Raw genomic sequence first — 144,179 nt, forward strand, 5'->3', positions numbered from 1 at the left:
AAAGTGATCTTTTACATAAAGTGTCTACTAACAGAAATGATGATTCATATTTTGGGTGTCCTTACATTAAGATTAAGACTGACAAGTGGGAAGGTAACTGTTCGATTGATACAGGTAGCCTGATTTTTGGTATATCTGAACAATTTAGAGACAAGATTGAGTATAGTAAGAATTTTGTGGAGATGCTGATTGTAGGTGTAAAGATAAGAGGAGCTACAGGAAATCAAATCAAATTGCTAAGATCTCAGGTACTTTTAATGTTTAGTATAGAAAACAAAACATTTGAATATGGATGCTTAATGACCCCTAGTCTGGAAGAAAATATAATTCGTGGTATGGATAGGATACTGAGAATTGAGGCTTGTTTGGATGGAATGCTAAAGAATTGTTTGTTTTGGAACCTAAAAGTAATACTTATGTGAAAACTAATTTCTGTATTTTAAACTGTGAGAAAAATTGTAACTATTTGCAAAACAATGTGTACCAAGGTGAGTGCCAGGTGTTTGATGACAATATAGATTTTGGTGGGACTGAAGATCAAGATTTTGAAAGTGTAGTAGATTTTAAAGCAAGGGAAGCTACAACTCTTAAGACCAACAAAAGAAACAACTTAGAAATTTGTTATTGGAGTTTATAAATGTGTTTAGTGAAAACCCAGGGTAAGTGGAAGGCTATCAGTGCATGCTTTTGCTTATAGATCATCAACCTTTCTTTCTCAAGGCATATAATACACCATTTTCAAAAAGAAAAGATGTAGAGAAAGAGATTCAGAAAATGGAAACATGGGGTGTAATTGAGTGAAGTAGGAATGCTTCCAAAAATCCTTTAATTGTGGCAAGTAAGAGAAATGGTGGAGCGAGAATTGGTTTGGACTCTACACATCTTATTAAATTTCTTGTGATAGAGAATGACCACCCTGAGAACATGGATAAGCTGTAACACAAATTTTCTTATGTAAAATATGTGAGTAGTTCAGACTTGACCTCTGGATTTCACCAGATCCCACTTGAAATTAATTGTAGAAAGTATACAGCATTTTTGTGTTAAGGTGTTTTCAATACTGTGTGGTGCCATTTGGGCTAACTGTATCTGTAGCTGAATTCATAAGAGCTCTGGATTCTGTCTTGGGAAGTTAAGTGAGTCCAAAATTAATTGTGTACATTGATGACATTTTGGTCACTGAAAACGTTTGGGAACAACATTTGGATCTGTTAAGAGAGGGTGTATGTCTGCACCGTGCTGGACTAGTCAACTTTCATGAGATTATATGTGTTGGGCAATGACATCAGTGTTGTGACTGAGATTGGTAAATTGTTAACCAAAACTGCCAAAGACAGTGTTATTCCACAAAAAAATATGGTTCTTTAAAGCAGGGGGATTTATATCCCAATACATTATATAATTTTAAATCAGTATGGTTTTTTTACCAATTTTAAACGATTCTATTAGGCCTTTACATATGTAGTCCAAAATTATCCTCTAAGGTCCAGCAGGTAAAACTCAGCCTTAAAATCATACACCAGAATCTTGGTAGTCTTAGAAATAAGCATAATGATCTAGATGTAATTTCACAGATTGACAAACCCAATATATTAGTTGTAACTGAACATTGGTACAATGAAGCTCTGATTAGCATTAGTCAACCACTGTGTATGAAATTCTGCACATCCTTCAATAGAAAAGACAAGACTGGGGGAGGTGTAGCAATTTTCACTGTAAATGAAAGTAATTTTAATGTTATTGATGTGAGTGCCTTCTGCTTGGAAGGAGTCTCAGAATTTGCTGCAATAAACCTGAAATGGGGTAGAGATAACATAACAGTTATCGGTGTTTACAGGCCACCTGCAGCAAATACAGATACCTTTTTTGTAAATCTTTCTGACTTGCTTGTGTATATAGACACAACATTTTCTGGGCCAAATGGTCATGTAACTATTATAGTTACAGGGGATATAAATAAAGATTTATTAACAAATGATGTCAGCACCAAAAAGTTACATCATTTGTTAAACTGACCCCACTCATTCGGGAACCCACTCGAGAAATTGGGAATAGTAAAACGTGTCTTGACAACATAATAACAAACATGACCCATCTATCTCACAGTGCATCGGTTTTAAAACTAGCCATCTCAGATCACCATGCAGTACAGCTTAAATTGGAACGCCATGAGGCCCCTACTGTCACCACAAAGCAACAGTTTGTAACTAAAAGAATAATGTATAATGACAACATAAATAGACTAAACTTGATGCTAGCACAAATAAAATGGTTTGAAAATAATAGCTTTTCATATGATAACTTTGCTGCTGACTTCTATTACTGCTTTGATACCACATGCCCAGTTGTAATCACAAAAATGAAACACACAAAAAATATACACAAAAATAATTGGGTAAATAGTAATGTCACTGAAGCGAGGGAAAAATTAAAACTACTCCACAGTCCAATACTGAATAATAGAGAGATTCCTGAGCTAAAGGAAGCCTTCAAAATATGTCAAGCACACTATAAGGACTAACTTACACAGACCAGAAGCAACTATGTTGCAAATAAGCTTCAAAACTCACACAACATAAGTACTGGCATCTGGGCAGTCATAAATAGTTTTAGAACCAGCAATGTCAAATCCTGTATGGACTTAACTATTAACCACAATGACATGCTCATAAAAGACCAACTGGAAATTGCAAATATTTATAATGAACTAGAGGCCAAGTGTAATAATATGACAAAAGAAATTGTTCAATTTTTTAATGAAAGCCACTTAAATGTAAGCACCAGTAAAACATGTTTGATGGAGTTTAACAAAAGTAGTTTGAATAATGAAATTAAATTATACGTGGGCAACGAATTGGTAAAGAAAGAGTCTAGTGTAAAATTCCTTGGTGTAACAATCCAAAGCAACCTGAAATGGGACACACATATTGACTCTCTAGCAACTAAGTTGTCAAAAAATATATTTGCAATCAGTACTATTAGCAAGTTCTGTAGAGACACTGTAGTCCTAAAGACTGCATACCATGCTCTTTTCTCCTCTCACTTGAACTACGGTATTGAAATTTGGGGGGCAACCACCAAAGCTAATCTAGATAAGCTACTCATTCTTCAAAAAAGGGGTGTGAGAATAATCTGTGGAGCAAAATATAGGGAATCTTGTTGCAACTTGTTTCCAAAAATAGAGGTGTTAACTGTTATAAACACATACATTCTAAAAGCCATATTGCTTGTGAAAATACTGCACCCAAACACTTATTCAGATTTCCACCAGTACAATACTATAAATATTATATATCAGTTACTTCTATACGTCTGTATTCTGTCTTTTGGCATCATTCTGTATATTGTTTGGCAAACCTTATAATCTGTCACAAAATATTGTAAACACATTTTTTCCCAATTTTTGTGAGCAGGAGGCTGTAAAGGGACACGTTCCTCTAGCACTACTTTTCTAAATAGAAGTAGTCAATAACAAAAATAATTACAACTTTTTAAACAGGTTAATATTATCTCCGCTGTTTTTTAAAGGAATTTCCCATGATTTTGTACAGGATGTATTATATTTATGGCTATAATGTATAAAAAGAAATAAATTTATTTTTGTTGTTACAATTGATATGTGCTAGCTTTGAACATACAGTTATAATTACTTTTAGAAACATTTGAAAATTATGAAATATTTGGCACACTTAAAATTCCTATTATTAATTGGGCAGTGTGATGATGATTATGTTTATTTCTAAGTGGCATGCCTCTGATGTGATCAGATGTGTTTTAATTTTGGCAATAACCATGTAATTTTCAGTTTTGAAGTGGAAATTGTAAAGACAGTGTGATATAGAAAAATGTACAAGAATAAGAATTACAACAGCAGAAATTTCTGCTCAGGCAATACTTCACATTTATGTACATCAATTGGAACTGTGAGAAACTACAATGTCAAAAATTTCAGCTTCAGGAATCAGCCCCTAGACATCAAGAACTGAAGCCAATGACAAGCAAAGGAGATAAGTAATACGTTTATTGTAAATCTCACTCCTCTTGATGCTAATTAAAAGAGTTGGTTGTGAAGTCAGTGACAATCAACAAATGACGTGATGGAGGGCATTTGCAAGACTGATGCGCTACTGAAATGGCATCATAGAAGAGACTACATAAATCAGGTTGGTGGGCTTACAGTACTTATGCAATACAGTGTCATTGGTGTGGGTGACAAAAACATAGAAAATGCAATTAAAGCAGCTGCACTGTTACAGCCCACATTAAAAACCATAACTATTATTTTGCTCTGTATGCCAGACACCAATACTGAAGCATTTGCACAGTCCTGGGAGAAAACTGACTTATTTGTTACACAATGATCTAAGTACAGGATATACATTCTTGGTGACATAAATACTGACTTAAGACTAAGGCAACCACACAATTTAGTTTTCTTAAAGTGCTATGACTGGATGACTTGTATTACATTGGTGATAGTTCTTAACAGTTAACGATACTTCATAAAATGGCAGGGTTTCTGCTACCCCTCATCACATCCTGAAATGAAAAATATTCCTCCCCCCCCCCCCCCCCCCCACCAACAGAGTTATCCTGCTGCCTATTCAACTTACATGATATCTTTGTCTCCCCCTTTTCCACCCCTGCTCCAAAACAAGTGCCCCATGGGACTTATCCTGCAATAGATGCAAAACCTGACCCACACCACAACATGTTCCAGTCCTGTCCCAGGCATCTCTCATCCCATCAAAGGCAACGAGAAATGTGAAAGCAGTCATGTGATCTACCAAGTTATCTGCAACAAATTTCTGGCATTCTACACGGTCATGACCACTAACAAGCTGTGTGTCCACGTGAATGGCCTCCACCAAACTGGCCAAGAGACAGCTGGATCACCCAGTTGCTGAGCATACCACCCAGTATGATACGTTTGAATTCAATGACTGCTTCACTGACTAGATTCTTTCCACCCACCCCATCCCCATGATCTCAACCTTCCCTATCCCCTTCCCTGCTCCCATTCCAGCCCCTACACAGCCTTCTATCCCACTGGCGCACTGGCAAAATCCTTTTCCTTTTTCCCATTTTCTAGATTTGCAATGACCCTAAATTATTGTTGTTCGCATTTCACAAGTAGGATTTCAAAATGTCTACATGAACAATTTTTGTCAGTTCTACATGAGTACATAAAATGCACATAATTTGTTTTTCATTGTAAGTGTCAATTACTCATAGTAATATCTGAAACTGACATCGTGATTTAATGTACAGTTTACTGCAACAGGTGTACAAATGTTGCCATTTGTAAGATTGTAGGACTCAGTTTTTGGATTCTGTTGTCTCTGATTTGTAAAACCATAGTTCTTTTATTTTGGACTATGTCATACAGTACTGAGAAGTTCAAAATCCATTCTGCTTATTCACTACCTGAATGTTGTAACTTTACTTAAAAAAATTTTCTGTTACTGCTCTTAAAATATTTTGGCAGGGTATTGTACACATGCATCAACTCATAAATTTTTGTTTGTCTGAAGTAATGGCATTGTGATCATTTATCTTATTACACATATCTGACTAATCTTGACGGTACACAGGAAATCAAAAATATCTGTGAAAGTAAATATCTTTTTTTATGTTTTCTTTTATCATCCTGGACAAAGGTCATCCTACACAAGATCATATCTACTTAACCCAGAGTTTCTGTTTTTAGCTTCTTGTCTGAGGTACATGTCATGAAATATTTATGCTGGATAATAACTTTGTGGATGCAGATCTGGTGCAAGTGTTACTGCTCTCTTTTACAACAACAATGTTCTGATACTGTGAGTACTCACCCAAGTAAATACTGTTATCAGAATGTGCTAACATTTTGTCAAAAGGAGGGAATTATGTGTTATCCAGGAGCTATTATGCTCATCCCTGAACTAATTAAAAATTTGGTGATTAACACAAACTGAATTCAATATTATTCATTTGTCAAAGATAACTTTAGTCCAGGGAGTTACATAAAGACAGCAAATGGTTTTCAGTACCTTTTTATTTATTCTATTTGGTCTTCAGCAGTATAATACTATTTAGCCAAGATTGCCTGTACTTGGGATGTGTTTATTCTTTATGGATTCATCATCTCATCAAACTCGTTGCATTAGTATATAGACTATTCCACAATTTCATTGTTAGATGTGCATATTAATAATGTGTATGGATATTTAGCCCCCACTCATAATTTTAGTTTTCCTGAATTTGCTGATGAGCTTTTAATTGACTTAACAGAAACTCTTACAGGCATATATTGTATATGAAGATTAGAAATCTTTACAAAATTGACTCATTCCTCATATGATTTGTTCTCTTCACAACATAGAAACAAACATTTAAAGTGTCAATGAGTGCACTGTATGGTATAGCATTTAGTACTGCAGTTTTGGCAACATGTTTTCCAGTTGGAAAAGAAGTTGCTTACAAAATGCTTTTTTTATATGCACTCCTATCTACATGGTTGTATGAGTAGCCATGTTTTATGTTTAGTGCTTCATTAGGAAGCTTTTCTTCATCATTATGGACTCTACAATTGCCTAGTGAAAATCTAAACACACTATGTAACATTACTGACTTTGTTATATTGCTGTTATTCTTTGGTAATGCTAAACTTTTGAAGTCTCATTCTCTGAAACTAGTTGGCGATGTACTCTAATATTTCAATGATGAACTTGAAAACACTGATTTAAACATGAGATTACTTCACATTTCTTAGCGACAAAACACATAATTATGAAGATTAACTTCTGCTATCAACTATTTTTATTGTTTAAATAAACCAAGTAAACTACTGCTCTGGTTGAACTGTAAACACATTCAAGTCTACAAAAATGTAAATCTTCAGAAAATAGCATTTGAAAGAACTCAGTCACTGTAGCTTCACTAACACTTTAACACAGAAAAGTTGTGTGGATGACTACAGCCAGATTTTCCTAAAAAGTTCATGATATAATCACACTGAGTGACTGTAACAGTAAGATCTCCTCGTATTAGTGACTTTGACATTGAAATGTAAAATGATGAGTTCACTCAATGAATTTTTACATTGAGACATTAAGATGAAAACAGCTGATCATGACTCTGCCGTGCAGAAGTTACTGTAATGATTACTAGACGCTATACTCCTATTGTTATATAAAGAGAACAATGTCAAAATTAGTAGCAATGACATTATGGGGAAGCAGGTAATAATTTTGTTAATCTATGTGATAGACGATTGGGAAATAAATAAAGTTGGGTGGATTGTTTTATTCATTCAACATGCATTGTTGTGGGTATTTACTGAGCCTCTTGTAAATTTCACAGTATAGTAGTTGTCTTCATTTCTTAATTGTCAGATTACTCTGCTAACCAAAGCAATTTTCCAGTTCAGAAAAATTAGAGCAAGAAAATTATAACTAGATTATAGTGTTATAAACATACTGAAAGGTCCTAATAATAATATTATTTTCTGGGTGGTGGAGACCTTAATTACGGATAATTTTTTAGTTAATGACTTTCCACAAATAATAAAATGTTTACTGACAGAGTGAAATGAGGGCCTTCAAATAATTTATGTCATTCTGGAAATAAACATTTGTTACCTCATGAAATGTTTCTGAGCATATGACTTCCAAAAAAAGTAAATCACCTATTTCTCTTAAAACAACATATACAGTGAATAATTATGTATACCATTGGCATCAGCAGAACTCAAATAAACTGATGAATAATTAATTTTACTGAAACATCACCTAAATAAGAATTTTGGTGCTTTATGTAAATGTGGTACCTCTACTACCAGCATAATATAAAAAAGGAGGAGTAGAGTTATAGCAAACGTAATTATTTCAACTTGCTAAGTTTCAAGTTCCTCATCTGTACAGTAGAAGCATGTCTTATGCTGTTCCCATTTCAAAAAAGTGAATCTAAGGTTCTCAAATCCAAAATGGCACATGTAAATCAGCTTTTATGAAGTTACTGTTTATTGCTTTAACACTGCAGATAAACTAGCTGGATTATGAAAACATATCAAAATTAGGGACATCTTTAACCCAGCAAATTTCTGTGAGGAACACGGTATTATAAAAAATAAAATGCTCTAAAAAGGTAATAGAGCACTTGTACATATAGTACAGAGATCTACAAGAGCAAACTTGGTAACAGTGGCATACAAGGGCAGTCAAATTAATATGAAAGATATGAAAAACTAAGAAAACTATTCAATAATACAAAAGTAATTGCCATAGTTGCTAACACATTTATTCCACTGTAAGGTAAGGTGGTGAATGTCTTTGTGTAAAAATGTTTGCAGTTGCCTCCAGAAACATAATTGTACCCAGTCATGCACCTCATCATCTGAAGCAAAAGGTCAGCCATGAATGTCTTTCTTCAGGGCTCTGAAAATATGAAAGTCACATGAGGAGAGATTGTGACTTTATGGAGAACATGTAAGGGTTTCCCAGTGAAATTTCTACAGCGTACTATATAGGAACTTGGCAGGCATTTTGTTGGCAAGTTATTCAATTATGCCACACAGTTTTCCTGGGAAGCCTCCACACAACCTCCATACAGTCCCCATCTCTCCTCATGTTACTTCAATATTTTTGAAGCCCTGAAGAAAAACATTCTTGGCCATCCATTTGCTTCATACCAAGATGTGCACACATGGGTACAATCATGATTCTGTAGGCAACCACAAACCTTTCTCTGTGAAGGGACTGACCATCTTATCTCACAGTGGCATAATTTTATTCACATCTATGGTGATTACTTTTGAAATAATACACAGTTTACTTACTTCTCCAAACATTTCTCTGTGAGGGGATTGACCATCTTATCTCACAGTGGCATAATTTTATTCACAACTATGGTGATTACTTTTTAAATAATACAAAGTTTACTTACTTCCATAAATCTTGTTTTCATTTGACTGCCCCTTATACATAGAGCTTTCAGCTTGTGTACTCTTACTGAAGTTTTTCATCAATGTAACCAAATATATTACAACAAAAGATGAAAGTGACATGGCTCACATCCCATGCAGGGCCAATCACAAAATATATTGATTTCATTGATTACTTTGAAATTATTTTTAAATTCTGTTATATTGGCTCCACGATAAATCTATAGTAGCCAATCTGAGTCATGATAAAAATTGCTGTTTTGAAGAGTGTGCCGCAGCACGTTGTGTGAAGCAGTCGCCCTCCGTTTCTGGTGGCGGCGCCGCTGTGGCAATCACAATTTTGGTGTCTCCCTCTGGCGGAAAAGGAGAAAGATTGCCTGTTCAGGTGCATTTAAAGGGCGTTATGAGCTCAGCAGGAGGTCAATCAGGTGAGTCTGGTCAGTTGGTCAGTCCAAGTGAGGCTGGGTCAGTCTCACAACACCAGTTGCTGGTCTGTCTCTCGTTCGCATTTGTGCAGCAGTGAGTGTCTGTCTGTCATTGGAGTGCTAGTATGGCTGTCATTTGGATCAAGCTTTAAAGCCAGAAAATGAGAGTCTTGTCACTCAGCCAGTAACAGAACTCAGCTAGTGGTCGCCCGGTCGGGGCTGTGTTCCTGCATCTGAGCCTGCGCATTAGGCTGCCAGTCTGCTCGAGTTGCTTAGGCAATGGTCATTGGCGGATGAATCGGTCAGTTGGTCGGTCACGCACTGAGACACAAGACGACTGGTCTGCCTTGAGCGTCAGCGTATGTGAGGTCCCCACACGAGTCCAGTGGGCTGCACCATATAGAAAGGGGAAGTGGCTTCGCGATCGACATGAGAGCAACAGGAGTCAAAGCATGACATCGGGTTGGCAAGGGCGAGCTGCGACGCCATGAGCTGGGAATTCGGTTTGCCTTCCTGTGTCCATTGAAGCAGCTGGCAGCGGATGGTTTGGGAGAGCATTGGAGGTGCTGTACCAGGTCTTTGCCAGAAATCGCAGTTTAAGAGATTGGAGACATGTTGTTTCATTTACTTCTTAAATTTTACTTGTTTTGGTAAAAATTTTTGGAATACAGTGATCAATAGATTATTATATTTTGACTAAAGTTCAGTCTTGATCACACCATTTATGTTTCAATGATATAGGTAACCGGTTTAGGTTATTTTTACATAACCATCATCAGACCCTTGGCTCCCTTAGGATGGTAGGCGGAGCTCTCCTCAGGTAACTTCGTAGCAGCTGAGGAAAGCTCCACCTACCATCCTAAGGGAGCCAAGGGTCTGATGATGGTTATGTAAAAATAACTGAAACCGGTTACCCATATCATTGAAACATAAATGGTGTGATCAAGACTGAACTTTAGTCAAAAATTCTACTTGTTTTCTTGGTGAGGTCACCAGCCGCTTTGTTTTGGGGTCATCCCACCAATCTTCTCCATTTGTCCACCTGCAGGAAGATCGTTATTTATGAATTGGGCTGTCCGTTTTCCCTTGTGGAGTTGGGGTAGGTTAGAGCAATCTGCAGTTCGGGTTGTTCAGTAATCCCCCTGTCAATCTGCCATACATTAGTAGCTGCCTCTGTCATGTTTGTTGGATCAATGTTAATGAATTTATTGCTTAAGGTGTAAAGGCCAAATTCCTGAAATATGTTTTTATCTTGCCTATCATCTTGCAAGGTGGTATATATGTAATGTAGAGCTTGTTGGTACATTTTATGTAAAACTGCATTTCATGGGTTTTATTTAAATGGTCATTTTCGTATATAAAGATGCCACCCTTCCACTGTAAGAGTTCTTTTAAAAACAAGTTGCGCTTTTGATCGCAAATAATTTTTACTGTGAGTGTTTTGTACTATATCCATCTGTCTTACAGAGTGTGTAGTTTATGTGTTTGTGTGAGTTGTTAAAATTTTTAGTTTAAAGTAATCTGGTGTGTTGCAGATTTGCTCCAGTGTAGTCTTTAAGAGGTTGTTGTGAGCAGTCGTGACTACAGCCATGTTAAAAGGGAGCGGCAAGGTGTTCAGCCCGAAAGCTCATACTATTAAAAAAAAAATGTTATTTCTGCCTCTGAATAAGTTGTAACTTGATATTTTCAGGATGCTTTCTGATTATAATTTTAAATCTGTTTAAAAAAAGAGGGTTTTTAGAAATAAAATTTCCATTTATAAAAAAAAAAAATTTTAACTCATTCATCAGTTACCCATTGGCAACTACTTCCGCACTCACATAGTGTGATTAAATGTGTTAATGTTCTTAATGAATTCCTAATAAATAAAGTAAATTCTTAAGAAAATGTTTTGAAAGTAAATACATGGTTCATTACTGGTAGCAGAGCATGGTTACTTTCTTGCTACTACTCTTTGAGTAACTGATCAAATTATAGTTGTACTTATTTTATAATTTAGTAATATTTCGCTTTGGCTGAGTGACTGTTTAGCTGCATGTTTCAGGTTGTCATGGCGGCCAGAGAATGTCCAGGATTCGGCCTATTATGCAAAAATCAAATATCATATGAGTTGCACATTTGTAATATAAACAAACAAGGCACTGTTCTTGAGTTGCTTGGGGATGTAAAAGATACCTTGCTCAATCCGGTCCAAATTTCACCGGAGGTTATTGGTTCCTTTCCGACAGCCATGGCAGCAGCGGCAGTAGAGGTTGGTGAGTTCCAACAACATATAGACTGGTTTCGTGTTGATCAACCAAGTCGTAAGCAATTAGCTAGACTACGCGCGCATTTGGTTCACATGTTTAACCAGGTCTCTGATTTAGAACAACTTGCTGTAAATGAGGCTGATCATAAGGAAGTGGTTGAGTTGCAGCGAAAGGTGGCTGCATTGCAGATTGGGTTAACTGGGTTAGAGTGTATCTCCAAAGAATCTAGTGGGCAGGTCCAAGTCATTCTGGCAGGGACAGGAAGCGAGCTAAATAACCCAAACAGCGGAATTGAACTTAGCTCGGAGCTTTTCGCAAAGCTACCTAACCCTACTGCACTTCTGTTAAAGGATGTAGGAGAATTAAGTGTAGAATCATTGGTGAAATTCTGTGGTTACTGGTTTATTTTGAGCAGCATTCCTTTGCTTTTTGAATATCGTGCTCCACCCTGCTAGCTCTACTGTACCCATTAGCAAGGGGGAAGTGTAATGAATAAATTTCTAGAGCTCTTTCAGAAGGGTTCTCATTACAACAACTTAGGTGACTAATAGTTGCTGAGAGACTCACAGACGGCTCTAGGAAACATCCAGAATGTCAGTATATTTGGAAGGTGCAGACCGCTAGTGAAGATTTGTCAATGTATGTGGAAAGGGTAAGGGTAGCTTAGCAGGCCTTGCTAAGTGATTTATCAGAAGAACAATTAATTGCAGTAGTTTTGGAAGGTATGGCAGCTGCTGACAAAATAAATTTTATTTTCAAGTCACCCCCGAAGACCTGGGAAGAACTCTCTGTTGTTGTTACTTCTGCATCTGCACTAAGGTTAAGCGAGGACTCTAGGAGTGTTAGTGTGTCAGGACAAGTGAAGGAAAATTTTGGAGTGGAGAGAGATCATCCAAGTAGTAATTATCAAGGTGTACACAGGAAATGTTTTCGATGTGGGGCTAGTATGCATTTGGTTAGGAGTTGTCCGGTTTCACGTGGGGCAAGAAATACTAAATAACATAAGGGCAGACGACACATTTCTGGTAGTAACTTATTGTGTAGTGAGGGGTGTGCCATAGTTGTCGATTCCCAATCACGCCTACCTTATATTTGACTTAATTTGAATTGGGAACCTCTGTGTGCTGTATTAGATACGGGTAGCACGTATTCCTTGCTTAATGAGACTTGGTTTCTGGAATTTGGCAATCTTACCAAACTGAGACCTAAAAAACTCCCACTTTGGAGATGTTGTGTGACCAATGGTCAGGTGTTGCCTCTGGTGGGGTGGGTTAAGGGTATTGTTACTTTAGGACAGATTTCGTTGCCAATGACATTTGCTCTCGTTGCTAGCTTGCCGGTAAATATGGTGCTGGGTTGTGATTTGATTTCTAAAACTCAACTAGTTTTGGATTATTCCAGGAGTAAGTTTTCTTTAAGTTTCGTGCCGAATCATAAGTTTGGATTTTGTGAATGTTGAGTGGCGTTAACATCTACACCTCCTTCCTTATCAGTCACTCCTATTAATGATATTGATCTCTGTCATCTTCCTCCAGGGCAGGGCCAACAGGTCCCTGAGTTGTTGGATGCGTTTCCTGGCTTATTTTGGGGTAACAAATAAATTAGAATATGATATTCGTTTGACTGACAATATTCCGGTTAGACAGTCCCCATACTGTCTCTCACCTCCTAAGATGAAAATATTGCTGGAAAAGGTACAGAAGATGTTAGATCAAGGGGTTATCCATCCCTTGACTTCTCCATATGCCTCTCCGATATTCTTGGTACCAAAGGATCAGGGTAGTGATATCAGGGTGGTGGTAGATTACCGTCATTTAAATGAAAAGGTGCTTTTGGAATCAGTCCCATCACTTGATCTACACAACCCCTTTACTTGGTTTTCAGGCTCATCTTGGTTCATGGTTCTTGACTTAAATCATGCTTATTACCAGATCCCATTGACAGAGGAGTGTAAACATGTCACAGCACTTTGCACCGATTGGAATCTATTTGAATTCAACCGGGTGCCCTTTGGCCTGGCCACCAGAGCTGCTGTTTTGACTCGTTTATTAGATAGTATACTGGGTGAATTTAAACTATGCTTTGTCTGTAATTACATGGATGACCTTGTGGTATACAGTAAATCGTTTGAAGAGTATTTGAGTCATTTGCACCAAGTATTTACTAAACTTCTGCAGGGTGGTCTAAGTGTTAAACTCTCCAAGGTCACACTTGTGAGGCCCCAGATTTCCTTCTTAGGTCATATTGTTTCAGGCGACGTGGTTTGGATCAATCAAGATCGGACTAAAGCCTTGTGCGTGCTCCCACCTCCGACTGATAAGCAGGGAGTCGCTAAGTATATTGATATGGCAAATTATTTCAGGAGGTTTGTTCCAAATTTTGCAGCCTTAGCTACCCCTTTGAATCAGCTTCATAAAAAGAGAGTTAAATTTACTTGGGGTTCCACCTAGCAGGCGATCTTAGAACAGATCAAAACTGCCATTGCTAATCCACTGGTGCTTGGGGTGCCTGATTTTGATAAGCCTTTTATATTTCAGACGGATGTGTCGCATTCGGGTGTGTCAGCCATCTTATTACAAGAATGGAAAGGTCAGCGGCAGCCTTTGACCTATGCCTCACGCCATTTGAATGATGCTGAGGCATAGTACTCTGTCTACAAATGTGAGGCCTTGGTGGTCCTATTTGCGTTAGATAAATTCTGGTTTTACATTGAGCACAAACCTTTTTTGCTGGAGACTGATAATCAAGGCTTGAGTTGGGTCTTGGGTAGGCCACGTAAGACCAATCGGATCACACGTTGGGCCGTGAGAATTTCAGCCTTTAAATTTGAGGTTAGGCATATCAAAGGTTCCAAGAATGTAGTTGCTGATGCCCTTAGCCGGATATTTGACCCACCATCCGATTGTTCGGAGGAGTACCACCAGGGTCCACTTCATGGTCAGCTTTTGATTTTAGGGTAAGTACCCCAACTGTTTAGTAATCTCAAAGAAAACCAGGAACAGGATGTTGAATTGGGTTCCATCAAACAGCAGATTAGGTTGGGTGAGGTAGTCAATGGTTACAGCTTGAGGAAAGATATTCTGTGTATGGCACTGGGTCAAGAGCGCCACATCCGAATTTGTCTGCCATAAATATTAATCCAGCCGATATTCCAGTATCATCATTGCTCTTTGGTGGGAGGTTACTTAGGCACATATAAAATGATTCAGAAAATTAAGCAGTATGTGACCTGGCCTCATCTTGAGTGTGACTAAGAAATTAGTAGCCGGTTGTCATTTGTGTCGGGCTGCAAAACCTAGCAATGCGCTACAGCAAGATCTATTGTCTTCGGAACGTGAAAATTACCCAATGGATCATCTTTATACCGATTATGTGGGTCCGCTGCCACGTTGCAGTAGAGGGAATATGTATATTTTGGTGGTATTTGATGCCTTTTCTTGCTTTACTTTTCTTGTTCCCAGTAGAAGTAGTACTACCAACATAACTATTTCTCACCTTACAAACATCTTTTCGATCTTTGGGCCTCCTAAGAGCTTGGTTAGTGATAATTCCCCTGCTTTTGCGTCAAATAAGTTTAAGGCCTTTTGTTTTAGGAATGGTGTCAAGCACATAAACACAACACAGTATTACCCTCAGGGGTCCTTTGCTGAACGTGTGAATTGCAACCTAAAATCAGCTTTATTAATTTACCATCAAGTTAAACCGAGTAAGTGGGATACTAACTTGCCCTGGACTAATTTTGTGTTTAACACTGTGGTTCATGAGGCATTGAACACTACTCTGGCCTCTCTCTTATTGGCCTATCCTATCAATTCGCCTTTGTCTAACTTATGGCGCATCCAAGACTTACTCCCTGAACGGGTATCCCTGGGGTTAATTAGAGAGAACTGGAATCAGGCTCGTGGCAATATAGTGGCTGCCTATAGTCATCAAGCCATGCAGTACAACTGCAATAGGCATCCTTATCAGGGAAAACCAGGGTATCAAGTCTATATTAAGAATGTTCAGCCAGTCACAAAATATTATAATTTCATATTTTCCACAACTTTAGTTTTAAAGAAATGTAAGCAACTCAGTCAAGAAATATTATCCTTTGACTTATAATCATTAGTAGGCGGACCAATAAACTCTCTTCTCAAAAGTGCATAAACCCCCACCCCCCTTTTACAACACATACACATTACATTATGCAATGGTTCTGTATTACTTTCTCTGGGAGGGGATGGGAGTAGTGGTTGAGCACAACACACATATAAGATGGGACAATATGGCTGTTTAAGATACATAACTCTTTTTTCAATAAACAAATTTATTTTACTGCAGTTTTTAACATATCATACTAAAAAAATCATATTCATTACAACAGTAACTCCCACACTATCATCCACTTCAATAAACATTTTACGACAGTGGCTTTTCACAGTGGAATGTAAACCATTTCATTGTCTTAAAATGGATCTATGATACTATTGTTGACAGTTCCATAACATTAATGTATTACCAGGCATATTAATTTGGCACAGATGGTAAAATATAAAATAATGTTCTTGGGTATTGGCCATGGCCTATCCTTAGTAACCATCCCAGAAAATATAGTGTGGTGGTAGAGAATGTTTGGCTGTGCGATCCTGTAGTCATTCTGGTGTGGTACTGGATTTGGAATCTGTTTCTGAATATAAATCAAAGGTATACTGAATGAACTGTTGAATATTTTTTGATTGAACCTGGCAGTAATGGAAAGAATGAACACAAGTAGAATAGCATCACTATATGTCAAATTAGAAAAGAGTTAAGTACATACTGATTACGAACATGAATTTTGTATGTAAAGTACACCACTCCATCACCAATGAGACACTAATCAATCTCAAATGAAGTACCTAGGAGTAAAAACTATTGCATTTGAGCAAATATCAAGTTGAAAAATGGTGAAGCAAATAATCAGTTAATCTGAACAGGTATTCCATTCACATTGTTCATGGACAGCTGGAGATGCTAGTGTTTACTGATAATCATTTTGAAGGTGTATCTTCAAGGCATTAAGGATTCTAACAGCACCTTCACAACATATACATTTACTAATGAGGCTTGACGTAAATAAACCATCACAATTTCAACAGTATAGTGATTTTTTCCACTCATTATCATATTCTGTACAACCCACCAACAAGGTGAACCTACAGGGCCATGGAACAGATAAAGGTACACATTAACAAAAGACAACCAAACATAGCATACGCTGTACACTATATTAAGAATAAATACTGCTTAATACTAATTCTGTTTATGCTAGTTAAATGTGTATTAGTGAATTAGAAAGAAAGCTGCAGTTACTGTAGTTATATTAGGTATCTGCTAATTTTCTTATCAGAAACTTAATATTTACTTGGTTATTCAGGTGTTTTTCAAAGAAAACAGAGATCTAAATATTTAATTACACAGTATAATTAACAACACACTGCTTGCCATCTAGCTAAAGGAGTCACATCCTTGCACTAAGAAAATCAGTGGAAGGAGTTGCTTATGATGTATGTTTTAAATTTTCTTTTGAATTGGCTGAGATAACCAATTACTTGGTGTATGTTAGATAGGAGCTTCTAGAATGTTTTCACATCATTATGTAGCACAGAACTTTGTTAAATCCTAGGTAATGATGCAAAGTTTACACAAGAGTTACATTTCTGTCTTGTATTGATAGTGAAAATTGAACTGATTTTTAAGACCACACTAAACATTGACTAAAATAAATCTGCAATTGTGGAAGAGGAAAGGAGTCAGCCACCTGTAGTTCTTTCATGACACTTGTGTGCTCACTATAATGACTGATTTTTAGGCATCACACAACTTTCTATGGTACAGTAGGATACAGGAAGGGGAGAGCCAACTGTTTCCCTATCCACCACCCCCACTGATGCTGACAAAGACAACAATAAAAATAATCCAAATGTATGTTTTGCTCCATTTGCATTGCATGTGCAGCTGTTGCTCATTCTAAGCACATGGAATGCTGTATACAACCAACAACCTTGTGCTTCCATAATTGTTTGTAAGCCACTAAGTTTATTTGAATCCAAATTTAGAAAAAAATGTAATAATTGTTTATCACTAAATATGCAAAAGGCTCTCAAAAGCATTCAACAATAGCCACAACAGTTTTTTGTTATTTTCCCACTAATAAGTTCTGACGGGTACCAACACAATTTTAATACTTTAAGGTATATCCATTACATATGTGGGACACTGTGGGAGTGATGAATTAAGGTTTTTAGAAATTACTGCAATTCGCCACCTTCCGTATTATTTTTTGGTCTTTATTTACCATGACCAGTTTTGTATCACCATCATCAGACAGTACATACTTATTGCATGTTTGCAGCATTGTTGCAGTTGGGCACCTGTGGCCAGGCATGAACTGTACATACTTCTCATCACATTCAGTGCATACAGGTTTCGTTCTCACATCTTGACACAGCTACATGATCCACCACAATCCTGCAAATATGCAATAAATATGTACCATCTGATGATAAATCACTTGTAATTTAAAAACCAGTCATGGTAAATAAAAACTGAAGACTAAAAGTAAAGCTGACTGGCTGCTGGAAACCCTTACACAATTTTTAAATCTGACCTGGCCACTCCTACTCGGAAGATAGATATTTAACAAAAACCTTGTGACATAAAAGACTACAATGATTGCCTGTGCTGTTAAGAAGTAGATGTAAATATTCCTAAACTGTAACAAGAGCAGTGAAGAAATCAATAGGTTCATTATCATTACTTTTCAGCCATTGAGCCAGCTGGTATATGTAAATGGTTAGTATGTAGCCATAAACACAAGGAAAGCACAGAGTGTAAAACCAATGTAATCTACACCATTTTGATAGAAACAGGCCAATGATCCTTGGAACATAGCATTATTTTTAATTAATCAAAACACACACAAACTATATCTGAAAAACAAAATCAGTCTATACAAAGGTATCTACTGCTCTAACTACAGGGTGCAGCATGAAATGTGTTACCATTTTGTTTTTGAATATAAACTTTATTGTCAATACAATCTGAAAGGAACATATATTACAATGAAGAGTCATCCATGGAGATTTGTTCTAACTCAGCACATGCTCAATATGTCCACCATTTCGATTCCTAACTTCCTTCAAATGAACACTGAAGTTAGTGATTACCCTATGGCACATATCTTCCATAATTTCGCTGCAAGCTTGAAGAATAAGTCTTCCAAGCTCCATTAAATCACGTGGACATTTTGGGAAAATTTATTCCTGTAGGAACCCCCAAGGAAAAAAGTCACATGAATTGAGGTCTGGACTATTGGGGGGGGGGGGGGGGGGGCAATTTTGTCCATCATTGAAGCGACCTGGAAACCTGAGTGAAATGATCCGCATGTCGAAATGCTCGTGTAAGAACTCCAACATAGTGTTTGCTGTATGTGGCCTTTCTCCATCTTGCATGAACCACTGCGTGTTGAAGGGCAAGGCAGCAAGGCAGTAGCAAGAAGCTGTGGAATTTAATGGAGCTCAGAAGACTTATTCTTCAAGCTTGCAGTGAAATTATGGAAGACGTGTGCCATAGGGTAATCACTAACTTCAGTGTTCGTTTGAAGGAAGTTAGGAAATGAAATGGTGGACATATTGAGCATGTGCTGAGTTAGAACAAATCTCCATGGACGGCTCTTCATTATAGTATATGTTCCTTTCAGATTGTATTGGCAACAAAGTTTATATTCAAAAACAAAATGGTAACACATTTTGTGTGCCACCCTGTATAATAGAAGGTAGATTGGCATAACTGAAAATTGTGACTTCACCCATATGTTTTAACTAGTAATGTCATCAATGTGGTGCAAACATCTACTTCAAGAAAATACAATATGGTAACCATGGTGTCACCCATTACACCTGCAATTAAACATAAATAATATGTAAAGTATTTACTCCAGCAACAGAAAGAATGAAACTAAAAGTACAACCAAATGGAGATGGGGGGTTTTTGGCAGGGACAAACTAAATACATGACTGTAAGAATAATGATATCAATGCAAAACAAATATTCTCCCAAAAATCAAGTGCACAAAATCCTCAAAATTTAATACAAAAACATTGCGAAAATGAAAACTATTGGTGTTGTAAATTTTGAGTGACCGATATATCTCAAAAAAAGACCACAATATCAGTAACCCATACACAACTCAAAAACTCAACACTACAGTTTTCACTTGACCTACATGTCTCAAACAAAGCATTTGATACCAGGACAAAACATGCAACTCTAAAACATTGTGTTGAATATTACAATTCACCATTCTAGATCAAACAAAGGCCTAGATACTGTGAAACCACACAAAACTCAAAAACACAATGACACAAATTTCACGTGGCCTACACAGCAGCAAAATACGAAGCCCACAATACAAAAAAACAACTCTCAAACTATAAAATTCATTACACACCACAATACAGTTGCAACATGGGTCTCTGCAGATGAATGTAGTACCAGAACCTGATCTTATGCGAATAACCTTATGTTAGCCTCAGGTAGTAAATAGTGATGTGACAATGATTGCCAAATAGCAGAGGGCTAAATTATCTAGAATGAAGCTCAGTTACTATTGGAACATTTGTTCAAAGTGTGCACCTTCTTGGTACAACTCAAAAATGTCAGTACTGGCTTCTTTGCACTTACAAATCTTTCTCACTGTACTGGCCCACAAACCGGACTGACAGCATACTTCTATTCAGTCTGTCCTAGAGCATTTTCTTCTTAAGCAGAGCAGCTAAGATCTATAAATTTTCAATTCTAACACTGAAATTCTAATACTTTCATCCTAAACCAAATCTCAAATGAACCCATACAACACATTACACTCAGAACATACACACAGACCACCAGAAGGACCATCAAATACAACAAAGCAACATATACAAACACAACCAACCCAAAAGTTCTGCGCCGTAATGACGTCACACACAGCACCCTTACATCACATGTCAAAGCAGATGGGTGGAATCTGATGCTTCTGTTGAGATAGTTCCAGGAACTCCATTACTTAACTACTCAAAACGTTTAAATGAGAGTTAACTCTCAAGAAGCTTTCCAACAGTCACTACAACAGTATGTAGCTGCACACAGCATATCTCTATACCCTTTCATTCGCACGTAGCTATGAGACTAAATCTGCTGTTTATAACAGTTATCAACACAACACTACACTTGCAAGTTGAATACATACGTTACACTATTAAATAAATCCTATTCATTTATATTCTATGGGAAAATAAAATATTCTAACAACATCATTTTAACCAATCAACTTACTTGCCTTCCAAAATGTGAATGTATATTATGATTCCTACTCTCTCTCCAACAGTTTTGCGTTTCGATTACCATATCTTAGAATTCAGAATAGCCCAAAGCCTACTGCTGAGTTATTATTACATTTGAGTACAGCATCTACTATCTTGGGGAAAACAAGAACGACATAGGTCTTTGGGCCCGCCAAAAATTTCGTGTTCGAAGGTTATTCTCATAACGCCTTCCACTTTCTTTCTTCTTTCTTTTCCTACTGCCTTTATCCCGCATTGTGCACAGGGTTGGCAGGGTTAAGTACAGAATTGGCATGGTTAAATTAAAGGGGTGGCCGGATGCCCTTCCTGCCACCACCCCACACCCCCCCGGAATGGGAGTATTGTACCCCCAGCTGTCTGCATCTAGTGTAAATTGTGAAATAGTGTGAATGTGTTTCAGATGTCTGCGAGTCATGTAACTGAGGTGAGACGTGAGGACCAGCCCAGTATTCACCTAGTAGGATGTGAAAAACTGCCTAAAAACCACATCCAGGATGGCCAGCACACCGGCCGTCGTCGTTGATCCACCGGGTGGATTTGATACGGGACTGGCGTGCCTACCCGAGTCCAGGAAGCAGCACGTTAGCACTCTTGGCTACCCTGGTGGGTTCATAATGCCTTCCACTGGATGTGTTAAATTTTGTTAACTATGTGACTTCCTGTGCTTCACTGTCGCTAAAGATTGTCTCGGCAGCCATATTGCATGGGCACGGCCGTTTCCGACCGACACTGTGCTAAATGTCACCTTATTGTAGACAAACAGTATGTATAATTTTACCAGTGTCGCCAACATAATTATTGTACTTAAAAGTTTGCCAAAAGTCAACTGATTATATAGATGAGAATGAAATTTATGCTGTATAAACTTGACAGGATCAGATTTATATACCACCTAAAATATTTATTCCAAAGCATGTATACAATGCCTCAAAACAATAACCTCCACATCCTTTAAAACTTATTCTGTAATAATGTTGTTATGATGCACACTATGTGATCAAAAGTATCCAGACACCCCGAAACACATACGTTTTTTATTTAAGGTGCATTGTGCTTCCACCTACTGCCAGGTACTCCATATCAGTGACCTTAGTAGTCATTAGACATTGTTTGAACTCATGAACTTACCGTGGTCAGGTGATTGGGTGTCATCTGTCATATGTCTGTATGAAAGATATCCACGCTCCTAAACATCCCTAGGTCCAATGTGATAGTGAAGTGGAAATGAAAGGGGACACACACAGCACAAAAGCATACAGATTGACCTCGTCTGGTGAATAACAGAGACCGCCAACAGTTGAAGTGGGTCGTAATGTATAATAGGCAGACATCTATCCACACCATTACACAGGATTTCGAAACTGCATCAGGATCCATTGCAAGTACTGTGACAGTTAGGCAGAAGGTGAGAAAACTAGGATATCTTGGTTGAGAGGCTGCTCATAAACTACACATCATGCCAATAAATGGTAAACAATGTCTCACTTGATGTAAGGAGTGTAAACATTGGACAATTGAGTAGTGGAACTGTATCGTAAGGATCACGTGAAGAAGGACCAACAAATTTTGAAGACTATAGGGGCCCAATATTTAAAAAAAAAGATGTCCTTGACTTGTTGTTAAGATAAATTAGCATGCCATCTGCAAGATGGAAAGAGAAAAATAAGCTCTTTGTTGTTTCATGTTTCCATCAGTGCATACGTTAGAGATATGTGGAAGGGATACAAATTACATGTGGGATAAGTGACAGTATGTTCCACCTTTTAATGCAGAAGGTACAGCATTTCTCCAATACTGATAAACTAGCGCATATGTCACTGGATGAAAAGTCTCTAATGGCATATTTAACATATGACAGCACTTCTGACAATGTTATTGGCTCTGATGGCTTGGGGTTTACACTCACAGTATATTTCTCCCACTACTTGGCAGTTGCTTGTCCCACTTAAAATAATATGAAGAAGAAGGTCATATTTGTGGCAACAAGCGACAATGACTAAAACACAGTAGCCCTACGGAATGAGAAATGGGGCGTCAATCCCTTTTGCATGTAGAGGTATATGTATGTGCTTCTTATGTGTGAATCTATGTTTTTTTCTCTTTATTGTTATTTTTAAACCTGTTTACAGGCAGGCCAGCAGCAGCATACTATGCTGCTCTTTGGCCTCAGAGAAACACAAAAGATACAAATGAAGACAATTAGAGAAAAAACACGGTGGACATATAAACAGAGACAAACACGTTTTAAAATACATGGAGCCATTCACGGGCGTAGAGTCCAAGATAAAATTTGTTCAGACACTTCGACACATACATAGATGAAAATTGTCACACGCGAACGTAGGTGCACAAAACGAATAACACTGAACCACTTAAGCACAATACGATGGCACACACAGAAACACGAGGCATTGATCTCCAGCGCGCGAATGTTCACTATGCGTGCACAAGTCCGGGGACCTGCCAAGAGAGAAGGAGGGGGAGATGGGAGAGGGAGAGGGGAGAGCAGATATGCCACGGGCAGGGGAGATAGGGGGAAGGGAGGAAGGGGGAGGGGAAGCCCGGGGGAAGAGGGGTGGAGGAAGCGGGATGGAGGGAAAAGAAGGGAGGGAGGGTGCCTAAAGGAAAAGACACAGGAAGTGGGGTGGGGGAGGATCAAAGTTGATAGAAGGTGTAGATCGAGGGGAGGAGGACATCATCAGTGAGGGGGAGCTGGCGGAAGCCACCTTGGGAGAGGGTAAGGAGGGTGGAGAGATGGAGACCAGGTGGGACATGGGAATATAGGCGTGGCAGCAGGCAGGGGTGGGAGAGGATGGGCAAGACAAGCGGATGAGGAGGATCGAGTTTACGGAAAGTGTACAGGATCCGTATCATTTCAAGGAAAAAGAGGAGGTGAGGGAACGGAATGAGATCATACAGGATCCGTGTGGGGGAGGGGAGAAGACGAATGTGATATGCGAGACGGAGGGCAAGGCGTTCAAGGATTTGAAGGGATTTATAAAAGATAGGTGGGGGGGGGGGGGGCGGAGATCCAGGCCAGATGGGCGTAACAATGGATAGGGCGGATGAGGTATTTATAGGTGTGGAGTGTGGTGGAGGGGCCCAGATCCCACGTACGGCCTGAAAGGAGCTTGAGGAGACGGAGTCGGGAGCGTGCCTTGGCTTGGATTGTCTGGAAATGGGGGGTCCAGGAGAGGCGACGGTCGAGGGTGACGCCAAGGTACTGAAGGGTGGGGGTGAGGGCGATACGATGGCCATAGATGGTGAGATAGAAATCAAGGAGGCGGAAGGAGGGTGTGGTTTTGCTTACAATAATGGGTTTTGGAGGGATTGACCTTGAGCAACCACTGGTTGCACCAAGCAGTGATCCGGTCAAGATGGGACTGGAGAAGGTGTTGGGAGCACTGCAGGGTGGGGGCAAGAGCAAGGAAGGCAGTGTCATCGGCAAACTGGAGAATGGAGAAGGTGGAGGGGGGTGACAGCGGCGGCATGTCCGCCATATACAAAAGGTACATAAGGGGGGAGAGGACGGAGCCTTGGGGCACACCGGCGGAGGGAAAAAAGGTGTAGGAATCCGTGTTATGGATGGTGACGTAGGAAGGACGGTGGGAGAGAAAGGAGCCGATCAGACGGACGTAGTTAATGGGAAGGGCAAAGGTTTGGAGCTTGAAGAGGAGACCGGAATGCCATACGCGGTCATAAGCACGTTCGTGGTCCAGGGAGAGTAAGATTGTGGAGCGACGGGAATTAAGCTGTTCGGAAAGGAGATGTGTGAGGTGAAGGAGAAGGTCGTCGGAAGAGAAGGACGGCCGAAAGCCACACTGGGTAATGGGAAGGAGGCGGTGCTGGTGGAGATGCTGGCGTATGCGTTGGGTGAAGATAGATTCCAGGACCTTGCTGAAGACCGAGGTAAGGCTGATGGGATGGTAGGAGGAGACGGCGGTTTACCAGGTTTAAGGAACATCAGGATACGGGAGGTTTTTCCACAGGTCGGGGTAGTAATCAGTGGACAGGACTACATTGTAGAGCCTGGCCAGGATGGAGAGGAAAGAGACAGGAGCTTCACAAAGGTGATGGTAGGTGACACGATCGTGACCAGGAGCGGTGTTGCGTTTTGTGAGGGGTGTAGCAACGAGATCCTGTGTAGTGATAGGGGCATTGAGTTTCTTGTGTGCAATGTTGTCCAAGTACTGGAAACCAGGTGCGAGGGGAGAGACAGAGGTGTCAGTTCCATCGCAGACATCCGGGAAGAGGGAGTAATCGAACTAGGGATCATCGGGGATGGAAAAGACATCGGAGAGGTAGGATGCAAAGTGATTGGCCTTACTAAGGGTGTCAGGGAAGGGGTGATCATCATGGAGAAGAGGATAGTAGGGGGAGGGTTTAGTTCCGGTAAGGCGACAGAAGGCTGACAAGAACTTGGACGAGTTCTGAATCTATGTGTTTGTATTCGGTTGATATCCATGTGATAAGCTGCAGCTCTATCCACAGTTAAAAGTGTTTCTTCACAAATGTATCGTAACTAGCCTCTGGTTCGTGATTTTTATCCCTACTTGCGCTTATGTTAGAATCATTTTAGAAACATCGTTGTCTTCCGATATTACACAAACTCTGGTATGCAAAAAGAAAAAAAAAATCAAATATTTCTTCAATCACGTAGGAAAGGGATGCTTAACAAACGTGCTGCCGACGCATCTTTTTCGCCACTTGGAGCGCTAGTGTCGCTCCAGCTGTCAAACGGTAACAACTTTAACAGCCGTGAGTGTCGCGACTGTTAATGTTAGACTGTGTGTCATACTAACAAATGTACACCGTGGAGATAGGGAAGCAGAGGTAACAGTAAACTTGTTGTTTCATTCGATCACATTTTTATTATTCTTGTAACTGCATGGATAACACGAAGCATTTTACATGTTTTTTGTTACGATGCTCTGGCAATAGTTTCAATATTGCATTAATTTAATGGCTTTTGCGGCACATTTGAAATTTACTTTGTTGTGTATACAAACGGCCATGATTAAATTATCGTTGCTGGATTTGTTTATGGTCTGGGCTTGCGTGCGAATTTGGTGTGTACTTGTTTTAGGTTATGTTTTTCAAAACAAACAGCTTGTTTTCCATGAGCTTGTAATTTTTCTCAATAGTCAGAGATCAATAATTTTTCCACCAGTAATTTGGAGCGCGCTAAGTACTCTACGTATACTGTTCATCAATTACGAAAAGTTCATGTGCCGTTTATAGCCTGTAGCGTCTTGTGAAGTACATGTTTTTTTGTCCCATCCGATAAAATCTCTACATGTATACTCTGTAACTTTGCAAAAGAGACGATTTGTATTTTCGACGTTTTTTCAATAGTTTTTACATATTGTGATCTCCAGTGAAAGTGCTAGTCATTTATAATTGCTGTGGTGCTAGTCATTTATAATTTTTGAGGGAAGGACGACCGAAGACAGCGAAATGCTCACTTTCACTATTTCGTTATCTTAATCAGTATCACTGTTGTTATGTAATATTTGTTGTGAAGGAACGACTAGGAATAAGAATAGCGTTTGCTATGATGTAATGCGATGCTCCTCCCGATAATAGCGTGAGTAACTTTATAGTACTCGTCAGTCCTTTAGTGCACATAGTTACTACCTTTTTTCAGGAATTGGGTACCGGTATCTGCAGATAAAAGATGATGTTGGATGTATTAATTTGTTGTGGCTATTTAGAATCATTTTAGTATCCTATTATTTGATCTGCTGCATAGACCTGGAAATCTTACATCAAGAACAGTTTGTGTTAACATGCGTATATGAATGTGGTTTAGTATAAGGGTAATGCTGCTGTGTTGCAAATAGATGTAGAAAGAAATTAGCTGGTGTGGAAAAAGCTACTATGTAAGTGCAATTCTCACTGACAAAGAACATTACACATCATCAGACTGTAACAGAACATTCATCATGGGTCTGCAGCTAAGAGGGTGAAGAGCCACTAAATATGTTTAGCAATAGAAAGTTAACCAATATTAAAAATAGACGACATTTAAAAAAATTTTCGACAGTTCGTGTAAAATACAGTATGTGTGATTTTCTTTAGTGGATAGATAAAAAAAAAACAGCATGGCAATATTTCCTCTACTGTGGGTATTCAGTAATGTCTTGTGCTAGGAAAGCCTTAAAGGAGCAACTGTGTCAAAAACACACATTAAACAAATGACAAAATGATGGTTTGTAGGCTGCTGAACACCTCTTATAGTTAGGTTTTAATTTTGTACACATCAAGATGATACTGAGTAACTGAAGACAAACTGCAGACTAATGTCTGAGTTTAGAGATAAAGTACTGAAAGTGCCACATACATGATTAAGACCCGCAAATTCCATTTTACATTGATGAGAACAGGATTATAACACATTTGGATAATCATTTGCATTAGGGTATTCCCAAACTAAATCCCAAAGATGGAAGGCTTTATTTCAACTTATCTTTCTTCAAATTTAAATTGTGGTTGATGTAAGTTACTTATTTTCTGTAGAAAATATCCTTTCCATTCATTAGTTGCTCTGATTGCTCATAATGCTGTACGCTTAGTTAGAGTTCCTCTGGGAAAAAGCAAGACACCACTCAAATAATGCTCACAGTAGTAGAGTATACCTTAAACCAATGACAGACACAAACAGTATCAGTCAGTCTAGCATTTTTTTCTGTGGGGTGGATTTTGCAAAACATGACTTTCTATCATTTTGAGGTTATATGTTATGACACTTCATTATGAGAGAATTGTAAATCAGTTCTTGACATTAGACTCTTTTCTTCACCTAATTTTAATTTATTTATAGTTTAGTGGTTCATCTGCTGCACCCAGTAATGGACTGAAAATACTGCCTTTCAGCTGTATCTCACATTAACAATGGAAATTGAATGTGACTTTTATTATCTGGTTCCTTGTCTTTCCTACAGTCTGACTGCAGTAATGGGCAACGAAAAAACTATTTGGATAAAAGAGGAAACAAGTGAGATATCAGGTTCACCAGGTTCCATTGTAAGTAGTTTCTTAGTATTTTTTTACTGTTGTTTCATTAATTTCAGTGTGAAGTATGTTGTGTGAATAAACAGAATTCATGCCATTTTGCTGAAAGTATGAGGAATTAAGTGCAATAAAATCTCCAGTGAGTTTTTAAGTTTACACTCAACATTTACAGCACTATGCATAGATTATAATGTGTGTTAAAATTCACAAATGATGCAGGGGAGGGTTTGAATTTAATTTTTGTAAATTTAGACAAATTTGTAATGCACTGCTTATTGGCAGTTATAATATATTTACATAAAATTGAACTATTATGATAAAAATAGTCATAGGCTAGATGTCATTTCCAATGAGCACAATATTTCAGCAAGGGACCACATTGCCATCACCCGGTGCACTAACTTACTGTGCACTTACTAGTGATCAGTATGAGCTATAAGTGTAATTTTTTAAAAGTGTATCATAGGTTACATAGATGGCACCTTGGATCTTGTGTTTGTATGTTCCTGTTGTAGACTGTGGTTGTCTGTTTTGTTTATGGGGTCGACAGAAGCATCCGATCCCACGTGTCGGCTTTGACCCGTGACGTAAGGGTGTTGTCGTGTGTGATGTCATGACGGCGCAGAGTTTGGTTTGAGTGTGGCTGTCTCCAGTTCTGTTTTATCTTATTTTATTTACTTTTCTGATCTGTTCATTCTATCTCGTGAGATTTTTTTTTTTTTAAATTTAAAAACACTTATTACTTATTTTAATTATGTGTTTCCTCCAATTTCTATTTTAGTTTATTATATTTATCTTTCTGATCTGTTCGTTCTATCCCATGACATTTTTTTAAAAGAAAAGACAAAAATCACTAATCAGCTACTGTAGCATCTTTATCTTCCATGGGTTGCAGGGGTTACGACCCCTGGGGAGGTGGGTGGGTATTCATGCATGGCTGTCTTCACTTACACATTGTAGCTACGCAAGGCGTCTAAATTTGTTTATATTTAGTTTGCCCCCCACCCAAAACACCCCATTTCCAGCGCTTGTCCCGTTAGTGTCATTAGGCTTCTTGTGGAAAGTGTGTGTGTTTGTTTTTGTTTCCGCCATATTTGTGACGTCATGGGTCAAAGCAGACAAGCGGGATCGGACGCTTCCGTATTTCCTTGTTTATGTCACTACTTGAGTGGTGTCATAGATCGTCTTTTTGCTATACCTGTATAGGGCTACTGGAGATGATGATCACTTGAGGAAAGCAACGAATTTGCATTGAGTGCTATACTATACCTGTTGTGGTTATAGAGTTGCAGCATAGCCTAAGGCCTAGGTTAAGTAGGGAGGTGAAAGTCTAATTGTGGGTTGGGAAACCCAATGAAGTTTTTATAACAATCTTTTTCCATAGCTACATTTATGCCATTTATGAAAACCCTTGCTTTCCTACCGTAGTCCAGTATTTTCAGGTTTTCAATACATCTGAAGGTGTTAATCACACTCAAAATCCTGATAGTTATTCAGTTTTAATTTTTCTGATATTTGCAAGTGGTTAGTGAAGTTATCTGTTGATAATTTCTTAAGGGTTGTATTTCTGCTGTGTTAATGACATAATTGGTCTACCAGTGCTCAGTCAAGTTCTCATAGTTACCTCTAAAGAAGTTTGAAGAGACATTTACTGTGAACACTGGTTTAAGAAGTTAGTTTCATATAATATTTTTTTGCATTAGCACTTGTCTCTGAATATGTAAACAAAGTGTGAATAAGACTCATGGCAGAAAATTGTGATTTGTGTCTTTAGTTCACATTAATTAATTTTTAGAACACAGTGTACATGCACCCTGATATATTCCAGTGTGTATATATGCGATGGGAGCAAAGTTGTGGCAAAACTAAGAGGTTGTACATTCAGTATTGATGTGGTTTCTCTCTCTCTCTCTCTCTCTCTGTTTTTTTTTTTTTTTTTTTTTTTTTTTTAACTACCTCTTCTATATACATCACTTCATGATAAATGATATTTGTTAAATTGCAAGGATGTTACAGAAATATTAAGGAATTTTTGTTGTAAATAATGTAACTTAGTTTGACCCAACCTTTTTGTTGCACTGTAAAATACACTCCTGGAAATGGAAAAAAGAACACATTGACACCGGTGTGTCAGATCCACCATACTTGCTCCGGACACTGCGAGAGGGCTGTACAAGCAATGATCACACGCACGGCACAGCGGACACACCAGGAACCGCGGTGTTGGCCGTCGAATGGCGCTAGCTGCACAGCATTTGTGCACCGCCGCCGTCAGTGTCAGCCAGTTTGCCGTGGCATACGGAGCTCCATCGCAGTCTTTAACACTGGTAGCATGCCGCGACAGCGTGGACGTGAACCATATGTGCAGTTGATGGACTTTGAGCGAGGGCGTATAGTAGGCATGCGGGAGGCTGGGTGGACGTACCACCGAATTGCTCAACACGTGGGGCGTGAGGTCTCCACAGTACATCGATGTTGTCGCCAGTGGTCGGCGGAAGGTGCACGTGCCCGTCAACCTGGGACCGAACCGCAGCGACGCACGGATGCACGCCAAGACCGTAGGATCCTACGCAGTGCCGTAGGGGACCGCACCGCCACTTCCCAGCAAATTAGGGACACTGTTGCTCCTGGGGTATCGGCGAGGACCATTCGCAACCATCTCCATGAAGCTGGGCTACGGTCCCGCACACCGTTAGGCCGTCTTCCGCTCACGCCCCAACATCGTGCAGCCCGCCTCCAGTGGTGTCGCGACAGGCGTGAATGGAGGGACGAATGGAGACGTGTCGTCTTCAGCGATGAGAGTCGCTTCTGCCTTGGTGCCAATGATGGTCGTATGCGTGTTTGGCGCCGTGCAGGTGAGTGCCACAATCAGGACTGCATACGACCGAGGCACACAGGGCCAACACCCGGCGTCATGGTGTGGGGAGCGATCTCCTACACTGGCCGTACACCACTGGTGATCGTCGAGGGGACACTGAATAGTGCACGGTACATCCAAACCGTCATTGAACCCATCGTTCTACCATTCCTAGACCGGCAAGGGAACTTGCTGTTCCAACAGGACAATGCACGTCCGCATGTATCCCGTGCCACCCAACGTGCTCTAGAAGGTGTAAGTCAACTACCCTGGCCAACAAGATCTCCGGATCTGTCCCCCATTGAGCATGTTTGGGACTGGATGAAGCGTCGTCTCACACGGTCTGCGCGTCCAGCACTAACGCTGGTCCAACTGAGGCGCCAGGTGGAAATGGCATGGCAAGCCATTCCACAGGACTACATCCAGCATCTCTACGATCGTCTCCATGGGAGAATAGCAGCCTGCATTGCTGCGAAAGGTGGATATACACTGTACTAGTGCCGACATTGTGCATGCTCTGTTGCCTGTGTCTATGTGCCTGTGGTTCTGTCAGTGTGATCATGTGATGTATCTGACCCCAGGAATGTGTCAATAAAGTTTCCCCTTCCTGGGACAATGAATTCACGGTGTTCTTATTTCAATTTCCAGGAGTGTATTTGTTGCTTCCATTGCCTCCCTCATCTTCAATGTTTCTGCAGAATTGGTAATGATACAAATGCAAGAACATGCTCCATAGATTGGATTTGCAAAAATTGTGTTGGCAGATTATGTGTGTTTGTTGACAGCATAGCAGACAGTCTGCATTGAGTGAAGCTAGACTTCACATTTATTGTAAACCTGGCTTAAGAACAACAGTACAGAGATGTGTGTTGTCCAGCTTTCAACCTTTTCACCTTGATTATATTTCACTTCTCTTCATTATATTTAACCTCTCTTCATTGATGTGAAAACTCGAGGATTATCTTGCACATTTTTATTCTTTAAATGGTATTGTCTGCTGTAGGTAGTGAATCATGAGCAAGTTGAATAATTTGTGATGCAATAAAACCTACAATTTCTGTGATGATGATCTTTTGCCACTCCTATTTGGAGTAACTACAGAAACCAATATTCACATGACATTTATCTTTTACACTACTTCCATTGTATAAGAGTGTTTTTCAATAACTCAGTGCTGTATGAAAAAGCTGTGGGTATTTCATCACTCAGTAAGAATTTATTTTTAGGATAGTTCTGTAGTGAGTAATATCTAGAAAATAATGTTGTCATTCACATAATTTAATTTTCTCTCTAATTGAAATAAAACCAATCAGTTTTGCATCAACCAGAATTACTGTCGCACGAAAGAACATACACTGAAAACTGGCAATAAAATGATAGTTGTTGCTAAATTATGTGGTGTTAATTATTCATGAAAAGTACTTTAATTGTGGCATAGAAGCTGTGAAAGTGCTAACAGTGTGTGGAGATCATGACTCTTTAAATGTACTCATTTTGCTTTGTGTTACTCTCACCACAGGTCCAGGTATACCCTTGTAGTGTGAAAATAAAGGAAGAACCACAGGAGACTGGGAATCAAGAGGTAATTCTAGAATTTTTTTGATGGAATTAATCACTGATTTGTTATTTCACAGTTGTGGGGAATGTAAATGAAGAGGTAAGCAATATAGCTGAGCATTATTGTCAAGGTTTGTTCAGATATGCTAGTAATTATGACTGACTCACAATATCAGAATTTGCCCACTATTGTCAAATATGGCACAAAAGCCTAAATATAGTATTTTTTAGGCATTGCTCTATATAGGTTGAAGTATTGTCTTTGCACAGGAACAATAGTTTTAATATCTACATTAGTAGAATTATTGTCTTGTACAAGGACATGGTAAAAAGTAATGCCTCCACATTTTTTATGCAGAAACTGTTTAAGCTTTTCAAATAAAACGAGCTTTGTTAATTTTTTATGTCTTTATTCCTCATGTTGACGTATTTATTTCTCAACGTAGTCACACACACAATAAACACATTTCTCTTGCTGAGAGACCAGTTCATTGATACTGACACTGACTTTGTTGACAGATCCACAACCTCACCTCTGCTTTCACTGCTTCAGTCACTATCTAATGGAAGTCCTCGAAGGTATTCTTTAAATTTGGAAACAGATGAAAATTGGAGGCGGCCAAGTCAGGAGTATATGGAGGATAATTGATGACAGTGAACCCAAGCTGTCGGATTGTTGCAGACATTGCAACCCTCATGTCTTGCCTGGCATTGTCATGCTGAAGGACATGGTGGTGCATGTATGGGCAGACTCTTTGAATTTGAAACGTGATCACAGTACGCTGCTCCTCACGCACCAACTTAGTTAAGCTACACATGTTCATGTTACATGCTACAATCCAGAGCCCTCTAGCAGCAGATGGTTCCCATTTGGGTCAGCAGAGTGAAAAAACCTGTGCACATTACTCAGTCGAGTAATATATGTGACATGTAGTATCTCGACCGATACTGCAAACAGAATTAAAAAGTTGGAGGCATTACTTTTTAGCACACTCTTGTATATACAAACAAAAATAAGAACTACGTGTCATTGTGTTGATGTCTAAATAAAATGATGCATGATAGTTGCTGCAATGCCCTGGACCTGAACAGTGATTTCCTACGTATTTGACCAGTTGCCTTGATGAGTAAACTATCCACAGATACTTCTTTGACTGAATCAGTTGTCATTCTCATGGGAGGTTTGATTAGTGGGCAGAGCAAGAATGAGAATTCATCATATACTGTGAAAATGATGACAAAGTACAATTCAAGATATGAATGCTTTTGCTTGAAAATACTCCACTATGTCCAGAAACCCATTATCATTCACATCACCATCTGAATCAGCATGATGCTATATAATACCCACTTTTACAACAATGTGGCAGTTTTCATATTTTACACCTAAGTATTATCTACCATTAAAATTACAGCGCCATTGTAGGCTTCTTTTCTTTTTAATAAACCCTTGCAGTGGCATGTACTTCAATTTGTTTCATTATCCTTGTTATCAAGGTATTCACTTAAATTGCGGAGCAATTCTGTTTGCCTTCATTAAATTTACTTTATTCTTTTTTCATTTCTGTTTTTTCCTTCATTCAATATTTTTACTCTTTTTTTTCATTTCTACATTTATCATTTCCTCCATTAGGAAAACCTAAAGAAGGATGGACAGATGGAGCAAACTCCATCCTCCAGAATATGAGTTCTTAACAACTGCAATGCCTCATTCAGTTGGTCCTTAAAGCCAATGTTATTTGGATCATACACAGTTTACACTATAGTGCATTTAAAAACAGTTGCGACTTTTGATGTTTGGCTCACTGTGTGCCATTGCCTAGGTAGCACCAATGGTTAGCTGTTCGGCTGCTAAAGCGCCCATGGTGCCACACCATGGGTAAACAGTACCATGTGGTGTCACGCATCAGAGGCACCTACATTTATTTCCTCTCATTGTAAATTGATACTTTCTGGCAGTGAAGTGTTTTACAGCTGCCAGGTGTTGTAAACAAGTGTTCCGTGCTGCCATTGCATTAATAATAACAACATTGCAGCATGTCTGAACATGAGATTCACAGTAAAAGTGATCACCCAAGAACTCGTTCACCAGCTGTGAAGTGTTCTGCTGCAAAATTTTCCTCCAAATTCGACAGTAGTAATGGACAATGCACAATACCATTCAGTTGGGATGGGTAAAGTCCCAGCAATACAGCAGAGGAAAGCAGCTATTTTTCTCAGGGTACAAAGAAATATTCGAGTGGATAAAGTTGAACCCATCTTGTGTAAGGTAGGCTTAATGGAACTTTCAGTACTGTACTAGCCAGAAACTCCATGCTAACAGGTCAGTGAACTGGCTAATGTTTGGGCATTGTTTAATCAGGCTTTCTCCATATTATGCCCATTTAAATCTGGCTGGGAATATATGGTCGTAGGTGAAAAGTAATGTGGCCAAAAAACAACAAGAAATTTATACTCGGTGATGTTGAAATGTTGACAAGAGAAGTCACTGCAAATGTTATATCGGACTGGTCTCACGTTATCAGGCATATCAAGAATGTAGTTGAGGAGAGCTGGATTCATGGACCGTGACGAGTTTTGAGAAATATGGTACTTCTCTTGTTGCTGTGTTAACATTTGCTTCTTTTGCCTATACGCAGTATAGTTTACAGATACACATCTCACTAACATTGTAAGGCAATTGAAATGGTAACAGAATCCTAAAACGGTGTGTCATTAACCAAGCAACTGAGGGTGAGACATATCAGTAGTTATAAGAAAGCCAGTTCTCAGTATAAAAGTAAATGTGTAGCTTCTTCACTTATGTCAGTATATATGGCAATTTCAGATATTAACCATATGGTAAAATACTCTCCTCTTTGCATGCTATCATTTCCGAAGCTTGTTTTAATATCTCAGACCATTTATGACTGACTTGATTTAATTCTTTTGACCCCTATGGGGGCATAGGGCATCCAGGAGAACTCGCCATCTGTCTCTGTATTTGACCATTTGCCTCAATTTTGCCCAGGTTTTGCCAACTCTTTTTGCTTCCCCTTCCATTGTCCTCTTCCATGTGCCCTTAGGTCTTCCTCTCTTCCTTGTTCCCTGGGGATTCCATTCCAATGCTTTTTTCTCGATGGTTCCATCTCAAGGTGTGCCCCAACCAACACCACTTTCTCGCATCTGGTCTTCTATAGGTATTCGGTTTGTTATTCGCCAGAGCTCCTCATTACATTTTTTTCTGGCCACCAGATATTCATGATGTGTCAGAGACATCTATTTATTAAGCTTATCCATTTTCCTGCTTTCACTGACATACACAAGGACAGCTTTCTCATTTGTATTAAAAATACGGATTTTTGTTTTGTACGTGATATTTCTGTTTTGGATACAATTGTATGTATTTGCCTTTTTAATGCGGTTTTTCGTGTCATCTCCAGCTCCACCATATTCCATCACTATACAATCAAGATACAGGAATGAGTTGACAGTCTCCACCCACTGCTCCTCTATTAACAGTGGCACCTCCGATGTTCCCTGAATTTACTCTCATTTCCTTTGTTTTGCCTGTGTTTATCTTGAGGCCAGCAGTCTCTGCTTCTTCTTTCAGCAAGTTTAATGTAACTTGCATATCCGTCAGCTAGGCTAGTGAAACTATGTTGTCTGCAAAATCCAAATTCTCTAGACATTCATGGATCTCCCACTGGATTTCTCGTCTCCTGCCTGCTGTGACTCTTCACATAACTGAGTCCAGAACAACTAGAAAAAGTCTTGGTGATAAAATGCAACCCTGCCGGACTCCAGTTATTACTTTCATGGGCTCTGTCACATTTCCCTTGTGGAGTATGCAATGTTTGTAACCATCATATAGATCTTTTATGATGTTTAAGATCTTCTGTGGTATCCCATACTTCTGCAACACCTGCCAGAGCACTTTGTTTCATGCAATCGAAGGCCTTCTGAAAATCAATGAATACCAGGTACATGTTTGCTTGGAATTCTTTGCTTTGCTTTAAAATTATCCTAAGAGTGTTAATAAGATCAATACAACTGTGTTGTGCCCTAAAACTGGCCTGTTCTTTATGCAGTCACTTTTCAACAGACTCTTTAATTCTGTTTAAAATAATTCTGGTGATGATGTTACTGGCACTGACAACAATGTAATACCTTGCCAGTTGCTACAAACCATTTTTCCACTCCTTTGGAGATTTCTCTTCAAACCAAATATGCTTCATCAAGGGATAGAGCATCTTAACAGTACGTTCAAAATCAGCTTTTAAGAGCTCTGGTGCTATGTTGTCTAGGCCTGGAGCCTTTGTATTCTTTATTTTTTTCAAAGCAACCCTAATTTTGTCCATTTTGGGACACTGCAAATTTATATCTTTATCTTCTTCGACTTACTCTGGAACATCTCTTACCTGTTCATCTTGGTTGTCTTCAAAATTTAACAGTTCCTCGAAGTGCTCCTCCCATCTCTGAAAATCAATGAATACCAGGTACATGTTTGCTTGGAATTCTTTGCTTTGCTTTAAAATTATCCTAAGAGTGTTAATAAGATCAATACAACTGTGTTGTGCCCTAAAACTGGCCTGTTCTTTATGCAGTCACTTTTCAACAGACTCTTTAATTCTGTTTAAAATAATTCTGGTGATGATGTTACTGGCACTGACAACAATGTAATACCTTGCCAGTTGCTACAAACCATTTTTCCACTCCTTTGGAGATTTCTCTTCAAACCAAATATGCTTCATCAAGGGATAGAGCATCTTAACAGTACGTTCAAAATCAGCTTTTAAGAGCTCTGGTGCTATGTTGTCTAGGCCTGTTGAGTGGTAGGTGTCACCCCATCCTTGTTCTTAACTGGTCCTTCATGTCTGAAGTTCTTCATTGACAACCATTTGGTTGTATTGTAGAACCCTTTAATATTTCCTTGTTTTGCTGCCTCTTCTACTAATTTTGGTTGCTCATCTTTCCATTTCCCTTTATCTCTCTGTATATTCTTTATGCGCTTCGCTCTTTAGCACTCTTGTCAGACAAAGATTTAACTTAAGTTTTAGATCTTTCCGGTGGCTGATCTCATCTGATGTAGCATTGGAGGTCCATTCCTTCCATTGATGTGCCTTACATCCTATGATTTTTTCTATCACATCTAAATAACTGTCTTCGATTTTTTTCCCCAACATGTTTCAATTCCCTCTTCCATAAAGTTTTCTTCAGAGAGGATCTGGAATGTGTTTTGTAGTTCAAGGGCAAATGTTTCTTTGATCTGTTGGTCTTTTAGCCTTGCTAGATCTGTTTTCTTGCTCCTGTGACTGAGCTTGGTTCTGTTTGCCTCTTTTTTTCAGTCTGAATTCTGCCAAAACTAGGTGGTGGTCACTTCCAACGTCCGCTCCTCTTCTGTTTCTGACATCTAATGGAGAGTGTTGGAACTTGCAGCTTATGACTATGTGGTCTATTTGATTTTCGGTAACATGGTCTGAAGAAGCTCACATTTTCTTATGGCAGTTACGATGTGGAAACACTGTGCCTCCAATGACTAGGTCATGTTCAGTGCATGTGTCTATCAACAGTTCACCATTTACATTCCTTATCCCAGCACCGTACACACCCATGATATGTTCAAGCCCTTCATTTTCTGAACCAGCTTTTGTGTTCAAGTCACCCATTAAAATTTTTAGGCCCCTAGAATTTGTTTGTCTAAGGACTCAATTAAGCTCTGTATAAAATGCATCTTTTAATTCTCCTTTAGCTATTTTATTAGGTGTCTAGCATTGAATTACAGTGACATATCACACATTTGTTTTAAAGCATGCGGTTATTATCCGTTCTGAGACTGGTTTCCACTCCAGTAAGCTCTTCTTGCTGCTTTTAGACAGTAAGAGCCCTACACCATTCCTACACATCATGTCCTCACCTGTCTGACCCGCGTACAGCAGCAGTCCACCAATTTGTGTTTGTAATTCCCCAGATTCTGGCCACCTTATTTCACTTAGTCCCAATATATCTAGTCGGTAGTTCTCCATCTGGTTTTCAACCTCTCTTAGCCTCCCTGCCTCTCTCAACATCCTTACATTCCAAAAACCAATACGGGTTTTCCTTTTCAGCCAAAGGTCATATCCTTAAGATCCATCCGGCTGTTTCTCCTGTTAGTTTCTGTGATGCGTGTTTTTTGGTGGTGTGGGTTATCAGCCCACAGCAGCTGAGTGTCCAGGTGGGGCTGCCAGCTCATGGCCTGGACACCTGCCAAGGTTTTATTTCAGGACATTACTCCCTAGATAGCTTGTCTTCAGCACAACTAAAAATGCTGTCCATCCCTTTGCAGTAAGGCCTATGTGCATCAATGTTGCCATGGTTTCCAAGGATCTTTTGGTGTCCACATTAGGGGGCTGTGCCTGCTGCCACACAATCACAGGGAGGAAAAGGAAAGGAAGCGAGAGTATAGGAGGTGCCACGATAGAATAGAGCAGGACACTAGGTGGGACATTGTGAGACACACTTCATCTGGATCCTCTATGGAGATCTGTCCAGCTTGGGAGGCCCTGCTTGTAGTTACACTACTGCTGGTATAGCCCTCCACTTAATTGGATCACACAAACCCCCTCGCCCACATGGATGGTGTTTCATTAAGGTGGTGTCTCCTGAGGGGGAGACCATTTATGAGATATGAGGGATTTATGAATATTTCATTCTGGCTTTTTTACTGGCATGTGCGTTGGTGATGGAGCCCTTTACTAACATTCCATTTACTTGACTTTGGAGATAAATAGCAATTTCTCAGAGGTTTAAAGAATAATTCAATATGTTATCTAAATTTCATATGCAGCATAATATGACCTAACACAAATCAAATGCAAATTCATAGTACCCCTATGTTTGCAAACTTTAAGAATTTCCTGCAGTAATTTAGCTTATACTGAAATATCACAATAACTATGACCTTTCTTGAAATGATAGGGAATTAATCAGAAAGTTGACAAATGAAGCTATAAGATGTGTGAGAAAGATTACAGATCAACCAGACGTGCAGCTGACAGGTTATGTGCCAAGCAGGCCTGACATTATCTTTGCCTGCTGATATCATCCATGCTAGCAACTATGCGCCCCTCCACTCGCTCCATACTGAATTGTCAAAAGTCACAACTAATTTTAAATGCACTATAAACAACTTCTTCTTTTGTGCATTGAGTATTAGGCCTTCACTCTTCCTTGGCCTTCCCCAGCTCCGTCAACCTACTGGGCTATAATCTCTGATGTTGTAATATTGTTTGCCACTGTTCATTGTGTCAAGATATTGATTCAGTTTTCCTCTTTGTCATCAATTTTGTTTTGCATGTTAAATATTTTAAATTCTGTCATAATGTCTTCTCTCATACAGCCATTTGTGGGTGTAAAGAATCCCATTGCACTGCCTGGATCTTACTACCTTGTCATTTGTAAATGACTAATGATTCGCCTCCACAGGGTAATGTGGGGATGGTCATCATTTTCTAAAACTTCCTTCATGTTATTTTCTCTGTCTTTTTTCTAAAGTACCTGTTTGCTTTTACATGTAGTTTCCAAATTTTGTTACTTTCTTACCTGTATCTTTGTCATGTTAGTATGTGATATCACATTTCAGATAGTTAAAATAGCTGACCTGTTGTACTGCTGTATTGCTCAGCACTGTTTTTACATTTAAAGAGGTCCCATCCCATAAAAATCATACTTTACTTTTGTTCTCACCTTGGTAATGGCTAAGGAACCAACCCTGACAGAGAACTGGCAGGTCTGAAGCCCATAAGCTGACAGCTACACCATCAGACTCAAACTGCATGGCACTTGTGATGTGATCAGAACATTTTCTCACAGCAAGTGTTCCATGCAAGACTTGAAATTCTGCCAGTTATATTATACAGAATGTATACACTCTGGGAAAACTGGGAAATCCTGGAATTTTTTCATCTGGGGAAACCTAGGAATTTTTTAGGACTATGGAAATATTTCATTGTTTTAGTTCTCAGTTAAATTTTTGTAATTAAGACTGGTAAGAACTGATGCTCTAACAAAGGATTTTACAGTATCCTGCTGCAGCAGAATAATACTGTAGCAATAAAACATAAACAAGAGGATAAAACCAAAATAATACATTGCAAAGGAAATGTGCCATTTACAACAACAACAACAACAACAACAACACAAACACAGTGTACACACAAGTGTCTGCCAACAGCAAAATGCGTCAAAAGCTTCGGGATGAAGACTATGCAACATAACAAACAGCTCCCAATCAGTGTGACTGTTAGGTTCGAGTGAGTGGTTGCGAATGGGCTCATGCACATGCTCAGTTTATTCATGTAGGAGCAGTACCTTTTCCTGCTTCTAGCTACTTGAAAAGTTTTTCTGGCACACCGAAGCTGCCAGGGTGATTTTGCTGTTTCTTCTTCATTTACAGCTCTCACATTAAATGGAAACAAAATGAATTTCTTTGGCCAGGAGCTATGAAATGAGTTACAATGCATTCACATAATTATGGAAGTCTAAAATATCATATTGATTTTAGTTTTCTCATTTTATTTTATTTCAGCATTTTGGCAGTCAAACATTAATCACCTTGCAGAACAGTGAAGCTGTTTTTGTTGGCTTGCTAAAGAAATTTTGGCTTTTATTGATCCTTTCCACAGAGGCAGTCAATTTATTTGAAACTAAATGTTTCATTCCGCACTGTTGGCTACTTTCAGCTGTTCACTGAAATTAAAGAGCATGTTTTCGTCTTCTTGACAAAGTAAACTGCTAACAGGAGCCAAAGTCTAGACCATAGCAAAAGTTGTCTTAAGCATATATAAACAGTCCAGGGAGCAATCCAAATCATGAAGTGTAATGCATGCAAGTTAAGAAACCTAGAACCTTTGCCTGCCTTCTACAGGCAAATGCTCTACTGATAGTGCACCTGCCTGTGAAAGGGAAAGGTCTTACTTTTGAGTAAGAGTCCTGCACACAGTGTTAATCTGCCAGGGAGTTTAAAATCAATGCACACTCTGCTGCAGAATGAAAATTTATTCTATTTGGATGATTACTGCTTTTTTAGCAATGTAATTTTCTATGTGAGGTGTGGTTGAAGACAAACCTCTCCATCTCTCTTAATAGTCATACAGTTGTTACAGAGTTTTATGTGCAAGCTTTAAATCGGTAATTATTCTCCTTTTCCAGTTACTTCAAGATCCATTAAAAATTGAGGCTCCATTTTACAACACAAAGGAAGATCCAGGACTGAAATTGAATGTGAGTCTCTCTGAACATAGTGTAAGTTTTCAAATCAGTGTTGTTTTATGCTTGAGGTACAGCAAGACAATCATGGAATGTAATGGCTCCATATAGTTAAAAAATCATAGATGGAGAGCCATTCTAACCTACAATATCAGTAACTTTTAGTATTTTTGTAGAGTTACCATGACTCTCATTACGCTTGTGTGTTACATGTTATCCGTGGTGGTGGTGGTGGTGGTGGTGGTGGTGGTGGTATGTCAGAAGACTGCTTTGAACCCAGCTCTCCAAGCTACTCTATCCTGTGTAACCCTGTTCATTATAGAACAACTGATGCAACCTACATCCATCTGAATCCTGAATCCTTTTTACTGTATTTATCTCTGGGTCTCCCTTTACAATTTTTAGCCCACCTCCTCCCCTCCATCCCCTGCCTACACTTCCTTCCAGTACTAAATTGGTAATCCCTTGATGTCTCAGAATGCATCCTATCAACCAATCCCTTTTTTAGTCAAGTTGTCCCTTAAATTTCTTTTCTCCCCAATACGAGTCAGTACATCTTCATTAGTTCTGTGATCTACTAATCTGATCTTCATTCTTCTGTTGTACCACATTTCAAAAGGTCATATTCTCTTCTTGTCTAAACAGTTTATTATCCCTCTTTCACTTCCATACATGGCTACGCTCCAGATAAATACCTTCAGAAAAGACTTTCTAACACTTGAGTGTGTGTTCAATGTTAACAAATATTTCTTCTTGAGAAACACTTTTCTTGCCATTCTCAGTTATTTTGCTACCAAAATAGCAAAACTCATCTACTACTTTATGTAGTACTTCTTCAGAAACGCTTTTCTTGCCACACTCAGTTATTTTGCTACCAAAATAGCAAAACTCATTTACTACTGTAAGTATATCGTTTCCTAATCTAACTCCTCCTAACCTTTGACCAGTACAGCACAGCATCATTTGGATATACACGGATAAGGCAAACATTATAGCTACTGCCCACCATGAGAGTGAATGCGCAGTGCTGTGTATGCAGGGCTGTTGGGGTATGATTATACTAAAGGAAACATTTGCCTTGGGTACCATTGAACCTCTAGTAGTAACCAAATACTTTATGATTATTGTGAATTGTGTGAGCATGGTTCCCTTGATGCTTTGTTTTTCCTAATGGTAATCACATATTTCCAGCTGGGTAATTGTCGATTTCACCAGACCAGAATCATGCCGCAGTGATTTGAAGAGTATTACAGTGAATGCACATTCATGACTTGCCCATAAAATCCAACTGATGTGCATCTGTGGAATACATGCCAATCTGAACCCACAAACCAACAGCCAGTAATTCAAGGGATTTGTATGAGCTAAATTCTAGCACATCTAGTGCCATATACCTGCAGAAACCTACCAAGAAATTGTCAAATCTCTGCTATCCAGAAATGCTGCTGTAGTGTGTTGCAGATATGGATCAACACACTATAAAACAGATGGTTTGATGAGTTTGCTCAACAGCGTATGATACTAAAGTATCTGATCAGAAAATTAGCTTTATTAAATTACTCTTTGAATAAGAGATGAGTCACTGAAAAGTATGAAGATCATCATAATGAAATATTGAGAGCTATGTTGTATATACATAATGAGAGGTTTTGTTTTCTTTTGTCAGTATCTGGAAGACCCATGTATAGCCTCGGGGTCCACTGATCATATTAAGGAGGATTCAGTACTAAATTTAGGAGCAGAAGAAATTGAGACTTTTGTAAGTATTCACATTTTACAGATGGATTGCGTATGAAATAAAAATATGTCATTTGGTAACTGTGGAATACAAAGAATGCATTACAGTGAAATTAGCATCGTTTATACCCCTTAGAAGTTTTGCAGTACTGTATTATTCCACTTCAGTTATTGTCAGTTATTTACTGACTGTTAAGAGTAGAATTTCAGCATAGCTGTAACAATATAGGTAATCATATTTTCACTGTCACAGGTTGATATCAGTTACAGTAAGATCATGATAATTCAGCACTCTATAATCCAGTGGACCCAATAGTCCAACATGCGTAAGGTATTTTGCCATGGCGTGACACCTTTTCAGCAACAATTGTTTGCCTAACTGTGTGATTATAGTCTTGCCAAGATAAGCCAGTTGCATTACTGGCTTTGTCAGTATCAGTGATTCTTCATTCACTAAACCTAAGTTTACAGTACTTATGTTTGCATCAGTGCTGTAGTATTTTAATTATTTAATGAAGTCATTGTGCTGTGTTAATATTCAGCTACTTGTATGACTGTCAGTAAGACTACATCACACTAAAATGTATGTATGTACAGTGAAAAATTTCCAAACAGAGCAAAAGTGCGCCTAAGGCCGCAAAACAGAAACGTGATGTTGACAAGCCACAAAAAAACTGGTCATCATAAGCAGACTGGAAAAAAGTGAGAACCAAAACAGTATTATGAGTGAACTATGGTCTAAAATGATTGAAGAAACAGAGATGGAAAGCAATTTAAATGACGGGTAGTTTAGAGCTGATCGCTCTGAAATTGTACAAATGATAAATTATGTGTCTACCAATGAAGTGAGTGCTTTTTCAGGTGAAATTAAAATGGATTGACATAGGTAGAAATTCAGTCACCGAAGGAGAGTGGATGATGTGATATTATAAAAGCGTTTTGAAGTCACAGGAGGCATCAGAATTTGACAGTGATTATGGCAAAATGTCTGCAACTAACATCTCTGGGATTGACACTATGGAAGCCTTAGACACTTTAGTGAGATTCACTAATTGAAGACAATAATATGATGCCTCTGAAGTTGTGAATCTGAACATCAAGCAAAATAATTGTTGTCAAAAAAGGGCTCAATCCAAGAAACAATTTGGAATTTTTGTAATGTTCAGGGTGCTCGGAAGATAATTTCAGCTAAACCATCAGTGGTGGACACCAGTCTGGCATATTCCATGCCTGTGAGGCTGTCAGATATCTGTACTGTGTCTATGACAGTGATTACAACTAAACTGCACCACATTATTGACTATAATCTTTATTAATTAGCTTCTTCTTGATATGCTCAAATCAGTGGTCCTTATTGTATTTTGTAACTAGCATACAAAACTTTATTTATGCACAGTATATCGAACTTCTCTAAAACCTTGAGCCTTAAACTGTAGTGTTAGAGCAATGTACTATCTGACTTTTAATTCAATTTTATATGTATTGGAAAGTAGTTCTTTTTCTGATAAAGGCTGAGGCCAAAAGCTTAAATGTAAATCTCTTTTAATTTTGCCTGTTGGCAACTTAAAATGTTGTCTTTACATTAGTAGCAATCTCTTTTTCTAGAGTTTTGATATTCCTATCAGAAGTTTCACATTGTTTGAAGAAGACTATGCATTTCAGTATCTTCGATTAATGTGTTGTAAACAAATTTGTTGGGCTTTTACCTTGTCAGTGAGTCTCAGTATTTGTGAGTTTATGGTAAAAGATTTCCACGGAGGGAAAATTATTAAATGTGCTAACATGTACACAGACTAGTCACAGTGAACTGGGGAAATAGTGATTGTCATATAAATTTTGAATTATATAGTTTAGCCTCATGTCACACACATGGTATCATTAACAGGTTTAAGCTATAATCAGATGAACTGTGCAAAACAGAAATACAGAGGCAGTAAACTACTATATTGTGTTTAAAAGAAGTTGCAACTTTTGGAAATTTGGTGAAGAAAGAGTGCAGGGAAGCATAGTTTCCAAGGGGTAGCAACAACACAATGCCTATCTTAGGTTATGACCTATAGTCAGCTGCCAAGCAAACATTCTTTGGCTGTAAAGAAATACAATACTAAATGAAGCAGTTACATCAATTAATTTTTCATACGTACTCACATTTACAGTGTAAGTTAAGTGATGCCAAAGGAAGAATCATCGCTTTCTCCCTCAGAACTGAAACTGGCACTGGAGCTGACTGAACTGACTCTCTGTTCCATCTGGTCCTTCATAAATCCATGTATCTTCAATTACCTTCTTTGAATGGCTGGCAACTCAGTATCATTACTGTGGGGTAAAGTTTGCAATGGCTCTTTTTTTCTGCATTTCAACTTCAATGAGCCCAAGCTTCTTGGTGTCTCCTGCCACAGTACCTCTCACCTGGGCCCATATATGCTCAGCTGGATTCAAATTAGCATGATATGGAAGAAGCCTTGATTGCATTATGCTCTTTAGTGTTAACTGGTTTGTTGACTTTGTATTGTGGAGGTTTTGGCTTCTACAGTGCAAGATCCGTTAACTATGGTTTATTCATGCCAAGTTCAACTTTATCTAATAGAATGTTTCTTTGTACATAGAGCAAAATATTCAATTTTCGCCTCCTCGTTGTTAGAGCATGATCCATCACAGCAGAGTGGTATGGCACATTGTCCATTATTATTATTATTATCAAATTCAGATGAACATTTCACAGCAGAACATCTGAAAATGTACAACACTATACTGCATCTCGTATTATATTAACATACAATGTGTATTACCAAATATGTTATTATGATGCAGTAAATGTTACCCTCTGGGAGGATTTAAGTAAAACTGACCTTGAATTACCTAATGGGTTTATCTTATCGAACCTGAATTCAGTGCTACAGAAGAAACCAGAAAGCTAAAGATTGAAATTTGGAAAATTTTTTAAGAAACCAAGTTTGCTTAAATGAAATAAAAATGGTCACCAGCCTAATTAGGCATACTAATGTTATACATTACTTTTATATAATCTGTATAGAGTTGTGATAAAGGAAAGCTACTATTACTTCTTACCCAATGAAGTGCAATGAACTCTACTATAATCAGACAAGTGGTACAGTGATGCTAGCAGTTATAAATAGTATATGCAAGTTCTCATAGAAACAGTTAACAGCTTATTTCTTCTCAATAGTAATTACTTCATTATGTACGAATTATGTGATCACCAAAAGTTATGAAAGTCAAAATTAAACCAGAAATGGACGTGGACTTAGTCCTATTTCAACATTTACTTTCCAAATAGTACAAATATAATTAAGTCACTTGCAATAGGATTTTTCACTCATTAAGAAGTAATATTGTTTCTACTTTTATGGATAAGGGCAATTACAGTAACTTTATCTTCAATAAACAAAATTGTTGGTGGGGGCTCTCAAACTGTTCCCCCCTCCCGGGGCCTAACCACTCTTTGGCAGGTTCATACTTGGCTACCACGGAGCCCCAGCCTTTGGCAGCCCTTTTTACCTTCTGTGCTACATGTCTATCCTCTTGCTATTCTTTTTCCTCTCCCTTGGGGAACATGTCTGGGGTATTATAGGGAATGTTCTGAATTCTGTTGCTGACCTGCAAACAGTCTCAACTTTCTTTGTGGCTCCTTTTTCCTTTCTTTGTTTCCTTTCACCTCCCGTTCCTCTGCTTCAGTGTTTGAGGATTCTCTCTTTTCTTCTTCTTCTTCTTCTTCTTCTTCTTCTTCTTCCCTGTGCGCTCCTGAAGGCTAGATCACATGTCTAACATGTAAAAGGTTACTGGGTAACACATAATTACCAGCCCCGGGTTGACAGGTAGGGTTCACACGTACCCCCTGATACAAGCCAGGCCCAGGGAGGGGTGACTGACTGAGCTGTAACCTTCTCAGATTGCCTGTAGGTCCCTCTGTCATGTGTTCGGGAGGTGTGACCTGAGGTGTGAACAATCACCTAAGGTGGGTGCGCCCCCTTGTGTAGGAGCCCCCCAGTAGGAGCGCGCCATTGGAGATGCTGCAATCATGGGGGATTTCCTCGCGATGAGTCACTCATCCTCTTCATCGACGTCAACGAAACGAAAATGTTATTAGGGTTCTGATTTGAAGACCCTTCCCACTGCACAGCGGTTCCTTGTTGTATCACATACTGAAGATGGTCAGTCCTTCACCACAGTTAATCTGTTTATTATTTAGGAAGGTGTTGATGCCATTGTTGGCCCTTTGTAATCCTGCTCTCATTTACGGAATGGCTCTTTGCTTTTGGAGATGGCTTCTGATGCTCAAGCACAACAACTTCTTGCTGCCTTACTTCACCACGGCCACCCTGTTCGTGTCATGGCACATAGAACTTTGATTTCCTCCTGTGCTGTAGTTTACACCGGGCTTCTTGACGGTCTGACCAAGGCTGAAATACAATCTTACCTCTCCGATCAGGGCATCATTGTCATTCATCATGTCATGAAAAAGGTCGATTCTTCTTTGGAGCCCACCCGCACTCTTTTCCTCACCTATTATAGGGTGGTGCTGCCATCCAAGATTAAAGCCAGCTGAAATCATCACAGTCCAGCCATACCTTCTGAATCCGATGCACTGTTATCAGTGTCATTGGTTCAATCACACTAGAACATCTTTTCGACACCCAGCCATATGTGTAACCTGTGGCAGGGGTGCACACAAGAGCGAATGTCTACCTCTTCCTCCCTGCTGTATCAACTACAATGGTGACTATGCCGCCTCCTCCCAGGATTGTTCTGTGTATCTCGACGAGCAGGCTGTTCAAGAGATTCAGGTAAAGGAAAAAGTGCCTTACCCAGTAGCTTGATGGCTAGCCACAAGGTCTGTGTTCATCTGTCAGGCACTTATAGTTCAGTTCTTGTTACCCCTCCCTCCATGAAGGACATGGTTACACAGATATGCAACCTCAAATTTGGCTCTGAGGTTGTGAAGTTGCCCAGTGTCAAGGTTGCATCACTGACCCCAGTCCTGCTGTGCAACAAACTATCAGACTCTCACCTCATGAGGCGAAGCTACCCACTACATAACTGGCAGGCAGAAAGGCCAGAAGGAGTACTCGTGGGAAGACTTCGTCCATCCCTCCAGCCAACTAACACCCAAGTCTTCCTTTAAGCAGAAGTGCTCAAAGAAGTCCGCTAAAGACAAACGGTCTGCCCCTTCACCAACTCGAAGATCCTGATTGACGTGGTCGCTTAGCCCGGCTGGCCTTTGTCTCGCCGGTGCACACCACCATTTGTTTTTTGCATTGGACTCCACCAACCAACCGCCCAAGCACTCCGATGCTTGTGTACACCCCTTGGAGCAGGATCCTCCTGCTTCTGAGCCCTGTAGTAGCGACTCTCCACCGGCTGTCCCTCCGCAGACATTCTCTTCCTCCTCATGACTGCCCTCCTATGGAACATTCATGGCCTGCGGTCCCACAGAGGATTTATGTCTGCTTCTACCATCACAGCAACCCCTTTTGCTTACTGGTGACTTTAATGCATATCATCCCCTCTGGGGTTCTCCCAAGGTCTGCCAGAGAGGAGCCCTCTTGGCTGACATTCCTAACCAATTGTACCTCTTCTGCCTTAACACTGGTGCACCCACTTTCCTTTCTGACTCCTTGCACCCCTATTCCCATTTGGAACTATCATTGTGCACTGCCTAGAGTGCCCCTCATCTTGAGTGGTCCATTCTTTCTGACGCCTACTTGAGAGACCACTTCCCGTGTGCTCTCCGTCTGCTGACTCCTACTCCATCCACGTGCATACCTAAATGGCGGCTTACTGAGGCTGACTGGCAGCTTTACTCCTCCCTGGCGACCTTTGCAGAACAAGATTTCCTCAGTTGTGATGACCAGGTGGACTACCTCACAAATGTTATCCTTACTTCTGCAGAATGTTCCATTCCTCGCACTTCATCTTCACCACATCGTGTCCCAGTCTTCTGGTGTACTGAGGCATGCCGTGACGCAATTCAAGCATGGAGATGTGCTCTCCGTGTCTTTAACCACTGACCTATGCTGGAAAACAGCATTCATTATAAACACATGCGTGTGAAGTGTTCTTTTGGTATAGCAAAAGAGCTAGTTGGATTTTGTTCACTAGTTCTTTTACCAGTTCCACACCTTCCTCTGTTGTGTGGGCAAACCTTCGATGGCTCTCTGGAACCAAGATCCATTTCCCCATTTCCGGCCTGACAGTGGGTGCTGATGTCATCGTGGATCCTGTTGCTATCTCCAACACCTTGGGCCGCCATTTTGCATAAGTTTCAAGCTCTTTCCACTATCACCCTGCCTTTATCCATAGGAAACGAGTGGAGGTGCTTCAGGTGGTACCCTTCTCTTCTCCAAATAGTGAGTGCTACAATGCCACCTTCACTATGAGGGAGCTAGATCCTCCATCCCATGGCCAGATGCTATCCACATTCAGATGTTGCAGCACTGCTCTCTTGCGGCAAGCACTTCGTGCTTAACACATACACCTGCATCTGGGCTGAGGGCACATTTCCTGGATGGTAGCGTGAAGCCACAGTCATACCCATACCTAGGTCCAGTAAGGACAAAAACCTTTCTTCCAGCTACCACCCCATCTTTCTTACCAGCTGCGTTTGCAAAGTGATGTAATGTATGATTCGTGCCCGGCTGGTGTAGGGGCTCAAACTCACCATTTACTCACAAATGCACAGTGTGGATTTAGAGCGCAGCATTTTGCAGTTGACCATCTCGTTACTTTGTCCACCCATGTCATGAATGGTTTTCTGCAGAAATTCCAGACTGTGGCAGTGTTCTTTGATTTACAGAGGGCCTACAAGACCTGCTGGAGAACTGTTATCCTCTGTACTCTTTACACGTGGTGCTTCTGTGGATGCCTACACTGTTTTCTTTGAGCATTTTTACAAGACCAAGTTTTCATGGTGCGTGTGGGTTGTGCTTTGTCAGATACCATTCAGGAAAATGGTGTGCCTCAGGGTTCCATCCTGAGCGTCATCCTCTTTGCTATCGTCATTACCCCTATCGTGGCCTATCTCCCACTGGGTGTCTCCGGCTCCCTTTTTGTCTATGATTTTACCATCTATCGCAGTTCTCCATGGACCTGTCTCACTGAGTGGCGTGTTCAGCAAGGTCTTGATTGTCTTTACTCCTGGAACATCAACAGTGGCTTTCGCTTTCCTTATCACAAAACCATCTGCTTTTGAATTTCTGGTGGTGCAAGTGGTTTTCCCCACCATCTCTACATCTTGGAACTGTTGCCCTTCTGTTTGTTGACACTACGAAATTCCTGGGTCTCATGATCGATAGGAAACACTCTTGGTCCTCCCATGTCTCTTACCTGGCAGCCTGCTGTACACAGTTCCTCAGTGTCCTCCGTGTCCTCAATGGTACTTCCTGCGGTGCCGATCAAACCACCCTCCTGCATTTGTACTGGTCCCTTGTCCATTCGAAACACAACTATGGGTGCTTTGTTTATGCATCTGCTCGCCAATCCTTTTATGTCATCTCAACACTATCCACCATCATGACATCCATTTGGCCACAGATGCATTTTACACCAGCCCAGTTGATAGTCTGTATACTGAACTACCACTGTCCTACTGCTGTGACTTTCTCCTCAGCAAGTATGCATGCCATTTGTCTGCCATGCGTGGCCACCCTTCCCATGCCTCCTTCTTTGATGGCTCCTTAGACCATTAGTATGGGGCTTGTCCCTCTTCCCTGTTACCTCCTAGCATCTGCTTTTGCCACTTGCTACAGTGGCTTAACTTCATGCTACCTTCAGTTTTCCCTGTGGGTGTGAACCCTTCACCACCTTGGGTTCGTGAAGCGGCCCATGTTAAACTTGGCCTTAATTCACTTCCTAAGGACACTATTCTAGCCTCACTCTGTCGCCTCTGTCAAGACCTTCGCATGGAACTTAGCGATAGTACCTTTGTATATAGTGATGGCTCATGGAGTGACTGTAGGCTCAGGTGTGCATTCGTTATTGGCACCCGTGTCTTTTTATATCTGCTTCCAGCCCACTCCTCAGTATTTACAGCCAAGCTTTTTACCTTGTATCAGGCTGTGGAGTACATCCGGTGACACAGCCTTCCTGATTGTATCCTCTGTTCAGACTCACTCAGCACCCTCCAAAGTCTCTGTGCACTGTACACCGCTCATCCCTTAGTGCAGCAGGTTGAGTAAATCTGTCATTTGCTCACTCTTCGTGGAGCCAATGTCATGTTTCTGTGGGTCCCTGATCATGTCGTTCTGCCAGGAAACGATGCCGCTGATGCTGCTGCCAAGGCTGCAGTCTTCTTACCTCAGCCTGTGAGCACCTCTATTCCCTCTCATGATCTCTGCATTGCTGTCTGTAAGGTGGTGATGTCCCTTTGGCATCGCCAATGGTCCTCCCTTCACGGGAATAAGCTTTGGCTTTTTAAGCCTCTCCCGATGCCTTGGACGAATCATTTTCTTAGATTGTCCATAATGTTCATCAAACCACTCATGAACAATTGTGGTCTGGTGACCAGGCTACGGTTTTCTAGTCACCTAGGGTCCAAACAATTTGCTCACAAGCCCAGGGATCCACTGCAGGCAATGTCATGCTGTTGGCAAAGGCACTCACATTGGTTGTCTGCTGCCATGGTTCATTAATACCAAATTTTGCTGCTCTGTCCTAATAGATATGTCTGCTGTACATCTCACATTGATTTATGTGGTTATTTCATGCAGTGTTGTTTGACTGCTAGCGCCAACAGTTCACAAACGTTGCTGCTCTCATTTGTTAAGTGAAGGTCAATGGGCATAGTGAGAGATAATGTAAGAAATTTGGTGTTTTCATCACACCCTTTACACCATATGTCTTGGAATATGTAATTCCCTAATGATTTCCAAAATGGAATGTCCTAAGCATCTAGCTCCAACTACCATTCCGCATTCAAAATCTGTTAATTCTCATTGTGGGGTCATAATCACTATGGAAACTTCTTCACATGAATCACCCGATAACAAATGACAACTCTGCCAAGCACCTTCAGTTTACGTGTTGTGTATGTGATAATACCATCATCTTTGCAAATGAATATCACTGTCCCATGACTTTTATCACCTCGCTATGTATTTTCTTCAATGAGTTACACAATAATTCAACTAAACATACTCAGAGGTGTCCACAATATAAACATATTTATCCTCTGACTGTAGGGACTGAAGGCTACAGTTAAATACATAAAAGTATAAAGTTGATAACTTCAAGACCACAAATATAACATTAACTCTTAGTGCTCAACCAATGGGGTAGCCTAGACTGCCATATTTGGTCATTTTATTATTTCTATGCACATACTTCAGAAAATGTAGTTTAATTGATGCACCACATTAATGAACTCCCCAAACCGTTCTTTTTGCAGTGATGTGTTGAGCAAAAATATTATGACATATGATGTCTGCAGATAAAATGATTACCTGTTTTCCAAGTTAAAAGTGAACATTGCTTCATTATTGTGGGGAGGGGGTGAAGAATTTATGTTGATCCCACCAGTAAGATTTTGAGAAGTATGATGAATGATATACCGGGTGATCAAAAATTCAGTATAAATTTGAGAACTGAATAAATCAAGGAATAATGTAGATAGAGAGGTACAAATTGACACACATGCTTGGAATGACATAGGGTTTTATTAGAACCAAAAAAATACAAACGTTCAAAAAAAGTCTGACAGATGGCACTTCATCTGATCAGAATAGCAATAATTAGCATAACAAAATAAGACAAAGCAAAGATGATTTTCTTTACAGGAAATGGTCAATATGTCCACCATCATTCCTCAACAATAGCTGTAGTCTAGGAATAATGTTGTGAACAGCATGTCCGGAGTTATGGTGGGGCATTGGCATCGGATGTTGTCTTTCAGCATCCCTAGAGATGTCAGTCAATCATGAAGCACTTGAGACTTCAGGTAACCCCAAAGGCAATAATTGCATGGACTGAGGTCTGGGGACCTGGGAGGCCAAGCATGACAAAAGTGGCGGCTGAGCACACAATCATCACCAAACGACGTGCGCAAGAGATCTTTCACGCGTCTAGCAATACTTTTTTTTTCTTGGTTCTAATAGAACCCCATGTCATTCCATGCATGTGTGTCAATTTTTAACTCTATATCTACATTATTCTGTGGTTTATTAAGTTTTCAAATTTATACTGACTTTTTGATCACCTGGTACTTCAGACAGGGGAGAAGTAAACACTGGAACACTCTGGATTGCATCTTCAGATTGGACTAACCACTACTTTGGCCACAGATCCATTTACTAAGTCTGTGTTCATTTCTCTGGGTTGTTGTTTCAGCCATGGGATAATGAACTTTGTTAATGCTGATATTATAAGACTTCTGAAGGGATACAAATCCACAGTTTAGTGGAAAAACAGTTTTACTTCCTTGCAGGATATGTGTACATTGTCAAATGTCTGGTGTGGTGGCACTGGAGGTAGTTTATCTCCCATGGTCTAATTTAGACTCCAGTGACTTCTTTTCACACTATAGTGAAGTTCTTAAGAATTGTCTGCATAATGTCTCAGAAGAGAAATTTAAAGTGTTTGTCAAGTTACATTTTTCTTTATGTAACTAGATTTAATGGGACTACTGTGAATGGTATCTTTTTTAATAATGTGAATAAATATGATCTGCAATATCAATAAATGTAATGTAATTCATGGGCATATTTTAATTTTCAACATAACACTGAAAAACAGTGAATACAGACAAAATAAATGATATATTGTACTTCAAAAATAAGATTTCAACTTTGCTTGTATGCAGGGTGAGATGACAAAGACAAGCCAACCCCAAGTCTACCCAGAATGGACAAATTTAGCGAGCTGTGGTGTTAGCTGAGATATAGCAGAGAATGCGGCGAATTTTCTGACTTAAGTAATTTTTAATGTTTATAGCTGCTGAATTATTACACTGACTTTAAGAAATGGAATTACATGTTTTATTCACTTGCATTAGAAAGTGTGTTCAAAGGGGTTTTTAATGGGACAACACGTGTTTAACTTAATCCAAATGTACACAAGATAACAGTACTGCAAACTATTTCCCCACCATTAGCAGAAGAACATTTGTCCTACTGTACCAAATGTAAGCAAACGTGTAACTCTGGCACAGTTCATATTTTCATTAATAAAGTTGTTTAACAAGTGCTCAGACTGCTGGACCGACAGCATTGTATGCTGAATTTCAAGGGACCTTATGGCAGCAATGGCCTGTGTTGTATAGCACATCATGTCTTCAGGATTTTTGGTTTTCCTTGTGGGCTTCTTAATTTAATTTTCATCACAGATAAAAGACCAGAAGCGTTAAGGTTGGCAAGATGTAGGCCATTATATATTTCACAAATGATCACTCTAACAATTTCAAAGTTTTCTGTTAAGTATATCTGTAATTACCTTTGTAGAATGGATAGTCTATTTGTTGTGGTGGTACTAAATGGATTGCATTGTGGCCAGTGGGCTCTCTTTCCAGTAAGTGCAGCTACATATCTCTTATGAACTGCAGAGACTTGTAGTTTCTTCGAACACTATCAATGAAACAGGTGCACAAGATACAATTCCTCAAAAGGCTGTAACACATATTGACAGACAAAGGTTGTTTATTCACTTCTCTTGGCGAGCATAGCTTTCAGCTGACCAGTAGTGCATAATGTAAACAATAATTTGCTACTAACATTCATTTTAATTGGATTACTCTAGTGAAGTTGTCTTCTCCCTTGACAAATTTTGCCCCTCACCCACACTTATGCCATTATCAAATTGACAATTTCGCATTGCTTTTGATGAGTCCTGTCAACTGACTTCTTCTTGTAGTCAGGTTGTGCCAAATTTAATTCAGTCATCACTAGTAATCTGATCTAAAATTGCAATCTTCAGCTTTCTTCTGTAGTAGCATATTTCAAGTGCTTCTCATCTCTCATCATCGATCACTATTACCTTCCATTTTATTACTTATCTTCCATGTTTCACATCTGTGGAAGGCTACACTTCAGGAAAGACTGCGTAACAGATAAGTGCTTATTCACTCTTAACAAAAGTTACTTTTTTGGAATTGTATTTTCATGCTATTGCAGGTCTGTATTTTATAGCCTTCCTATTTTGCCCATCATCAGTCAGTTTCCTATACAAACATCAAAACTCATCTTCTGCAATTAATGACTGTATATCTCTAATTCTGTCTGCATCTCATTATTTAATTTGACTTCATTTCATTACCATTGTTTCGATTTTGTATAAGCTCCTTTCAAGACTGTGTCAGTTCAGTTCAATTTTACTTTCAAGTCTTTTTCTGTCTTTGATAGGATTACAGTGTTATCCAGTGTGACAGTGTAGTCGATGGCAGTGGGATCACTTGTGGAAAAATTCATGTAGTAGTTGGTGTGAGAGCTGCACCTTTTTTTAGACTGAAGTCAGCTGATAGGTATACCTACTTAAAGGAAGTCCCACTAACTAAGGGCTCACCTTCATAGGACCAGATATTTGAATGTTGCACAGGGGTAGTTGCATTGAGTGAAATTAAACTTCTAATTGTTGTTGTTTATAGGTCCCCTAACTCTGATTTGAGAGCATTTCTGCTCAAGCCAGAGAGGGTTCTTGATTCACTTTGCAGGAAGTACCAGAAATTAGTTATGTGTGGTGACTTCAATATAAATTTTGTATATGATGGTGCAAGTAAAAGGATGTTGGTAGATCTCCTAAATTCATATGATATTATGCAGACTGCCTTTTTTCCAGCTAGGCTTCAGGGGAACAGTAGCACAGCCATAGACAATATTTTTATTCATTCTTCATTACTAGATGGGCATTCTGTTAACAAAAGTGTGAATGGCCTTTCAGACCATGATGCACAAATTTTAACACTAAAAGGCTTTTGTACTCCAACGAATGTCACATATAATTACAAACTATATAGGAAAGTTAATCCAAAAGCAGTAGAGAGTTTTTTAAACCTTATCAAGGAACAAATGGCAGTATGTTTATGGTGTCGATAACATAGATGATAAATATAATGCTGTTCTTAACACATTTCTTTGGGAGTTGCTTCCCATTAAAACGCTCTGAACAGGGTACTAGCAGTCATAGGCAGCCTGGGTGGTTGACTAGTGGGATAAGGAATTATGTCAAAATGTTAGAAGTATTCACAGTCAAGCTACAGTAGCCCATTACAAACAATATTTTAAGGTGCTTAAAAATATTATTAGGAAGACAGAGTATATGGTATGCAAATAGAATAGCTGATTCACAGATAAAATTGTCAGTTGTGAAGGAAGTGTGTGGTCAGCAGCACAAGGTCGATGATACAAAGTCAGATTATAGTAAAAATATTTCTCTTATTGACAAATCAGATATATGTACAGCAGTTAACAATAATTTTTGAAGCACTGCAGGTGAATTACATAAAAATTTAGTTTCTACGGGGAATCACATAACTTCCTTGGCGAATGCCTTTCTGAGATTAATGTCTGAAAATCTCCTCTGTGATACAGACAAGGGAGAGATTGAGTCAATAATTAAGTCACTGAAGACTAAGGGCTCTCATTGACGTGGTGGAGTGCCTAACATAATATTAAAGTACTGTGCTGCAAATGTTAGCCCTGTATTTATCCATATTTGTAATTTTTCCTTTATGAATGGTCAGTTTCCTGAACGATTAAAATACTCAGTAGTAAAGCCTCTTTGTAAAATGGGTGAAAGGTATAATGTAGACAATATTAGATCTATTTATATGCCATTAGTATTTGCTAAGGTTATTAAACAGGCTGTGTATGTAAGGATAATTGATCATTTTATATTGCACAATTTGCTATCAAATGTACAGTTCAGCTTTAGAAGTTGTTTAACAATTGAAAATGCTATATTCTCCTTTCTCTTTGAGGCACTGGATGGGTTAAACAAAAGGCTTAGAATGCTGGGCATATTTTTTGATTTAACGAAGGCATTTTATTCTGTTGTTCACAAAATATTTCTCCAGAAGTTGGACCATTGTGGAATACAGGGAGTAGCTCACAATTGGTTCACCTCTTGCATGAGCAACAGACATCAAAAGGACATTATTCACAATGTTGAGAATGGCTGTGACATAGGGTCTGACTGGGGTACAGGTCAGGTGGGGGGTGCCCCTGGGATCAGTGTTGAGCCACTCCTGTTCCTTATTTATATAAATGATATGCCCTCTAGTGTTATGGGTAACTCTGAAAAATTTCTGTTTGCTGATGACACTAGCTTGGTAGTAAAGGATGTTGTGTTCAACATTGGCTTGGTTTGAAGTAGTGCAGTTCATGACATAAGTTCATGGCTTGTAGAAAATAAACTAATGCTAAATCACAATAAAACTCAGTTTTTAGCGTTTTTAACACACAATTCAACAAAACCTGATGTTTTAATTTCACAGAATGGGCTTATGATTAGTTGAACTGAACAGTTCAAATTTATAGGTGTTCAGATAGATAATAAACTGTTGTGGAAAGCCCACGTTCAGGATCTTGTTCAAAGACTTAATGCTGCCATTTTTACTATTCGAAAGGTATCTGAAGTAAGTGATTATTCAACACGAAAATTAGTGTTCTTTGCTTATTTTCATTTGCTTATGTCATATGGTATTATATTTTGGGGTAACACTTCCCATTCTATAAGCATATTTTTGGCTTAGAAACAGGCAGTTTGGGCAATAAGTGGTCTAAGTTCACAGACCTCTTGTCGACCCCTGTTCGTGAGTCAGGGTATTTTGACATTGGCCGTACTATCATTTCTTGTTAGCAGTATTAGCTTATTCGCAAGAATAAACAACTTTCACTCAGTTAATACTCGGCAGAAATGAAATCTGCATTTGGATCAGACTTCCTTCACTCATTTGGAGAAAGGTGTGCAGTATACTGCTATATCTGTTTTCAGGAAGTTGCCACTCAAGTTCAAAAATCTTAGCAGTGATCCATGCACTTTCAAATCAAAACTGGAGTTTCCTCATGGGTCACTCCTTCTATTCTGTTGAGGAGTTCCTTGAAAAAGTAAGCTGATTCCTATTGTGTTGTTGATTGCGTTTACTTAAACTTATGGACTGATTTTTTTTCTTGGGTTCCTAACATGTTCATCTACATCCATACTCCGCAAGGCACCTGACGGTGTGTGGCGGAGGATACCTTGAGTACCTCTATCAGTTCTCCCTTCTATTCCAGTCTCGTATTGTTTGTGGAAAGGAGGATTGTCAGTATGCCTCTGTTATTACTTGTATGTTGTAATTTCATGTAATGACATATTCCATGACCTTGGAGATTTGCTCCTATGGAACCTGATGTGAAAATAAATAAATAAAATCGACAAACTGTAGTTTTTATTTCTTCTCCCTGAACTTTAATTCATGTACTTAATTTTTCCTTGGTTTCTTTTCCTGCTTGCTCAATGTTCAGGTATAAAAACATGGGGATAGGCTACAACTTGATCACACTTACTTCTCAACTACTGTCTTCCTTTCATGTCCTTTAACGCTTAGAACACCAAAATGGTTTCTGAACAAGTTGCAAATAAGTTTTGTTCCCTGTGTTTTTTCTGTGCTACCTTCAAAATTTCAAAGAGTGTGTTCCAGTCAACATTGTCAAAAGCTCAGCTTACATCTAAATGCCCTATAAACAGAGGCTAGCCTTTCTTACCTGCTGAGTTAAGTTGTGAGGTCAGTATTTCTTCATGCGTTCCTACATTTCTCCAGAAACCAAAATGAATGTTACCAAAGTTGGCTTCTGTCAGTCACTTCACTTGTGTGTAAATCATTCGTGACAGTATTTTGCAATAACGACTTCTTAAACTGATGGTTCAGGGTATTCACACGTCAGCTCCTGCTTTCTTTGGACCTGGAATAATCATGTTCTTATTAAATTCTGAGAATATTTTGTTTTTTTCATATATGTTACATGCTAAATAGTTTTTTCCTCATGAATGAATGAATGAATGAATGAATGAATAAAAACACTGAGCTTATACTTTAAGAGAAGTGTGTGATCTTGAGTCATGTTTTAATTTGGTGCATGCCATTAGTGTATTCTCCTCATCCTCTTAAAGAAAAGCACTTTATACAATAATTCATATGAGAGATTCCTAATGTTGTGAATTTAGCGTGTGCATGTACTGCATGTTGAACGATAGTAATGAATCTCTTACATTATTTCTTTGTTACAGATGTTCAGCAATCCTGAATATGATCCTCTGGGAGTTAAGATGGAGGAGGTAAGCTACTGCTATGTCTTAAGGTCTGTTAAGTCTTTCTTTTCTCGGGATATATCTCTTGTCTAAATTCTGTGTGCACTTAGTAGAGCCTCAAATTCCAGAGGAGAAGGGTGTAGTGTTCACAAGGAGAAACACATTCAGTTTTAGGTGCTGCATTTTTTATACAGCAGGTGGGTACTTCAGGAAACACACAATTCATACTGCTAATCCATTGTTAGTTGTGAGGCATGGGAATGTCAAATAGATTACCGATAAATGGGTAGTTTTACTGTACATGATTTCTGCAGGGGAAATAGGACTCCTTGCTTTTTGGAACCATAAACCCAAGTTCTGAACTTATGTACTCGCCATTGTAGTTTGTATTGGAAAATGTTCGGATGTCTTTGAAACGAAAGAAAGTCTCAACTCCCCTACTTGGCAGATTATAGGACAACATGACTGAGAAGTAAATGTACTTCTTCATCTCTGATTTTGCACAAATTTATGATACATGCAGAGCTTGGCCAGAAATGAGAATGACAGAAGTGGGAACTCCAGATGTCCAAGCATTTAGAAGGAATAGTATTTTGGTGCAGGTCGGGTAAGGCATGGGCCATTTATATTAGTATAGTTTACAGGGAGTGGTTGGCACAGTGAAAAGAATACAAAACAGTAATCTGAAGGTTATATGTAAATTGAAGGTCAAGGGGGTTGGAAATGAAAGGAAAGGGGAGGGATAATTGCTGTCAGCTACATTGGGACATTATGCAGAATCGGTGGTGACAAGTGAAAGTATGTACCAGACAGTGATTCGAACATGGGATCTCCTACTCACAGGGCAGGTGCGATAAACACTGCACCATCTGGGACACAGTGTTACCACAACTGCACGGACTATCTTGGCTCGCCTCACAGCCGATCCACACTCCCATTGAGTGCCACCTATCCTCAGCCCCTGTCCATTTCCTCCATATTTACTCATCTGAGTTTCCCACAGGAGGTAGGACATACTTGTGCATCCACATTGAAGTAGCTGGATTCATTGCCTAGCTAGGCCTATAAAATTATATGAAAGTGTGGTGTCTGCTCTTTTGAACATGGACAGGAGCTGTGGGTAGGTGGTGCTAGATGAGAGTGTGGATCAGCTGTGAGGCAAATCAAGATAGTCCATGCAGTTGTGATAACAGTGTGTCCTGGATGTTGCAGTGGTTATTGAACCCGCCTAGTAAGCAGGAGATCCAGGTACACATGTTCACTCCGTAATGTCCCAATGCAGCCGATAGCTGTGATCGATTCCCTTTCCTTCCCTTTACACCCTCTCCACCTTTAATTTACATATAATTTATAAGAGGTGCAGATTCTGTGTCATGTCTGTTGTTTAGGACATGTCAAAAATGGTAGACAACCAACATTCATGTAGTCTGAAGGTTGTTAGGTCAAGCCCCTATGTGGATGATTCTTTTAATCTTCTAACAATATTGTGAAAGTTGCTACTCACCATATAGCAAGATGCTGAGTCACAGATAGGAACAACAAAAAGACTGTCACAAATATAGCTTTCGTCCAGTAAGGCCTTTCTCAGAATTAAATGACAATCATACACATATATACTTGTGCAAATGCAACTCACACACGCATGACTGCAGTGTCAGGCAACTGAGGCCGCACTGTGAGTAGCAGCACCAGTGCATGATGGGAATGGTGACTGGGTGTGGGTGAGGAGGAGGTTGGTGGGGGGAAGGGGAGGAATAGTGGGCTAGGGGTGGCGGAGGTAGAGGGTGACATCCTGTTGGGGAGCACACAGAATTGAGGTGGAAAGAGGGCAGGGCAGCCATGTGCAGTTGGGAGGTTAGATGAAGGGCAGTGGAGAGATTGGGAGTGGGAATGCGGAAAAGAGGAAAAGTAAAATGATGGTGTGATGGAGAAATGAGGGCTGTGTAATGCTGGAATGGGAACAGAGAATGGACTGGATGGGAGAGGACAATGACTTACTAAGGTTGAGCACAGGATGTTATGGGAACATAGGAGATATTACAGGGAAAGTTCCCACCTGTGCAGTTCAGAAAAACTGGTATTGATGGGAAGGATCCATATGGCACAGGCTGTGAAGCAGTCATTGAAATAAAGTATGTCCTGTTTGGCAGCACGCTCAGGAACAGGGTGGCCCATTTGTTTGTTGGCCACAGTTTATTCAGTGGTCATTCATGTGGACAGACAGCTTGCTGGTTGTCATGCCCACATAGAATACAAGACAGTGGTTGCACCTTAGCTTGTAGACTGCTTGACTTGTTTCACAGGTAGTCCTGCCTTTGATGGGATAGGTGATATTTGTGACTGGACTGGAGGTAGGTGGTGATGGGAGGATGCATAGGACAGGTCTTACATCTATGTCTATTACAGGGGTATGAGCCATGAGGTTAAAGGGTTAGAAGAAGAGGTTGTGTAGGGATGGATGAGTATATTGTGTAGGTTTGGTGGATGGCAGAAAACCCATGCCATTCTGGCCAAATTGCTCTTAAACAGTGGGAAGTAAGAAGGTGCTTAAAACATCAGTGTATGCCTGGCCTGCGATAGTACCATGCAAAACAACATGGACTTCAAGCCCCTCCGTGAAAAACACGACCACGCCATTTCACCACTGCCTCCGAATTTTACTGCTAGCACTACACGTGCTATCAGATGTTGTTCACTGGGTATTCACCATACCCACACCCTGCCATCAGATTGCCACATTGTGTACTGTGATTTGTTAATCCACCAAATGTTTTTCCACTGTTCAGTCATCGAATGTTTACACTCCTTACATCAAGCGAGGCATTGTTTGGTATTTACTGGTGTGATGTGTGGCTTATGAGCAGCCGCTTGACCATGCAATCCAAGTTTTATCACCTCCTGCCTAATTATCACAGTACTTACAGTGGATCCTGATGCAGTTTGGTATTCCTGTGTGATTATATGGATATGTGTCTGTCTATTATACATTACGAATCTCTTCTACTATCGGAGGTATCTGTCAGTCAGCAGATGATGTTGGCCTGTACACTTTTGTGCTGTAAGTGTCCCTTCACATTTCCACTTCACTATCACATTGGAAACAGTGGAACTAGGGATGTTTAGGAGTTTTGAAATCTTGTGTACAGACGTACGACACAAGTGACACCCAATCGTCTGGCCACGTTCAAAGTCTGCGAGTTCTGCGGAGAGCCCCATTCTGCTCTCTGATGATTTATAATGTTTACTGAAGTTGCTGATATGGAGTACGTGGCAGTAGATGGCGCCACAATGCACCTAGTATGAAAAATATGTGTTTTTGGGGATGTCTCTATACTTTTGATCAGATAGTGTGCTGCCTTACCCTCTTTCCACCTCAGTGCTGTATGCTCCCCAACAGCACATCACTGTCTGCCACCACTATGCTACTATCCCTCTCCCTCACTACTGCAGCCAACTCCTTACCCCCCACCCAGTTGCCGCTCACTTCATGATGCACATGTGCTGCTGCTTGTAGTGTGGCCTCAGTTGGCTGAGACTCCAGTCATGTGTGTAGGAGTTATGTTGGTACAAGTGTGTATGTGTGTGTTTGTTGTCTAATTTTGATAAAGGCCTCAGTGGCTGAAAGCTATATTTGTGACAGTCTTTTTGTTTCTCCTATATGCAACTCAGCATCTCTGCTATATGGTGCACAGCAACTGCTCTTTTCATCATATTGTTCCATTCTGTCCTGGATTTTCCATTGTTTGATCTGTTAATCTTTTTATTTTCAATTTTTATATTACACTGCAAATAAACTGAAATAATGTGCAGTGTATCAGTGTACTGTATTTATTAATATTTCATAAAAGACAAGAAAAAGAGAGGCAGAGGAAAATTTGAGACTGCAAATAAATTTAGAACGGATTGTACTTAGTGTCCACAAGTACTTCGTATATAACTTTGGCTTGTAATTAAAGTGTAGAGAACTTATTCAGTTCCATTGTGACCAATTTCTACAGGAAGGGAACAGAAGTCAGACCTTGTACAATGTCTGAAATGAAGAGTCTCATCAACCTTCTTATATACAATTCAGTATTCAAATTGATTAACTAAGACATATGTTCTCTCTTTTGTATTGATGGGACTGTCCGTGCTATTTTCCATATCACTATATCATCAGCAATATTTGCTGTAATTCTCAACTGCTTGAGATTTGACAACCCTGATGACATGGAGTTATGTAAGGTTTCTGATCCAGCAGCTGCTATAACAAACATTGTACATAAATTCAACGAAAATTTGCAGCGATCCTATATTTTTGGGGTTAATGCTACAGTTGATGAAATGCTAATCGGTTTCAAAGGACACTGTAAATTCAAAATGTATATTCTATCTAAAGCAGCGAAGTATGGCCTGAAGCTTCAATGCCTAGCCGACTCCAGGACTAACTACACCTTCAACACCTATCTCTACTGATGGAGCAGGACTTTCCCCAGACGAGAAGAAATACGCCATTATCACTCAGGCTGTCCTCAGATTGTGCAAGCCAATAGCACATGCTAACCGAAACAACACTGCTGATAACTGGTATGCGTCAATCGAACTTGCAGATGTGCTACAGAAAAATGATTTGACCACAGTGAGAACAATGCGGAAGAACCGAAAGGAAATTCCTGCATCTTTCTTGTCTTCCTGTAGACATGAAGTTGGAACAACGCTGTATGGATTTACCAAACACATCACGCTCATTTTACATGTACCTAAGAAAGGAAGAGCAGTAATTCTTATATCAACAATGCATCACTCCATGGAAGATGACGTGGAAAGTAAAAAACCTGCAATAATAGCCAACTATAGCAACACAAAGGGTGCTGTTGATACTGTAGACGAAAAGTGTGCCAAATATTGTTAAAGTCGCTGCACACAACATTGTACCTTCGCCGTGGTTTTCCATATTCTTGACATGAGTGTTGTCAGTGCATATATTGTTCATCAGTCATTCAAGGAAAGAACTGTGCTTACCAGGATGAACTTGATGAAAGCTCTAGCGAAAGAACTGATCGAACATTCACTGCACGAAACGATAGTGAATAAATGCCTCCCATGAGAATTGAGATTTTCTATCGTTGGAGTTCTAAGAACTGAAGTACATCTCCATGAAGAGCTGGAAAAGGAGGGCAAACTACCTAGGGATGGAAGGAAGCCATGTCGCATTTGTCCACCAAAAAAGAAGAGAAAGACATGTTACTTGTGTCGCAAGTGCAAGGTCCCAATTTGTTTGGAATGCTCTTGTAAGGTGTGTCCGCAGTGCGTGTAAGGTGGTGTGTAGTGTGGCCACTTTCAGTAGTGCAGATTTTTTCTGTTTCATTTGCTGTCAAGAATACTCATTACATTTAACACCGGTAGTACTTGATCAACATTAACCTGCAACAACCAAGTTTCAAGTAAAGAACTACACTTAGATATTTGGATATTTGTCCATCACTGTAAATTTCAATGAGAATTGAGTGCAATATGAATAGGTCTTTTTCACAGCACCGAAACAATATTTTGTTCATAAGTTACCATTTATGTATAATTGAAGAATAAATATGTAGTACTAAATTCGAAAAGTAGCACTAGATAGGTGATTTTTACGTATTTTTCCCACCTTCTGAATGCAGTCCAGGGGACTGCATGACTGTAGTTGCGCGAGAAGTACTCATGACTGTGATTAGGGGTTAAGAGCATCTGCTCCAGGGTGAAAGGTACTCTAGTGAATACCAGAAGGACTTGTGGCAAAAAAGCTAGGGCCTAAGACCCTGAGGTATGCACTGGATATACAGTACGGTGGTTAGACTTACAATCTCCAATGGGGCCATAGTGTCGTGGGAGAAGGTAGAACAGCAAGTTGCAGCTAAGAAGCTTGCTAAGGTGCAGAGACTGGCCTGCTTCGCAATAACAGGAAGAATTAGTAGCACGCCAACTGTTGTGATTGAAGCCGTGCTGGACATGCCTCCATTACACCTTTGGGTGTGAGTTTAATTTCTTGGCTGTTCAAGCCCAGGATTACAGAGCTTCTTTTAAAACACGGCTTTGACATCATTAACTTGCCATGTTTTTGCTTATCGTCCTTGGACCAGTATTCTGTGTGCTGTCTTCTAAGCCAGTTCTGTAGTTCTAGTTTGATCATAGCCTTGGTGATTGTCAGGACAGGTTGCGGTCCAATGAATGGAGTCTCTGCCCCCAATTTGTCGGCTTGTTCATTGCCACCGATCCCTGAGTGGCCAAGGACCAACATTGGTTTTACCCAATTGCTTCCCCCTAGCTCCACCAGAGCCCTGTGACATTCTGCAATAATTTTAGATCTTGTTGCAGGAGTTGCAAATGATTTAAGGTCTGTCTGGCTGTCTGAACAGATGTAGATGCTATGATCCTTCTAGCACCTATGTATTCCCCCCCCCCCCCCCCCATGCACACACACACACGCGCGCGCGCGCGCAAACACACACACACACACACACACACACACACACACACACACACACACACACCCTGATTGCAGTAATTTCAGCTTGGGATACCGAGGCCAGTTGTCCTAGAGAGATGATGCCCTCCAGTCTTCGCTGAATTCCATATACCACGGCCCCAGCACCTTGGTCTGATTTCGACCAATCAGTGAACCAGACAATGTCCCCAGTATGATGTCAAACTGTTTTTTCTTACTGTTCCCAACTTCAAATTATTATATTGTAAAGCTTGTTGAAGCAGTTGGGAGTTATTATGTAGTCGGCCGGCAGTTCCCCAGCCATTCCTATATTTGCCTCACTCACTATATTAGTGTGTGGGTCTGGATATCTCAATGAGATCAAGTTTTTACCAGTTTTGAGTCTGTATGCACCAGCTGCTTCCCAAAGGTTTAGTGGAGGCATGTCCAGCATGGCTTCCACCCCAGTGGTTGGTGTGCTACTAATTCTGCCTCTTGAGGTGAAGCAGGCCAGGCTCAGCACCTTAGCAAGCTTCTTAGCTGCAACCTGCTGTTCTACCTTCTTCCAGGACACTACGGCCTTATAGGAGATCCTAAGTCTAACCACTGTGCTGCATATCCAGTGCATACCTCAGGGTCTTAGGCCATAGTTTTTTGCCAAAAATCCTTCTGGTACTCACTAGAGTACCTTTCGCCCTGGAGCAGATGCTCTTAATGTGAGGGGTCCATATTAGTTTCTCATCTAAGGGTACCCCCTAGATTTTTCACTATCCCCTTTCATCGAAAAGCTTTAGATTCCAACTTCAGTGTTGGATATGCTTCTTCATGATTGGTACCACAACAGTCTTCATAGGATTAACCCTTAGGTTCTATTTAATGCACTGGTCTTGCACAATGTTCAGTGCACCTTGTGCCATATTCCTAACTGTGTCAGTAAATTTGCCAAGTATTACTATGACAAGGTCATCTGTGTATCCTTCACAAAATCATTGCCTGGAATCTAGTTTCTCAATGTGTTTGTTCACCACTAGATTCCACAATGAAGTGGACAAAACTCCTCCTTGTGGAGAATCTCTAGTGGTGTTAATCACCATCTTTTCATTCATCACAGTGGCTTCTATCCTCCTCCTACTAAGCATGGCCTTAGTCCACCTACATATAGTGCTCACTAGGTCACGCATCTCTGCTGCCCTAACCATGGAATGAACAGTTGTCTTACAAAAAGTTCCCTCAATGTCCAGGAAGATGGAGTGGGCTCTTTCTTGAAAGCAAAGGGCTTTTTCCACCCTCACAACAAATTGTCAGAAAGCTTTCTCTGGTGATTTACCTGTTTGATGTGTGTGTTGGTTTGAATGTAGATGAGCCACAGTTAGCCTCCTCTCCCTAACATGTACATTAACCAGACTGATTGATCTCATATCCTTGGGCCTGGTGTGATCAGTTTTCCCTGGCTTTAGAATAAAGACAACTGTCACTGCCCTCCAGGCGTTGCGAATGACTCCCGCTGCTAGGCTAACGCTGAATAACCTGCACAGCGCTCCAAGATTCTCTCCTGCTTGTTTCAAGAGAGCTGGAAAGAAGCCATCGGGGCCAGGTGACTGGACCAGTTAGAATGTTCCCACTGCCCATTGGATTTTACTGAAATCGACACATGCCTTGGCCGGTCGCAGTCCTCTCTTTGAGCGGCTGAGAACCATTGTCTTTCAGGGGTCACATTCTGGCCTATGTTATCCGCCAGAGCATATTGAGGAAAATGAATTTTGAGGAGCAGTTCCAGTGTCTCACATTATGTGTTTGTATTTTCCCCATCCTCCTTCTGCAATGTACCCTCTGGATTAGTTCGTACCCTAGTGAGGAGTTTGTGAAGCCTGGCTTGAATTAAGCACCTCCCCATGCTTGTCACTTTAAAACCTTATGAAATATTCTAAGATAAATTTTGCATTAAATATTGGTGAAAACATAATAAACTGCCATCATGAAACTGTTAAAATAAGTAAACACGAAGGAATGTTTGTATACAAACAAAACGCGTCTCGTCAGGTTAGATCATAATTTCCTGCTTATTTACATGGTGCTTTATGCTACTATGTAGCACATACGAAGTTTGAGTTACAACCAATTGAACTGAACATATCTTGATCACACTGCATAACAGTTAATTTTTCAAAAACGTGCCAACACATACTGACAAAGGATAAAGGTAAGGATGTAGTGTAAAATATACTGTCTTTTGGCGTATGGAATTGTGGAGTATATTTAGCTCTCGTCAAATTAATTGAGTAGTTTTAGTCAAGTTTTAGATACCCTGGATACAGTTGAGTTCCAGATAAACTGTACAGTTTGATGTGTAGTTTGTGCTTGTGGCAGTTTTGGCTTACCAGTAGTAAAATTCAGCGTTATTATAATCAGTGTTTATAAAAATTAATTAATGAAAAACTATACAGTGCTATATTTAACTCCTGAAGTTCAAATGCACAGTTTGATATAATACTGTTGAATTCAGTTTTAGTGTTTTTCTATATAATACTTGTGAATAATGTTCTATTGCCGGAAAGTGACAAATTAGCAGTTGGCTATGCATCTGATTTTTTGAGAGATCAGTCAGCAGAGTTAGAATATTTGATATGTTGAATCCTCACTTACTTTGGCTGCATTCATCTTTTGTTTGTCAATGGGTTGATGAGTATGTTTAAATGTGTGACAAATTCTACTTGCCATCATAGCATTGACCTTGGAAATGTCCTAAACTTCCTCAAAGATACAATTGCAAAAGTTGTATGAATGTGAATTTAAATACTGCCTCACAGTTGTCGGCTTTCTCTCACAGGAAAGTATTCCCGATGGATAACCGGTTAATGGTATTTCTCTTGGCTTGGGAGGAACATAGTTCACCAGAGAAAAATATTAAATGTATATCTGTTCGTGTTTCAATGTTAAATGACAAATGTTCAGTGTCAATCAGTCCTGTACATTTGATGATACTCACATTAATATCCCACTTGTAGTATTTGAAAGTTTGAATGCATAATAAATTTTAAGTTACCTTAATTATTTGTTCAAATTAATTTCCAGTGGTACTTACAGAGACTTGATACCATATATTACAGATTATAAAACTCATTTGTTTGATCAAAAAAAGTGCCTTCAGAGTTGAGGTGTGTTATACTCGAATTTAATATAACAAGTCCAGTGTTGGCGTCAAAATTCCTGGTTGCCTTAAAATTTGCCACATATTCAATGCTGCAGGAAATCTATTTCTATCCAGCAACATTGGATTCAATTGCACCAATGCAACGAACAGGAGTTAATAGGATTAACAAGCTTGCTAACAGTGTCTCCCTCATGCCCCACAATCACAAACCAAGAGCACTGTCTAGTCTGTGATGTGTCATTGCAGTCTACAGTGCCAGCAAACTTGAATTGAAAGTGATTTGTGTTATTGGTAACAGAAGAATATTTTCTTTAGTAGCTAGCTTCACAGTGGAAAAAATAAAAGGTACTCATATGATGCAGGCTATAAATAGAAAGTAAAAGCATATGCAGAACAATGTGGAAACACAGCAGCTGAGCAGCATTCCTGTCCTCCAGCAACAGAAAAAAAATTGCTATTGGCAGGCTAGTAAAGAAGAACAAAAAAACATGAGGAAGGCCAAATGTGCAAATACGGGACTGAATACAAAATGGCGAAAACTAGAAGATGATGTATTGAAATGGATTCAAGCACACCATCCAAATGGTATTCGAATTACTACAAAAATGTCTCGAATACATGCTTGTAAGCTAGTGCTACAGTGGAACTTAACAGATACTAAGGGTGAAAATGTTTGGTGCTACAGGTTTATAAAGTATCATGGACATAGCATGTGAACCAAGACCAAAACATCTCATAAAATTCCACAAGAGTATGAAGAGAGTATTACCTTTCCATCACATTATTATACAACATAGAAAGAAAACCAGTGTGGAACTAAGTTAAATAGTGCATAAAGACTTGATGTGCCAAGAAACAAAATTGTTGCCATGAAAAGTGCTAAAACGGTAACTATTAAAACAGGTGAACATGAAAAAATACACTACACTGTTGTTCTTTCGTGTTGTGTTGATGGCACTAAACTTAATCCAGTGATCATTTTCAAGTGCTAAAAAACGTCAAAACCTTGTTGAATACTGGCAGGTGTTGTTCATGTTTGTGACAAGGGTTGGATGGATGAGGCTGGTATGAAATCGTGGATTAACAGAAGCAAAGGAAAGTCACTTCGTTGAAGATGAGTTCTCTTCTTGTGTTAGATCACTTCAGTAGTCATTTGTAAAATTCTGTGAAAGAGAAATGGAGACAATTAAATACAGAGCTTGCTGTTATTGCAGGAGGACTTACATCACAATTGCAACTTCTTGAAGTCTAGACAAATACACTACACTGAAAAGCCAAATAAGCTGATACACCTGTGTAATGTAGAGCCCCAGTGAGCATGCAGAAGTCCTGCAACACAACATGGCATGTACTCAGCTAATGTTTGAAGTACTGCAGGGGAAGAATTGACACCAAGAATCTTGCAGGGCTGACCATAAATCAGAAAGGGTATGAGGGACTGGGGATCTTTTATGAAGAGCATGTCATGAGACATCCCAGTTTTGCTCAGTAATGTTAATGCCAGGGGAATTTGGTGGCCAGCAGAAGTGTTTCTCAGAAGAGTGTTCGTGGAGCCACTCTGTAGCAATTCTACTGGTATTGCTCAAGTCTGTCAGATTGCACAATGGACATGAATGGCTGCAGGTGATCAGATAGGATACTTATGTACGTGTGATCTGTCAGTCGTATCCAAATGTATCAGGTGTCCCATATCAATCCAGCACATGCCCTACACCATTACAGAGCCTCCACCACCTTGAACAGTTCCCTATTGACAAGAAGGGTCCATAGATTCACGAGGCTATCTCCATACCTTTACACATCCATCTGCTCAATACAATTTGAAATGACTCATCTGACCAGGCAACATGTTTCCAGTCTCAACAGTCCAATGCTGGTGTTGACAGGCCAAATTGAGGTGTAATGCTTTGTCGTGCAGTAATCAAGGGTGCACGAGTGGGCCTTCGGCTCCAAAAGCCCATATCAGTAATGTTTTGTTGAATGGTTTGCATGCTGATACTTTTTGATGGCCCAGTATTAAAACCTGCAGCAATTTGTGGAAGGATTGCACATCCATCATGTTGAATGATTCTCTTCATTTCTTGGTGGTCCCGTTCTTGCAGTATCTTTCTCTGGCCACAGCAATGTCAAAAATTTTATATTTTAATGGATTCCTGATATTCACTGTACACTCATGAAATCGCCATACTGGAGTATCCCCACTTCATTGTTATCTCAGAAATGCTGTCCCATCGCTCATGCACTGGCTATAATGTCACGTTCAGACTCAATTAAATCTTAATTACCTGCCATTGTTGAAGCAGTATTTGATAAAACAGCTGTGCTAGACACTTCTTGTTTTATATAGGCATTGCAGACTGCAGTGTCATATCCTGCTTGTTGACATACCTCTATCTTTGAATACGCATGTGTATACCAGTTTCCATGGCATTTCAGTGTATTTAAATTGTAAATGGAAGAGGATTGGAACAAATGGATGATGGATTAAGCCCAACATCAATTCAAACAAAGGGAGTTCTAAAATGATCTACAAACAAGTGTGTCAGTCAGTAAAGCAGTTGCGATGTAGGGTGAGAGAAAATATCATTGTTAAATCTTTTAGTAGGTCAACATAAATAATGCTCATAATGGTAAGGAAGACCATCTTATATATAGAGGACAATGATGCTGAGGAAAGTTGAGATAATGAATGTCAGTGATCTTACAAGGTCATTTTGGTTTTATAAACTAAGAAATTTTTAGGCTGACTTTTCAATCTAATAAAAAAATGGTAAAAATGTACTTTCCTTAAAAATTGCTTGAAAATTAAGGTGCACCTTACAGTCTGTAAAATATGGTAGTTGTTTTCTTTGAATACATTTTGATTTGATCTGATGAGCTCACATCAATGTACTTAAGGATTTTTGCTGCTGTCCAGATGGTCATCAGATTGCATATAGTGATCTGCAGAACAAAACAGTATTTGTACTCTGCCACTGTTCTTTACTATCTCCTCATTTCATCTCACCATGGGTCTTAATACAGTCCTATTACAGTAGCACTCAAAAATGTTTTATAGAAAGCATTAGTTACAATTACATAAACATAAGTGTGTAATACAAAAAACTGCCATTGCGTAATTGAAGGATATGAAATTGTAATCTATTTGTTACAAGTCTGCATATCTATTTGCATGAGATATAAGAGACAATTGTCAGAGCATGTGTTTCCATAAGTGCTGATGTGATAAGAAATACCACTCCATCCATGGTAAGAAGATCGCAGCACTGCATTGATACCAATGGTCATCACTTCGAACACCTTCTGTAAATGGATGTTCAAGCCACCTTTTTGACCTTCATTGACCTTCAAAGACATTAGTGTTAAACATCATTGGATTCATCTCCATAGCTGCCATCAGAAAATAAGTATCAAACTGTAGCGTCCCATTTAAAAAGTAAAGTTGACCTTTATATCTCTGAAGCAACAATCAACCAATTTCATACTGTGGTCCCTGTTGTACCATGCAACTTTTGTCCCACAAATCTCTCAACTCCTATCATACTTTCAGAGTTACTCTTGGTGGCAATAGTTAGTGACTCACCCTGTATACTCCACACCATCAGAAAAAAAATGTTAAATTTGTTTTTGTCACTCCATAAAACCTTAAATCCGTCTTCGGCATTCCAAGTTCAAGGTTTCCTTGGAAAGTCTATCCTGTCCCTAGTTTTTGAATTTATGAGCTGGTTTATTTCATTTATCATGTAAATCGCCTGTTACTAAGTGACTTTTTATGGTAGACGTGCGTGGGCTCAGTCCATTATGTTGCTTCAGATCATCCCTGATTTGTTGAGGTGTTTCTCTTGGAGCTACAGCTGATTGCCTACAAATCATTCTGTCCTTAGCACAAACCATTTCAGATGAGATTAGCTCGAGGTTGTACCAAGACCTTCTCATCTGAAATACGTTGAAATAAGCCATTATCAGCCAACGTGCTACTTAGACTATATTACACTTCCAAATACAGCATTTTCTTTCGCTGCACTCATTGTATTACATATTCTTTTCATTTATTTATCTTTGACATGTGCATTATATAAATTATATTCTCATCAACTAGGTAGTAACAAATTATATGGAACCACTTTAAGAGTAGATCTAGGTGCTTCAGTCTGGAACCTCACGACTCCTACAGTCGCAGGTTCAAATCCTGCCTTGGACATGAATTTGTTGAATATCCTTAGGTTGTTTAGGTTTAAGTAGTTCTAGGGGACTGATGACCTCAGATGTTAAGTTCCATAGTGCTCAGAGCCATTTGAACCATTTTAACAATTGTTAAGCATTGCATTCACTGTAACCTAAGAGAAAACTTTATATATTATTTTCTTCATATTATTTTTTAAAAAAGCATAGCAACTGTATACCAATAAGATTGTAACAATGAGAAGTCTTAGCTGTTAGATTCATAAGCATCTGACCCACCTTAAATTTCAAGGTGGTGGGTTACTCTGTACTGTTAATGAAATAAAAGAAATAAATAAATCAATGTCTTTCATCCTCGCTCTTCATCAAGGATGATCGGACCTTAGGTTATTGGTTACTGTTACTTGCTGTTCATGCCATTAACTTTGCACACTTGTTAGTTGTTGCAATATGCCATACTCTGTAGCAGTGCTAGACTGTTACCTCCCAGTCTTGAAGACATGCCAAACAGTTTGTTTCACATCAAGCAAGTGTTCCATTTTGTTATACTTCTAGTTCTCTACAAGTGAACAATCACTGAGTGAATACCTGAGTTACAGTGGTTAATGAATACCATGCCATCAAGGCAAGTTACATACTTTTGAGCTAAAAGAATATATACTTAAATTGTTGTATGATTTTGCTCATTTACTAGATATGTAACCACAGCAGCATGAAGCACTTGATGGAGTGACACTTACATGCATTGCTCTTCTGTGACTGCATGCAGGCAGTACTGATAGCATAACAACGCAACTGAAAAATACTTCTGAGCACTGCTGTAACCTAACAAAACACTTCAAATACTGTTATCTGCATATTTGCAGAGACTTTTTGACCTCCTTGCTGTAGTTCATTTGCAGTACATACAGCACCACCACTATGTTGTACTGTGAAGGTATTACAAATGAGAAACAAATTTTTTTGTTCTGCTCAGTTACAGGCCAGCTAAGGTTTTACATTTCTTTATGCTACTCCTTCATCTGTACACGTATTTCTCTCCACTCACCTGATGTCTAGTTTCTATCTTGTCTTTTTGGAGCTATTTTGTTGTGGAGAATTTATCAACTCAATTCTGTTTCTGTATTTGGTTTGGTTTTCAATTTCTTGCTTATTTATACAAGTGTCTTGTAGGTCTTTCTGCACTTCTGTAAGCCAATGAGTTTTTTAATAAAAAAGATTCAGTGCTGCTGCACAGTTTTTCGTTTCAGTATGCTAAGACTCATTACCCTTCTTTGCCAAATTTCGGCCTCAGTTATTTTCCTATATATTTATGTATACTTGTCTATTGTTTCTGAATTTAAATGTTTGTACTGGTGTTCTGTTTCCTAATGTCTTTTCTTTTTTCGTAATTTTCACTATCATTTGTTAAATCTGAAATCAGTGTTTATGATGCAGATGTGTATTCTGGCCAAATGACTGCCTTGTGAGTCAGAGGTTCTGCAATTTTGGAGAATGAATTTTTACTATGAACATCTTCTGTTTACTGTAATGGAAAGTCCATCTTTCATAGTCTTCCTCTTGTGGCTCCATTTTCTCCACCATTTGGCTATATGACTTATCATAGATCCTTAAATTTGTCTTCCCTTATACTCTCATACTCAGTATTTGAGTGGGATTTTGCAGTATTGCTGTTCCCCATTACTGCTTCTTATCAGAGGAGATGAGTAGTCATGCTTTTCGTACTGTTTTTCTTTCTCTCTGTTTTGTACCTTCTCTACACCATCAGTATTGCTAAATTATCTACAAAAGTATAACAGACAATTCTGACATCAATTTTCTAACCAAGTAGTATTCAGCTTCCGGTATTATGTTCTGACAAGTGCTCCATCTGTTCAATGTTCATTTTCCTAGTATGGTCTGAAAGAAGAATGGAGTTAGTCCATTGCCTTGGCTAAAGTCTGTTCTTATACCAAATGAGGCTGAAGTTCTTTTAAAAGGACTCATGTTGTATTCTGCATGTCAGATTTTTTTAAGAATTTTGAATAAAAGCAGTCGTGCTTCATAGTCCTAAGCCTTCTAAAATTTTACAGATGTATTCCAATAGTATTTTGCCACTTTAGTCCTTCATCAATCTGCCCATCACAGGACCTTCCTGTCCTAAGCCATCCCTGATATATCTTGTATTTTAGAATTTCTGCTGTGGTTTTCTCCTTGAACCTTTCATGGAATTTCTTTGAATCTTCTGTGAACATGATTATCAGTTAATCTAGGCCAGGAACCACTATTATTAATCAGTGGTAATGGTCAATTTCAACAGGTATCTATATCTGACTATGAAATTTATCAAGTTCTTGGAATTGTGCTTTGTTATTGGCACATAAGCTATGTGATATTCTCAAATCATATTAGTGTTGATTGCATATCTTTTTAGTGATTTAGTGATATATATGTGGGGTGGGGCGGATGGTTATCTGCCAGCAATGTAGCTAACTGTCTTTTTCTTACCATTTTTCATTTTTTCTTACATCCACAGTCAGGCAGACATTTATAAATGAAAACATTTTCTCCCTGGACGGTTATGGAATGTATGTATTCAAAATTAATTTGGCAGCTGTACAGTTCTCAAGTGGTAGCCCAGTGTGATGTCTGAATCCTTTTGAGGTACTACTTTCCTTGTGTAACCATATTCACAAATTCCATATTCATTACAAGACAGGAGTCTTCGTAATCTGTATGTCCAGACAATGGTAGTACTTCATGTACTAATTTATGTCAGTCATGTCATACTGCACGTCTTAATATCCACTCCCCAAGCACTAGGCATGACATTTAATAACTTCGATGTAGTTCATAGTAAGATGTCACTGGAGAATGGCGTAAGTCAAAATTCCAGTTGTGAATAAATACAGTTAATAGCAGTTGAGGCAGAAAGTGTTCTCATCTCCATTCTGTACCAATCTGAGGATAAAAATTTAATAAAATTCTTACGTTTTCCTCTGGAACTTCAACAGATGCTTCTCAACATAGTTCTCAGGACTGTTTTGCTTTCTGCATTGTTCTTGTTAACTTGATTTATTGATGAATGTGCATCAATTATTGTGTACCTCTCATCTAAATATTGGATTATTGCAGGGAGTGAGTCTTTCTGGAGGTAATGGAAAAATTTGGTACTGATTGCAACATAGATTTGACGTTTATGAATGCAGAGCCTAGTTCCGGGATAGTTTCCCGAATTTCTTCCCTGTGTTCTTTGTAAAAATCTACAGTTCTCTGAATGTGGTATTTTCTTCATCTGTGAATGTGCTGTTTTGTAATACCAATTTTGTTATACATTTATAGTGTCTGAAAGTATTTTGAGTTTGCCAATATTTATTAATGTTTGTATATTTAATGGTCCAGGTCTGTATGTAGTTGTGGTTGTGAACTTAAGGATGGGTTTAGAAGTCGCTCCTCACCTCTGCAAGTTCATCTGGGCTGCCAAGAGCACAAAGGCCCAAATGTTTCATTTATGATAATCGATTCTTCTGTCAGTGAATGGCAGTTATCAAAATAAAAAAAAAGGTGAACGAAAATTTTACACAAGGCGGAAGTGCATGACAGGTTAAAAATGTGAAGTATCTAGTAGGAAGTATGGCTACAACCAAATTACTAGCTTGTGTAGTTATTTACAGTACTGAAGACAAATTGAGAAAATGGAAAGTGAATTCTGACTAATATTCTGTTTCATTAACTGCAACAGTTTATCATGTCCTCTTTAATGATATTTTCAAGCTTCACTTACAGCATTTGGTGGACCAATCACATGTTGGTGGGTGTTAATATAAATCTATTTATTTACTGTCCCATCAGTTGTAAATCACTGGCCATTTCTTGAAATGTTTCAGGTGGAAGCCTCAACAAGATATGCATCTGATAGTGCAAGGTAAGTTTTCATAATTCACTGCAGAACTTTTTGAGAAATATTAATTATTATTTATTGTAGAGTACTTCAGAAATAAAATGCACTACTTTCATTATTCAGAATTACCAATAAGCACCAACATTACAAGGCAGTATTGTCAGTAATGCTGTTCTGTGCAACAACCATTATGTGACTATTCCTAGATAAATAGAGCACATGTCTAATATCTGTACAGGAAGACAAAAGTTCAGGTGGTATATCAGCAGCTGTATTGTGCTTAATCCAGAACATCACTTGAAAATCACTGACATTCAACAAATTCATCTTGATAGCCACAAGCTAATGTCATACTGCAGTAGAACAAGGAAGGGTGAGTGGCTATAAATCAAAAAATTGGAGCTTATTCCCAGCCTTTCAGATCAATGAATATAGTGTTGGAGAACTCTTTCAATGCTGTGCCACAGTGGTGCTCAGGAAACACACAAGCTTGTAGTGGTGACAGTTTACGGGCCATAATCAAGAAGAACTGTGGGTAGCTGGTGCCAGTTTCAGTAAGGTTGCGAAGACTTAACTGGTAAATCCTCATTCTCTTTGTTCCTCCATCATCCTGGTGTGATCCTGAAGGCTGGCTCATTCATTACACACATTACAGGTGACAAGGTAATGTATAATTCCTAGCTCTGGGTCAACAGTAGGGTTCGCACATACCCTCTGATACAGGCCAGGCCCAGAGAGTGGTGACTGTTACTTTCCCAAATGCCAGTTGGTCCTTCTGTCAGGAGTTCGGGAGGTGCGAACAGTCATTTACGGTGTGTGAATCCCCCTCTGAGGGGACACCCAATTGGAAGGAGCATGCCATTGGAGATGTTGGCAATCATGGGGATTTTTTGCAGTGGCTCAATCAATGTCTTAGAGTGTGTCTACTAAATGAGGGTAATGATTTCAAGGCCATACCAGCTGTACATCAGTTCCTCACGGTATCACGTACCAGAGGTGGTCAGTCCTTTGCTACGGTTAATGCTTGCATTATTCTGAAAGGTGTTGTTGCAGTTGCAGGCCCTCTGAAATTCTTTTGTCATTTATGTAATACAACTTTGCTTCTGAAGACGTATTGTGATTTTCAGGCCCTACAACTGCTTACAGCATCACTCCTCCAGAGTTATCCTGTTTGTGTTGAGGACCATCATTCACTGAATTCTTCACATGGTGTTCTTTGCCTTCTGATGTTAGATGGCCTCACTGAGAGAGAAATCCACACTTCCCTCTAATCATGGCATCACTGTGGCCCATTGAGTAATGAAAAAGATTGATGCAAACTTAAAGCCCACATGCACTCCTTTTCTACCATTTGCTCAAGTAGTGTTTGCCTCAAAGATTAAGGCAGACTATGAAGTCATCATGGTCCAACCATACATTACAAACAAAATGAGTTCAACATTATAATAAAACACATATCCTGTCAAAACATGGCCAAATGTGTTGCTCTTGGCAGAGATGCTCATGAGGGCAGCTGTTTGCCTCCTCTCCGCTGTATCAGTTGTAATCCCATGAATGTCCCATGTGTCTTAATGAGTGAGCCATCCAGGAGATCTGAGTGAAGGACATCAAACTCCACCTTGTCACTCATAGTTGTTTGCTAGTCAAGATCCTTGCATTTTACCATCTGGCATTTACGGTATCATTTTTGCTATGCCATGAATAATGGAGAATATGCCCACCCAGACTTGCAACTTCAAGTTCAGTATTGCAGTAGTGAAATCACTCAGGTCACAGTAGCATCTCCTTCTCCTCCTGCAGCTGTACAACAAGCCATCAAATCCTTGCCCCTGATGACGAAATCACCTGCTACACAACTATCAGGCTGGAAGGACAAAAGCAGTACTCCCACAAATACTTTCTACAGCTAAAAACGTAGTCTTCATCTGCCAACTAGAAAGTTCTAAGAAATCAAACAAAAACGAACGGTTTTCTCCTTCCCTGACTTAGAGATCCCCTTCAGTGCTCTTGGCACCCATACCCTCACCCAGCTGACCTCCATTTTGCTGGTGCCCACTGCCTACCGATTTTCTGCCATGGAATTCACAGGCTGACCCAAGGAGAATGACAAAATGTTTGTAGATATCATGAACAGGATTCTCCAGCCTCTGCCCCTGTAGCAGTGAATCTTTGAAGGCAACCGCAAGGTGACTGTCATTTGTTCCCTCCTCCCCAATCCCCATTATGACTCTTCTCCAATGGAACATTTGTGGTACTAGACCCAACAAGGAGGAATTACAGCTGCTCTTGGAATTGCAGCGTTCGCTTGTTTTCTGCTTCCAAGAAAAAAATTGTCCTCACAACCCCTTTGACCTCTCATATTTCGTTCTGGAACTCTGTGACCTTTCCCCCAAGGACTGCATTCCACCTCATGGAGCCATGCTGGTCATCCATCTCACTGAACACCTGTTGGGTAGCTGTTGCAGTCTGCTTTTTCCTCCTTCATTTCACCTTCTCTCTTTGTAACATCTACACCCCTCTGTTATTTGCTGTTACCAAGTCAGACTTACTCCAGCTCATTGGTCAGCTCCTTCACTCATTTTTGCTACTTGGTGACTTCAGTTCCCACCATCTGCTTTGAGGATCCCGGAGAACCGGTCCAAGAGGTTACCTCTTAGCTGACCTTCTGAATCATCCCTCTTAGCACTGGAGCACCCATGTTTCTTTCAGATTCCATTCACATTTATTACCATTTGGTCCTCTCGTTCTGCACTGTCCAGCTCACCTGTCATCTTGAATGGCCCACTCCCTCTGACACGTATTCAAGTGATCACTTTCTGTGTGCTATCCATTTTCCGACTTCTACCCCACCTGAGTGCAAACTCAGTTGGCAGGTTTCTAAGGCTTCTAAGGATTCTTTACTCCTCCCTCACGACCTTCACATAGCTGTGATGACCAAGTAAAGCATCTTCCGAACGTTATCCTTCCGTTGCAGACTGTCCAATTCCATGCACTTCAAGTTTACTGTAGCATGTCCTGGTCCCTGGTGGACTGAGGTGTGCAGGAATGTGATTCGCTTGTGGAGATGTGCTCTCCACATTTTGAACCATCATCCTTATACATCTGTTTATATGGTTTGGCTTTGTCGGACACATTTATCTGAGTATCATTGTCTTTGCTATCCCCATTAACCATATTACAGATTCTCCCACCAGCCATCTCACCTCCCTTTTTGTCAAGGATTTTACGATCTGTTGCAGTTCTACATCAACTTTTCTCCTTGAGCAGCGTCTTCAGCGTCGTTCCTATCGTCTTTTCTCATGAAGCTTGTGCAGTGCCTTTCACTTTCCACTGCCAAAACCTTTTGTATGAATATTTCTCGGTGAAGTGAGTTTCTTACACCATCCTACATCTTGCGCCTTTTGTTCTTCCATTCGCCGAAACTAGAAAATTCCTGGGGCTCATGTCTGATACGAAACTTCCTTGGTCCTCCCATATATTCTTACTAGGCTCTACATAGTACCTAGTTCCTCAGTGTCTTACATCTCCTAAGTGGTACTTCCAGGTGAGTTGTTGAGACCACCCTGCTCCGTTTTCTTTATCCCATGTCCATTCATAACTAGAGTGTGGGTGTTTAGTTTATTCCTCTGCACCTCTGTCCATCATATGGTGTCTTAACACACTCCACCACCACGGAATACGTTTCACCACTGGTGGCTTTTTCACTAGCCCAGTTGAGTGTCTGTGCAGAAGATGCTGAACTACTAGATATACTGGCATGATGTACTCCTCAGTGGATAGGCATGTTGTATCTCTCTCATGTGTGGCCACTCATCCTATTCCCTCATATTTGAAGACTCCCTTGCCTGCCAGTATGGGACATGCCATTCTTCTGTTACTTCCCGGAGTTCACTTTTGGCTTTCGCTTCGGCAGCCTAACTTCACGGTACCTGCCACATTAATGATGGTTGTGAACCCTTCGCCACCTTGGCTTCATGTAGCAGCCCATGTTTATTGTGGACTTCATTTTCTTCACTTTTATAAGCAGGACCCATTGTAGGAAAAAATGGATAAGTAGTATGGACTAACCTGTCATCAAGGTACAAAATTCGTTGAAATATTATGCTCTACGCGAATTGTACTTATGACAGTATGGCCACCAGTTGATAACTCAAAAATTTTATCAGTATTATACACCATCACTTGACCCTTTGAGAAATGTAGTAGCCATCCTATTGAATATTTGTGACTGAAGTCCGCAATGAGTTTCATTTTTATCTCTGATTTAAACATATTAACGTTTACATGTACCTCAAATCCTTCAACTAAACGTTTCAAGTGTACATATGAATTGACAATGTCACAAGAGCCAGGAGGTATTGCCACAACTTCCCCATTCTCTAGACGCAATTTATTATTAATTCAGTGACGTTAGCTATGCTTTTGTGTGTTTCCAGACCAGTTGATTCTGTACATCACTACTCCCAGCTCATCTATTGGAGGAAAGTAGTTTGCTTTTAATTTAGACCAATTAGCATTAGAGTGTACGTAATTACATTGCAGCCTCAAATGATATGGAGACTTGCATACTGCTTGTTTTTATGCAATTTTCTGGAAAAATACCATGCAGAAACATCCTCAGAGGTATGAACTGAAGTTCTGGTAGTGTCGAACATTGTACAACAGCTGGTTCCTATTGGTTAAATGACAACACAATCTTTTATGTGACCTTAAATCACAAAGCGCTACATACCCTGAACAACATCTACATTGACAGTTCCACGTTTCTTGGGTTTCCACACTGTCTCAGGCCATGTATCCTACATAAACACGCTGTAAAATATCGCGATTTTAAATTTTCTGATGAGTTTAAGCGTATCTATGTTTTTAATCCTTCTTTCCAGTACCACTGCTGTGGGCATTTTCTTAAAAGTACAACCCAAGTTATTTCCTGTATTGTAAATATAAGCCTTTACCCATAGCGATGGCCTCCATGGTCATATTATGCCTTTTAGCTGCTTGTAATTACTTTTCACATTTTTGGATGTTCTGTACTGCTTGAAATATATCAGGTCTCCTAGCTAATGAAACCAGTGGCTGACAGCCCAGCAAATGGAGGTATCATAAACAGAATTGGTCCACCAGATCTCTTTGGTATTGGTAGCAACCTATGCCTTTTAACACATCCTTTCCTTCCTTCTTTCTGCCTCTAGGCTCATTTTGCCGCTGTCACGAATTTTTTAAACATCACATAGGTTTTTCTTCTTGTTTAGTATGCAGTGAGCTGCATTCAGTATTTGCTTGAAGCTTAGTCCAGTACCCAATTTAAGTTCGAGCAAACTGCCTTATCAACCACATATGCAGACATAGGTTGTCCTACATGAATATCCGTCCCTTGACATACCTGCGCAGCCTTATCAATGAGTGTTTGGTGTGCAATATGGTGATCTTTGTTTGTAGTGTAGGCGATCGTGTGCTCTTTGCGTACATTGTCCAAAGCATCAAAGCCCTTATCACCATAAGCTAAGTGCTATTTCAATTTTGTTCCAACTCCGCAGAAATTGTATCCAGAGATACAAAATTCCGATCGCAGCTTCTCGAGAATACCACCTCCAACTTTGTTGATACGTTTCCTAGCACTCATATCACACTACTGCATGGTTTGAGCTTTGCTTTTCGTATTACATAGCAAAATGCGAGTGTTCACCCAGCTGTAGTGCTTTGATGAGAAACTAAGCCATTTCATCAATGCTCTGTTCCCTCAACATCTTATGACCTGCTGTATGAGGAACATATTGGGTTCGAAGCGTTCCCATAATTCGTTTGTAACATCAATAGGTTTGTTCTTAATTCTGTGGTGAATAATGCGATTATGCTTGCAATGATTTGTGGCTGTATGTTCAGACATTTGCACATACATTGAAGATTAAATTGCTTCCACATTCGGTTTCTAATTATCCAGTTCAACCATTTGGCAATATTAGTTTCCAAATGAGAGAATGTTGAATAGTGATTTATCCCACATCGTTCCAATTCTGCTTTGAAATGCCTATCGTAAAATTCACTTCCATCATATGCCTCAAGTCTGTTGGGCAGTCGATTTAGTTCTGTGTGCAACAATTATTCAGAAACCTCTGTGCCTGTGACCGTGTGTGCCTGTGACTGTGAGAATATAGTTGAAACCATTATTTGATTGTAAGTAGTCCTGTGTATCTAAGAGACGAGCCTGCCATGCATAATCCATTCCTCGTATCATCAGATATATTCTGCATGCAGGTCTGTAAAGCTCGTGAACAACTCTCTCCACAATTACTCGACGATGCATATTTTTCTAAGCTCAGGTAAGATCGATAACATTTTGTTCATGTAATCTGCATTCTCTTGCCTAACTGAAGCTCTAAACAGTCGTAATCGAGCTATGATTTCATTTAGTTACCATAATTTATATACTTCAGAGGCAGATTGTTTAGTCTCTCTTGCTGAACTTCGACTTTTACCTACACTATGTGGAGCTGCTGCTGTAGTTACAGTCCTGTATTTGTCGCTCTATGAGACATCCATTCATCCTTTCGGGGTTTTACATGCGTTATTGCACCACATGTTTTTATAGTTTCAGTGTATATTTTTAACATTCGCCATTTTCAAAATTATTAACTGTAACAGCCAAGGCAATCTTCCAAATTCCTTGTTAACAATTCTTACTGCCTTCGTGGTTAAACATATTGTGTGCTTTCCTAAGAAATATGGTTTCGCCCTGATGACCCCATATGTTCTGTCTTAACTCAGCATGCCTCCTCCTCCTCCTCCTCCTCCTCCTCCTCCTGTTTCTGCTTCTATCCATAGTACATGACAGCTCTTTCAGCCTGTCAGTTACTGGCTTAAATATTACTGAGAGATAATGGTCTTGTTGCAGTTGACCTTACTTTCACCAAAGTAACTTCGGTCAAATTTCCAGTTTTTAACATTACACTTTCTCATCAACATGTTGGTGTAAACTAAGCCATTGCTGGCCATTGTGGCCGAGAGGTTCTAGGTGCTTCAGTCTGGAACCGTGCGACCGCTACAGTCGCAGGTTCGAATCCTGCCTCGGGCATGAATGTTTCTGATGTCCTTAGGTAGGTTGGGTTTAAGTAGTTCTATGTTTTAGGGGACTGATGACCTCAGATGTTGAGTCCCATACGGCTCAGAACCATTTGAACCATTTTTGAACTACGCCATTTTTGAGACAGTTTACAACTTAGGTTTACTTTGAGACAATTGGTGGTAACGGGCATGAAGTCCCTTAGCTATCACATCGATATTTCACACATACATTAGTTTTATACTGACTCCTTTAATTTTCTCGTTGACACACAGTTCATATTTCTGTATATGAACATTCAACACCTCAAATTCATAGCACCTCTCTTAACAAGACCTTCAGTTCCATTAATTTAGTGTTGATTGCCTCCATTTTTTGGTCGAACGCACGTACTTTGCGTCCTCTTAATGAATGTGCAACACATCTGCAAATTTGTACATAGTGTGAAATATACGGACACTTGTGCGTTTTGGTGCATTGCCTTTTTGAAGAATCTAGTTAAAGTTCTGTTTCTATTGACTCTCATTCAATTTACTAGTTTTATCTGTAACCAGCAAGCTATGCTGAGAGTTAATCCAGCAATCCTTACATATAACGAATTCAATGAGTAACATCTCTGTTCCTACATGTGCTTCGAAAATATGCTTTAATTCAGATTGCCTGTTCGAAAGTTACAAGGTTGGTGCATTCCAGACAAACAGCTTTTGGATGCTTAAGTATGTCTCACTGAAATAAAATATATTGACTTGCATGCGGCGAGCAAAGCAGAAATATCTGCACATATCCTGATTTCCCACAGAGATGTTGCCAAATAAGAATGTGCTGTTTTGTTTTACTTTTTCAGGTGGTGGAATTTCACTGCCTGTTAGTCCCTCAATTCCGTGCAAAATCTCCTGCAGTAGCTGATATTTTAACTGAAACAGTATTTTTGAAAAATATATACATGCTCTAAGTGGACTCCCGCAGGATACGTCAACAGTGTAAAAATTTGATTATTTTCTGCAGCATGAAGCCCCAATAACCAAAGCACTTCTAATATCAGGAAGTAATGATCCATTCGTCTCGTTCTTCTGGTTTATACCTTCATCATTGCAGGACCAGTCATTTAAAGACCCTTGGGGTGAGACTGTTTTGTCCACTTGGTCATGGTGGTAACTGTTTATTTACATTGAAATGGAGGGGTGTTATAAAGTATTAGTTACTGCTGGGCATATAAACAAACTTAAAAACGATCGTAATTCAGTGCCCACATCTGGTAATGTTGAATCATACATTGACACTTACCTCAATGCACAGAATGCATCATGGAGTCGAGCTATGGTAGTTTCTAATGAGTGGAGAGTTTGGCAAGCTATTGACAGTAGATCACTGCACAGTGTGTCGTAGAATTGGAGAATATGTGACTGCCATCTTTGCCAACACTCTAGCTCATCCTGTAGTGCATTTCATTAAATGTTAAAAATCAGCTCTTGTAGATCTGTGCTCCCTCTGTTGTTAAATATTTTAACTGTATCGACTGAATCCCCTACAGAGATTTTATGATCACTTTGTAACATCAGGGGAGAGAAAACTTGTCTGTGGAACAAGGCTGAAATCTGCTTTGACACACTGCATGCTCAATGTCATTAATCCAAGGAGAATATCTCTGTTGTTGTTGTCTTCAGCCCAGAGAGTGGTTTGATGCTGCTCTCCATGCTACTCTATCCTGTGCAAGCTTCGTCATTTCCAAGTAACTACTGCAACCTACATCCTTCTGAATCTGCTTAGTGTACTCACCTCTTGGTCTCCCTCTACGATTTTTACCCTCCATGCTGCCCTCCAGTACTAAATTGGTGCTCCCTTGATGCTTCAGAATATGTCCTACCAACCGATCCTTCTCTTAGTCAAGTTGTGCCACAAATTCCTCTTCTCCCCAATTCTATTCAGTACCTCCTCATTAGTTACATGATCTACCCATTTAATCTTCAAACTTCTCCTGTAGCATTCTACCTATGTAATCTTCAACCTTCTCCTGTAGCACCACATTTCGAAAGCTTCTATTCTTTTCTTGTGCTAACTATTTATTGTCCACATTTCACAACCATACATAACTACACTCCATACAAATACCCCAATAAAAAAATATTCTAACAAGATTGCGATCAAGTCTGTTTTAAATTTTAATTTCAACCCTCAGAATCACCTGATTTAATTAGACTACATTCCATTATCCTCGTTTTGCTTTTGTTGTTCGTCTTATAGCCTCCTTTTAAGACACTGTGTGTTCCGTTCAACTGCTCTTCCAGGTTCTTTGCTGTCTCTGACAAAATTACAGTCTCGTCGCGTCGGCAAACCTCAAAGTTTTTATTTCTTCATCATAGATTTTAATTCCTATTCCAAATTTTTCTTTAGTTTCCTTTACTGCTTGCTGTCTCACTCCCTTCCCAACCACTGCTTCCCTTTCACGCCCCTCGACTCTTAAAACTGCAATCTGGTTTCTGTACAAATTGTAAATGGTATTTGACCCCTGCCATCTTCAGAATTTGAAAGAAAGTGTTCCAGTCAACATTGTCAAAAGCTTTCTCTAAGTCTACAAATGCCTTTCCTTAATCTTTCTTCGTAGATAAGTCGTAGGGTCAGTATTGCGTCACGTGTTCCAACATATTAACAGAATCCAAATTCATTTTCCCCGAGGTCAGCATCCACCAGTTTTTCCGTTGGTCTGTAAGGAATTCGTGTTCGTATTTTGCAGCTGTGACTTATTAAACTGGCGGTTTGGTAATTTTCACACATGTCATCAACACTTGCTTTCTTTGAGATTGGAATTATTATATTCTTCATGAAGTCTGAGGGTATTTCGCCTGTCTCATACATTTTGCTCACCAGATGGTAGAGTTTTGTCAGTAGTTCTAATGGAATGTTGTCTACTCCCGGGGCATTGTTTCGAATTAAGTCTTTCAGTGCTCTATCAAATTCTTCACATAGTATCATATCTCCCATTTCATCTTCATCTACATCCTCTTCCATTTCCATAATATCGTACTCAAGAACATTGCCCTTGTATAGACCCTCTATATACTCCTTCCACCTTTCTGCTTTCCCTTCTTTGCTTAGAACTCGGTTTCCATCTGAACTCTTGATATTCATACAAGTGGTTCTCTTTTCTCCAAAGGTCTCTTTAATTTTCCTGTAGGCAGTATCTATCCTACCCCTAGTGATATATGCATCTACATTGTTATATTTGTCTTTTAGCTATCCCTGCTTAGCCATTTTGCACTTCCTGTCGATCTCATTTTTGAGACATTTGTATTCCTTCTTGCCTGCATGATTTACTACATTTTTATACTTTCTCCTTTCATCAGTTAAATTCAATATCTCTTCTGTTACCCAAAGATTTCTACCAGCCCTCGCCTCTTTACCTACTTGATCCTCTGCTGCCTTCACTATTCCATCTCTCAAATCTACCCATTCTTCTTCTACTGTATTTCTTTCCCCCATTCCTGTCAATTGTTCCCTTATGCTCTCCCTGAAACTCTGTACAACCTCTGGTTTAGTCAGTTTATCCAGGTCCCACACTCCTTAAATTCCCACCTTTTTGCAGTTTCTTCAGTTTTAATCTACAGTTCATAACCAATAGATTGTGGTCAGAGTCCACATCTGCCCCTGGAAATGTCTTACAATTTAAAATCTAGTTCCAAAATCTCTGTCTTACCATTACATGATCAATCGGAAAGCTTCCAGAGTCTCCAGGCCTCTTCCAAGTATACAACCTTCTTTCATGACTCTTAAACCAAGTGTTAGCTATGATTAAGTTATGCTCTGTGCAAAATTCTACCAGGCAGCTTCCTCTTTCATTCCTTTTCCCCATTCCATATTCACCTACTACATTTCCTTCTCTTAGTTTTCCTACTATCGAGTTCCAGTCCTCCACACCTATTTAATTTTCGTCTCTCTTCACTATCTGAATAATTTTTTTTTATCTCATCATACATTCCTTCAATCTCTTCATCTGCAGAGCTAGTTAGCATATAAACTTGTACTACTGTGGAAGGTGTGGGCTTCGTGTCTATCTTGGCTACAACAACGTGTTCACTATGCTGTTTGTAGTAACTTATCCATGATGCTATTTTTATTCGTTATTAAACCTACTCCTGCATTACCCCTATTTGATTTTGTATTTATAACCCTGTATTCACTTGACCCAAAGCCTTGTTCCTCATGCCACGGAACTTCACTAGTTCCCACTATATCTAGCTTTAACCTATCCATTTCCCTTTTTAAATTACCTAACGTATGTTCACAACATTGCACACTCCAATATGCAGAACGCCAGTCTTGTTTCTCCTGATAACAACGTCCTCCTGAATAGTCCCCGCCCAGAGATCAGAATGGGGGACTATTTTACCTCTGGAATATTTTACGCAAGAGGACGCCATCATCATTTAACCATACAGTAAAGCTGCATGCCCTCAGGAAAAATTACAACTATAGTTTCCCCTTGCTTTCAGCCGTTCACAGTACCAGCATAGCAATGCCATTCTGGTTAATGTTACAAGGCCTGATCAGTCAATCATTCAGACTGCAATTACTGAAAAGGCTGCTGCCCCTCTTCAGGAACCACACGTTTGTCTGACCTCTCAACAGATAACCCTCTGTTGTGGTTGCACCTATGGTATGGCTATCTGTACCAGTGAGGCACACAAGCCTCCCCACCAACGGCAAGGTCCGTGGTTCATTGGGGGGGGGGGAGGGGGGGGGGGGTAATATTACTTTGTCATCACAAAATTATGGTTTTCAAGTAAAACCACTTATTAGAACTCCCTTTTCGATATTACACTGACACTAACATGCGTACACCCACTGGTATTCAAACAGTAGGTTTGATTGAACAGCATTATGTTGATACCAGATGCCTGCTGATACAACGACTTCACCTTTCCTGCAAGGAAAGCACATAGTGTTAGTTAGAAGCTTATTTGCTCATTTTCTCTGTTCATCAGCGTCAGCATTAATACTTAAACTGGCTCACAACAGGGACTTCTGATGCATGACTTGACATCCTTATAATTTGTTGTTTGTCACAAGAGAGCAAATTATTTATCAATTGATGTAAGTATATTTTCGTGACATCTACTATCATTATAGTTATAATTGTAATATTGTTGTTGTTATTTAGCTTCAAACCCTGTATTTTGTGCACGTTTGTGTATTTATCAGGCACATTTATACGCTTTAGTAACTGTGTAGTGCACAGAACCACTGTCTGCATTGAATCATTCGTTTTGTGTTACTTGCAGCACTTAGATCGCCCAATCCAGTGGTAGCTCTCATAGTAGCAGCAGTAGCACATCAGAGTACTGTAGGCTGACACGTTTTCATAAGAAGCGACTTATTTTAAATTTTGTCAATTTTCCCTACCTTCAACTCCTATATTTCGCATATGTCTGTGTATCTACCATGCCAACTCTGGTATGGACAGATATAGTTATTGCTGTGTTCAGATGTGAATCAAGTTGGTGATTCTTCGCTCACAACTCCAGGCAGTGTTGTACACCAATTGGTCCACTGCTGCAGTCATATTGGGTACTGCCCACACTGAGATTGACCTCTCACTTGTGGTTGAGTGGGAAGTCTTTCAAGCGTGTGGGAGGCAGTGGAAGGATTTCCATGTTGCTGATCGAAGAGCCTGCTCTGTTCGTCTGATGAACAGATTTGGGAGCTGTCTATGGGTGATGGAATCCATGAGCCAGATGAAGTCGTGTGCCATGTTCCAAAGGAAGTCTCTCAGTGTGCAAGACTGAGCATTCACAGAGGGTAGTATTACTGGTACTTGGAATCTCCGATATTAGGTGTGTAATGGCGCCATTTAGAGATAAGACTGCATAGGAGGGGAAGGAATCCAATGTGCATTCTGTGTGCATACTGGTTGGAGTCTTTACGGATTATAAGTGGGTGCTTCTGAATGCCATGAAAACCATGGCATAGCTAGCTGTAAGTGGTGACTCACGTTGGTGGTAACAATACAGATTGCGATCCATGAGTAATGCGACCAATGTCTTTCTAACGCAACGGTACACTACAGCGTGTTGTAACCTGCTGGGCTAAGTGGATGGGGGTGTTAGTTTCAAAACGCTCTTTGTCTCATTCGGTTGCAAGTGCCGGAGAGTCAGGACGTGCATTTCTGTCAACCCCGTTTTGAGTTTATGTAACTTGGCACAATGGGTCATTCTGTAGAGGAGCGGTAGACTATCAAATTTTACGTTAAACTTACGAAGTCCGCCACCAAAATGTTCCATTAGTTCAGCATACCTTTGGGAATGATTGCTTGTCCAAATCGCAACTTTTTCAATGGCACAAGTCGTTTATGGAGGGCCGAGAGGAGATTACCGACGAACCTCGCAGTGAATGGCTATCAACCGCGTGAGTCGACGAAAATGTGAGGCTTGTGCGCGATTGTTTGAACTCTGACAGACAGCTGAGCCTTCTGTTGATAGCACAAACTTTAAACATGTCAGAAACAACCTCTTTCCGCATTGTGACCGAAGATATGAACATGAGAAAGATGTGTGCCAAACTTGTCCCAAAAGTGTTGACCGAAGAATACAAGCACGCTGCCAAGAAATGTTGGAAATGTGTGAAAACGATCCTCAATTTTTAAAATCAGTTATCACTGCTAAAGAGTCGTGGATTTTTGAGTACAACCCTGAGCCAAAAAGGCAGAGTTCAGAGTGGCACACCCCATCGTCTCCCCATCCCAAGAAGGCACGCATGAGCAAGTCGAGGATCAAAACCATGCTCATTGCCTTCTTGGACGTCAGGGGCATTGTCCACCACGAATTCCTACCTACCGGGACTACAGTGAACTCAGCTTTCTACTTGGAAGTGCTCACAAGGCTGAAAAGGAGGGTCTCGCACTGCCGAAGCGACAGCAAGGATAAGTGGAAAGTTCACCATGACAACACACAGTCACAGTGCCTTCATTGTAAAAGATTTCCTTGCCAGGACCAAGACCCCATTGGTTCCTCAGCCTCCCTACAGTCCTGACCTGGCTCCTGCTGACTTTTTTTGTTTCCTTGGTTAAAAGGAGTCATGAAAGGAAAACATTGGGACACGATTGAAAGCATCCAGGCCCATGTTACATCAGTTCTAAAGAAATTCCAAGATGCCTTCCAGGCCTGGAAACACCGCCTCCAGAAGTGTATTGACGCAAGATGGTGCTATTTTGAAAATTATTTATTTGTAAGAATATATTAAATAAACGATTTTTTATGAATTTGGTCGCATTTCTTATGAAACGCAACTTACATGTGTGACATTGGATTGGAATAGGTTCTGTCTGGTTTCAGCGCCTAGGTAATAAATACTGCCATTCTTGCCTGAGAGATGAAGGTGGAGCTCACCATCATGGGCTAAACTGAAAATGGTTATTTCGTAGAGAGTGGAGTGAAGGTCTGAATCAGAGTTCCAGACAGTTCTGCAACTGTGTGGGTTGCAGATTCCTCGACCTACGCCAAAAGGTGGTGGATTTACAGGTTCTGCTAAATAGGGCAGGAGTAAACTACACAAAGGAAGCAGTTCCATGAGTATAGGTGATGTGTAGAGGAGACTGGGCTTTTCTAGGTGAGAGGGTCTCAGGTAAGTGCAGAAAGGGCTTCAGTTTCAAAGGCTGAAAGTAGAACACCCAAGGAGGGTAGATACAACCACAATAAGTATTGTAGTTGTAAATTGTGGTAGCTGCATTATAAAAGGAACAGAGCTCAAAGCGGTAACAAAAAACACTGAATCTCAAATCCTTGTAGGTATTGAAATAAGTGCAGCTGAAATTTTTCAAGAGTCCTAACCATGTTCACAAAGAATGGATGAAATACAGTTGGTGTAATGTTCATTGCTGTTCGAAGCAGTTTACCTTGTAATGAAACTTAAGTAGATATTCCTGTGAGGTAGTACAGATAGCAATCAATTAAAAGTTCCAGGCTGAGAGGCTATAGTCTATCTGTAATTCGTTGCTAACTGAGGGAAACATCTTCGGAGGTGAGTCAACGATGGCTGCCGGGCCATGGATTTCCCGTTTATATAGAGGGCACCAACGCAAGTCACGTGGGGCCGACTGTAAGTCTGTCTCTGACTAACGTCATTATTCTCGATTTAATGTAATAGATCGTCACATCGTTGGTGCAAAGTTGACTGCCATATCCTGCCCAACTTTAAACCGTCCCCTTTTGTGCTGAAATCATTGTGGTGTTCCTGAATCTCTATAGCTTCCCTATACATATGTGCATAATAATCGATGTCCTGGCTAGCACGTTTTTCTCATTAAATTTTATTTCATGGTCGACATCTTTAAAAACATGTTCTGCTACAACTGATCTGTCGGTATATTCCAGTCGACACTGCCTTTTGTGTTCGGTTTAGCGGGTATTGACACTTCTTATCGTTGTTCCAATATAAACCTTCACACAGCCACACGGAATTTTATACACCTCAGGAGTTGCTAAGAGGTGTAGTGCATCTTTCGCCGATCTTAAACACTAAAACTTGGTCACTAAAATTCTTCCGGATTTGAGGCCGCATTGTCAGCTATAAAATTCCGACGTTTCGGCGACTGTTGCAAGACACCTTCCTCAGACACCCTGAGGAAGGCATCTTGCAACAGCCGCTGAAACGTCAGAATTTTATAGTTGACAATGCGGCCTTAACCCCAGAAGAATGTTTTTACTGTGACAAGGGCCGTGAAAGCCTACGTTTACACTCACTAATCTTTTTCGTGGGACTAAAGATTGTTATAACTTGAAACTTTGCCAGAACTTTCCCAATACTGTCCGTAATACTGCAAACAAATGGAAGAAAAACTCTTCCAGCTGAGAGTTGTTCTTGCTGAATGTTGTCACACGCTTTTCTTCTGGGATGAAGTGCTTGATCTATCTCGTTGTCAGCGTATCCATTTTTCTTAACAACCGTTCGCAAATGATTTAGATCATCTTGCAAGTAAACTGTCTGACAGATATTATTACTTGTGTCCACCAGTGTTGTAATGACGCCTCTCTTCTGCCTGGGATGATGGTTCGAATCCTTATAGAGGTAATGGCCGGGGTGTGTGTGTGTGTGTGTGTGTGTGTGTGTGTGTGTGTGTGTGTGTGTGTTTCTCTTTTATACACTTTATGCCCTAGACTGCAATCTGCCCGTTTAATTACTGATACATCCAAAAAATTTAGTTGTCCATTTCTCTCTTCCTCCGTAGTAAATTGTATATTTGGATTAATACTATCCAAATACACCGTGAAACGATACAATTCCTCTTTGCTGTGATTCCATACCACAAAATTCTCATCCACATACCAATACCACTTTAAAGGTCTTCTACTGCCAGACTGCAGCACCTGCTGTTGAAAAAACTCCATGAAAAGATTAGCAACAGCTGGACTCAGAGGCTGCCTGTGGCCACACATTCTGTTCGTTCGTGAAACTTACTGCCATACTGAAAATAAGTTGTGGACTGGCAATGTTGGGAACTCCACTGCCTGGCAGCCAGCTGTTGACTCACCTCAGAAGTTGTTGCCTGCAGTTGGAAACGAAATGTCAGGAAGTAGTAGTTTTACGGATCGACCTCAGCCTCTCAGCCCAAAATTTTTAACTAAAGAAGACACTGACTGTGAAAGCCTACACGTTATGATGAGTACGGGTGGGGCTTATACCTACCATCTGGAATAAATTAATAAGTTTCCTTTACCGACGCCAATGGTAGGCATAAAACGTCGTCCAAAACTGTACTGAATGGCGTCTCTGAAAATGATTTTGAACAATGAGTTCAGAAGCGCACTCACTCTGTAAATGATTGCGAAAACATACTTGACACCTTAACAACACTGGCCAAACAGGGAGCATAACAGGTACAGGGATTAGTGACCGTAATGTTGTTGAGCCATGAAGAGTTCACAAGAGTGAATACCGTAACATCGAAACTCACCAAAATAAACGCAAAATTCATGCCCTTGAAAAAGGAGATAAAAATTCGCTTAACACATTCTGAAGAGACAGTATCCACTCCTTCAGGTGAGTCTTTCCAAACATAGACCAGATGCAGTTTAAAGTCAAATAAGTAATAACTGAGAGATATGTGTCAAATTAATAAGAGGTGGTACTGACACAAAACACGTCAGACCACTGGTGCAGAAGCAATGAATTACACAGGCCAAAATTAAAAGAACGCAAAATCCACAAGATTGGCGAAGTTTCACAGAAGGTCGAAATTTAACGCAAACTTCAATGAGAGAGGCTTTCAATAGTTTCCAGAATGTCAATCTAGTAGAAAACTCAAAGAAATTCTGGTTATATATAAAGTATACAATTGACAAGGTAGATTAATACCCTCAGAGCGTGATATCAATGGTAAAGGTATTGATGACAATGCTACTTAAGCGAGTTACTGAAGACTGTTTTCCTAAATCCCTTCACAAGAAAAACGAAGTAAGTATTCCAGAATTCTAATCAAGGCCAGCCGAAGTGGTCGTGCGGTTAAAGGCGCTGCAGTCTGGAACCGCAAGACTGCTAGGGTCGCAGGTTCGAATCCTGCCTCGGGCATGGATGTTTGTGATGTCCTTAGGTTAGTTAGGTTTAACTAGTTCTAAGTTCTAGGGGACTAATGACCTCAGCAGTTGAGTCCCATAGTGCTCAGAGCCATTTGAACCATTTTGAATTCTAATCAAGAATAACTGCCTGTAACTTCAGGCGTTGGTATCCTAAATGCAGTGGAGCAGCTCAAGAAAGGCAATGCCTCTGGTCCAAATTGTACACCATTCAGGTTCCTTTTAGAATATGCTGATGCAATAGATCCATATTTAAGTCATATACAACTCTTCATCTGCAGAAAGATCGGTACGCGAAGACAGGAAAGTTGCGCAAATTACTCCAGAACCCAAGAAAGGAAATGGGAGTAATCCGATGAAACACAGACCCATTCCAGTAACATCGCTTTGCAGTAGGATACTGGAATACATAATCTGTTCGAACATTGTGAATTACCTGGAAGACGTCATATGTTGACAAGTAGCCAACACATATTCGGAAAACATAATTCTTGTGAAACACAACGAGCTCTTTATTCTCGCAAAGTAATAACTCATATGGACAGATGGCATTAGATTGATACCATATTTTTTATTTTCAGACGGCTTATGACTCAGTTCCTCACAAGTGACTTCCAATTACATTGTGTGCCCCTGGAGTATCATCCTAGTAGTGTGCACAGATTCGTGATTTTGTGCCAGAAAGGTCACAGTTCGTAATAACTGATACAAAGTAATTGAAGTAATATCTGACGTTTCCCAAGTGTGTGTTATAGGCCCTCTCTTGTCCCTGATGTACATACACGATGTAGGAGACAATCTGAGCAGCCCTGTTAGATTAGGCGGTCATTTACGTTATTGTAAAGTCATCAGATGATCAAAACGAATTGTGAAGTGATAAAGATATCTGTATGATGTGAAAAATAGCAGTTGGCATTAAATAATGAAAAGTATGAAGTCAACCACATGAGTACTGAAAGGAATGTGCTAAATTTCGTTCACACGATAAATAATACAAACCTAAAAGCCGTGAGCTCAACTAAATACATAGGAATTACAATACGAATAAATGAAATCATAACATTCATATTCATAATGCTTTGGAGAAAGCAAACCGAAGACTTATTTCTTGGCAGACCACTTAGAAAACGTAACAGTTCTACTAAAGAAACGGCTAACTCTATGCTTAACTGTGCTCTTGTGGAGTATTGCAGTCTTTTATGGGACTTCAAAGAAGGGCAACTCGTTTTGTACTAGCGTGAAATAAGGGAGAGTGTGCTACGGATATGATAAATGACCTGGTATGGTAGTAAATAAAGAAATGGCGTTTTTCGCTATGGATAGAATTTTTCGTGAAATTTCAAACACTGGTTTTGTCATCAGTATGATAACATTTTATTGGTGCCAATCTACTTAGGGAGAAATTAGCATCATAGTAAAGTATGAGAAATCAGTGAGTGCTCCCATGGAAACATGTAAGTGTTCATATTCCCTGCATGCAGTGCGAGTAGAATATTAGAGAAGTAGATTAAAAATGATGGTTCGATTAACCTCTGCTAGGCCCTTAATCGTGAATTGCAGACTTACGTAATATAGATAATTGTCATTTTGTCTCAAAGCCAGTTGCTCTTCATATATTTACTAATCGTATTTCCACTACATTTTCTGGAATACCATGATGACAACAGCAAATTGCTTCAATATGTTAATCATCAGCACTCCCATTACTTCAAACCATGGACAAAAAGTAAATTAAGAAAATGGAATGCTTAGCAGTGCAATTTTTTTTGTTTTAATGCTTAGACTCCCCCTCCCCCCACGCGCGCCCGTCACCTCCTCAGCCCGCCATGTGCGCCCGTCACCTCCTCAGCCCGCCATGTGCGCCCGTCACCTCCTCAGCCCGCCATGTGCGCCCGTCACCTCCTCAGCCCGCCATGTGCGCCCGTCACCTCCTCAGCCCCACACGCGCGCCCGTCGCCTCCTCAGCCCCCCACGCGCGCCCGTCGCCTCCTCAGCCCCCCACGCGCGCCCGTCGCCTCCTCAGCCCCCCACGCGCGCCCGTCGCCTCCTCAGCCCCCCACGCGCGCCCGTCGCCTCCTCAGCCCCCCACGCGCGCCCGTCGCCTCCTCAGCCCCCCACGCGCGCCCGTCGCCTCCTCAGCCCCCCACGCGCGCCCGTCGCCTCCTCAGCCCCCCACGCGCGCCCGTCGCCTCCTCAGCCCCCCACGCGCGCCCGTCGCCTCCTCAGCCCCCCACGCGCGCCCGTCGCCTCCTCAGCCCCCCACGCGCGCCCGTCGCCTCCTCAGCCCCCCACGCGCGCCCGTCGCCTCCTCAGCCCCCCACGCGCGCCCGTCGCCTCCTCAGCCCCCCACGCGCGCCCGTCGCCTCCTCAGCCCCCCACGCGCGCCCGTCGCCTCCTCAGCCCCCCACGCGCGCCCGTCGCCTCCTCAGCCCCCCACGCGCGCCCGTCGCCTCCTCAGCCCCCCACGCGCGCCCGTCGCCTCCTCAGCACCCCACGCGCGCCCGTCGCCTCCTCAGCACCCCACGCGCGCCCGTCGCCTCCTCAGCACCCCACGCGCGCCCGTCGCCTCCTCAGCCCCCCACGCGCGCCCGTCGCCTCCTCAGCCCCCCACGCGCGCCCGTCGCCTCCTCAGCCCCCCACGCGCGCCCGTCGCCTCCTCAGCCCCCCACGCGCGCCCGTCGCCTCCTCAGCCCCCCACGCGCGCCCGTCGCCTCCTCAGCCCCCCACGCGCGCCCGTCGCCTCCTCAGCCCCCCACGCGCGCCCGTCGCCTCCTCAGCCCCCCACGCGCGCCCGTCGCCTCCTCAGCCCCCCACGCGCGCCCGTCGCCTCCTCAGCCCCCCACGCGCGCCCGTCGCCTCCTCAGCCCCCCACGCGCGCCCGTCGCCTCCTCAGCCCCCCACGCGCGCCCGTCGCCTCCTCAGCCCCCCACGCGCGCCCGTCGCCTCCTCAGCCCCCCACGCGCGCCCGTCGCCTCCTCAGCCCCCCACGCGCGCCCGTCGCCTCCTCAGCCCCCCACGCGCGCCCGTCGCCTCCTCAGCCCCCCACGCGCGCCCGTCGCCTCCTCAGCCCCCCACGCGCGCCCGTCGCCTCCTCAGCCCCCCACGCGCGCCCGTCGCCTCCTCAGCCCCCCACGCGCGCCCGTCGCCTCCTCAGCCCCCCACGCGCGCCCGTCGCCTCCTCAGCCCCCCACGCGCGCCCGTCGCCTCCTCAGCCCCCCACGCGCGCCCGTCGCCTCCTCAGCCCCCCACGCGCGCCCGTCGCCTCCTCAGCCCCCCACGCGCGCCCGTCGCCTCCTCAGCCCCCCACGCGCGCCCGTCGCCTCCTCAGCCCCCCACGCGCGCCCGTCGCCTCCTCAGCCCCCCACGCGCGCCCGTCGCCTCCTCAGCCCCCCACGCGCGCCCGTCGCCTCCTCAGCCCCCCACGCGCGCCCGTCGCCTCCTCAGCCCCCCACGCGCGCCCGTCGCCTCCTCAGCCCCCCACGCGCGCCCGTCGCCTCCTCAGCCCCCCACGCGCGCCCGTCGCCTCCTCAGCCCCCCACGCGCGCCCGTCACCTCCTCAGCCCCCCACGCGCGCCCGTCACCTCCTCAGCCCCCCACGCGCGCCCGTCACCTCCTCAGCCCGCAACGCGCGCCCGTCACCTCCTCAGCCCGCAACGCGCGCCCGTCACCTCAGCCCGCCACGCGCGCCCGTCACCTCCTCAGCCCCCTCCCCCCAGGCGCGGCCGCCACCTCCTCAGCCCCCTCCCCCCCAGGCGCGCCCGCCACCTCCTCAGCCCCCCCCCCCAGGCGCGCCCGCCACCTCCTCAGCCCCCCCGACGTGCTTCCGTCTCCCGCCCTCAGCCCCCCAGCACTCACACGCGCACCCGACTCGCCCTCACCCCTCCCCCACCCCACACACGTGCTCCCGCCTCGCCCGCACCCCCCCCCCCCACACCCGCCCCTGTCGCCTTCCTGACAATGCTGTTCAATTGGGGCAAATGTAGCCCCAAGAAAGCAGGCACGAAGCCTGCATTTGTAAGATTTGTTGCAGTTCCTATTTGTAGCAGGTCATACTCAATACTATAGGTCTGATTCATGTCTATACTAGTTCCTGTTTCACCCATTATGACATCCGGATGCTGCCTTGTTAAGCCCTTGCACCATGATCCTACATCATCTCTCATTTCACTATGATGTGTACAGGACTTGGAAAAAACTTGTCACATGTAAGTTGTGAAAGGAAACAAGATTGTTTCCTTGCATAAAGTTTCTGCTTTTCTACATCAAGGAGCAACAAGTGGTGGTTGTGAGGGTTATGCCAGTTTTCACAGCTTTCATCTTCCCTCCATTTTTTGAATGCCAACAAGCACTCTTGGGCCTAATTTGCTTGGTGCATGTCTCTAAGCTCATACTTCTGCCACAGTGTCATTTCCACGACAGGTGCCTTCGAAATAGACAGACAAGGTCATACGGTAATGCTGTGCTTAATTCATGCTGCTGTTGCCATGACTTTGCAGACAGTTTGACACTCACTATTCATCTTTTACTTGTGCTCACTGGACAGTAGCATATGTTTGCTAAGAGAGCAGTGATTTCCATTTATCAATATTGCCGTTTTTATTTCTGATTTAAGATGATTTGATTCCAAAACACATAGAGCCAGCAAAGATTATTTTACATAAGGTAAACGAATTTCTTCATGACCTTAAAGACAAAGCAAAAAGAGACTGAATCTTATCAGCTCTGCAGACTTCAACAACATAAGTATCTGGTGTTTGACCATGAACTTTACTGAGAATATTTACATAAGTGCAGTGGATGGAAACCTGTGTACGGAAACGCATTTGGAAGATCTCTAGAAAGATATTCTTCATTGTATTATATTGAAATTTCATGACCATGGCGAGTAACCTACAAGACAAAATGAAGCTGATGTTTTAAATTGTAAGATAGCTTTCACAGGGGGCTAATTATTGAGAAGAAGAGTTCTGAAACCTTTGGCATACCCATTCAGCAAATGCAGAGATGAAAGATGGTTTCTGATGGAGGATCCAATACTGTATTAAATGTTGCTACTTCTGAAATAAATTCACAGCATCAGGAAAAGAAATAATCGTTTCCGTATTATTTATTTTGATCAGATGTGGCTCAAACAAAATAGCACAATAAACAAAATGTGACAAGCTTCAAATAGAAATGATGGTTTGAAAGTACTGTATGGCAGAGGAAACACATACTGTGTGTCATGCAGAATGATCTGAACATGCCCAAAAATCAATGACTATCACGAAGAAATCATCAGTGACATATTTGAATCCTTGTGTTTACCTTTATTGAGACAATTCAATGAGCGCGCTCTGATTGGTGACAATGCCAGTTAAATTTACAGAATAAAGGGGAAATTTTCTAGTTCAAGAACAAAGGAGGAGGAAATTTCACATTAGCTGGAAGGGAAGAGTAACTCTATTTAATGGTGATATACCAAGGTGGCGATATTGGAGGTGATTAGGTGTCATTGCCATATTTATAATCGATATGAACATCACAGCTTAGCACCAGAAATGAAGCACAAGATTGTGAGACTGCCTTTTAGTGCAAAGAAGTTGGATGAGGTACAATTGAGGGGAAGGGGAGGGGGAAGGAAAGCAGTGGAGAAAAGGTGTTGAGCAGAGGGGCAAGAGGGATGGGAGTGGGCAAGTAGAGGGGACTTCATACGTTAAAATTAAATACAGTATGAAAAATTCAGAAACTAAAAAACATATTGCTTAGAGCAACATGCAGATGCATGTGCCTGTGAGCTTAAACTAAATGGAACCTTCATAGTTCTAGCTGTGTATAGGTCCCCGGTCAGATATTTCCAACGATTTCTGAAATACTTTGAATCTTTATTGTGCCATCTGCCAGTCAGAAAAGCAAATTATAGTTTGCGGGGTTTCCAATGTAGATATTCTGAAGAAATCCGATAGAACTACATTGGAGTATTTCTTGGTTCTTTCAATTTGACGTCAGTTATAGATTTTGCTGCATACAGGAAAGCACCACTAAGAAAGATACTTTATAGACTGAATATAAATTTAGTCAAATAAATACTTACCCTTTTTGAGAATGATCCTTATGATCATGATGCACATCTAGGTATACTACATAACATAGTTCCATACAAGTAATGCAAAATAGTCCTCCAAAATAGTGCATTCAATTTAACAATTGTACAGCTAGAAACAGAATGGGATGAAATCTACAGGGAAGCTGATGCTAATTTCAAATTTAATGTGAAAATAATTTCCCAAAGGAAACAACAAATCGTAATTGTAAGAAACAATCTAAAAAGCTGTGACTTATTAAACAGATAATATGTTGTAAACAGAAAATCGAAATTTATTATACAGCCAGGAGTAATTATCGAGTAAGAGCCAAATATTACAAAAAACTGTTGCACTGTATTAGGAAAAGTTATTAAAAAGCCAAGAAGTGTGTGCACAATGTCTCGGATTAGCACCTCTGATGATAAAATGAAAACAATTTGGGGTATTGCTAGAAAGGAAACACGACAGTTGATATCACAGAAAGATTTTATTCTTATCAAACTCAATGAAAAGTTTAACAAAAATCAGAAGTAATTGTAATAATTTTTTTTAATGTTGCAGGGAAATTAGGATACAGCTGTTCATTAGGAAATACAAGGTTGTACATGGTAGAAGGAATACCTATGCAATTTGATAAAATTGAAATTCAAACCACCTCTCGAACTGAAATTAGGAAAATAATTAATTCACTCAATGTAGAAGCACACATGGAATTGATGGCACTTCCAACAGAGTACTAAAAGCCTGTTGTGAGCAGGACATGCACAAACGGTTTAAATCATATTTAAGTGGAATATGCAGAAGGTTGATTTTGACAGTAGAGATAGTGTGCTAAAGTTAGCAGTCCTTGTAATATTAGTAATTTTTGCCCTACAAACATTAGTATACGCTCAATGGTAAACGCCTGATGGCCTGAAGCTATCAAACAATTGTAATGTAAAAGAAATTAACCGTAAAATAGCGGTGGCAGAATCTATTATTCTTTATCTTTGCCACTCTCACCTGGCGGTCGTAAATCTCTAAGTACACTTATCGATTAATGATATAAAAAAAGAATTCTGTTATTTCAAGACAAATGAAGCCTTGAGCGATTCACCTTTTACTGTTTCTATTCCATGAAAGGCAGACTTGCTGCGTTCTGCAAAAATTTTAAAATTTGTGTAAAATACTCCGTAAATGTCCTAATTGTCTTTTCAATCAGAGAACATGTAGTTTTATGTAATTAATTACTAACAGGGTCCATCGAAAGGACATTAGTATGAAGTATTGCCTGTTATGTACAAAGCTTTTGTTAATATGCACCAGCCATTGTAACTTAATATTAAAAGGTACGTAGCATTAAAAACGTGTGCTTATATAGCCAAATTATCCATAAGTATCTGCATCTCCTCATTACTTTAATGTTAATCATTTTGTATCAGTTTATCTCCAGAACCTACGATCATGCTGATGGACCCAACACAGCATTGAGGCAGGGAGGAACACTACCATTCTCCTTTCATTTCTGAATCATTTATTTTTATTGTGTAGTATTGCTTTTTTTTTTAAAGTCAGTAAATCTTTTTCTGATGATGCAGTTATCACACCAAAGAAATATGAATAGCTGAGGAAACTGTGAATTATGTCTTTCAGGAAATTAATTGGTTGTCTGCAGACGGTTTTGAGAAAACACAGTGTACACTGTTCTGTGCAGTAAATAGCAGAATACCATTGATAAGTATAGATTTAGAACAGGAATCTGTTGCTAAGCAGAATATTTGAAATTTCTGGGTGTGTGCATTGATAAAAAATTAATTTGAAGAAGCACATCATGAGCTTATGAAACATACCAGTTCAGCATCTTACGCCATTAGGGTTATTGCAAACTTTGGTGACAAACATATCAGTAAATTAACTTATAATGCATATTTCCATTCACTGCTTTCATATACCATGAAGTTTTAGGGTCACATCATTTAGAGAAAAAGTATTCATTGCACAAAAGCCTGTAATCAGAATAATAGTCGGGAAGCACTGAAGATCACATTGCAGACACTTATTTAAGGAACTAGAGAGGTTCGCAGTACCTTCACAATACAAGAATCACAGTTCAAAGACAGTAGCAAAGAGCAGTGGCTAAATCTGAGTTTGGCACAGAAAGAGATGAACTGCGCTGCCAGAAAAATCTTTGTTCGTCTATCAGGTAGCATTAACGGTCAGACAGATAGCCAACCAGCTTCTAAAAACAAATCAAAAGTATTTATGAATGAGGACATCATCTACTCAGTAGATGCATTTTTAAATATGAAATAGTAATTGTAAAAAAAAAAAATTACATTGTGTAAAGAAACCTAATGATAAACTCACAAGTTCCACATTGCAGAGTGACATATTCAGGATCTATGGAACATGTATTAATGTTTTGTAGTATCATCAAACCTGGCAAGGACTTTACATAACTCTATAGTTATCATAATTTGTATCTTACCAGCTGTAAACATCATCATGTTGAAAGTTTGGTCAGCATGTGGTTTACCTGGGTCAAAGATCCAAGAAAGTACTGATTGACTTTCTGCCGGGGTTCAAAAGGTATCACTCTATTATGTACACTATGATTGCGAGAATGCACTGACCACCTGTGTGTCAATGTTACGTTTGAGCAGTGCGTGGTAAATTAAGTTTGTAATGGTCTTATTAGTCTTATTAGTTATGCTCAGAGGACCCTCAAGTAGATAGTCAGCACTTGCCATCTGTAGATCATGAAAGTTTGTCTTCTGAGCAATATCTAAAAGGGATTCACTAGACCTCTATGCTGTGTAACTTATCCTATCCGACAGCAGGTGTATAAGAAATGTACCTACATGGGTACCAGACAGGTATATATTTTTTGAAGACAGAGTACAGAATTCAGTAGGATATGATATTACACATTAACCTGCCGACATGGAAATTTGGATGAAAAGCCATTTCATTGTTTTATTCTTAAACTACAATTTTTAATTCATTGAAACAATGTGTAACATCGTGAGCAGTTAATACTACTAACCGATAAAGTGATTATCTGCAAACATTTTGATCAATCACAAAGTAAATATATTTAATCAGACATTTAGAGTAAATGGTTCTAAAGTGTGTGTACATGGATGATATACACTCTGCAGTAAACAAACCTCACCAAAAGCGGAAAGCTTCAATCAGTGGTCCCTTAAATTTTCTCTTGACCAGAAATTATTTCCATGAAAGAATGAGAGAGTGAAGGAGTGATACTGTGTGTTAAGGATGTCGAACATTAACAGTGATTTCAACATCCTATGCCTTATGGCAAAGGAAGTGATAACCTCACTTTCAACTTGGGAGGAAAGCCACACCAACATATGTAATTGAATTACTTAGTCAAAACACAGGTATCAGTGAGGGATATGTAGCCCAGTACCCAGTCTGTAACTTAGCAAACATACAAGGTGATAATTATTGAACTATATCAAAAAATCGTAAATTAGTTACAAACTACAGCGTTCACACACTTTATTCAACATGTAAACTTCACCACAGATATTGAGATTTAGGTTATGACATGTTCGATATGCCTGCCATCATTGCCGATGATGTGGCTCAGCCAAATAGCAAAATTCTGCTATACCCACTGAAGTGTCAGAACATCATTGTCGTCGATGACCACCTGAATGTCGCTTTTCAGCAGTGGTTTGGGATTACTGTTGTACACCTTGTCTTTAATATAGCCACACAAAAAGGACTCGGATCTGTTCAGATCCGGATAAGGGATTTTTCAGAATTGTAGAAATTTTTTAATTTTGTTTTTCAGTTAAATTTTTGTAATTTTGATTGCTAAGAACTGATACACTAATAAAAAAATTAGTTTAGCTCGCCACTGCAGAATAATACTGCAGCAATAAAACGCAAAAGAGGTAATATCACCAAAATAAATCTTTAGTAGCAAAGAAAATGAGCCATTCACATATACAGAATAAATGCACACACAGGCATCTGCCGACAGCGTTGTTAAAGATTCTACAATATTTTCTAACAATGAACTTCTTTCAATATATCTCATTCCTGGGCACATTTGGATGAGTGAAGTCACAACTGATTACATTTCTACATGACGTGGTGAAATATCTCGAATGTTGGTTTCAGAGGCATTACTTTCGAAGTAAATTTCCTTTTATGTAAGATGATCATGCATGTCAGAATGTGTGATGATTTTCTTAAATCATGGAGCATTATATTCACATTCAAGACTTAACGCTGACCACCAGCAAATGTGAAAGAATTTTGGGCCCAGAGGACAAGCCATTTATGCCTTATATTTTAAATTTTGGTGGCACACTTGCACTTGCTATATGTTGAAAAGGTAATACAAAAAATGACGAAGTTTCGAGTTTAGTCTTTCATAATTATTATAGTTTTTTCATTGATGACAGATTATGCAATAATGCTGGCAAAAAATATAGTTGCCTTTCAAAAACAAGAGCGAAGTTCTTGAGTGATTTCACATGTAACTGGCTTTACTATGGGAGAAGTCAAAGTGCTCTACAGAACACATATCCAGCCATGTAACCCACGAAGTGTCTGGTGCACATCAGTGAAATTTATAATCGTACTTATCAGAAATATAAAGCTGCTAAAATGGAAACTGGTGCCCTCAGAAAAACAGCAAAAACTGTTAGGAAGTCAATATTATATATGAAAACTTAACTTTCCTTGTAGTTGACTGATGTATAGTAATTTAAACAATTAACTTCTTTCGCTTTTGTGTTTGCACAGCTTAACATTCATTTTGTTATTGGCTGATATCACATTTCCTATGCTCTGAATATCTGCTGTCATCGGCTGGCGAGATCATGTGACACAAGTTAGGCTTGGTCCACAATAGCACATCACAATCTTTTAGTGCTTTAGAAGCCACTGTGATGTAATTGTTGGAATTCGTGTTCATACTTTCGTCATACGAAAATATGTAGTGGACATGTTGCCACACATCAAATATCTTTCATAAATGCTTTGATTTATGCTAGGTTGAGATTCCTAAACTGCCAGAAAGTTCTATACAATCTTATAAACCCATAACCATTCAAGGGATTGATGAGGTTTACAGCTCCTAGGGTAACGATATCTTTCAAGATGGAAAAATGTACTTCCACCCACTAAAACGTTTTTCACCCTGGAAAGCGCGTTTCTAACTGGGAAATCTGAGAATTTTTCTTTTCTGGACATACACCCAGTTAAAAAGGTTCAAGGCTTCCATACGAAATGAAATGCCTATTGACAAGAGACGCCTTGCATGGGTGGTACAGTTGTTTTATCAGAACAGCATGTGGGGCGGCGGATAATTTAAATGATTGCTATATATATGTTCCCTACAAGCAGCACTGCATTGCAAGAATATCATTGACATAATTGGCCGAGAAGAGTTCCATGTCAATAAATATGGTGAAGAATACAAGCAAGAAATTTGAAGAAACAGGTGAATTGAGTGGTGCAGCAGATTCCCATAGCGGTCATTCAAGTTGCTTTTAGCTGACCATGCAGCAGATGCCTCAAATTCTAGAGTTGTCACAGGATCTCTCTCTCTCTCTCTCTCTCTCTCTCTCTCTCTCTCTCTCTCTCTCTCTCTGTCTGTCTGTCTCACACACACTCTCACACACTGCCTCTTACCGTGCCTCCCCCAGTCAACAGTTCAAAATATTTTGTGGCACATTTCACACTAGTATCTCTATAAGGCTCAGAATTTGCTGCTAAAGAAGCCCCAGGATAGGCCACAACGCTGTGACTTTGTCTTTATTTTTGGCATGCCTGGAAAAGAGTGACTTTTGGCTGGGGAATATTCTTTGGAAGTACAAGGCATATTTTACTCTGCATGGGGCCATGAGTGCACAGAACTATCACATATAGGGGTTGTCCTCCCAAATCTTGTGCAGGAACATCCACTGCACTCAGCTTATGTGACAGTGTGGTGTGATTTCACAAGCCCCTTCATTCTGAGTCACCGTTCTTTGTAGGTGACAGGTCAAGCACCTCTTAGGTGTACAGAGACATCTGAACTTTATAAGGACCTTGTTATGTAACATGATTCAAGCATTTCAAGACTACAAGTGTCTGCACCATTATTTTGATGTGAGATGGGGTAGCATGATATGTCAGTTGTCGAGTGAACTATTGGTTTCATGATATCTTTGGTATCACCCACATTATATCTAGGCAGTTTAAAATATGTGGCCTTAGAGATCCCCTGACCTAAGTTCATGCCACATGTGCATGTTGGGATATGGCATAAACTAACAATTACTTGTAGTTACGTTCTGATGTGAAGCAATGTATGTGTCTTTAAAGTACCCAACTGAGTGAAACTTTTGTCACAGATATCACATTTGTGAGGTCCCCTTCCCATTGATTGGGAAGATTTATTGGGGATGTATCCAGATATTCCTGATCAGAAAGATATCATATGATGACAATCAATCTGATTACACTGGATATGCTGTAGGCAACTGTTAACCATGTCATGTCATGGATACAGCATGTTGCAGAGTCAGTAGACCATTTTGAACACGTAACTTCTGATCATATCCTAATAAATGTACCAGAACCACCATTATCATCGCTCTGATCGTTTCTCCTCTTTTCCTACATTACGATGTTACAGCATCCTACAAAGTATAGGGCGCACACTGCAGCACCCAAACATCAGACAATTTTCCCCTCAATAAATTCATAATAAAGTTCCTATGACGTCTTGCATAGATACCACACTCATTCTATGATTGCTCCTCAGCAGAGGTTTTTATCAACAGCTAGTGGTTATTGTTGTTATCGTGTCTTCTGTTAGTGTCTTTTACAATATGCAGTGTGTGCCACGTCTCTCTAATCATTAAAACCTGCCTGAATGGACGTGCTATTCTCCATGAGTTCTGTCTGTAGCTCATGGTCTAGTAGCTAGCATTGCAGCTTCTGGATCATAGGGTCCCGGGTTCGATTCGTGGCCAGGTTGGGGACTTTCTCTGCCTGGTGACTGGGTGTTTGTGTTGTCATCATCATCATCATCATCATCATCACAACGATATCATCATCATCATCATCATCATCATCATCATCACAACAATATCATCATCATCATCATCTGTGGCATTGGCTACAATGGACTGTGTAAAAAAAATAGACTGTAAAATTGGTGATACAAATTCACAACAGGGCCTTGGTGGTGGTGGTGATAACAGAGGACATAGTCATATCACCATGATTACTTCTTCTATGGGAGGGGAAACGATTTCAAATGGAGAAATGCACAACCCAAGCAATGTTTGTGCTAGACAATATAACATTGCTTTGCAGATTTCTGCCCTGTTACTCAGTGGTATTGTGATGGGTAGAAATCGAGACACTGAACAACAAATCAGGTGTACTTTTCCCTTGAGGAATTTTAGATGGGATTCAACAGTGTTGGAACAATCTTGATAATATAAAAATGTTCAAAAGAACGTACCTTCTTTGCATGATATTGATGTTTCTGAGATAAAAGCTTTTTATAGGCTTGCATTAACAGCAGTCTCCAACCCTGACATCAAATGCATTGATAATATTTCCTTAGTAGATGGAAGCAGATGTTATATTTTCATGGCAATGTATCAAACGACCCACCAGGGTAGCCAAGAGCACTAATATGCTGCTTCCTGGATTCGGGTAGGTACAGCGACCCTGGATCGAATCCACACAGCAGATTAACGATGAAGGGCCGGTGTGCCAGCCAGCCTGGAAGGGGTTTTTAGGCGGTTTTCCTCATCCTAATAGGTGAATACCGGGCTGGTCCCCACGTTTCACCTCAGTTACACAACTGGCAAACATTTGCAGACATTCGCACTTTCCCATGAATTTCAATGGACGCAGACAGTTGGGGTGTATAAAATCCGGCGGTTGGATAGAGGGTACCGGTATAGATATATAGAATGTAAGAAACGGTATTTGTTCATGATGACAGCTCTTTGGTTTGAGAATCGAGAGAACAAAGGAAGGAATAAAGTAGAGGTAACAGCTTTAGTGCCAAAATTTCTAACAACTGTGGTGTGAGCCATCAACACTGTTACTGTCCAGGCTGTAGTATGTGTGTTGATAAAATACATGTGCACTTCCATTATCACTGCATGAACAATTTATGAATGTGCCTGCCACAAAAAATGTTGTGCAGTAAATATTAAGGATATGACACAAGTACCCAGTACCTACACAATGGTTGCATGGAGGTCTCTAAAACAATTGATAAATAATTAACATCAAACTTTATTTATTGTTGAATTTTTCCACAAATTCTCTTCCTTATCCTGGTTTGTTTATGGTTCCCTGGCATAGCATTAAATTTTAATTGTAAGTTTTATATCTAGTACTTTGAGAAAAAGAAAGCTATTTGTCTGAAACCTTACTTGCATATTTTTTTATTTCTTTCTTAATTATTAACATTCAGTTGCTTTACTTCCATATGTATGAAAATACATGTTGTAACTAATTGAGTTTTAAAAAAGTTACAATATCTATTATACAGTTGTCAACTTCTAGAATCTGACACACACCATGATACCAGTTACGTTAAAAAATCGTGTGATCATAATTAAGAGTTTAAAAACACTCGAAATTTACCAGATACCATGCCACGCAATTCTATATCCCCAACAAAACGCAAAAAAGTCAAAAGTTGCAGAGCAAAAGATAACACTGGGTATGCATGCCTTCAGTAGTTCATACTCTTTCATTTCCAACATGATGCACATACTGGGGACCTGAAAGGCATCACAGTTCTGTTCTGTGGGAAAGGGTTTAACTGCAGGTGGAATAATGGGACCCAGATGCTCAGCTCATGCATCAGCTGTTACCACTGCCACACAATATGTGGTGTCAGCTAGCAGTGTCTAATGGGTGATGAAGTGGCCATTTATATGTGTGCCCTTCAGTCAATGGTGTTCTGAAATGCCAGATGACCAGATGTTAGGAAGATGTAAAAATTTTCAAAGTGGCTCAGTGCAAATATACTGGAAAATTTACAACTATTTCCATCTTTTCAGACAGTATTTCCATTTGTGCAAGGCTTCATACAAGTTGCAGTGCCAAAAACACAGTCTTAGATTAAAACCATCTGCAAGTGTGTCATTCACTTTCATTCATCAGTATGCAGATTTTTCTCTTGATTGATGTGACATTGATTCTTGTTCATGAACCATCATTATTCACCTGATTAACATCCATTCTAGATACCTAACAAAATGTTGAAGCTTGCACTAGTTCTTTAGTCATTGGGAATCAAACAAAAAAATCTGTTAATTAGGTGAAATAAATTTATCATTTCCAAAGGTGAAAGTGTTTGCGAAACAGAAAAAGATAATGGGAGAAGAACATTTAAAAATTATCTCTCTTAATTAAATCTAAAATGCCTTGAACATAAGAATTTTTTTGATACATTTAATAAATCGGTGTAGACTGGTAACTTGTAGTACTGTATTTTGAAAAGATTGTAACACATGAAAGTGAATTATTTTAACTCTCACTTAAAATTTCAAATGAAATCTGCAGTGACTCAGATTCATCATTATTGAATTTCCTGTGGTTAATTTCGTTTTAAATCACTTTTACCTCATCAGTTCTTTCCTTCTGGAGGAATATAGTAATTTTAAATCATTAACAGTTACTAAATATGCAATTTCTTATGCACTTTTATGACTTGTGGCCTATAGTACTGCATTTATGGACACTCAAATATTACTTCTTTGTTGTATATATATCAACATTTAACATTCTTGTCCTCACTCTTCAGATTGACTCAGACTACTGGTGGGAGCTGTGGCATATCATGTGAAGAAATTTATCACCATGGGCTGGTCCAGGATGATTCGGTGATAGACGAGGAGAAGTCAACACATGAGTTTGGTACAGAAAATGTGACTATTGACAAGGAATGCTCAGTTGCCACCCAATATGACTGTAGTAAGAGAGAAAAGGAATTACTTCTATATAGCTGTGATTTCTGCCAACAGAACTTTCCTTCAAAATACAGACTCATAATGCATGTGTTTATGCACATTGATGGCATGAAGCCACCTTTGTATGTTTGTAAGTGGTGTGGTGAGGTATTTGACAGTAAGGTTAGTTTGAAAACACATTTGAGATTGAGAGAGAATTATCATGTCTTAACTGTGGGCCACCATGAAAAATATGGCTATAGTGATGAGCATCAAAGCAGTATCTTCTTGGATAGTGAGCCAGAAGTTTCTTTTACAGAACACATTGAACAGTCTTCATATAAGGAAACTTGGAAAACTTCAAAGAAGGCCTCTAATGACGTGTGTAACAGACACATGACAAATGATGCAGAGAAAACAAGTGCTTATGGAATTTTATCTACAGCTGTTAATTTCAGTGCCCAGGCTGATCTATATATTGCAAACAGAACCAACAAATGTGGTATTTGTGCCAAATGGTTTGCAAGGTCAGGAGATCTGAAGACACACGTATTAATTCACACTGGAATGAAACTTCACAAATGTGAGATTTGTGGGAAATCTTTTACTTTGTTAGGCAGTCTCAAGAAGCATTCGTTAAATCACACTGGAAAGAAACCCCACAAATGTGAGATTTGTGGAAAATGTTTTGCTAGATCAGATTGTCTCAAGACTCATGTATTAATTCACACTGGAAAGAAACCTCACAAATGTGAGATTTGTGGAAAATGTTTTGCTAAATCAGGTTATCTCAAGGCTCATATATTAATTCACACTGGACAGAAACCCTACAAATGTGAGATTTGTGGAAAATGTTTTACTACATCAGGTTCTCTTAAGACTCATGTATTAATTCACACTGGAAAGAAACCCTACAAATGTGAGATTTGTGGGAAATGTTTTGCTACATCAGGTTATCTGAAGACTCATTTATTAATTCACACTGGAAAGAAACCTCACAAATGTGAGATTTGTGCAAAATATTTTGCTACATCAGGTTGTCTCAAGAGGCATGTATTAATTCACACTGGAAATAAATCTCACAAATGTGAGATTTGTGGAAAATGTTTTACTACATCAGGTTATCTCAAGACTCATGTATTATTTCACACTGGACAGAAACCCTACAAATGTGAGATTTGTGGGAAATGTTTTGCTACATCAGGTTATCTCAAGACTCATTTATTAATTCACACTGGAAAGAAACCTCACAAATGTGAGATTTGTGCAAAATGTTTTGCTACATCAGGTTGTCTCAAGACTCATGTATTAATTCACACTGGAAAGAAACCTCACAAATGTGAGATTTGTGGAAAATGTTTTACTACATCAGGTTATCTCAAGACTCATGTATTATTTCACACTGGACAGAAACCCTACAAATGTGAGATTTGTGGGAAATGTTTTGCTACATCAGGTTCTCTTAAGACTCATGTATTAATTCACACTGGAAAGAAACCCTACAAATGTAAGATTTGTGGGAAATGTTTTGCTACGTCAGGTTATCTCACGAAACACATACTAATTCACACTGGAAAGAAACCTCACAAATGTGTGAAATGTGTGAAATCTTTTGCTTGGTCAGGGAATCTCAAGACGCAGGTATTAATTCACACTGGAAAGGAACCTCACAACTGTGAGATTTGTGGGTAATCTGTTGCTACGTCAAGCTGTCTTAACAGACAAACATTTCCTCACAAATGTGTGATTTGTGGGAAATCCTTCGCTAGGTCAGGCACTCTCAAGAGGCATATAACAATTCACACTGGAAAGAAACTTCACACCTAGAAAAGACCTCACAAATGTGATATTTGTGGCAAATCATTTACTACATCAGGTGATCTCAAGACACATGCATTAGTCCACATGGGAAATGGACCTCACAAATGTGATATCTGTGACAAAAGTTTCACTCAGTTGGGTACTTTCAAGACACATGCATTACTTCACATCAGAAAGTAACTACAAGTAATTGTTAGTTTATGCAAATAGATATTCCTGGTTGGTGCCCTAAAGGCCTATAAAATAATGAATGTAGTAGGGAGACAATAAATTGTAATGCCTGTGAAATAACATTAAAGTGTTGTAGAATTGTGAAAAAAGTGCAATAATGTGTACTATATTGAGGTAAGAGATAATGTGAAATATAAAAATCGCTATCTGCAGCTTGAGATGTTAAGAAATTGTATTACTAAATACTCCAGAAACATGAATCAAATGTGTTTTTGTCATTAACACTGTCAATAGTTGTAATTACCACGCATATTCAGTATAAGGCCAAGGAAATGTGATGACTTGCTGCTTATTATTCCAAACATGGTCATTATGTAGTACATGTAACTCTTCATTTGAGAAAGTGACAGCAAAATATATTCATGGCACTTCCTTCACTGAGGTTCATAAACTCAACACTGCAGATCCATGATTATGGCAATTATTTTACTCAGGTATTTTTCCTCAAGAGATATGCTGTATATGTCATTAACCAATTAGCGCCGGAATTAATTTTTTCGTGATTTTTCTTTAAATTGTGTTATTATGTCTGTAAAAGGCATAAATTACACAACAGAGTTTTTTGACGAAAGTCATTACCGCCATTAGCAAGATATTTGATGTTGCCATATGGCAACAATAGGTGCTTTCACTACCTAATTTTATATGAATTACAACTTCAACTAAAATAAGTAGGTTATTGAAATTTCTTATTACGAGTTTTGTGCAAATTTATTATTCAGTCTTCATCATTCAATTGATACTTTATAGCACAGTACAATTAAGAATCAAACATCAAACTCTGAACTCAGCGTTATTTTACATGAAATGGAATAAAACAGTCAATACACAATCCCACATTACACTTTGAACACATTGTTCTCACAATAGGTTTACAGTCCTTGTGTGCACACCTTTTCTTCTTCTTTCCTTCTGTGTGCTGGACGAGGTGGTCAGTCTTATCAAATCTAATTGAATCTGATATGCAGCTGTCGGAACATGCCCTTGATGCAGATGGTCTCCCGGCTCCTTTTGGTAAAGCTTGGTGTCTTTGCAAGTACACTGTCGCTATGTCTGTCTTCAAATCAAGCTGAGAAATGGTTTGGTTTCTTGCTTATTTATACAAAATCCAACTGTTTTATATGGCGACATCTAACATCCATGTAAAGAGACACCAGTACCATTTCTTGCTTCTTATTGCAATGCGATAGCATGCTAGATTCTGATCCATCTGATCAGTACCTCCCTTATACGTATTATATTTGGCTACCAGTTTTGGTCTGGGACTCATATATTTCGCTTTTTTAGTTGTGAGAATCTCTTGACTTGGCCAACTTCTTGTGCACCACATAAAGAAGGGATCATTGTGACAACTGAGTTGTCCAGCCACTGCACATACAATAATCCATCACTCTTCTCTATTGCTGTCTCAAAATATTCCCAATCTTTCTTGGAAAATAATTCTTTGTTTTCCAGTATACATTCCTTAGGAAGTCTGTTTTCTCTGATGGTACCAATGGCAGAGTATCCACAGTACTTGAGAAATGAAAATAGAGATGCCCCTGTAAATAGATTGTTCATGTAGAAGTTGTAGCAAATTTTTCTGTTCACTTCAGGAATTTCATCCACTAAAACAAGTAAGGGACTTGCCGACTTGCAAACAACTGCTCGTAGACTGCTTTTAGGAACTTTTCCCTGATACGGTTCATAATTCACCAAATATCCATCTTTAGTATTTAGGCTCCATATTTTATAGCCGAATCTAATTGGCTTACCACGAATGAACTGTTTGCACCCATGGTGGCCGTAGTACTTCACCATATAATTCGTCATATGACAGGTGTTCTTCAGGTACAAAATTCTCAATGCAGCACTTCTTCAACATCTCCATAACTGGACGAATTTTCCATGCCTTATCATTTCCATGGATGTTAGTGTTATCTGCACATTGCAGAAATCTGCATATTTGTAGAAATCTGTCTCTTCTCATAGACTGAGACACAGCCAAGTTTTTCATGTCATCTTTTGAGTCCCAATAATTTCTTTTAGAGGGTAACTTATTGTAGCCACTGAGATACAAAACGGAGATGAAACACGATATTTCGTCTGCTGTAATTTTTGGGTCCTGACAATTGAGAAATAGTGCATAAAGCTTTGTTTCTTTCGCTAAATGCTCAATAAATTCCTGGCCAATGGAAAGTTCTAATATGTCAATGATTGACATGTTTTCATACCTTGAGTAGTCAGGATTTGGAAATGTAGAGGTAATTTGACTGTCAAAGTCAGTTCCTTTCTCCCACTGTCTTCCACACTTATCTTTTCCAGAAACCCAGTTCACGATATTGTCCGATAATAAGGTAGATCTTACCTCAGATACAGATGGCTCTGGTATATTTGGACGTTGTGTAGCTGTTTCAGGTACAATTGGATCTTGTGCAGTATGCATTGATGGTGCTGGCGGATTACAGTGCTCATAATCAACACCAATCATTTCGTTATTTGGCATCCTTATTTCAGCATTAGCTCGTAGTTGATGAGAGGACAGGTTGTCTAATAATCTGTAAAAATAATAAATGACATACAAATCATAATAGAGTCGGCATCAGTATACAAACAATTACGGACCAGTGATAGGCATACTTACCCACCAACATGTTCATCTCCCGAATCTTCATCTGTGTCTACATTCGGATGTGGGGGCTCAACACACACATCAATATCGTCATTATAAAGAATCTCCAGCGCCTCAGCAAGCGAGAAACAAAATAGAGAAAATTCGTCCTTTTACTGAATACAAACGTCTAGCGTTTCCATATGGCAACACCGACGTTCAAACGGACTAAATGAGCGTAATTTATTTCACAGCAAGCAGTAACCTCCAAAGAATATATATTTGAGTATTTAAAGCAAAACCATACTAAAAAACCAAGTTATACATCGTAAGTTACTGTGTAAAACATACTTACTCGAACTTATACTCCATTTTTCTTCGTCATTCAGCAAACGACGACTTCCAACACTGCTTACGCCCCAGAATTTAAATGTATTGTTAAAACTGTTGCATTGTAGTTAACTTTACAGTCTTGCGGAACGGGATCCAGTGCTGCCAATACTCTCGCTTCATTGATGTCATGGAATCAACGATTTTAAAAAAGTGTTACAAACGTTGCCACATGGCAATGCACGGCATTAATGGGTTAATAGTGTGTACATTTATGTTCTGTTAGTAATAATCCTGCATTAGTACGTAGCAAAAGATATAGCAACTTGCTTAATAGCATGTTTGTCCACCTGTGGAACACAATACAATGACAATTCTCCATGATATGGATTTGACATGTCTTTTACACATTTATGGATGTATGTTGCACCAGTTGTATCCCACACGTTCAGATCAGCTAAATGGAGTGGTCGAGACATCAGTGTTAGTTGCCATGCTACTCAGACCACTGTGGAGTCGTTCTGCACATGTGACATGGACAGTTACCCTGCTGAAAGATGCCTTCACCATGGGAGAGCACATCAGGAATAAACGAATCTATCAGTTGCAACATAGGTCACATAGTCTGCAACTGCCATGATGCTTTCGATTACTACCAGATGTCCCAAAGGAGCCCAAGTGACTGTCGCATGCACAATTGGCCCTCCATCTGGTATCATTCACCTAAATGATAGCATATCTGGATGTGACAACTGATCTAGTGTAACAGGAAATGTCACCCATCCTGACAGTTGACATTTGCATTGACCTTCATTCCAGCATCAATGATCCCTTGCCCACTGCAGTTGCAATTGAACGTTTTGGTGGATCGGTATGGAAACATACAGTGACTGTATGTTGTGGAGCCCCATGTTCAAAAATGTACATTGAATTGTGTGTTCAAAAACATGTATGGCTAATGCATCATTGTTTTCTGTCATTAGATATGCCACACATTGCCACATGTCCAGCTTTACAGAGCAGGCAAGCCTCTGGCCGCCATGATTTGTGATGAAGTATAGATGTATTACACCTTTTCATAAGGTTATGGATTTATCATCTTTCAGACACTTTCCACAGATGTTCACAAAAGTAGCATAGATCCAGCCAACCAGCTTCACCACTTTTGAGGCGCTAGTTCCCAACTGCAATGCCACTGTAACTTGCCCTTTGCTAAAGTCGCTTATAGCATTGGATTCATATGCTCACAACCCATGTAATTGGTGTAACAATTTCTTGTTAATCTCTCGTGTGTTTATATACCTGTAATCTGCTTATTGCATCATGTGTGGAACAACATGTGGCATTAAGTCTCCTGATGGGCAGTGTTCATGACATTTTTGTTCATCAGTTCATCTTCACGTCAATGGGTCAGATGCGAAAATGTGTAATCTAACAAATTCATTGTGCCTGGTTGCCTTTACACCAGTGCACAACTGCTATATTTTCTGTGAAATTTTTTTGTTTCACAAAGCTTTGTACATGATTCAGAGATAATGTAGATACGTGTTATGCACCAAACTTCTTAATTATTTGTTCTGCGTTTAATACTGTGTAAGTTCTCTAAAAGTGAAATAGGTAAACAAACGTTAGATGTTACAATTCGATTCCATATATTTTTATACACAAGAAAAACACTTGGGAGACATCAGAACGTCTGTACTAAATATTTCTTGTGTTATATTCAAAGATGTTTCCATTGTGGATATTTTTCTTAATTTGTATAAATAAATGACGTTTTTGGAAATCTGTATTTATGCTTCATTTTTAATTTAAGAACGATTGTTTTTATTTTTGATTTCCTATCTATTTGTTATTGGTGAAAGTGGTTTAGTATGTCCCATCATATGTGTAGGAACTGGAGATAGTCGTGATTAAGGGATTGGCACTGTTCTGTTTTGCTACACTTTAGCTATGGCACTTTGTAGTGATGTGATTACATTTTATTCCATCTTTAAAATGATAGGACATCCACAATTGCTGTATACATCATTCATAATAGGCAACATCCACATACATTCGTATAAAATATTATTTTCCAATAAAACGAAAGAAAAACAGGGTGTCTGGCCCATAGCCTTATATTCAGTTGAATCTGAAAATATACTACTAAGTGTGGCGACTATACAAATTGTGAATCTCTAAGTAAAACAGTAAAATTTGTAGTAACATGTTAAAAAAAGGTACACAATATGTATTGAATGTGTCAGCTAAAGATGGGTCATTTAGCGTTTCTCTGGTACACGAGATGTAAGCAGAAAATAAACATATTCAGTGGTTGTGTAGAAATCCACCCAAAGAACTGAGTCTACATAAACACAGTAGATACCCATAAATTAAAGAGTGCAACTGCACCTAATAAAATCATAACCTAAGCTAATCATGACAGAATAAACTGTTGTACAAGAATTGTCAAGTACAACTCAATTGTAGGATGTGGATCCAGGAGTACATGGTAATCGAGCATATTGGTTAAAGAAACAACAATGTAGAGTGCTTTGAAACAATTGACTTGTGTTTACATCAGATCTCTACCTCTAAGGCCACTAACAGACTGAGGAGCATAGTGCTGGAGAATGGGATGGAAGGGCACATCTGATGACACTAAAAGCTGGTTGCTAAGAGTGAGCCAAATTGATCCCAGCAATGCTTTATGGCCCCATGTGACCATTAACAGTTGTCTAATTGGTTGCTGGATGGTTTTCTAGAAGCTATTCCTCACTAGCAATGCTTCTCAGAAGTATCACCCCATCAGCATTCTCACTGCCAGGATGGTATGAACGTGAACAAGGCATATACAGTGGTAATTGGTACAGAACCATCCCTTGCCTAGCCACAGCTCTGCAGTGAAACATATTTCATAAAGTGTTTCTCACTTAGTCTGTCAGTCTACCATGGACACTTCATTCCCCCTCCATAGCATCAGGCTAATTATTTCAAAATCACAAAAGTAATAGTTTAATGTTTGAAAATGCTCCTTTGGACAGGTGGCTCTTGCTAAGCGATGCAAGGTTTTAATAGGGAAAACAAATAATTCCCAAAATGTAGTACATAAAGTGGACAGGAATAGAAAACTCAAAAGAATTTAAGAAGTTAAAGATAATAGTACAATAATTTATAGTTTGAATTGGCCAATTTTTGTTATTGTAGAAATATATGCAGCCAACTGAGATCATGAACTGGTACAGTGGTGTGGTAGTGCAGAGGCAACAAGTGCTCCGACCATGTACTGAGCCAGCTGGGAGAGGATGAGGGCTGTCAAGATGCATCAGCTGGGCAGTGGATGGCTGCTGCAGTGGTGATGCCTATGGGTGGTGATAGAGTATTGTGGCCAGGAGTGACAGCATTGGGGCCACCAAGTGTTGTTACCAGTTGTGAAGGTCTAGCCTTGCAGATCACAAAAGACTGTAAAACTGCATCAAAGGGTGCATCAGCAAAGGCTGGCTGGGTATTTCAATACAAAGAGAGGTTTAGCTCAATAATATTGATAAGATTCGTTACCTTTCCTATAATCTTTGCGGATTGTAGCATAAAAGTTAAAATTATAAGGTTATTGAAGGATACATTACAAACTGATTATATATGCATAATGAACTAATCTCATTAAGACAACTGCAACACAATCATTGTTTTATTAAATCTTATTTCATGTACTTAATTATTGATTGTTAAATCCTACGCCATTGGTTTGGTCCTTAACTAAGTGAAATGTAATGCTCTCCCATGTTACAAAGTACGCAAAATGATAAAATTATACAATGGAAACAAACTAATACATATTAGCATCTCATCTCCTAATGCTTAGTCATAAACGACACTCATGACTGAATTGCGCCAGGATCCAAAATCCACTGAAGTATAAAATTACCCAACAGGTGCTGCTTGTGCGCCACTGATTTTGGTGATCTGAATATTTCAAATTATCCTTGATCATATATGGTCCATATAACCATTCTGGGTACAACTACAGTGACTGGAAGAGAGATGACACTTGGCAACCTCTCTATGTAGGTATTCCAGCTTACTCCATTCAGTGATGTGAGCAGTGCCATGGTCAATGGTAACTTGCAATTTTCCCAAGCTAACATTCATCAATGGTTTGCAGAAGGCGAGTCTTAGATTTTTTTGGTAGTGTAGGCAGGCTGTTGGTTGGGTGCCAGCACAAAAGCTGTTTCATGCATATCAGCAGAAAAAGTTCAAAGCTATTGTGTGTGTAAGTTAAATGAGCAGATAACCTAATGGTGGCTGTGATACATCATAATAAGAACGTTGAATAAAAGTCTACCAATAGAGGAACTCGGTAAGTCTGAAGTGTAAATGCATGGTCACAGCAGAGAACTGCTACTACAGTTGACTGTGCTACCACATAAAGTAATATGTTCCCAGTGGGCATAAATAAAGATTTGTGCACTGCAACAATAGTGTGAGAGCAAGGGAATTCCTTAGTTTCCTCTAAAAGCAGTACAATTTCACAATTCATGATACTAGTGAGCTACCCAAGCACGACACACGCCCCATCCTCACAGCTTTAATTCCGCCAGTACCTCGTCTCCTACCTTCCAAACTTTTCAGAAGCTCTCCTGCGAACCTTGCAGAACTAGCACTCCTGGAAGAAAGTATATTGCGGCGACATGGCTTAGCCACAGCCTGGGGGATATTTCTAGAATGAAATTTTCACTCTACAGCGGAGTGTGCGCTGATATGAAACTTCCTGGCAGATTAAAACTGTGTGCCGGACCGAGAATCATGCTTGGGTAGCTCAGTTGGTAGAGCACTTCCCCGTGAAAGGCAAAGGTCCCGAGTTCGAGTCTCGGTCCGGCACACAGTTTTAATCTGCCAGGAAGTTTTACAACAAGGTTGATTTCTGCGTGGAGTAGATCATTTGCATGTGTACTGATGTATGAAAAAGTTTATTAGTTATGGTTTACAGGAAGATTTCAGCTGGCACTAAGTTAGGGCTAAGTCTCTGTTGCAGTCTTGGCTGAATTGTAGTGTGCAGGGTGTTAACATGCAACTGTTGCATGTGTGTTATGCAACAAGATCTCTAAGGCTTTGGTTACTTCCAAAGTTGCAGTCAGTTTACACATTTCCTGTGTACAGTTATTAAGTCACCCTGGTAATATTGCGCTATTAGCACAGTGGCTATATTATGGATTTGTCAGTTGGTAGCCAAAAGGTTGTCTTCCGTGTGATTGAGCTGCACATGCCAGCATACTAGCATTTCATGATACTGCGTAACAAAGAATGAAGCTCGCTGGGGAACTTTATAACAGCGATCAGCATCAGTCTGATCAGGGGTACCAAATTTGTTTTCAGCACAGCTGCACTTCCATTAAAGCAAACTCGCATAACATTGTGAAGTGGTACTGTGACTGGTTGTTCACAGGATGAACAGTGTCTGTAATGCAGTGAATGAGAATTAAATCAGTGTGAAAAGACAGACATGGCAGTACACACTGTCGGGTCGTTTCTGCTTGCATATTGCAAGAGTTACCACTTATGTAGAGGCAATTTCAACATGGTACCAAGGTTTGATGGCTTCACAGTCAAGATGATTGATCAGCAGTATTTATAGTGTGTTCACAGGTGCTAGTTGTCTCGAAACTTTGCACAAGTTTAAAAGTTTATTATTGTTTCGAAAAAATAGTGATGATTTATGTTGAGTATGGCTGAATGTTGAGAGGACTGAATTCATAGCCAGTTGTTTTTGGCATGCTCTTAGAAAGAACAGATGACGTTATAGCCTGGCATATTGCAGGATTAGGTCAGCAGTTCGCTAACGTGTATGATTTACTGTAGTTGTGCTAATTCTTCACTTTGTTGGGAAACCAAATGTGAGTTTCTTTCCCATTTTTCTGACAATCTAATGAGAATGAAACTGAATTTTGGAAGTGTCCATTATGTAAAGTGGCATGAATATGGAGATGTTAGATTTAGGACAAGCATGTCAAAATGGGAGCCAGTAGACCTACCCAGTAGTGATGACTTCCTTGGTGAGCTATGGGAAAGAATAGAGGGCTTAGCTGTTAGGAAAACGGCCAAATCAGCATCAATTATCTGTAACGAAGTTAAAGTTGAGAGTATAGGTTACATTTATAATTATAATGTATTAAAATATAACAGAAGGTGCCGTAAGGATGGGAGGTGAACAAGGAAGGAAACCATGATCAACTGTCCAAGCTTATAATGTCTCAAGCAAACTTCCATGTTGTGCACCACACAGGGTAGCCTATATAATGAACTGAAAACAGGCGTTCACAATAGTCAGTTTTTGAAAATGATTGTAGTCTTGTGACTGTTGAGGGACCTAACTGGTCCATGCCAGTCCTAATTAAATTAGGTGATAAAAACAGATGGCAGAACATGACAGTATGAAGTGAAAAACAGAAATACATTAACAGGAAAAGAGGTGACATTGTGCACTAGAATTACTGCAACTGACATTAATCATAAAGGGAAGCAAAAGGAAGGCAGTACCTTGTTGCTAGATGAATCAGACGTTTTTTCGTCATCTCATCAGCCTATCAAGGTGTAATGAACTTACGAGCCGTAGGAATCGAAGTGAGTGTGCTGCTGCCATACAAGATTTGTGTCATGAAGCCATAGAATTTTGATCTACTGATATAAAAGTATGGCAAAGCTAAAGGTGGTAAAGGAATGTGAAATGTGCATAAATGCTTATAGATACATGAGGTAAATAATTGAGTTAAAAGAGGCAAAGAATTTAATTTTTTTTTCAGTGATGCATTGCTGACAAGTACTACATTGACTTTGTAGGTGTGTAAGGAGCTGTGGTGTGTCCAACTGTATAAATATTTATATGTACTACATGTGATTGTATAATGTGGTACATATCAGCGGAAATGAAAGGGTCAAAAAGTAACCTGTGTCAGTAATGTATGCATATCCAGATACACTGCTCTTTTGGTTAGTTATAGATGGGGAACCACAGAGCAGTTGAACAGATTGCACGAACCATTCTAAAGCTTTCTGTAAACGGAATGGTGGTCATCAGATGAGTTTGCATTCATCTCATCAAAATAGCAGAGCCTAACTGGCAGGTGAAACACATCACTGGAGGGACAAGTACACAAAATTGTGGGTTAGTGAGTATTTAATTAGTGTATGAGCGTAAGTGATAACATTGGTGGTGGCCACATAGGGAAAAGACTTCATTATTCATATTTCTTCTTGAAGGAGTGAACAAGGCTAAAATTCGTGTGGTGTCAGGTGCATCAGCTAGAAACTGCTCGATAAATGTGATTCTGTGCTGCTGAATGCCATATTTAATTCAATGGAGTATGTAGATAATGTCTGGGATCCCCTTTTGCACGATGGCGACGAGTAATGTAGGACAAGTGTTCATAAGCATCAAATGGAGGCTCCAGTATTATTATAAAAATGTACTAAACAGATAGATATCCAAGGGCAGATCAGTGTTCAAACTGGAAAGTGTCAGTGGTTAGTGAAACATTACGAATAAAAATAACACCATAGTGTAGGAATTAGAGATAGTTACCTACTCAGGGAACACTCTGTAGGTGTCTTAAGACGAAAGTTATGTTTCATAGGTATTTGTGTTGTGTGTGAGTGGAGCCACTACGACCATAATTGAGGTACTGTAGTTCTCAGTGTGCAAGTGAGGCACTCATGTTTTTGTGTGACAGCAAGATGAATGATGGTAGAAACGACCATAGTACAATCATAGGTAAGTGGTGTGACCAGACCAGAGTCTCTGTGATGGCTAACCACACCGTGTTAGGAGGACGTCCCTGGAGGAACCAGAAGGCCAAGCAACATCCTCCTGTCTCATTTGCATGGGGTAGATGTTGAATGACGCTAACTGCCTATCTAGCGAGTCTCATTGGTTCCTTTCACACATAAATTGTTGAGCAGTTAATGATATGGAATAAACAAGAGGTCTGTGCATCGAACAAGGCATATCACATTGCTCACACTATATCATTGTTTAATGGTCTTACATCCTTATGCTAAATGTAAGTTGTTGTAAAGAAAGAGAGTGTAAGAGATAGCAGTACTATTATGTTTCAGATTAGGATGTACACAGGAACCAGTTCTAAACTTGCTGAAATCACCTTTGTCGAATTGAAACATACCATATGGATATCTTAAAAGAATGATCAAGGTTCCAGATCATTCTCTTATGATGTGGTAAGTCCAAAATTAACAGGGCATACATCTACTTTGCGGAACACATGAATGGAGTGACGATATTCCCATTGCCAAGATATATGAGCCAAGATGATGTGAATAAATCACAGGTAGGCGGAGGCCAAGATGGAGTGCTTAGCGATTTTCCTATCACTGGTCAAACACTTACTGTTCGACAACTGATGTGCCAAATCATTCCTATAGAAAATAACACTGCCTCCTTGCTTAACTGATCAACTGAGAAACAGCACATACCATGCAGTAAGTCTCTGGAGAATAGGTAAAGCGGACACTTCAACAAAGCAGCACTGATAATTCTGTTGTATTGGCTGGAATAGTGAAACAGAACTGGTACTACGGTACTATGAGAGTGACATGGTCAAGATGAGCTCAGACTAGTCCCTTCTTAGCGGAAGAAGAAGAGCAGAACAGATTCAGGAACATGGTGGTAGGGACAGGAATAACAGGGAAGGGTTAAGAAACTAACTGCAGTGATATCTGATTACAGGATTTCTCCAGCAGTACAGGATGACTGTTCGTCGTGCATTAGCAGTAGTGTAAGAAACCACATCATTGAGAAGTTGTCCCTATTCCTCTTTGTTTACTGAATATGAGAACCAATGACACTACATACATTTTTTAGCAGATAGCCAGATTAAAAGAGGCTAGCATAATCTTCATTATCACATGCCAGCACCATAGGATTGTCTAACGACAAAATGGTACAACTATGGATCCATGCATATATTTATTCATAACCGTGGGGTTGTATCAAAATTATGCCACTTGGACATTAACCATATGTAATACAGGTAACTACCACGTGGTCTTGTGGGAACAACTCGTTTTAATGATGCCTACACATTTGAATAGTGGCAGATGCAGTAGAAGCGCAATTACAATTAAGAAATAGTTCTATATTACTTGGCCAGAGTACACACACTGTAGTTAATGATACCAAAAGTGGATGGAGAGATAACATGCGTCACTGTAGTGAATGTAGTAAGTAAGGTTTCCCAGGAGGATATTAAATCACAATCACTGGGTAACCCATAAAAGAAAGAAACAAAATAATTATTGTATAAGAATATGCACACTGACTGATCAGAGTATTTCAAGTGAAATACTGTGTTGAAGCTTAAAGGAAGGTAATCTATCACATACTAGTGTAACAAACCAGCTTACTGGTTTTGGCTAGTTTCAGGGGAGAGTGACTGTCATGTCATCATTTCTATCACACATGAAATACAGTAAACAAAATACAGAAAAAGTAGCACAAAGCATAAAAAGAGGTACTCATGAAAATATTTAAAGTGAAATGTAAATTACCATCTATGAATGGCGTGCTTTCAGAGTAACTGTCGCAGTATCAAGAGCAGTTAGCCCATCACTGTGTAATTACAACAATCAATGCATCTACCCTTGTTTGCAGAACCGTAAGTAAATCTTATTCATCCATATGACAGTGAAGGTGCTACTGTTGTTAGAAAATTGTTTGTCTCTTAACTTCATATAGAACTGGGCATAATTAAACATTACCTTTCACAAACCATTGCTGGGAAACTACATTTGACACCTTCTGTGTTCGTAGTTCCTTTCAAGTATAATTGTTTGGTAATGGAGTTAAGTCATTTTTGATACAGCAGTAGTATATAATTCAACTTATCTATGCTTTCTTTCTCCTGAGGTACCATTCATACCCTATATTTTTGTCATGCTGGATCTATGGTCTCAACATGTAGGAGTGTCTTCTGACAATGGACTTACCTGTGATGTTCAGGATTTCACGTCTGAAATCTATTGTATATAGGTGGAGAATCGAGGAAAGTGTACTTTTTAAAGGCGTAATACATTTCCTATAATGGCATATGGCAAAATTCGTAACCATAAATCGCTTGTTTCACCAGATCAATCCACGTGAGGTACAACACATTCCACCACAAATTACGAAGACCAGGGCTTATTTTTGCTGTGTTATCCTTTACATACAATGAATATAGGTCATCTGACGAACAAAGGTGCTGCCAAACAGTAACATATGCTACACTATGTGCATGCGTTAGCCTGACTGCTAGTAAAATGTTGCAGTGTGAGTTATTATTTGTTTACAAAAGGGCTAACACAGCTTCCAGATAATTTTGTTTTATACATTATAACTTCCCACGAGTGTATACTACGAGAGTTTTGGGTAATTTCAAATAACTGTGGTTTGCCGATTTTAGGCGAGTGTGTCAAGTACATGATCTCTGTAGGTTACTCATTGCATTAATTGGTCTTTAGTGTTAACTCCAAACACTTCATGTAGAGGTCCTCTGATTGTTGCAAATTTGGCTCTAAACTGTTTTATAAATGAATGCACTTATCTCTTGTCCACTGTATAAGCAATTACTTCTGGTCACACTTTAATCATTTACATTATCACTGCTCTCGTTACTTTGCTGTTAATATGCAGTAACTTATAAAACAGCAAGGCACACTCCAGTTTTAGAAAGCAATTCTTGCAACTTCTTGCATAAAAAACTGCAAATGGAAGATGGCAATCTAGCCTCAACTGGGGACTGGTTCTACAGTCTAGCACAATTCGTTTGCACCAGTCAGTCAAAATGACTGACTGGAGAAAAGAAATATTACTCACAACCACATCAATAAACTACATTTCTTCCCATAGTGAAATCACTCCTACACAGAATAAAATACCACATGAAACTTGTTCAAACAAACAATACCTCAATCCCATGACCTCAAGGCATAAGGGTGCTTATTTCCCAAGACATACTGAGGATATGCTGACAGCAACTTGTCCTTTTCTTCCTGCATTTCTGCATGATAGTACATGTGCCTTCTCATAAATTATTTTGAGCTGGACTAAGTGACGCTGTAGAGGGTGGCAGAGCTTCACCATGGTATAGCTGTAACCAGTCAGAATATGCTACCACTGTATGGTCAGACAATGAATATTTGCACTAACAGAAATCACTCATATGATGGAATAAGGGGTTTCATATTGAGGCATGAATTTTTTAGTCCTCCATTTCTTAATCATGGGGTTACGAATCAAAAGTAATTCTCCAGGTATATACTGAGAAAGCACAGCTCCTTTGTTACTTCGTTCATCATGTTTCTGGGTAGCTTATATTTATTTTGCTTTATCTCCTTACAGATAGCCTTGAGGCGACAAATTTTGCCAGATCCACGACAGATGGGAGTTTATCATGTTCAAATGTGGAGCTCATAGGCCGTCCATATACTTCCTCATAGGATGTATACCTAGTTGATTCATGTATATGACTATTTTACGCAGACGTTACATAGGCGACCTACCTGTCCCAGTCACTGTGTGGTTTATGTAGTAAGACAAAATCCGAACTGTTGTTTGATGAAAACATTGGAGGTGGCTGTTAGCTTTTCGGTGAAAAGGTGTGTTTCTCTATTTTTGGTTCTTAGAAATTTGTCCGCTTGTAAAAACAGGGTGTACAAGAAATTAGTCCTTTGTTCACTCAAAATATCATCAGGACTTCCGAATGATTAAACTTAACTGTTGACAAAGGCTCTTGTTACTGTTCGTGTAGTCATATCTGCACACTTTTACTAGAATTAGATATCTAGGAAAAGATCAGTGATAGATAGGATATATTTATTCTTTTATGTCGTCTGTGACAACGGTCTGACAAAGTCTGAGGTAACATTCTGAAACGGGTTTGTAACGTCTGTAGCGTCTAGAAGTGCTTGCAAGGCAATTTAAGTTCATGGTGGGACTGACCTCTGACCACAAGACAAGTAGTTTTGTATGTGCTTCTGAACATCAGTCTGTCTATCTTCCCATCAATACCGTGTGTCTATTCTGGCATTCATGGGTTTATGTCCATTATGACATGCCTGCAAACTGTAATGATAGTGAGATATATACATGCTTGCAACTCTTTCTGCAATTATGACTCTGTTGCTCAGGGGGATTTATGTGGCATAGAATATAATCAACTGTGACAAAATGTGGAAGAGAATTGTACCAGTGACACTGTACATCTCTCAATTCTTTTATTAAAACATTGTCAGTCTGAATCATTTTCACCATATGGCTCAGTGCATCAGCATTCAGGTGTGAACAGCTTTGTTTGTGGCATACGTCATAATCCTATTTTGACGGTTTTAATGCCCAACGAGTCAAATGACTACTGGGGCCGTTTAAACTGAACCTCTACAAAAGAGCAGTATTATCAGGTACTACAGCGAATTTTCTTCTGTACAGACAACATCCGAAATAGTTGACTCCAACTTTAAGTTCTAGCAATTATACATGACAACGAACAGCACTAACAGCATATTCGAGGTGTCTGTTCAAAGGATATAAGGCTTCTCAGAATCAGTATATTAATAATGTGAACCTGTCAAATCATATTTAAGTTTCCTCATAGCCAATTCAAATCCTTCTGTCCGCTCAAACACTGCACCTTACTTTAACAACTTATTTAATCGTTTGGATGTCATTGTGTAAACCTTTAGCAAAGACGATAATAATTAGTGAGGCCAAGAAACGTTGAATCTCCTTAACGTTAGTGGGCCTGGAAGAGTCTCAAATGCTTTGGTTAGTTGTGGATCTGTCTTAACCTCATCTGAACTGATATAATATGTCCCAGGTACTTAGCCTTTCACTGTGCAGAAAAAAAACTTTAAATTCAAATGTGTACGTTGTTAACCTTGATAAAACGTACCTTAAGCTCACCAAATGTTCCTCAGTACTCCTTGAAAATATGATATTATCTAAATACACTAAAGACGTTGTAGGCTTCAGTCATCTTAGTAACAAGTCAGCGAATCTTTGGAAAGTGACAGGCGCATTTCTAAGGCTGAAAGGCATGTGTTAAAACTAATACAAACGTCATGGAACCAGAAATGCGATTTTTCGGTATTCTGGTGCAATCGGAATTTGGTGGTAATTAGAATACATATGAAAGGTAGTAAAATACCTACAGTTTCCCAGTCTGTCTAATGTTTCTTCGATATGGGGTAGTTACCTTGTTTACTGCTTGTACGTTAATGCACAGGTGATAGGCTTTCTCTCTGCTGATTGCCTTTTTGGTACCACAACTATAGGGACCAAGCAAGGGTTCGCAGAGGATTGATCTATTCCTGCATCCAGCTGTTGTTGTGTAACATTCTGAACAATGGATTGTAGATAAAATAGGAATCTGTCCGGTTCCGAACCTGTCCCGTTTCTAAGCAATTGTCCTCATCTCTTAAGTTCGAATTTCTTGTTGAACAACGTCAGTGACTGACATATACTGCTGTTCCTCGAACAACCAAGCATATTCCTTTACTAGCGAGTACAAAAGATTTCACTGACACTGTCAAATGTGCTAACTTCTCATAGGCCTGATTTTTAACTAAGGTCGGTACTGTGCCAATTCCCCTTCTGTCAGCTGCTTCTTGCTCTTACACTTTAACTTATTTTCACTCTGAAATTCTTCCTCTACAACTTCCTGAGCACTATCAAGTATTGTTCCAGGTGTAATCTCTATATCTTATTACCGACAATCATCAATAAATACTGGAGCACAAAACTTCTTTACCAGTGTCTCTATTTTATTTGTACTTCTTCTCACACGAATCAACAACCTGTAGAGAACGTTGTTTAGACCGAGTGTATCAACGAGAAAGTCTGATCTAGGCAACATTTGGATTGTGAACACTGGCCTGTGCCACTGCTGATTGTTACCAGTTTTGTAAGTTTCAAATGCCCATGTACGTATGTGGTTCTGTTGGAGGTTGTGGAAGAGGCCCCATCCCACAAATTCCCAGCGATTGGTAGGAAATAGTTGCCTCATTGAATCGAACAATATGCGTCCCATAATCTACCACCATCCAGTACCAGTGTAGGGAATCCTTCTCTAGAATGACACTGAAATCCCTTCTGCGTCTTCCCAACTTGGCTTACAAAATCGTAATTCTTACTATGCGTCCGCAGGTTTACGAAACATATTCCTGCAGACAGTATTACTTCTCTTAATCCTCTAATGCTACAGCGCAACGATTTAAGTGCACTCTTATGATTAAGAGAAACAAATAATGCTCTAATTTGAGTCCCTGTATCTACTGACAACTGACTCTTTGCAGCACTTCCTCTGATATTGGGCTGTAAAATTATGTTAGTCACGTCATTTACACTTCTGTCTTGGGCTGGATACATTACCCACGGCCACGCCCGGGTTCCCGGGTTCGATTCCCGGCGGGTCAGGGATTTTCTCTGCCTCGTGATGACTGGGTGTTGTGTGATATCCTTAGGTTAGTTAGGTTTGAGTAGTTCTAAGTTCTAGGGGACTGATGACCATAGATGTTAAGTCCCATAGTGCTCAGAGCCATTTTTGAACATTACCCACCTTACGTGGAGGATGGGTAGTGGGACCTGATCCCTGACCATTTCCCCAATGTGTACTCACATTTTGTCTATTATCATGTGGAGAATTCCGCTATTGAAGATTCTGTCTGATCTTTTGGGCAGGCAGTACTTGCATTTCAGCGTTTGGAATTCGTCTCATTTACAAAAACGATGCAGAGCATTTTGCTTTTCGACAGAGTAGAGACAAACCTTGCAACCACCTTGCAAAAAAGTGTCAGTCTTACTGCCTCATGTAGTAAAGTAGGTGAGGCCACCTTCACTTCACTACATATCTGAAGATTTATTCCACGTATGAAGACGTCAATTGTTCTGGCTGTAGCTACCTCAATTAACACGTCATTACGTGTGGTATACCACACTAACGTATATGTGCCACCTGACACAGCTCGTATTTGATCAGCAAAATCTTCATTCATCTTGTGCCTTAAAGTGGATAAATGATCTGTAGTAGCTGACTTCCCATTTGTCGGGATAAAGCTCTGCTAAATCGTGTGCCAGGGCTTCAGAGAAAGGCAATTAAGAAGATTACCAAGGACTGTCCTCGTAGTTCCGCAAGTGGTCCACTGGTTTGGGATCTTAGTATTGAACCCTGTTACACCTGAGGCAGATGCCATTGAAGGTGTTGTCGCATACACAGGTGACATCCTAGTAGGTGTGTTTGCAGACTCCAGGGCGAGACTTAGTTCAGTTGCGAGCGATGTGCTTGCTCAGATGCAGCGTTGGTGCAAGAGCAACAAATTAACTATAGTTGTTCATAAAACCACATACATACTTCTGAAGGGAAGGCTTTCTCTTAGTAGGAATCCTTCCCTGAGGCTTGACGGAATACCTGCAAAATACATCACTGCTTATAGATATTTACGGTTTCTTCAAGTCAAGGAAAGAAACTCTCTAGAACACTAAAAATCTGTTACTCAGAAAGCGGCCAAAATTATGCATAATATTGCTTGTGCTGGTACTGCTGATTATTAATTACCATTTCATGTGGTGTGGTTATATCACGAAGCTAACTTCGAAACCATTGTGAACTTCATCATCTTGACATATCGTCTTAGACTAGGGAGCAACAAAACCATACAGCGACGAATTCAGTGGTACATACTTCTGCAGCTCACTGCGCCTTTCGCACTACACCTGTAGAGGGTTTGTTGGTGATAATCGGGATATGTCTGATGGATATCGCGGTATGTTACAGGACAGTGCTGTTTTGGTTAGAGTTTGAGCAATATGATCATGTGTATGAGATCACAGGAATGCATATGACTCATAAAAGACATTTATGAGCCCGGAAGCTAGATCAATAGCAGTCTTATTGGAACGCTAGGAGCACTACAAGGAGTGTTTAATGCGTATTGTCAAGCATCAGGAACAGATTCAAACTGCACGACGAGGTATGGTGCAAGAGGTCGATGTCGAGGGCACTGTCCATATCCCAAGCATCTGCACCATGTGGTATGTAGTAACACATGAATCTGTGAATGTGGAGAGGAAGGTTATGGTGATCATGTAGTTCTCAGATGTCTCCTTTTTCAGGTAGAGAGAGACTGCAGATGATTACACTGCAATCTGCAAACAGTTGCAAGTGACCAAAATTTTAGGTCCGAAGTCAGTGTGATAGCACATCAGATATCCAAAAGGCAACTGCTTAACTTTCAGTCTACAAGATCAAGTGGAACCTCTGAGTATCAAAATAATGTCAGAAGTTTACAAAAAGCATTTTCTCAGTTATAGATAATAATAGGCACATACATAGTTTGTTGTCGGTCATTTGCTGCTCTATGCACACAAATGGAGGATGCCACATTTATTTACACTGACGGCTCCAAGACCACCTTTGGTGATGGGAGTGCCAATATTACTGATGACACCCCTATTATGTTTCACCTTCCCGACCAGTGTTCGGTTTTTTATTGTGGAACTGTACGCTGTTCTCCAGGCTGTCCAATAAATCCGTTTCCATCAGTGGATGCAGTATATTATATGCTGAGATTCGCTCTGCTCTCTTCTCAACCTCCAAGCTCTTCATCGCATCCACCCTTTGTCCTCCGGATTCAGGACTGCCTCCACATGCTCCACCTGGGGGGCATTTCTGTGGTATTCCTCTGGATCCCAGGGCATGTTGGTATACACAGAAACGAGGTAGCCAATATAGCGACTGCTATCTGTCTTCCTCGGCCCACTGTTCGCATGGTTCCCTTTGACAATCTACAGGGCGTTTTCTGTCGCCGTGTTGTTCTTTTATGGCACACACATTGGTCTGCACTTCAGTATAATAAATTACGGGATATAAAACCTCTTCTCAGCGCTTGGATCTCTTACTCCAGGCCCCATCGTCAGGAGGAGGTAGTTTTTACTAGACTCCGGACTGGGCACTGTCGTTTTAGCCATCGACGTCTTTTAAGTACCGATCCTCCCGCGGTTTTGTCCCCACTGCTCTCAGTCGTGGACGACGAGACACCTTTGTCTTCAGTGCCCCTATTTTAATTTGATACGAGCCCGCTTACAGCTATCGCGTAATATATATTGCCTTTTAGCGGATGACGCACGCTCAGCCGATCGCGTCCGTGAGTTTATAGATGTTAGTGAGATGACATCGGTTATTTAAAGCTCTTTTCGGGGAAAAGCACACCTCTTCAATAGCATTTTTTTAAGATTTCCTTCCGTTTTTACTTTCCCTTCTTCTTGAGTTTCGCTCCCATTACTGATGATTGAAGTACCTATATTTACTCTTCACTAAGCAAGAGAATGGGCGCTTATGACCCTAGCTGTTTGGCGCCCTAAAACCATAATACCAAAAAATGCAGACCTGCGAGTCTTCTCGTACAGGTTCGTAGCAGGCATCTTAATCAGGTGCATAACGTCCTGCTCCCCTGCGGCTTGGTTCAGATATTCGGCCGCAAAGCAAGCGGGAGCGTGGAAAATTCGTATGAGTGCTTTGCTTTGCGTAATATGAAGCATCTTTATCTGAATCGGAGCCTCATTTCCCCACGTGACTGATGCACAGTCCATCACTGGACGTATGAGGAGCCTGCAAATGTGGAGACCGTAGTCAGTGGACTACACAAAGTTCTGGTTGAGTGGTGAGTAGAGGGCTCCTAACCACTACAGTGTCCTGGTGTTGACGTCACTGATGGGCCACTGTCAGTTTACTGCGCAATAAGACCCCCAAGTATCTTGCAGTGGATGTACGTCATACTGGGGTACCGAAAAACTGGACCGGTTGTACCTCTGGTTTCCGGCGTTTTGTGAGTATCAATGTTTGAATTTTGGCGCTGTTAAATCCTATTCACCATCGAGCCGTGCATGCTTCAAGGATTGTACAAGCTTCCTGCAACCACTGGTGGACCACGTGTGGCCGTCTGTTCGTGGTGTAGGAGACAGTGTCGTCGGTGTGTACAGCTGCTGAGGCACGACGAGTTACCGGCAGCTTTGATGTGTGTACAGAGTACAACACAGGGCCCATGACGGAACCACGTGGCACTCCTGCAGGCATGCTGTAACATTATCCATTCATTCATCTGAATTTATACTTTTTTTGCACTTAAAATTGCCGTAATATAACTGTGATATGCAAAGACTATTTGGAAAGTATGATATATGTGATGTTAGAGTGCTTTTCAAATGTATATTTGAAACTTGCGTGAAGAAAAATGTGAAATGTTTAATTTATTAAATACTATTTCGTCATGGAGTAATGAAATGAAAATGTTTGTGTGTGTAATTTTATATGTTTGTGCAAGTTGTCATTTGTGTAAACTAACACACGTTTAGGGACGATGTGTAGGTTGGGTGTTATGTAAAAGATGGAGTGCTTTTGTACTGTACTACTAGGTTGGGTTTTGGCGCACCACCTGTAGCGCCAGCGGGAACGAGAGGACGCAGTCTGTAGGCGGCAGTGGAAGAGGCAACCCTCGGACGGAGCAGGCGATGCCTTGCTGGAAGTTGTTGCGTAGTTGTCTCGGGTGACGACTCCTGTGTTATTACAGCTTCGGTACAACTTTAAAATAACTTCCGGCAATTCAGCCAGGTAACAATTTCAGCGACCGCCGATATTTCGGCGGGAGAACACCCCGCCATTTTCCAAGGCAAACTGCAACGGACAGGCGGCGTACATGCAAATCTAAAACCTCGGTTCTCGGACTGAAGCAGGAAAGATAACACACACACTGAACACTAGTGCCACCAAAGATGACCAAAGTCATAGCTATCGATAGTGAGACTATGAACTCGCAGGTGAGGTAGCATTGACTCTGTCCCTCTGTTTTTTGACAAGGGAGAGAGCCGGATTCCAAACAGAGTTTAAACAGAAACCTCCATCCCTGTTAACGAGGTTGCTTGCTAATTTAATCTCAACTGCCTCCCTAATAACTGTCCCAATAGCTGGACTTGCATGCCAAAATCTCGGTGTTGTTTTATAACATGGGGTGACCAGTACCAAAGCAATGTTCAGCATTAGCAGATCTATTTGCTGCTGTAACCGTGTGTGCCGTTTATGCTCAGTACATCGCTCCTCCACGGTCCTGACCAATATATGCCATGCCGCAGCTACAAGGAATACGATCGATCTTGTTGGACGTGTTTCCTACGTAAGGCAAAAAGGCAGTAGTTACATTTCATCAAAATGGTTATAGTGATAGATTGAACGTGCGTTGCGCTATCGACCAACTGTACATCGGGTGACTGATAATAATTCTGAGTCAACACCCAAGTCTACTGCCTTTTTGCCTTACATAGGAAACACGTCCAACAAGATCGGTCGTATTTTACGGAAATACGAATGTTTTCCGACCTCCATCTAAAATTAGAGCACTTTTGAGTTCCGTTAAGGATGATCTTGGACTGCATAAGGCGGGTGTATATCTTATTCCTTGTGGCTGCGGCATGGCATATATTGGTCAAACTATCAGGGCCGTGGAGGACCGATGTATTGAGCATAAACGGCACACACGATTACAGCTGCCAAATTGATCTGCTATTGCCGAACATTGCTTGGATACTGGTCACCTCATGTTATACAATAACACCGAGATTTTGGCATGCACGTCCAGCTATTGGGACAGTGTTATTAGGTAGGCAGTTGAGATTAAATTAGCAAGCAACCCCGTTAACAGGGATGGAGGCTTCTGTTTAAACTCTGTTTGGAATCCGGCTCTCTCCCTTGTCAAAAAACAGAGGGACAGAGTCAATGCTACCTCACCTGCGAGTTCATAGTCTCACTATCGATAGCTATGACTTTGGTCATCTTTGGTGGCACTAGTGTTCAGTGTGTGTGTTATCTTTCCTGCTTCAGTCCGAGAACCGAGGTTTTAAATTTGCAAGTACGCCGCCTGTCCGTTGCAGTTTGCCTTGGAAAATGGCGGGGTGTTCTCCCGCCGAAATATCGGCGGTCGCTGAAAGTGTTACCTGGCTGAATTGCCGGAAGTTATTTGAAAGTTGTATACGCCAGGAGAAACTCAGCTCTCACCGCTTCGGTACAAGTTGTTGGGCTGGGTAATGTGTGTTAAAACGACGCCAAGAAAAATTAATTAGCCCATACTATAAGAAACTTGTACGCCGTATCACGATCAGTGTAGCCACCATTACTATTGGCTACGGACGACGATGTACAAGAGATCGAGCGGTCAAGACTTGTAAGTGGGCATCCAGGAGTGCCGTTAAATAATGGTACAAAAAAGTAGATAAAATAAGGAGAATACATTTCAATGTACGATATATAAGTGGCGCTCCTACGGAGGAAGTTACCAGGTGTAGGCCAGTCTAGGAGGAGGAACAACAAAATAAGTGGCCAGTGGAAGAGGAGGCGATTTTTGTTACCTTGTGTTAGTGGCCAGTCACGGAACGCAGAGCCAGAGACCCTGCCTTACGAGAAAGACGTCTGTTCTGCTCGAGGTCTGGATCACAGAAGAGAGAAGCTACTGTGTTCTGCACTGCAGAGCCCTCCAGAGTCCACACACGTGACCTGCACCCCACGCACGCCATTGGCTAAAACCAGTGGCTATTAGTTTCAGCAGAGAGCTCAAGGCGTCTCTTGTCAGCTGCTTTAACTGGACAGAACGGCATTGGTTATGAAAGGCAGGGAACTTGTGTCACCTAGGCACAGCGGAAGTTGCTCTGGAAGAAAACTTGTAAAGATTTGACTGGTTCCTTTGAAATAAAAATTTTTAAACCAGCTCCCTAAAATATTCTTTGACTGGCTGCCTTCCTGTATACCGCCTCATCCAACGGCTTCAGCCAATAACTTAAGAACAGTATAATTAGAATTGTAGAAGCGTGAACCATATAAATTAACATTTTTTGATTAATTATTGTGTTAAAACATAATGTTTGAAGCTCCCTGTCCTTTATTACTAATGATTCACCTATATAGGATCTTTCCTGGTGTCTGATTATTCTGAGTAAAGCTGTTATAAAAACATTTGAAGTGATTTATTCAGTATCTACAAGAACTAATTTTGACCTTTGAATAAATGTCTGAAAACAACTGTTGTGGCTAATTTTGAAAAGTGAAAGTGAGTAACTAAGTTTTGAGTGAAATACAGACATGAGATACAAAGTGTTATGCATTACAAAGTGTTATGAAAACAAAATTGCTTATGTGGCTGAATAACACTTAAGTAGGGTAGCAAATAAATGTTGAATGACAATATGGAGTGATCACACCCTCCTTATATTTGGCTTTTGGCAAAGATGTAAACAAAGTGTATTAATAAATTTAAATGTGTGTGTTATGCTATTAGAATATTTAACTATTTAATTTGTTGGTTATAAAAAATATACATGTTTCACCCCCCGCCAGCCAACATTTGTAATTTTTTTTTTTTAGCAAATAGCAATGATTAAAAATTTGTGACCTTTCTAGACTGAAGCAATATAAGTATGTATGTGGATGTAGTAGCTAAAAAATTTCTGTCTCTTTCTCAGAACCATATCTTCAATGTTATATTTATTTGTGAAGTTATATTAGGGAACAGCAAGAAAGTAGACAATTTTATTTTTCTTGCTTTTCTGAAACTTAACCATTCCTTTACCTAGATAGGATGACGATCTGTTAGACAAAGCACTTAATGAACTTGATGCAGAAAGATTCTAGATTCAGTATTAACCCATTTTTACTGCGTTTCTTTCTAACAGCTAGAAAACTCTTAGGAAAAGGAACTAATAGTCTGATTACCATATTCATTAGTCATTGATCACGGTAAAATCCTGTGAAAGGCGTAACATTATACTATATGCACAATTCCTTATATAATAGTGTTATACATGCCTTTTCCATTAGCAGAACTATTTCTTCTCTTGGAGTACCTTTTTTCTGCCTTGTACACACTCTAGGGATTGATCAGAGGATGCGGAACAAAAAGGTGTAATGAACCTATGTCCAGAAAGCATGGTTTCCATGCTGCAGACCATTTATTCAATCATACATTGTAATGAAGACTGCGGTCTAATACGCAGTATGCCATGGAGCCAAAGTTACAGTATGTGGTGGACATCGGTTCCATGTGCCTCGACAAGTTCGTGTACACGCCGTAGCGTGTTCTGTCTCACATGTTCACATTGTTCAAGCTACATCCAAACAGTGTCAAAGGCAGCATGAATACGCTGCTCCAGTGTCTCCACATCTGGAATGGGCTCTGCATACACGATACTTTTGAGATGGCCCCATAACTAGAAATCGCACAGGTTGAGATCCAATGAATGAGCAGGCCATGCAACTGGATGCCCTCGCTGATCCATCGACCACGGAAGACTCGATTGAGATGCGTCTGGGTGTTAACGGCGAAGTGGGCTGGACCATCATCATGTAGCAGCGACATAACCCTTCGAATCATCAATGGCACTTTTTTCAACAGGGAAGGCAAAGTCACCCACAACAAACGCCTATAGTTCCGGTCGGTCAGGCGACATGGAGGGAAGACTGGCCCCAAAATACGGTCGTCAATTATTCCGACCCACACATTCCGGCTGCACCGATGCTGATGATTCGCTGCCGCCATACCGTGGGGTTCTGCATACTGTCCCACAGATTACTGTTATGAAAGTTGAAGATACTACTCTGCATAAGGTGGCCCCATCTGTGAATGGGATGGATGACACAAATCCCGGAATCGTAGTTGCCTGGTGAGGAAGCCAGTGACAAAACTGCTCCTGATGTCGAAAATTTGTCGCTAGTAAGCCCAGCACAAGGTGTAAGTGATATGGATCGTAATAGTTGTCATGGAGGAAAAGTGCCTTGAGAAAATAGCAAGTGTAGTAAAAAATGAGACTAATGAATTTCTCGTGGCACTTTTTCACCTTACAATGTCCATATGCTAAATTGTAACACTTCTGTCACTAAATGTAACTGGGTGTTCTCTTTTGATGCTAGTCAGTTGTCAGGATGAGCATTACCGCAAAGGGCATTTGATTCTAAAGCATTATGTGAGGGTGAAAATACTAAATAAATTAATTTTTCTCTCTTAACAACATGTGGGCAGGGTGGGTTCTTCCTTGGCTCGGGTATGAGGTAGAATGAAACAGCATTTTTACATAAGATAACTTTTATTGAAAGTTTTGTACAACTGTTTCCTTACTGGATGTTCTGGCTCGGAGAGCAGCAGCTGTGTCGTTTGCGAAGCCTTCTGCTGCGGCACCGGTGGCGTGTATCTCGTGTCGCCGTCTCACCCATTTGACTGGAGATGCGCATCGTGCTGTGGCCCGTTTAATTATTGAGAACGAAGTCGTGAATCGGATGGTGATGCCTTGGATGTGGCGTCCCAGCGTTTCTCTTCTCTAAGCAGCTGCGAGTGTTGTGCGTCGGCCAGCAGAGCGACGCGGTGGGGGAAGGCCAGTGTCCCGCACTCGAACAACGGACTCCCTCTTGCCAGTCTTCGGCTGTCAGATCTTCATCCCAGCCCACAGATGACTGCTGATGTGAGGCCGTCTCCTTTCCGTCCTCACGAGTCACCCGGGTACATAAAAATCAGACTTCATATACCTTTTAACTTCTGTCTTCTGGCGCCGAGGCTGCTGCTTGCTATTCCATTACAGTGGCGGACTTGGTGTTTCTGTGTATGATGTAGTCTCTTCCTGCATGACGGTCTTCAGCTCCGAAACTGAACTGACAACTACTCTTCTTCTTGGGCATATTGCGTCTCACGTATTTATTCACTTCAGTTCACTGGAGGTGAACTACTTCACGGTCATTGCCTCTTCTGTCACGTTGAAAAGCTTCTCGAAGAATCTTCTTAACGTCGGTCATTGGCTCTTGGCATGTAGGCGAGGGCCTTTGATCACATGTGACAAATAAGAAACACGTGAGCCGGTCGGGCGATGCCCAGACGGCTGAATCGACAGCGTCCGCTTATGTGGGGAGAACGTGCTGACTTTGCAAGCGCCGGACGTTACCACAGCTGCTCTGTTCGGTGTTTGCCAGTGTGTAATTCTTCTAAACCAAGTTTTTCATTTATTTTCTAATTTCTACTTCACATTGATTTCACTAATTTATTTACCTATCTTTAGTACCACTCAACAAAATGGATGTAATCAATTACCTCCATTCGAATTGTGATGACTACAAATTTGTCATTCTTCACTACAATTTCCTTTGCTGATATACATTACATCTTTAAAGATTTTGTAAAATTTTTGTATCTGTTGACAGTCAACACTGTCAACTTTGACCTTCACTGACTTCCACAATTATTCATTTTGAAACCGTCTGATGTTTTTACATATAGTAGCTGAGCCGTGCTTCGGCTCGCATTTGTGCCATTGACAGGTTGGCGTCGTGTATTGGGATTGTGACCTCTCGTTTTCTTAGTGTGTTCACTGGCGCCACTACGTTTGCTCGTTTTGTCTTTCCTTGAGTGGCAGCAGCAGCGCATATCGATAGCGAGTACTCTGGTACTATCTTTGGAGCGACCTATAGTATTTCCTGGTCGTTGTGTGTCGGAGTTCAGTAGGGACGGAGCACCAGTTTGGTCTGCACAGCCAGTACTCGCCCGAGCACTGGCGACATACTTGCACTGCCCGACGGAATGGTGTGGTCGCGAGAATGCACGACCACTTGGAGGTCCGGATTCAGCAAGTTGAATGGATCGTTATATTCGAGCAGTGCAACATTCACTTGTGTGTGTATGTCTGTCTGCCGAAGTGACCTCATGGAATAAGCTGTCGGTCGACGATTCGTACTGGGACCTTTCCCTTGCCTGACTTCAGCGGCGATGACCTTTGGTTGGTCGTTCTGTCGGTCGCCTTACCGGACGACGTGTATTTGGGCTGCCGAACGCTTCTGGCTTCTCTGTGTTTGCCTCGACTTGTGATACGTCTTTGTGGCTCTGCAGTGACTGGTTTTAGTATTGTTTGAGTTGTTTGTGGAATAGTTTCAGCGGATCCGTGTGCATCTTGTGTGGTTTTGAATGGGCAGTTATTTTAACTCTGCCTGCGTACTGAGTAGTTGGCTTGGGACGAAGCAGCGAGGAGGTCCGCACAGTGCGAGGGTAGGGCGAGACCTCTGGCGACGTGCAGCCACTGTCGGATCGAGGGTCTGTAGTCGCGAGGGTGACGACCTCGTTGTCCACCCAAGTTGAGTGAACTTTATCCAGTAGTGAAACCTCCACTGTTTGAGATCTCGCTGTTGTTTGCGTGTTGCTGCTCCCAGGGTTGGTGAGACAAACAGCAGCAAGTGGAGTGTGTCATGTTGGCAGAAGCTATTAGCCGTCTTCTACTGCTTGTTATTAGTTTTTAATTTGGGTTAGTATTGGTCAAGTGTTATCAGCGGTATTTTACTGCCTAGTGACCGCTAACGCCCCAGTTACCTGCCCTGGAGGTTAGCTTATTTTGGGGCAGTGGACTTTTCCTCGTCTTGCCGATACTGTCCGGCATGGCGTGTAATTTGACAGATTCCTTGATTGGGGTGTGGATAATTGTTTCTCTTGTCTACCCTCGTTGTAGAGGTTCCTTCTGCCGTTCGGTGTTTTAAACACCGGATTCTGAAGAAGCAGTGCTGTCGGCCACTTCGCCCTGGCCTGAATTACTCCGTCGTTATACTGGTTATCTGACGTTAGGTGGATTTGGTAAGAGGGTTGATCGGCGTTTAAACCGTCTCGAGTTTAAGTTACCATCCTGTTAGGTGAGCATTACTCTTGGCCGCCTGTCTCACCGCTTACACACCTGTAGGGACTTTACTCAGGTCGATCCTTGGAGCAATGTCTGTGGATCATTCCATTCTCATTTGGTCAGATTGTGTTAATTGTTTAAAAAATTATTTTAATATTTTCAGCGTGTAATTCTCTTCCTGACTTGTAATTCAGGCCATTAGCCATTAATCGTTTGTGGTATTGCTTCTGGCCTTCAGCCGACAAATAATTTTGAATATTTTCTTAATAAGGTCTTCTGCCCAGTAATTTTTTTTAAAATGATTGTTTTAAAAACATGTTTTAGTATCTTCAACGTGTAATTTCTGCCTCACTTGTAATTCAGGTCTAGGCGCTACAGTCTGGAACCGAGCGACCGCTGTGGTCGCAGGTTCGAATCCTGCCTCGGGCATGGACGTGTGTGATGTCCTTAGGTTAGTTAGGTTTAATTAGTTCTAAGTTCTAGGCGACTGATGACCTCAGACGTTAAGTCGCATAGTGCTCAGAGCCATTTGAACCATTTGTAATTCAGGTCTTCAGCAGTTCATTGTTTGTGGTATTGCTTGTGGCCTTCAGCTGACTAATAATTATGAGTTCTTTCATAATAAGGCCTTCATCCGTCAGCAGTCAATAATTGAAAAATTGTTTGAAAATTTATTTTAACATTTTCAACGTGTACTTCCCTTCCTGACTTGTAATTCAGACCTTCAGCCATTAATTGTTTGTGGTATTGATTGTGGCCTTCAGCCGACAAAAAAATCTTGAATTCTTTCTTGATGAGGCCTTCAGCTGTCAATGTTGTTTGTGTTACAGTCAATTCCTTTAAATTGATTGTTGAAAATTATTTCCTTAAATAAAGTGTATGTTTTGCTGTGCAACCCACGGTAGCCGATTACGGATCCGTCCACAATTGTAACCTTATCCTGCCTCTCCCTGAGTACCAGATTACAGTAGCTGTTGTCTTACTACCAGCTTGTCGTGTCCCGAGAGGGAGTGACATTGACACGGATTCAGGGGACTTACCTCAATCAATCTTCTCGAAGAGTAGAAGTATACGCGGGCAGCATCTGCAATTGCAACAGCTAGAAGGAGCAAGCTAATGCTAAGGTGCAGGATACGGAACTCGGTGAGGAATGATTACTGCTGCAGGGTAGAATTCATAAGAGCCCTTACAGTTTGATAACTGAGAATCAGTACTGGCACTGACTTGCACTACTTTCCGTCAGTAGAAGCTCTTACTCTGGAATCTATCTCCCTGGTTGTTGCGGAGCCGAGGCTAGCGAATCGTACTAAGTTCCCACTTCTGGCGTAGAACGACACGGAGCTTGCATTGTTATACTCAGCAGATCTCGACTGCCTATAGGGTGCTCCTGACCCCCTGTTTATACTACCTTCGTGCGTCACGGAAAGCTTCTAGACCATTCTATACCTCCTCCCCGGAGGCTGACCATGTACTTGGTATATTTCCATCATCATGTGATGTGAGAAAGCTGCTTTGATCCCTGTTATGCACTCGGCTGCAGCGTCCAGCTGGTCACGTAAGATTTTTTGTCTCCTGGCGCCGCTTCGACGGCGCTGGCCCGTATCATCGACAAACACTGTCGCAGTGCTTCCGTACCGGAGTGCACGCCTAGCTGCCTCTCCCGCTGAATAAGTCCTGTTGTTGTTGTTGTTGTTGTTGTTGTCTTCAGTCCTGAGACTGGTTTGATGCAGCTCTCCATGCTACTCTATCCTGTGCAAGCTTCTTCATCTCCCAGTACCTACTGCAACCTACATCCTTCTGAATCTGCTTAGTGTATTCATCTCTTGGTCTCCCCCTATGATTTTTACCCTCCACGCTGCCCTCCAATACTAAATTGGTGATCCCTTGATGCCTCAGAACATGTCCTACCAACCGATCCCTTCTTCTGGTCAAGTTGTGCCACAAACTTCTCTTCTCCCCAATCCTATTCAATACTTCCTCATTAGTTATGTGATCTACCCATCTAATCTTCAGCATTCTTCTGTAGCATCACATTTCAAAAGCTTCTATTCTTTTCTTGTCCAAACTATTTACCGTCCATGTTTCACTTCCATACATGGCTACACTCCATACAAATACTTTCAGAAATAACTTCCTGACACTTAAATCTATACTCGATGTTAACAAATTTCTCTTCTTGAGAAACGCTTTCCTTGCCATTGCCAGTCTACATTTTATATCCTCTCTACTTCGTCCATCATCAGTTATTTTGCTCCCCAAATAGCAAAACTCCTTTACTACTTTAAGTGTCTCATTTCCTAATCTAATACACTCAGCATCACCCGACTTAACTCGACTACATTCCATTATCCTTGTTTTGCTTTTGTTGATGTTCATCTTATATCCTCCCTTCAAGACACCATCCATTCCGTTCAACTGCTCTTCCAAGTCCTTTGCTGTCTCTGACAGAATTACAATGTCATCGGCGAACCTCAAAGTTTTTATTTCTTCTCCATGGATTTTAATACCTACTCCAAATTTTTCTTTTGTTTCCTTTACTGCTTGCTCAATATAGAGATTGAATAACATCGGGGAGAGGCTACAACCCTGTCTTACTCCCTTCCCAACCACTGCTTCCCTTTCATGTCCCTCAAC

General features: G+C 40.3%; 1 protein-coding gene across 1 annotated transcript; it reads left to right on the forward strand.

Moving 5' to 3' along the window:
- The first annotated feature begins 11,578 nt into the window (after positions 1 to 11,578).
- Positions 11,579 to 112,686, forward strand: LOC124770938 (zinc finger protein 737-like). The gene is made up of 7 exons (XM_047249238.1): positions 11,579 to 11,799; positions 31,485 to 31,539; positions 32,356 to 32,418; positions 41,562 to 41,654; positions 59,568 to 59,615; positions 77,233 to 77,270; positions 110,727 to 112,686. Exons 1-7 carry the CDS (start codon positions 11,579 to 11,581, stop codon positions 112,561 to 112,563), a joined length of 2,355 nt encoding a protein of 784 aa, XP_047105194.1. The 3' UTR covers positions 112,564 to 112,686.
- The last annotated feature ends 31,493 nt before the right edge of the window (positions 112,687 to 144,179 follow it).

The sequence above is a fragment of the Schistocerca piceifrons genome, unplaced genomic scaffold, assembly GCF_021461385.2.
Source record: "Schistocerca piceifrons isolate TAMUIC-IGC-003096 unplaced genomic scaffold, iqSchPice1.1 HiC_scaffold_845, whole genome shotgun sequence".
Taxonomy (NCBI): Eukaryota; Metazoa; Arthropoda; class Insecta; order Orthoptera; family Acrididae; genus Schistocerca; species Schistocerca piceifrons.

What these genes read in the sequence shown, in the direction of transcription:
- LOC124770938 (XM_047249238.1), top strand. Translation starts at nt 11,579, where the DNA reads ATGGCAGCAGCGGCAGTAGAGGTTGGTGAGTTCCAACAACATATAGAC. An exon ending in AGGAGACTGGGAATCAAGAG is followed by an intron (nt 32,419 to 41,561) that starts GTAATTCTAGAA and finishes CTCCTTTTCCAG; the next exon opens with TTACTTCAAGATCCATTAAA. An exon ending in TGGGAGTTAAGATGGAGGAG is followed by an intron (nt 59,616 to 77,232) that starts GTAAGCTACTGC and finishes GAAATGTTTCAG; the next exon opens with GTGGAAGCCTCAACAAGATA.